The sequence below is a fragment of the Chiroxiphia lanceolata genome, chromosome 27 (genome assembly GCF_009829145.1).
Source record: "Chiroxiphia lanceolata isolate bChiLan1 chromosome 27, bChiLan1.pri, whole genome shotgun sequence".
In the NCBI taxonomy this organism is placed as follows: Eukaryota; Metazoa; Chordata; class Aves; order Passeriformes; family Pipridae; genus Chiroxiphia; species Chiroxiphia lanceolata.
In genome coordinates this window covers 5201375-5316111 of record NC_045663.1, presented here as the reverse complement: position 1 = coordinate 5316111, position 114737 = coordinate 5201375, and the positions used below count along the sequence as shown (strand labels likewise).

The 114737-nt window shown below is 52.9% G+C and overlaps 4 protein-coding genes across 6 annotated transcripts; 1 reads left to right on the top strand and 3 right to left on the bottom strand.

Moving 5' to 3' along the window:
• Window positions 1–8600: 8600 nt before the first annotated feature.
• On the bottom strand, window positions 8601–14256 carry AMH (anti-Mullerian hormone). Its single transcript, XM_032712176.1, has 5 exons — window positions 13563–14256; window positions 12455–12627; window positions 11446–11566; window positions 11112–11322; window positions 8601–10970 (listed from the first exon to the last, which is right to left on the bottom strand). The coding sequence occupies exons 1-5, from the start codon at window positions 14107–14109 to the stop codon at window positions 10055–10057; spliced, it is 1968 nt and encodes a 655-aa protein (XP_032568067.1). The 5' UTR covers window positions 14110–14256; the 3' UTR covers window positions 8601–10054.
• Window positions 14257–15302: 1046 nt separating this feature from the next.
• SF3A2 (splicing factor 3a subunit 2) lies at window positions 15303–24345 on the bottom strand. 3 transcript variants are annotated; one of them, XM_032712178.1, is made up of 9 exons: window positions 24283–24345; window positions 21608–21778; window positions 20699–20770; window positions 20364–20410; window positions 19492–19601; window positions 18656–18705; window positions 17793–17933; window positions 16413–16481; window positions 15303–15762 (listed from the first exon to the last, which is right to left on the bottom strand). In XM_032712178.1, the coding sequence occupies exons 2-9, from the start codon at window positions 21731–21733 to the stop codon at window positions 15430–15432; spliced, it is 948 nt and encodes a 315-aa protein (XP_032568069.1). In that variant the 5' UTR covers window positions 21734–21778; window positions 24283–24345; the 3' UTR covers window positions 15303–15429. The 3 variants fall into 3 exon arrangements, with proteins under 3 accessions (XP_032568069.1, XP_032568070.1, XP_032568071.1); XM_032712179.1 differs by lacking the exon at window positions 24283–24345 and adding an exon at window positions 23181–23210; XM_032712180.1 differs by lacking the exon at window positions 24283–24345 and adding an exon at window positions 22953–22987.
• A 45-nt stretch (window positions 24346–24390) lies between these two features.
• PLEKHJ1 (pleckstrin homology domain containing J1) lies at window positions 24391–32902 on the top strand. The gene is made up of 6 exons (XM_032711816.1): window positions 24391–24731; window positions 26958–27025; window positions 28009–28075; window positions 29596–29686; window positions 29859–29922; window positions 30385–32902. The coding sequence occupies exons 1-6, from the start codon at window positions 24638–24640 to the stop codon at window positions 30466–30468; spliced, it is 468 nt and encodes a 155-aa protein (XP_032567707.1). The 5' UTR covers window positions 24391–24637; the 3' UTR covers window positions 30469–32902.
• A 1059-nt stretch (window positions 32903–33961) lies between these two features.
• Window positions 33962–111545, bottom strand: DOT1L (DOT1 like histone lysine methyltransferase). The gene is given in 31 exon segments (XM_032711817.1): window positions 33962–41042; window positions 45121–45713; window positions 46831–47799; window positions 48728–48792; window positions 50159–50364; window positions 50985–51577; window positions 52889–53015; window positions 54287–54433; window positions 55150–55273; window positions 55503–55975; window positions 56946–57071; window positions 57980–58117; window positions 58663–58764; window positions 61690–61781; window positions 63105–63218; window positions 64922–65156; window positions 66122–66244; window positions 67835–67852; window positions 68710–68816; window positions 71812–71880; window positions 73696–73776; window positions 76387–76440; window positions 83730–83790; window positions 86534–86626; window positions 88110–88234; window positions 88237–88271; window positions 88273–88334; window positions 90158–90221; window positions 93029–93103; window positions 95435–95478; window positions 111385–111545. Coding segments are annotated over 30 exon segments (5160 nt in total). The 5' UTR covers window positions 111466–111545; the 3' UTR covers window positions 33962–41042; window positions 45121–45156.
• Window positions 111546–114737: the final 3192 nt, after the last annotated feature.

Below are 114737 nucleotides of genomic sequence, written 5' to 3'. Positions count from 1 at the left end.
TGCTCCGAGCTGGGGTTCATCAAACTCGGGACTGGCCTGGGATGGCCCCTGCCCACAGAGCTTCTCCCTGCCCAGTCCCACCCCCTCTCAAACCCAGGAGAGGAGTCAGAGGACCCCTTTGGCTGTGTTTTCTGAGTGAACCAAATCCCTGGAGCTGCAGGGAGGGCCCAGGTCTGAGTTCCTGCAGCAGAACCGGTCCCAGATGCTTTCCAGGCCCACAATCCACAGGGAGGGCATGGCAGAGCCTTGGGGCTGGCTGGTGCTCTGTGTAATTCCAAGACCAGGGGAAAGCTGGAAAAGCCAGGGAAGAGAGGCTGTGTCATCAAAGCCAGGAGTCAATATTTAGCCTGGAAGCTGCTTCCGTGCCCTCCCCAGCCCTTCCACCAGCAGCTCTCACAGCCAGATCGTGTTTCCCCCCTCCCAGAGACACTTTTATCAGTCTCAGGGCAAGGGAAAAGCTGGGATTTGGGGGGGTTTCAAGGGATTAGGAAAGAATTTGCCTCTGGGAGTCTCTTTCCTCCATCTGCCTGGGATAAACCGTGGGATGGAGGTGGAGGCTTTGCAGCTCGGCAGGGAACTGCTCTGAGCTAAACATGTGGAGGCAAAAACACTCCTAGTCCCTCCCTGCTGTGGGAAAAGGGTGTTGAAAGGTCCTGGAAAGGGTCAGGAGAGCTCTGTATCCTGTGGCTCCATATGGGATGCAGTGGAAGGATGTTTTACCTAAGCTCCCTGTGTGCAGACAGAGCTTGGGCAGCCCCTGGGATCTTTCCTGGAAGGAGCAGCTCACCCATGGGAGGCAGGATGGGAGCACGATGGGAAGCGTGATTAGCTGGGAGAAAAAGGGATTTTTATTTGGCCTGTTGATGATTTTCTGCTTTCATTATGTCTCTGTAAAGCAAACAGGCTTTAACAACCCTACTGGAGTGGGAATACAGCTGGGAAAGCTGCTCTGGCTGCTGGGGGGGCTGGGTGGTTTTCACCGGGGTTGTCTGAGCACTGCTGGTCCCAGAGGATTCCTCCATCCCTCCTCCATCCATCCTGCCAGCTTCCAGGGCACATTGTTTATCCCACAGCAGTGCCCAGTCCTGTCCCCGTCAGGGAGGGGCAGTCCCTGCCCTGGAAAGCAGAGGCTGCTCCTGAGCTCCTGGAGCTCGTCCTGGTCCTAAAGCAGGGCCATGACCCGACCTTGGCAGAGCCCTGGGAGAGGCAGTGCCTGCTTTATTCCTCCTTTGGATCTTGCAGTCAAGGACCTTTCCCACCTCTGCTGGAGGAAAAAGTCAATATTGCAGGTGTGCGATACCACAACCTCAGGGTAGGGGTTTTTTTAAACATGAAGCCTTTTTAAAACATCAGCTCCATGTCCCCAAAGCAGGATGCACCCAGAATATCCCACCCTGGGAGCAGTCACTGCTGCACCACATCCCTGGCACAGGGGCTCCTGCCCTGGCTATTCCTGCCTGTGCTGAGCTGGGGGCTCTGGGAACCTCCCACAGGCAGGGCCAGAGCCCAGGAGGCCTTTGCAGCTCCCCAGAGGAGATGTTTCATCTCCTGGGAATGTGTGGGATGGGACATCCCCCTCCCCACCTGCCTGTGACTGTGGCTCCTGGGGATATGGCTGCAGGAACAGGGATATCAGAGGGGCTGGAGGGCAAAAACTGGTTTTCCCCAGGGTTGTGTGAGCCCTGCTGGTCCCAGGGGATTTCTCCTTCTCTCTCTCCAGGAGACAGAAACCTATCTGTCAGGTTTCTGATCTTCCTCTACATCCCCAGCACCTCCATCCATCCCACAGCTGGCTCAGAGCCCCCGGCCTGGGGGGCAAACAGGGGCTCAGAGTTCCAGAGGATCCTTTGCAGCTCCTGGATGAGATGTTTTGTGTCCTGGCTCCATCCTGGGAATGGGTGGGACGGGACGTCCCCTCTCCCACTGGTCTGTGGCTGTGTCAGGGCTCCCTGGGGACGTGGCTGCAGGAACAGGGACACGGCAGGGGCCAGAGGTTTTCCCTAGGGTTGTCTGAACCCTGCTGCTCCCAGGGGATTTCTCCTCCTCTCTCTCCATCTCCCCCGCGCCCGGCAGGTCTCTGACCCACCTCTGCATCCCTCCATCCCACAACCGGCTCAGAGACCCCGGGGGCGCTCCCAGAGGGACGAGCCCCATCCCAGTGCCCTTTGGAGCCTCCCCCCGCACCCCGGTGCTCGGGGGAGCTCCCCTGCCCGGGGCCGGGGCCGAGCCGCGCTCCCGAGGCAGCAGCGATTGGGCGCTATTTTGCTCCTTGGGCAGCTGTCGCTGTTCATTAGCGGAGCGGGGCCAGCCCGGGGCTGCCGGCGAGGAGGAGGCAGCGCTGGGCACCCCAGGTACGGCTCTGGGGGTTTTGACCCTCCCGGTGCTCGGGGGGCACCCGCGGGCATCACCCACCCCAGGCCGGGGGATTTGGGACCCCCGGGGCCCGTCCCGGCGCTGCCGGGGGAGTGTGAGCGGGGACAGAGGGGCGGGCGGGGCGGCTATTTTGGGAAGTTTCTTTGATGTGAGTCAGCGGTAAAAGGCACCCCCGGGAGCTCGGGAGGGAGAAGTCCCGGCGGCAGAGGAGCAGAGCTGATTGTTGAGCGGCTGCGATTTGGGGCACTGAAGAGACGGGCTGGTGTGAGCAGTGACCGGGATGGATGGTCGGGCAGGTGTGGAGGAGGTTCCCTGTGCGGGGTCAGGGGGAGCCAAGGGCTGGAGCTGGACCTGGGGGCTCTGGGTGACCAGCCTTGCCATGGGCAAAATGTCCCTGGCATTGGTGTCCATCCCTGGCATTGGTGTCCATCCAGGCATTGGTGTCCATCCCTGGCATTGGTGTCCATCCCTGGCACTGGTGTCCATCCCTGGCATTGGTGTCCATCCCTGGCATTGGTGTCCATCCAGGCATTGGTGTCCATCCCTGGCACTGGTGTCCATCCCTGGCATTGGTGCCCATCCCTGGCATTTTGGTGTCCATCCCTGGCATTGGTGTCCATCCCTGCCCTGCCTGGCCTGGGCACTGACTGTTCTTGTATCCCCAGCTCTGAGCTGGTCCCGCGGGATCCAGCCCCGGGAAGGCTGTTCCTGCAGGTGCCACAGCCCATCCTGGCTGGTGATGGGTCCCTGCACGGGCTGTAGAGCCTGAACTGCCTCCAGCCCCTTCCAGCAGTTGGAGCTCCATGTCCTGTCCGAAGGGATGGCCCCGGGCACGGATCTGGGCAGCTCTGGGGAGAGTGAACACCTCTGGGGAGGAACAGCCAATGCCCCCCGGTCTGGAGGCTGTTTGGGCTCCTCCATCTGGGGGAGGCCCAAGAGGTGGAGGTGTGGGAAGAGCCTGGCACCCTGTGCCAGGGCCTGAGCTGAGGGCCAGGCAGCCCCACAGGGTGTGGTGGGATGGCACTGGTGCTGCCCTGCTCGAGTTCAATGAGAGTCCCTTGATGTGAGGTGGCAGCAGGTCCCTGTGTGGGGCTGGAGGAAGATTTGGGATGCCCTGAGGCCACCAACGAGCTGTTGGGTGGGCAGAGAATGCTTAGAGACGGCCAAGGAGGGGTGAGAGAAGAGGTACCTTGTCTTCACCTTGAGCTGCCAACCACGGCCGGGCTGTGCCAGTGCCGCTGCCAGGGTGTGGGAGGCTCTGCAGGAGAGGGCTCAACCTGGCACAGGAGGCTCTTTGTGGTGGTGTGAAATCCCAGGGTGACCTTGGGCATTGAGGGGCATCCCTGTGGCACCAACTCCATGGGAACACCAGCCGTACCCAAGGAGCAGAGGAGGTCGTGCCCTCCTCAGTCTCTCTCACACTCAGTTGGGCTCTAAACCTGTTCTAAACCTGTGTGAATGGATGTGAAGCTCAAAAACATGGAAGAAAAACTCTTTGAGGAAAAATTCTGCATCTTTGTGCTTTCTCTGGGTCTGGGAACCCCCTGCAGCCACCACGAGAGTCCTGGGGAAGCTCCAGCCCTTCCCAGCACAGAAAGGACCAGACTCACCATCACTCAAACAAAACCAAAGACTGACTTATTTCTCTATTAATTTTATTTTGTTTTATTTTATTTATTTATTTATTTCTCTTTATTTCCTCTTGAAAGCAAAGATCTTTCAGATCTTTGGTCCTTGGCCAGAAGGTTTCCTCTTATTTATCTGTTTTGCTCCCAGTAGTGAGTCTTAGATGTCATCCTGAGAACTGGTATTTCTTCTCAGTGTTCCACAAGGGGAAAATAAACTAAAAGCAGCTCAAAGGGGGCAAAAAAAATATGTCCTTCTGGTGAGGGCTTGGCAGGAAGTGGCACCCAAATGCCAGCAGAGTGAGGGCTGGACTTGGAGCTGCCAGGAGGGCTGAGGGGTGATGGGGTTTGCTGGTTCCTCCTCAGCCCCGTAGCTCACACAGGGCAGAGAACCCTGAGGAGCCCAACACACTCCCCAGCCCTGCTTTGTTTCAGAGCTCTGGGGACCTTCCAGTTTTCTCTCCCACTCCACAGCTGGGAAAACCCCAAGAGTCATCCCAGAGCTTTGTGATCCTCTGGGGTGTCTTGAGCTCTTCTCTGAGGTCTGGTTGCCTCCGCAGTACCTGGAACTTCTCCTTCTGTGAAGCCTCCAGACACGATTTCAGGGTGCCCGGGCACTCTCTGGGTTGTTCATCCCCCTGTGTGCCTTGGCAGGGGGTCACTGTCCCCTCAGCTGCAGCTCGCAGGGATGTCCAGGATTTTGGGGCTCAGAGTGCCCGACCTGCCCAGTGCTCCTGTTACACCCCAACCTCCCCAGCACTGCCTCGACGGCAGAGAGGTTTCTGCAGCACTAACGGGGGAAACGTGGCTGTGATGTCCCCTCTCTGCAGGCCAGGGAGTGGCATCGAGGTGCCCACACTCCCCCACCCCTGGCAGTTCCCACCTCCCCGAATTTGTCACCCAATGCCCCCCTTTGTGCTTGTCTTTGCCAGATGCCAACGCTGGGGTGAGCAGCGACAGCGACAGGAGAGCAGGAGCCCATGTAAGTGCCCAAAATGTGGGGCGAGGGTGCCAGGGGGGACCCCCGTGCCAGGGTAGGGCAGGGGGATGAGCAGGGGCTGTCCCACGGCATTCCAGCCGGGAAGGCTCTGCGGGGTGTGCGGCACGTCCGTGCCGGGGCTGCCCGAGGTCCCTCAGCTGTCGCTGTCACTGATCTGTGCCCACGGGCAGCTCTGGGTGCCGCTGGCACCAACCGGGACCCAACCCCGGCCACCAAACCCCACCCAGCGCCGAGCACAGACCCCAGCGCGGCTCCCTCCCCTCCCGGCACAGCGACCCTGCCGGGATCCCCTCCGGATCCTGGATCCCGGATCCCCCACACTGCCCTCGGTGGATGCTGCAACCCCGCAGCCCAAACCCGGCCCCCAGCGCTGGGGGGGATTCCCCAAGCACAGCCCGGGGGTCCACGGGCACCAGCCCACCAGCGTGTGCCAGGGCCGGCTCGGGGCTAAGTCCAGCTTAGCAGATAAAAAATAAACGCCAATTTGGTTTTAAGGCTACTGAGGGAACACGGCAGTGACGAACCGGGTCGGTGCCGCTCGGGGCTGGTGGCAGGAGCAGCTGAGCCCCGGGGACAAGGAGAGTGTGGGAACTCCAAGTGTGAGCAGGCAAAGGGACTGGGGGGATGGCAACAGGACCGAGAGGGGTGGAAAAGGGACCGGGAGGGGTGGAAAAGGGACCGGGAGGAGCAAAGGAGTTGCAGGGGGTGGCGAAGGGGCTGGGAAGGGACACAGGGTCGGGGGCTCTCTCCCGTGTGCTGGGGGGGGCCCAGACCCGCCCCGTGCCCCCCCAGCCCGCTCGGCCACCTCCCCCCTCCCCGCAGGGACTAGAGGAGGGGAGTCCCCGGTTGGTGCGTGAGCAGGACCCGGAGCAGCCTGAGCCGAGCTGAGCCGAGCTGAGCTGAGCCTAGCTGAACTGAGCTGAGTCTAGCTGAACTGAGCTGAGCATGCCAGAGCCGGCGCCGCTCGGAGGGGACAGGAAAGCAGTGGAGAGGAAGCGGGTGGAGAAGGTGGGAGCCAAGGCAGCACCTCCAGGTAGGTGCGTGGGGAAGACTCCCTGGAAATTCCCTGCACCGGGATGGCCTCAGGTGGAGCAATCCCGTGTTCCCAGCCGGTATGGCCACGGGAGGAGCTCTGCTCTCCACGGTCCCCTGGCAGCTCAGGGACATGGAGCTTCTCAGCCACCTGGCAAATCCCCCTCCTCCTCCTCCTCCTCCTCTCCATCCTACCCAGATTTACTACTGGAAGGGGAACACGGGCAGAGGTTTTCCCAGCATGATCCCCAGGATACTCTGATGCCACCGTAGTCCAGACCACTCGGGCTCAGCCCCCTGGGACACTCTTCTCCCCAGTCCTGCAGTGCAAACACTTGGCAGGAGCAGGGCAGGGAGCTCCTTAACCCCAACCCTAACCCTAGCCCTAACCGTAACCCCAATCCTAACCCCAACCCTAACCCCAACCCTAACAGTAACCCTGATCCTGACCCTAACCCTAACCCTAACCCTTCCCTGCCCCTTCCCTTGCCCCTGCTGGTGTCCCTGTCCCTGTCCCTGCTCCTGCCTTTTCCTGTGTCCTCATCCCTGTCCCTGTCCTGCTCCTGTCCTTTTCCATGCCCCTTCCCTTGCCCCTGCTCTTGTCCCTGCTCCTGTCCCTGCCCTTGTCCCTGTCCCTGTCCCTGCCCAGGGTGGGCTGTGCAGGAGGATGTCGAGACCCCTTCCCACCCCATCCCAGATCCCTTTGTCCCTTCCCAGTTCTCCCATTAACTCTGTTTTCCTTGGGGGGTCCCCAGTGCCCAGGAGCCTCCCGGTGCAGAGCAAGGCAGAGCCCCCCAGCCTGGAGCCCTCAGAGGAGCCGCTGCTCTGGGAAGGGCTCACCCTCAACAAGTGCATCCTGGTGGCCTCCGTGGTGGCCCTGCTCAGTGTCACCTTCCAGGTGCTCCAAGGTGAGCTGGGGCTGCAGGGAGGGGGACAGGGCGGCCAGACCCTGCTGCCACCCCCTGCCTCTCTCCCCTCCTCTCTTCCAGCACCATGTTCCAAGGAGGGGATCACCCGAGGCCGGCAGGAGCCTCCACCACCACCTCCTCCCCTTCCCGGTGGGTTCTGAGCTCCGTGTTGTCCCAGTCCCACAGATCCAGCCTGAGATGGGGCCACATCCAGGGCGGGGTGGCCCATGCCTGGGACATCCCACCCAAACATCCATGGCCTGTCCCTCTCCCCTCTCAGAGGTGCTGAGCCCCAAGGAGGAGGTCCCAGAGGTGGGGACAGACCGTCCTGTCCCACCGGAGAGCAGCGCGTTGGAGGGTGGAGAGGAGGAGGAGGAGGAGGAGGAGGATGACGATGACAGCGAAGCCGACAGCAACCTGGTACGGGGCCAGGGGCACCTCCTGCAGGGGGAGCATCTTATCCCTGGGGGAGGGATGGAGGAGGGTCCTGGGCCCCAGGGCTGCATCATCACGTCCTGGTCCCCTCTGTCCCCACACAGGCAGAACCCTGGATCTTCAAGAAGTGGTTTGGCCGCGCGACTCCAGAGGATGAGGACAAGGATGAGGACAAGGATGAAGTTGAGGATAAGGGTGAGGATGAAGACAAGGATGAAGAACCCACAGATGTCCCCAAGGTGCCACCAGCTGCAACAGAGGTGAAGAAGAGCCAGGAGAAGCAGGAGAAGAAGGTGGAGAAGGAGATGGAGAAGGAGGAAGAGGAGGAGGAAAAGCAGAAGGAGGACGGGGAAGAAAAGGAGGAGAAAGAGGAGAAGGAGGAGGAGGAGGAGGAGGAGGAGGAGGAGGAGGAAGAAAAGGAGGAGGAGGAGGAGCAGGAGGAAGAGGAGGAGAAGGAGAAGAAGAAAAAGGAGAAGAAGGAAGAGAGGAAGGCCCGGGAAGGCCATGCCATCCATGCAGAGCGCAGCAGCCGGAGAGAGGCACGAGCGAAGGACAGGACACCAGGGGACAAACCTGGCAGAGCCCCCAGGACCCCCAGGGACCCCGAGCAGCAGCCCCAGAAGAAACGGGACCGGGAGAGGAAGGAGAAGAAGGAGAGGAAGGAGAGGAAGGAGAGCCGGCGGGAGCGGGACGAGCCCAGGAGGGAGGGGGGGAAGGGCCGTCCCAGCAGGGCTGACGGCGGCCGGGAGAGCCCCAAGAGGGACTGGAAGCAGCAGAAGGGCACGAAACCCTGGGAATCAGCTCCGGGCAAGGACGGCAGGGCCAAGGAGGGCAAGAGGCGCAACTGAGGCCGGGGCGGCCGAGGGGCTCCGTGACACTGGATCCAGGGACACCCAAGGGGATCCAACCCACCACTGCCCCCAGCTCCTGCCTGTTCTCCACAGACATCCCTGGGCCATGGGCAGAACCCCAGGATCCCTGAGCAGCAGCAGAGCATCCCAGGAGCCTGGCATGAGCCTCTCTGGGGACTTTGGGCCCCCCCGGATCAAATGGCCAAAGGCGACCTGAAAGGACCCGGGCAAGGAGCTTCTCTTCGGGCTTTGTGTCACTGCCCCATCCCCACCCAAACCCCCTGCAGGTCCTTCCCACCCACGGGGTCATTTCCACCCAGGGCAGCACAGTGGGGTCCCACTGACCCCAGGGAACAGAGTTGGTCTCCAGACTGTGCAGCTCTTCAATTACTGGTTTTATTTAAAGCAAATCAAGAGAGAAGAATATCCTGGGTTACAGAACCAGAGGGACATCGGGGACAGACCACCCCAGCCTCACTCGGTGCCATCGCTGAGGGTGGCACAGAACTTGCAGGAAACAGAACCAGGTTGGAGCCCCTCACTGGGGATCCCTTCAGGCTTTGCCTTCACCTTTCAGGAAGGAAACACAAGTGCAAACCTCACACAGCACTGGAGCCACTGCAGGAGACGTTCACAGCCCCAACCCATGGCAGGTTTCGGTATTTGCTGAGTCAATAGAGGTTAAAATAAACTATTTTCATTTTTAATAAGGTGTTCAACTGGATGTTTAAAAAGAAAGGGGGGGGGGGAAAAGGGAAAAAAAGCAAGAAAAGCCCTTGTCTCTGGCTGTGTGTGTGTATTTTCTGTGCCCCCCAGAGCTGAGGGGCTCAGGGGTACCCCGGGTCCCTGTGGGGCTGCAGGACACGGCCAGTGGATGCCAGCTCAGCCCTATGGGGACACTGCAAAGCCCAAGAGCTGCTCCCAGCACCGGGAGGTGCAGCCAGGACAAGCTCAGGAGCTGCTTCCCAAGGGTTTGGCTCCCTGTCTGAGGGCTGGGCTCAGCTGGAAAGATGATCCGGGCACTGATGCCGGCGGGGACACAGAGCAGGTGCTCTGGCAGCCATTTGCTCCCGCTCCCATTAATGGTGTGAGAGCCCAGGAGGTGTAACAGGATCACTCCCTCCCTCTGGGATCGGGGTCAGGGCAAGGTGACATGAATGTGACCTGGCCAGGAGCCCCAGGCCACGGTCAGTGGGTCTCCACAGCCCCAGTCCCACAGGGACGGTCCCTGCAAGGGGGTTTGGCCTCTTGCTCTGCTGGCACAGGTGGAGTCCTGTGGCCAGGGGGGGCTAAGGATGGGCTGGGAAATGGCCAGAGGATGCTGCAAGGCTTGGAGGAAGCAACACCTGCCCTTCCCAGCCACTATAGGAGCAGAAAGGCAGCGATAAATAAGTGCAGTCTTGGCTGGATCTGCCAAGCTTTGCCCTCCTCACGGTCCCACAGCCCAAAGCCCCCCCACGGGGTCAGAGCCCGTAGCAGCTCAGCCCTACAGGCATCCCCAAAATCGGCAGTGGGGACACACCAGGCTGGGGAGCAGCCCCCAGGGACAGGCAGCTCCAGCTGCAGAGGGACTGTGAGGAGCAAAGGAGCTGCGGGGGGTGGCAAAGGGCTGGGAGGGGATCAGGAAGGGGCTGGGAGGAGATGGTGAGTGGGCTGGGAGGGGATAGCAAAGGGGCTGGGAGCGGTGGAAAAGCGACTGTGAGGAGCAAAGGAGACACCAGAGAAACCTGAGAGACACTAACGAGCCAAACCGTGGGGAAAGGACACACGGGAGCTCCCGTCTCCACGGGAAGCACCAGCTCCAGCTGCGGGGGCGGGCCGGGAGGAGCCTCACCGACACCCACACTCCTCTGCTACCATGTTGGGGAACTTGCGGACCTCCAGCCCCTCCGGCGAGAGGCTGATGATGAGCTGGTCGGAGTAGCGCACCGGGACGCAGCAGGGCGGGCGCTGCAGCGGCGCCCCCCGCTCCTGCATCCCCAGCAGCAGCACCGTGTGCGAGTAGTAGCTGGGCACGCGGGTGGACAGGGGCAGCCTGCAGGGCCCCTCGCAGTTGTTGGCCGCGTACACGGTGGGCATGACGATGAACTTGCGGTCGTGCAGGTCGATGGTGAGCTCCTGGAGGCGGCAGTGGGCCGGGGGCCGAGCGCTGCGGTGCTGCCGCTGCACCTTCCTGCGCTCCTGCCAGCGCGCCCGCACCGACTGCAGCGCCTTCAGCAGCAGCAGCGTGTGCAGCTTCCTGGAGCCCGGCACCCGCTCCGGGGCCTCGCCCTCCTCCCCGCCCCGCGGGAAGTAGCAGAAGCTCAGGAGGTGCTGGAAAAGCGCCGTGTTGGCCTGGAAAGCCGGGATGTCCCCCAGCTCCTGGATGACCCCCCGCAGTTTGCCCGTGAGCAGCTCCAGCACGGTGCCCTCGGGCTGCCAGTGCCCCAGGAGCTGCTCCAGCACGGCCCCGCTGTCCTGCGGGAACAGCAGCACCGAGGGCTCCTCCGACTGCACCAGCCGCTCCAGCGCCGCCTCCCCCGACAGGTTGAGCAGCTGGTGAGGGAGGGTCTCCATCGCCTGGAAGTCCAGCCAGTGGTGGGCGCTGGGCTGGGGGGGCAGCTCACTGGAGGAGCTCAGGACCTGCCGGATGAAGCGGGTCAGCATTCCCAGGAATTGGCTGCTGCTCCCGGGAGCTGGGGATGAAGTGTTGGCCTGGCTCGGGGCCGTGGGGGTTGGCAGCTCCTCGGTCCCGGCCTGGGGTGGGCTGCAAGGAGAACACAGGGAGGGTCACGGGGTCCTCGTGTGCCCTGGAGGTCCCACCAGGTCGTGCTCCACATCCTCCTGCCGTGGTCCTGCATCCCCTGTCTCCCAGTCCCTGTGTTTTCCCATTCCTAAGGCCACGGACCTGAGCTGTGGGTACGGAGCCGTGTCCACCACCCCGTCAGCAGAGAGGTAGGAGGAAGGGGCCAAAGCCTCCTCCTCCTCCTCCTCCTCCTCCTCCTCCTCCCCCGGCCGTGCCTTGGCCAGCAGCAGCAGCACCGGGGTCATGCGGGTGAAACACTTGTCATCAGAGCCGAACAGGAGCTGCTGCACCTCCGAGGGGGGCAGGGGGGCACCTGGGGGACGAGGAGCGGTGAGGACGATGATCTGGGGTCTGCTGCGCGTCCCCACCGCCCCTCGAGGGTGGAGAGGATCCCAAACGCCCGAGTGGGGACGCTCGGGCGGGTCACCGTCCGTACCTCCCTCGGCGCCGCGGATCGTCAGCGATGCCGAGAAGCGGAGCTGCTCCGGGCCGCGGGTGACGGAGCCGGCGGCGGCTCCCAGGACCAGGTACTGGGTGTCCCTGGACAGGCAGAGCCTCTGCGCGGGGGCGGGAGACACGGCAAAGCCGGGGACGTGGGTGAGACATCACGGGCACAACACCCACGTGTGGTCCCTGCGGGCTCAGGGTCACCCAGCCCGCGGTGGCCCCGGGAGCAGCGACATGGGACAGGGGCTTCGTCCCCACGCCCAGAGCTGCTTCGGGAGCCCACGGGACCCCCGGGTGGGCAGAGAGCCCGGGGCAGGCGGGGACCGGGACCCCCAGACCGGGCTGGACACCCCGGGCAGCCCCTCCGGCCCTGCGGGAGCTGGGAACGGGATAAGAGCTCCATCTGCAGGCACGGCCCGGCCGGCGGGAGCGAGAGACGGGGTGGGAATGCCGGGATGGGATGGCAAAGGGATGGGAAGGGTTGGCAAAGGGACTGTGAGATGATGCCAAAGGGGCTGGAGGAGGGGCAAAGAGTGTGGGAAAGGATGGTGAATGGACTGGGAGGGGGTGGCAACAGGACTGGGAGGGGTGGAAAAGGGACTGTGAGGAGCAAAAGAGTTGCAGGGGGGGCCAAAGAGACTGGGAAGGGACGGCGAATGGACTGGGAGGGGATCATGAAGGAACTGGGAGGAGATGGTGAAGGGACTGGGAGGGGGTGGCAAAAGAACTGTGAGGAGCAAAGTCGCTGCAGGGAGTGGCAAAGGGGCTGTGAGGGGATTGTGAATGGATTGGGAAAGGCTGGCAAAGGGACTGGGAGAAGATAGTGAATGGACTGGGAAGAGATGGCAACAGGACTGGGAGGGGTAGAAAAGGGGCTGTGAGGAGCAAAGGAGCTGCAGGGGGTGGCAAAGGGGCTGGGAGGGGATAGCAAAGGTGCTGGGCACCAGGGCCGGGACACTCCCGCCCCAATCCCACCCCGGCCCGGCCCTCCGACCCACCTGGTCCCTCGCCAGTCCCGGGCCCGTGACCAGCAGCTCCTGCGGGCGCCCGGAGCCCTCGGGCCGGCCCAGGTAAAAGAGCATCGCGGCCGCCTGCAGCTCCCCCAGCGCCCGGCCCAGCTCCGCCTGGAAAACCAGCTGGAACTGCAGCTTCGCCTGCGCTTCCCACTGCACTGGAACGGGGGAGACACGGGGTGAATCCCCCTCTGGCACTGCGGGGCCCCCGGGGGGTGAGGAAGGGGCTTCAGGGCTGAGCCCCGTTCCCATGCAGGGACCAGAGGAGCTGGGACAGGAGGGACAGGGTGGAAAAACACGGCAAATCCCAGTCCCCGGCCCCAGGGAGGTGGCAGGAGGCAGATCCTGCACCCGGAGAGAAGGGGCTGCCACCCCCAGATCCCCATGGAAATCTCCTCTCCAGTGGCTCAGGGACATTGTGGCCACTTCCCCACTGCCCGGCACTGGCGAGTTCAGCTGCAAATCCAAACCGCGGGAGGGGAGGAAGGGATTTTAGGAAGAGGGAAACACCCCTGACTCTCCTGCTACGGGTAAAACAGCGGGTTGTGCTCCCCCTCCAGCGCCGGGCTCATCCCCAGGATGGGACAGGGGAAGGTGTTCCTGGTTTTTCCTTAAGGCTGAAGCTGCAGGAGCAGCTCCACAGCCCCCAGCGTGGGAGGGGGCTCAGGGCACAGCGGGACCAGCCAGGTCCGACCCTCCCTCCCCTCTCTTAGAGTTGGGACAGTGCCCAAACCCACATCATCGAGGCAGAGAAACACCCGTACTCATGAGAGCAGAGCAGAGCCCACCAAGAATGTGACACCCGGGTGTTGGTCACAGGCAGGGGCAGGTGCCCTGTTGCTCAATCCATCATCCCTGCTAAACCTCCTGAAAAATGTACCCAGAAAGACACAGCGAAGTGCCAATTTTACAGCAGTTTTTAAGAAGCTTTAGCACTTACAATGTCTTTCCCTTATTTTAAAGGGAATCCAACTCCTCAGGTTTAATTCTGTGTTTAAATCTGACTTAGGGCCAGCCAACAGCATCACCCACCATCTCAAGCCCTGCATCCTCCCCGCTCTGCTCCTCCCCGGCGCAGGGATGTCCCACCAACCTTCCTCCAGGTGCAGGACGAGGAATCGCTCCGGGCCCGGCTCCACCACGTGCCCGTGGATGCGCTGCAGGGGATGTGGAGCCGCCACCGCCTCCGGGGCCGGGCACAGCCCGAAGCTCCGCAGGACGTTCCCGCCCCAGGCGCGGCGCCGCCGCAGCGCTTTGATGAAGCCGCTCTCGTAGTGGGTGAGGACCCCCACCACGTCCAGGTGGCCCGGGGCGACCCCGTCCCGCTCCATCCTCACCCTGCACACCGGCCCCTCCAGCCCGCCCAGCGGCCAGGGGTGCGCGCTGGAGCGGGGCCGGCCCTCCTCGGCCATTCCCTGCGGGCATTTGGCTCCTGGCTCGGGCAAGAGGCGAGTGGCCCTCCTGGGTCTCCCCGCCCAGCTGGGTCTGGCTGGTTCCTGCAAACTCGCATTTTCCCTATTTCTCCCCTCTGCTTCCATCTCCTCCGGGCTCAGGGAATTCCTCTCCCCCTTCCTGGGCAGCGCTGCAACGGGAGGGAGCAGCACCAGGCACAGCAGGAACACCCCGAGAGCAGCTCTCATGGTCCCACCTCAGCTGTTCCCAGCTCTGCATCTCAAACTCTCCCAGGGAGGGAGGACTCTCCCTTTTAACCACGGGTGGCCTTGAGTGGCCCAACACACCTCCGGGGGGGAGCCCCGGGGCCTGTCCTGCCCGAGGGGAGGCTGCAAAGGACCTTTCTTTGTTCTATTTTTGGGTTTGCAGCTCGTTTTGGAAACGGGAAAAAAATTAAAAGCTGTTCCCCCGCTCGTGGGGACGCACGGCCTTGACTTGGGATGTTTTCTAAAGGAGGGTGGATGTCTGGGCTTGGATCCTCACGGGGACTGGCACATCCCATCCCATCAACACTCAGAGAGAGGGACGAGCCAGACTGGGAGGAGGGGGACAGACAGATAATGGACAGAAACTAAGTAAATGTATGTATGGAAAGCATTCCCTGTCCTGGCTGGAAAACCTCCCCCTCGGCTGGTACCTCACACCCCACAGCTCGGAGAGGCCACCCTGGAAGGAGCTTCGTCCTGAGAAGGAGGATTATGAGGGGCAGCAGCAGCCTGGGGACTTGGAACTCTTCATATTTCCCTCAGAGGGAAATTATTTTCCCTCCACGAGATGCCAATCCTCACTGGAACAGCTGGAATTCCAGTGCCTAAAGGGGCTCCAGGAGAGCTGGAGAAGGACTTGGGACAAGGGATGGAGGGACAGGACAAGGGCAATGGTTTCTCACCGCAGAGGGCAGGTTAGATGGGATGCTGGGAAGGAATTGTTGGCTGAGAGGGTGGGGAAGCCCTGGCACAGGTTGCCCAGAGCAGCTGTGGCTGCCCCTGGATCCCTGGAAGTGTCCAAGGCCAGGTTGGATGGGGCTTGGAGCAACCTGGGCTAGTGGAAGGTGTCTCTAAAGACTTAATATCAGTAACAGAAGCCTTTCCATGGCCCCTCTCAGGGACTGAACTCCATGAAGGGCTTTGGTTGAATAAAAACTGATTAATGGGGGTAATTAATGGGACACTCGTCAGGGTGATACCTCAGGCCAACACTGCTGAGGTTGATGGAGATGTCCAGTCAGGAAAGGGGGTGCCTTGAGATTCCCTCTCTTTTGCCTCCTCTTTGGAGGATTTCCAAAATATCAGCAGACTGGGAATGTTTTCTGTCTCTAAGGGTTAAAGAACGTGAACCCACGGCAGCGTTTTTACCCAAGCCACAGGAAAAAGAGAGGAAGGAAAATGGAAAACCTTTTAATGAACCTACAGGATTCAGATTCATACAAAACAGAGCTGTTCCCTGAACGGGGTGTGATCTGAGGATAGAAAGGGACAAATCCAGCGGGACCAAGTCCAGGAGGGGCCTCAGTTGGAGGGGGGTGGGGGGGGGATGGTGCCCGGCCCCTCCGTGGGGAGCGGCGGCCGCATCATGGGGGGCAGAGGGGCAGGGGGGGGCACCCCGGGGGCTGGGGGTAGCTGGGGTGGCACTGGGGGGGGTGGCACCGGCCCCGAGGGGGGCATGGGGGGCAGGGTCATGCCCCCAGGGGGAGGGGGGGGCATGGAGTCGGGCAGGGGGGGCCGGGGGGGCAGCCCGTTCATCAGGGGAGGGGGCGGCGGCCGCTTCACCGTCGGGGGGCCCGGGGGCAGGTTGGGAGGAGCCGGGGGCTTCTCCATCTTGAAGTGGAACTGGAGGAAGAACTGGGGAGGGGAGGGAAGCAAAGAGAAGGGAACAATTAGTCGTGGAACTGTAGAATCCTGGAATGTCCAGAACTGGAAGGGATCCACAGGGACCATCCAGTCCAACCTCTGGCCCTGCACACACACCCCAACAACCCACCCCGTCCCCGAGAGCCATATCCCCAGGGGCCACATCCACGTGTTGTTTGAACACTCCCAGGGATGGTGATTCCACCACTGCCCTGGGCAGCCCCTTCCAGTGCCTGACAACCCTTTCCATGAAGAAATTTTTCCCAATATCCAGTTTAAGCCTCCCCTGGTACAACTTGGGGCTGTTCCCTCTCCTCCTGTCCCTTGTTCCCTGGCAGCAGAGCCCGACCCCCCCCCAGCTCCCCCCTCCTGTCAGGGAGTTGCAGAGCCAGAAGGTCCCCCCTGAGCCTCCTTTTCTCCAGACATTCCTGCCCCATCCTGCTGCTGCTGCTGACAACAACAACTTCCCTGGGCAAATCCTCACCCAGATCACACACGGGCAGACCTCTCTGTCAGGAGCTCTCAGTGCACAGCTGCACTGAGGGAATGAAGATCTCACCATAAGACCAGCAGGGACAGCACTGATGTCACTGCCCTGCTCTCTGCCCTCCCTAGCCCTCACCACAGACAGTCCCAGTTACCTGTTTGGTTTCCCTGTTCCAGTGGGTCCAAAACTTCCCTTCTGCTTTGTCGATCTCCCTGCTTGGCACCTGCACCAAAAGAGAACACAGAGCTATTCTTAGCAGCCCCAGATTAGCTCAAAGGCCCTTTTTAGCCCCAGAGCCTGGGAGATAAGCACAGTTATTCCAGGCCTTGGTGAGCTGCTCTGTCGTTAGATAGAGGTGGGGGCAGGAAAGAATTAAGTTACTCCCCTATCGGTCAAGGACAACTGAAAACAAAAAACCCTCCCTTAACATCTGCACAGGGGCTGAGGAGGCTCCTGCCTGTGCCAGACACTGGGAATTCACAGCTCCCTAGAGCTCAGCACAGTCTGGTTTTCAGGCCAGAGTCCTCCAGTAACTCTCACTAGGGCTTAATGACTTCCAGCCATTCCTGACCCCCTTCCTGCTCCATTAACCCATGGAGGTTGGAACGGAAATCGGGGCGTTCACTGGGAATTAACCACAGAATCACAGGATCAACCAGGTTGGAAAAGACCTCTGAGATCATGGAGTCCAACCCGTGACCCAACACCACCTCGTCATCCAGACCATGGCACTGATGCCACATCCAGTCTGTCCTTAAACACCTCCAGGGATGGTGACTCCACCCCCTCCCGGGGCAGCCCCTTCCAGTGGCTGATCACTCTCTCTGAGAAGAATTTCTTCCTGATGTCCAACTTAAACCTCCCCTGGCACAGCTTAAAACCATGCCCTCTTGTCCTACTGCTGGTTCCTGGGAGAGGAGACCAACCCCCCCCAGCTCCCCCCTCCTGTCAGGGAGTTGCAGAGAGTGAGAAGGTCCTCCCTGAGCCTCCTCTTCTCCAGGCTGAGCCCCCCCAGCTCCCTCAGCCTCTCCTCACAGCACTTGTGCTCCAGATCCTTCCCCAGCCTCATTGCCCTTCTCTGGAACTGCTCCAGCCCCTCCATGTCCTTCCCAAACTGAAGGGCCCAGAGCTGGACACAGCATTGGAGTGCTCCTCATCAGGGCCGAGTCCAGGGGCAGAATCACTTCCCTGCTCCTGCTGCCCACACTATTCCTGATCCAGGTCAGGATGCCATTGGCCTTCTTGGCCACCTGGCTCATGTCCAGCTCCTGTCACCAGCACCACCATGTCCCTTTGTCTCCAGCCACTCTGTCCCCAGCCCGTGGGGCTGCAGGGGGTTGTGGCCAAAGTGCAGGACCTGGGACTTGGCCTTCTTGAACCTCATCCTGTTGGATCCTTCCCATCTCTCCAGCCTGTCCAGGTCCCTCTGCAGAGCCCTCCTGCCCTCCAGCAGATCAATACTCCCCTCCAACTTGGTGTCATCTGCAAATTCGCTCGGAAATATGTGGGCAAAGAGGGAGTGTGCCAGGGTTACCTTGAAGGCGATGGTCTCGTAGGGCTCGGCTGCCATGAGCAGGTACTGCCAGCGCCGGTCGGGGGGCTCGATGCGCTGCTCGTAGGCCGACATGAACCGGTGCCGGGGCATGATGCTCTCGGCAATCTCGGGGTAGTCGATCTGGGGGGACAGGGTACTGTGAGAAACATCCCCCTGGCACCCCCCAGCACCAAACACAGCCCTCGGGGTGGGCATGTGAAGAGCAGTTCCCAAGAAACACCGCAGGGATCCCGGCACAGTTCGGGTTGGGAGGGACTGTAAAGAACTCAAATGGAAAGAGGGGAAATGAAGAGGAAATTGTTCCCTGTGAGGCCCTGGCACAGGTCATCCAGAGAAACTGTGGCTGCCCCATCCCTGGAAGTGTCCAAGGCGAGGTTGGACAGAGCTCGGAGCAGCCTGGGATAGTGAAAGGTGTCCCTGCCCATGGCAGGGGTGGGACGAGATGATCAGAGAATCATGGAATGGTTTGGGTTGGTAAGTGCCATTCAGTGGGAACTGATTGCCACCCCATCCCTGGAAGTGTCCAAGGCCAGGTTGGACCCAGGAGTAACCTGACCTAGTGGAAGGTGGCTCTGCCCATGACAGAGGTTGGAACTTTAAAGCCCCTTCCAACCCAAACCATTCCCTGATTCTGTGATCATCTCATTCCAACTCCTGCCCCTTCCACTACCCAGTTTGACAGCTGTGCCCAGGGATTTGCTCAATGCAGTCAGCTGTAAAAACTAGGAAGGTAAGGACTTTTATTATTATTATTTATTTCATGGATCCAGCAAGGATCTGCTCACTCAGCAGCAGTTTTACTTGGATAACCCTGACACTGAGAATTTCCACCCTGCCCTTACCTGGAAGAGAAGGCTCTGCTGGCCTGTTTCGGGGTCTCTCTGTTTGGTCACTGTAAGGAAAATAGGAAAGCTGAGAACATTCCACAGCAGGGTTGGAGCAGCATTATTCTGCCCCAGGAAACACATAAAGCTTCCAACAACAAAATATTACAAGATTTCTCTCTCATTTATCAAACAAAATGTCACATTTTCTTTATCCAAAGCTACAGCTGTGAGGGTGGTGAGGCCCTGGCACAGGTTGCCCAGAGCAGCTGTGGCTGCTCCATCCCTGGGAGTGTCCAAGGCCAGGTTGGACGGGGCTTGGAGCACCCTGGGCTAGCAGAAGGTGTCCCTGCCCATGGCAGGGGGTTGGAATGGGATGGGCATTAAGGTCCCTTCCAAACCAAACCGTTCTGGGATCCTGTGATGCTACTGTGTCCAGCTTTGGGGGCCTCCTGACAAGAAGGATAGTAAGGGGCTGGAGCGTGTCCAGGGAAGGGAATGGAGCTGGGGAAGGGGCTTGAGCAGCAGGAGCAGCTGAGGGAGCTGGGGGGGCTCAGCCTGGAGAAAAGGAGGCTCGGGGGGACCTTCTGGCTCTGCAAGTCCCTGACAGGAGGGGGGAGCTGGAGGGGGTCGGGTTCTGCTGCCAGGGAACAAGGGACAGGAGGAGAGGGAATGGCCCCAAGTTGTGCCAGGAGAAGTTTAGGTTGGATACAGGCAATTCAAACGATAAAGGACACCAGGAGAGAGCCCAGCTCTCATTCATGGGCAGAGATGCTAAAAAGGCTGATTAACAATTCACATCCCAGCACTGCAGGTGCTGCCCACGGGCACCTCCCGGGCACCCCCCGCCCCACCTTTGTAACCTGGGCGCCCAATTTTCACAAATTTCTTCACTTCCACTTTGACCTTCTCTGGGGCAGGTTGGGCAGGGGCTTCCTTGGCTTCCTTGGCAGCTCGCCGGGCCCTGGGGAGGAATTTCAAAATGTAAGGGTTATTACCTGCACTTGCTTCCAAAGGAATCATGCCTGGAAAACCTACTTCCCTTCCCCAGTGTATCCATCCTTCCCCTCCCCAAAGGCTGTCACTCCATTACCCACCCCAAGATGATCTTGGTGCCTGACTCCACAAATGCATTTGAGAAGACTTAATTCTTGACATTAAAAAGAACAAACCCCACAGCTAAAGGAAAGTAAACTGGATTCCTTAAAATAAAACTTATAAACTTCTCCCAACCTGTATTGACAAATCCAGATCACAGAATCCTGGAATATCCCGAGTTGGAAGGGACCCACAAGGATCATCCAGTCCAACCCCTGGCCCTGCACAGACACCCCAACAATCCCACTCTGTCCCTCAGAGCATTGTCCAAATGCCCCTGAGCTCTGGCAGGCAGAGTTCTTTTTACTAGACTCAGAACATTTGCTTTTAAAACTCTTTCTCCCTTTTCCTTCAGAAATCCCACAACTGGGTTTGAACTTTTGAGCTTGAAATTGAGATTTTCAGCCTCATTTTTGGAGCAGATCCAGGCTGAACCTCCTGGCTGGTGCCAGGCTGCTCAGCAGGAATCAGAGAACATTCAGGACCTGTGTGCTGTTGTGTAACACAGTTAAGGGTTGACAGATGAACACAATCATCATTTTAATGGGGTTAAAAGTTCATAGATGAACACAATCATCATTTTAAAGTGCTTCAGTAATTAATAAAGTTATGGTAGAGAATGACTTACAAATTGGTCTGATGCTTCTTCCCCTGTGTATGTGCTAAGTAACTCCCCTGAAATAAAAACCAAGGTAGAAGAAAGTTAAATGAAGGCAGGACTGAAAGATTCTTGTCTCAGAGAGGCTGTGTCTCACACTGACAAGGGTGTTTGCACCCTCAGCACAAGGATTCTCACTGAGAACACACTGCTCTCAACTGCTCAGCTGTCAGGTTTAACACACAAGGCCCTGCCCACCCCTCATCTCTCAGCAGTCACAGCCCAGGTTCTGGCACCTGGTTATCCAGGTACTGTTATCCCAAAATTCCTGCTGCTGGGATCAGGCCAGGCAGGTGCTCCCTCACCTCGTTGTTGTGCAGTGTCAGGCAGAGCTTGCACTCGTAGGAGCCCAAGTGATTTTTCATAAAATAGGGGTCCTGGGAAGAGAATGATTGACAAGTTACAAGGAAAATCCATGGCAAAGCAACAGGATAACCAAAACACTGCAGAGTTCTGCACGGAAAGAACTAGTCAGGCACTGCCCAGGCTCCTCAGGGCAGCGGGCACGGCCCCAAGGCTGCCAGAGCTCCAGGAGCGTTTGGACAACGCTCTGAGGGACAGGGTGGGATTGTTGGGGTGTCCTGGGCAGGGCCAGGGGTGGGACTGGATGGACCCTGTGGGTCCCTTCCAACTCTGGTTATTTTATGGTTCTATGATTCCACAACTGAGTTCAGAATTTAAATCAACAACATAACAGAGCTTTAGGATGATGGAAACAGAGACTCAACAGCAGCTCTGTGCACCAGTGACAGTTCCCAACTGCACCGTGAAATGGCAAAATACAAACCGGTCCTGAGGAGACTGGAAATAACTTGAATACAAAGTGCTGGCACCTCCCTGTCAGCCCCATCCCAAATGTTCCTCATTCAAACCCCACATTCCCAGAGACACAAGTATTTAAACTCAATCCACCACTCAGAGAAGAGAAGGCTCTGGGGAGACCTAGGAGCCCCTTGCAGGGCCTAAAGGGGCTCCAGGAGAGCTGGAGAGGGACTGGGGACAATGGATGGAGGGACAGGACAAGGGGGAATGGCTTCCCAGTGCCAGAGGGCAGGGTGAGATGGGATATTGGGCAGGAATTGTTGTCTGTGAGGGCGGTGAGGCCCTGGCACAGGTTGCCCAGAGCAGCTGTGGCTGCTCCATCCCTGGGAGTGTCCAAGGCCAGGCTGGACGGGGCTTGGAGCACCCTGGGCTGGTGGTAGGTGTGTCCCCACCTTGTTGATGTCGATGGTCTCCAGGGCCAGCTGCCGCAGCCGCTCCCGCCGGTCCCGGTTACTCTCCGAGGCCGAGGCGACGCCTCCGCTGCCCGTCTTCCCTCCAGGGCGGTGCTGGAAATCCATGGCGGGGAATTCTGTGCTTCAGCCCCCTCTGGAGAAAGAGAGAGCCTGCACAAAAGGAGAAGCACCGTGAATGGTAACTGGACCTGAAGTCACAGAGTGTTCAGCCCTGTCAGTGAGGACATGGGATGAGAATCTCATAGATGCCATGGGAACATGCCATGGGATGAGATTCCACATGGAGAATGTCTGGCACCACCCACTCAGTAAACACAAGTAAAATGATCCAGAAAAACAACCCCCAGAGCCCTTTCCATCTCCTCAGACACTTCCACACACAGACATATCCCCCAAGCCCAGCTGGGCCCCCAGCTGGGCTGAGAGACCCCCAAAAAGGAGCCTCCCACCCTCACCCGATGGCATAAACAGCCCCAGAACCTCCCCCCTCTCTACCAAGGTTTGGGGCTCCTCCACCAGCCCCCCAGAGCCCCAGAGCCACCCCCACACAGCAAAATCCCCCTGAGAGGGTCAGAGCCCCCCATGTCCCCCAGCAGGGTCAGGGATTCTGTGCAGTGTCCCCAACCCCCAGGTGAGGTCCTGGAGTGCCCCCTCCCCTCAGTAAGGCCAGAGCCCCCCACACACCTCCCACACCACAGAGTGGTCTGCTAGAACACCCCCAACACCCTCAGCAGGCCAAAGCCCCCCAGAACATGCTCAGCCCCTCAGCAAGGGTCAAAGCCCTCCCATCAGACACCCCTCAGGAAGGATCAGTCTCCCCTCACACACGTCCTGCCCCTCAGCAATGGTCAAAGCCCCCCATCAAGCACCCCTAGCACCTCAACAAGGGTCAAACGACCCCTCAGACACACCCCAGCAAACATCAAAGCGCCAAAAACACCCCCAGCCCCCTAGAAACAGTGGAAACCTCCCCTCAAAACACTCCCAGGCCCTCAGTGAGGATCAAGGCCCCCAAACATCCCCAGTAAGGGTCAACCCCATAAACGTGCCCCCCAACACCTCAGCAACTGTTAAAGGCACCCTCAAATACTCCCCAATGCCTCAGCAAGGGCCAAAGCCCCCCCCCAGATACCCACTAACTCCTCAGCGAGGATCAAGCCCCCTCAAGCACCCCAGTAGGGTCAAACCCACCCCTCAAACACCCCCCAAACCCCTCACCAAGGGTCACTTCCCCCACATCCCCCCCTCAACCCCTCAGCAAGGACCAGCCCCCCCAAACATTCCCAACAAGGGCAACTCCAACCCCCCCCAGCACACCACACACCCCAGTGAAGAACAAACCCCCTCAAACCCTTCCGGGCCCGAAGCAAGAACAACACCCTCAAACACCCCTCACCAAGGATCAGCCCCCCCCCCCCCAAACATCCCCCAAGCCCCCAGCGAGGATCAGCCCCCCCAAATACCCCCACCAAGGGCAACCTCAACCCTCCAAACACCCCAAGCACCCCCACCCCTTTAGTGAGGGTCAAAGTCCCCCAAACACCCCCAATACCTCACCAAGGGTCATCCCCCCTCAGGAACCTCCAGATCCCCTCGGAACCCCCAAATCCTCTCAGGACCCTCCTGGACAGCCTAAATCCTCTCATGATCCCCTAAGCCCTCTGAGGACCCCCCAAGTCCCTCAGGACCTTCCAGATCTCCTCACAACCCCATAAATCCTCTCAGGACCCCCCGGATCCCCTCAGAACGCCCAAATCCCCTTACGTCCCCTCATATACACTCAGGACCCCCTTCACCCCCTCACGATCCCCCAGGTCCCCTCATGATCCCTCTCCCCCCCTCAGGATCTCCCAAATCTCCTCAGAACCCCCCAAGTCGCCTCAGAATGCCCCAAATCCCCTCACAAACCCCTCAGATCCCCTCAGGAACCCCCCATGTCCCCCAGGACCCACTAAATCCCCTCACGACCCCCTAAATCCCCTCAGGATCCCCCAAGTCTTCTCAGAACCCCCCTGGATCCCCTCAAGACCCCCCCCAAACCCCTCAGGACCCCCCCAGATCACCTCAGGATCCCCTAAACCCTCTCAGGACCCCCCAAGTCACTTCAGGACCCCACAGATCCACTGAGGACCCCTAAAATCCCCTCAGTTCCCTCAAGATCCCCTGAGGACCCCTCAGGACCCGCTAAATCCCCTCATAAACCCCCTAAATCCCCTCAGGATCCCCCAAGTCCCGTCAGCCCCCCCTGGAACCTCTCAAGACCCCCCCGAACTCCCTCAGAACCCCCCAGATCCCCTCAAGACCACCCGGATAGCCTCACGACCCCCCAGATCCCCTCATTTCCCCCAGATCCCCGGAGGACCCCCCAGGACCCGCTAAACCCCCTCATAAACCCCCTAAATCCCTTCACGATCCCCCAGATCCCCTCAGTTCCCCCCGGATCCCCTCAAGACCACCCGGATCCCCTCAAGACCACCCGGATCCCCTCAAAACCCCCCGGACTCCCTCACGACCCCCCGGATCCCCTCAGTTCCCCCCAGATCCCCTCAGTTCTCCCCAGATCCCCTCAAGACCACCCGGATCCCCTCAAAACCCCCCGGACCTCCTCAGGACCCCCTGGATCCCCTCAGTTCCCCCCAGATGCCCTCACAAACCCGGGTCCGTCCCGGCTCGCGCGGCCCCCGCTCCCGCCCCCTCTCCCCGCGCGCCTGCGCGTTTCCCGCCGCGAGCCCTTCCGGGAGCGCGCGAGCGCTTCCCGGGCACCGCCCGGGCCCTTCCGGGAACTCCGGGATCGGCGGGAGCACTGGGATCGGCGGGATCGGCAGGAACACTGGGGTCGGCGGGAGCACTGGGGTCGGCGGGAGCACTGGGATCGGCGGGATCGGCGGAGCACTGGGGTCGGCGGATCGGCAGGAACACTGGGATCGGCGGGAACACTGGGATCGGCGGGATCGGCAGGATCGGCGGGAACACCGGGATCGGCGGGACGGGGGCCGGGGGGCTCCGGCCATGCGCTACAACGAGCGCGAGCTGCTGTCCCTGGCCCGGCAGCCCGCGGAGAAGGCGGCCGAGATCCGCATGAGCGTGCCCAAGAAAGGCAGCGGTGAGCGGGGACAGAGGGAGGGACGGCGCGGGTCCCGGCTGCGGAATCGGGGGTGGAGAGCGACCGGGAGAACTGGGTGATGTTGGGGAATCCGGCTGGGAAACTGGGGGCAGGAGCAGGGCAGGAACTGGGAACGGGGAGGGGGAATAGGACTGGCTGTGTTGGTGTGGGCAGGACTGGGAGGATGGGAATGGACTGGGAAACTGGGATTAGGATCAGGGCGGGACTGAGAGTTCTGGGAGTGAGGAGGGGGAGTTAGGATTGGCTGTGGTTGGGTGGGCAGGGTGGGCAGGACTGGGAGGACTGGGAATTGTGACTGGGAAAGTGGGGATATGACCAGGTCAGGACTGGGAGAGCTGGGAGCGGGGATAGGAGTGACTGTGTTGGGTGGGCAGGATTGGGGGTACTGGAGAATCTGGACTGGGAAACTAGGAGTAGGAGCAGGGCAGGACTGGGAGAACTGGGCAGGAACTGGGGTTAGGACTGGCTGGGTTGGGTGGGCAGCACTGGGGGGACTGGGAACGGACTGGGAGGACTGGGAAGCACTGGGTGGGGAGAGGGGTTGGACTGTGCTGGGTGGGCAGGACTGGGGCTACTGGAGAATCACGAGTGGGAAACTGGGGGTAGGACCAGGGCAGGACTGGGAGAACTGGGCAGGAACTAGGGTTAGGTCTGGCTGGGTTGGACAGGATTGGAGGCACTGGAGAATTAGGGCTGGGAAAGTGGAGGTTGGACATGGGAAGGATTGGGAGCACTGAGTGGAGAGGTACTGGGAGAACTGGGTGCCCTGGAGAGGCAGAAGTGGGGGTACTGGGGAATCAGGACTGGGAAACTGCCTGTAGGACCAGGACAGGACTGGGAGAACTGGCAGGATTGGAGTGGGGGGCTGGTGGAGATGGGGCAGGACTGGGGGTACCTGGGAGTCCCCCACTGGAGAATCAGAACCCCCCCCAGATCCCCTCAAGACCCTCCAGACCCCCTCAGTTGTGGGGTTGTGGGGGACAGGGCTGGACTGGAGGAGAGGGACTGGGAGAACTGGGTGGCCTGGGGGTGCAGGACTGGAGGTACTGGATAATCAGGACAGCACTTGGAGTACTGAGTGAGGAGGGACTGGGAGAACTGGGTGCCCTGGGCAGGAGGACTGGGGGTACTGGAGAATCCAGGCTGGGAAAGTGGGTAAAGGTCTGGGAGAACTGGGCAGGAACTGGGGGGGTTAGGACTGGCTGTGTTGGGTGGGCAGCACTGGGGCTTACTGGGAGGGCTGGTGGTTGGACTGGGGAGCTCAGGTGGTGGGATCCAGTGTGGGACTGGAGGGAGGTTCTGGGGCTGGGCTGGAGCAATGGGGCCTGAACAGTGAGGCCTGGAGAGGCTCTTCCCTGAAATCTCCCAGCAAATTCCCTCTCAGGGCAGCACTGGAGTGTGAAGACCCTCCCTTGTCCTGGGCCTTCCTTCCCCCAGGATCTGCTGGAGTTTGTCCCTCAGAGGTGACATCTGTGCTGGGGCTCCCAGGATTTGGAGCTCTCCCAGGATTTGGAGCTCTCCCAGGATTTGGAGCTCTCCCAGGATTTGGAGCTCTCCCAGGCCGGGTCAGTGGGCTCTGCCTGCCCCGGAGACACTGGAGAAGCTGCTCATGACTTTGTCACCCTGAGGCTCCTGTTTGCAGGAGCAGCCTCAGGGTGGGTGCAGGGGGTGCCCTTGGTTGGTGGGATCTGTGCCATGCTGGGCACTGGCAGGGCTGGAAGGGGCTTCCCTCTGCCCCCTCTCTGTCCCAGCTGCCTCAGCACTTCCTTTTTCTTTATTTTTATTTTAATTTTTATTTTATTTTTAATTTATTTTTTATTTTAATTTTATTTTTATTTCTAGTCTTATTTCCTATTTTCTATTCTTTATTTTTTATTTTATATTTTTATTTTATTTTCATTTTTGTTTTTATTTTTATTTTATATTATAATTTTCTATTTTTATTTTCTTTTTTAATTTATTTTTATTTTGGTTTTCTTTATATCTTTTTTAATTTTAACTTTATTTTATTTTTATGTTTTAATTTGTTTTTATTTTAATATTTTTTATTTTATTTTTATTTCTATTTTTAATTTCTTATCTTATTTTTATTTTATTTTTGTTTCTATTTCTGTTTTTTTTTTATTTTGTTTTTATTTCTATTTTTGTTTTATTTGATTTTATTTTATTATATTTTATTTTATTTTAATTGAACTGTCCTTGCAGTGCTGAAGAAGCGCCTGGTGAAGCTCGTGGTGAACTTTCTCTTCTACTTCAGGACGGACGAGGCCGAGGTATGGAATGTGCTCCTGGGTGGGGTTTGCTTCCCTCCCTCTTCCCTCTTTTTCCTGTGGATTGATTGTGTGGGCTGGGAAAACGGTGCTGGGACAGTGTGTCCACCTTTCCTCTTCGTCAGCTCAGCAGGGCTGCAGGAGAGCTGGAGAGGGACCTGGGACAAGGACACAGGGAATGGCTTCCCACTGCCAGAGGGCAGGGAGAGATGGGATATTGGGAAGGAATTCTTCCCTGTGAGGGTGATGAGGAGCTGGGATGGAATTCCCAGGGCAACTGTGGCTGCCCCATCCCTGGAAGTGTCCAAGGCCAGGTTGGATCAAAGGAGCAACCCGGGCTAGTGGGAGGTGTCCCTGCCCATGGCAGGGGTGGGACTGGACGGGCTCTGAGGTCCTTCCAGCCCAAATGTTCCATGGAATGCTCAGTAAAGGAGGTTTTCAGGCCCTTCCCTGCTGCCTGATTTGTGTCTCACGTTGTGTCGCTTGGACAAGAATTCCCAGGGGGTTGCTCCTGTTCCAGGCCATGTCACCCCCTGTCCCTGCTCAGCACAGTGTCTGTGTGTCCCTCCAGTGTCTGTGTGTTCCTCCGGAGCTGTTCCAGCTCTCCACATCCCCCTCCAGCCCTGCCCCGGCACAGAGGGGCTTGCTGTGTGTCCCGGGAACAGTTCAGTTGTGTCTCAGCTACTGGGCAAGAAAGTTCTTTGCTGCCTTCACCTCAGAAATGAGCAGTGAAGGCCAGGCTGACTCTGAGCCGGTGGAGGTGATTAACACCTAATTAACACGTGCAAAGTGCTGCAAGACCGGCACTGGAGGCACAGCAGCAGCACAAAAAGGTGGTTGTAGGGTTATGGAACATCCTGCAGTCAGACCAAATCATTGCAGAGTAGCACCAGGGTGTCAAACTTGCCTAAAAGGCTCCAAGGAGACGCTGTGGGTTCAGTGCTGGGGGCACTGTGGGTTAAGCCCTCTCTCCATGTGTTTTCCAGCCCATTGGAGCTCTGCTGCTGGAGCACTGCAGGATCACCAAAGAGGAGGAGAACGTCTTCTCCATCAGTGAGTGCTGCCTGGGCACCATCCCTGGGCCTTTCCCCCGGGGCAGAGGGAAAGGAGGTGTTTTGCTGCTCAGTTCCTGCTGCTCTGGTGGCAGTGGGGTCAGCTCAGCCCTGCCCTCCTCTGTAGGTCAGTGCCCCTCACCCTTCCCCTCCTCGGTGGGGTCAGTGCCCCTCAAGTGGGGTTTGGTCTCTTCTCCCAGGGAACAAGCAACAGGACAAGAGGAAACAGCCTCAAGTTGTGCCGGGGGAGGTTTAGGTGGAATATTAGGGAAAATTTCTTCCTCGAAAGGGTGTTCAGGCTGCCCAGGGCAGTGGTGGAGCCACCATCCCTGGAAGTGTCCAAAACCCATGTGAATGTGGCACCTGAGGACGTGGTTTCATGGTGCACACGGTGGTGCTGAGTTGATGGTTGGACTTGATGATCTTGAAGATCTTTTCCAACCTTAGCAATTCCATGGTTCTATCCCTCAGCTGCCAGCTGTCCCTCCCTGTGCCACGTCCCCTCCTGAGCACAGGGCCATTCCAGGGATCCTCCACGGCTGGAGCAGTGTGGGCTTTGCTCGGCTGCACGTGCAGAGCAGCCAGAAATCCCTCCGGGGGGGGAGTTTTATGACAGATCTCTGCTGTGCTGCTGCATTTTGTCCGCTCCCCTCAGTGGGCTCAGATAAAGCCTCCAGGGGCTGCTCCAGCCCGTGCTCCTGCCCTGTCCGTGTCCTTGTGGCGATACCGCGGCTGCAGCTGGATCCGTGTTCCCCGGGGGAGCCTTTCATCCCACACGTGCTGACAACAACAGGATGTTCCTCCAAGGCCGTCCCTGTATCTCTTGGCCTGGCTGCAGGGCACAGCTGTGTCTCCTCCTGGTGCTCCCCCTGCCCCACAGGGCCCCCGAGCAGCCCCAGCACACCAGTCCCGCTGAGTCTGGGCTGTCTGTGGAGAAGATTCCCGAGGGAGGGAAGGGTTAAACCCCCCAGCAGCCGTGTGGGGCTGGGGCTGTGCCACCCTTGGTGCAGCCTGACCCCCGAGGGTCTGTGCAGGGCAGAGCTCTGGGCTCAGGGATTGCTGAGATTCCTGGTTCTGTCCTGTACAGGACTGGAGTTACACAGGGATTTGCACGGCACCACATTCCCAAAAGCCTCCAGCAAAGGCAACTCAGGGTCCTCTCCCAGTGCAGTTCAACTCCTCAGGGGCTGCTCTGTGCCTGCATCCCAGGCCCTTCCTCAGGGCTGTTTTTCCCTTTGATTTAAATCCCTCCCAAGGAGCCTCAGGGAGTTCCAGTCCCAGATCTGTTCCAATTCAGTTGCTCCCATTTGGGAAGTTGCTCTTCCCGAGGTCTTTGGCTGCTGGAAGCTGACAAATGTCCCAGGCAGCTGCTCCAGGGCAGCCAGAGCAGGGAGGGAACAGGAGAGGTTCCAGGGCCGGGGTTCCCAGCTTGCTCCCAGCTCATCCTCATTAACAGAGGTGCTAATTGGGCCTGGCAGGGGAGCACAGGCTGTTCTTGAGACTTTTCCTTGTTCCTGGCAGGTTTTATCGAGGAGCCAGAGAGGAAATACTGCTTTGAGTGTGCCAGTGAGGAGCAGTGCCAGGAGTGGGTCGAGGCCCTCAAACGAGCCAGGTGGGAAGAGCCCCCGGAGCGAGGCTGTGCCGGGAGCTCGGGGATCAGCCTGGGGGGAACCGGGGAGCACAGGGCTTGTCTCCTTCCAAACCAGCTTCCTCCCAGCCCTAAATAGCATCTGAAACTTGCCCACATCCTCCCGTGCTCAGCAGGGTCTGCTCCTGTCTTGCAGCTACGAGTTCCTGAGGAGGAGCCTGATCTTCTACCGGAATGAGATCCAGAAGATGACAGGGAAGGTGAGTGAGGCCCTCGGGGTCAGGTGGTGACTGATGGGTTTGGACAGGAGCTGGGGATTGTGGGTGTTGCTGCCAGTTCTGCACAGGCTGTTTGATCTGGAAGGAGATCCCGGATTCCATAGGGAGCCGTGGGCTCCACAGCCGGACCTGAGCACCTTCTTGTGCTCACTCGGACCCTCAGACACACACTGCCATGCTGGGGGGGGCAAGGATTGGAGCTGGACAGGCCTGCCTGGACTCCCAGCAGGTCTCTGGAAGAGTTCACCCCCAGCCCTGGCCAGATCTGTGGGTGGAGATGCTGCTCCCACCCTGCCAGGCCCCTCGGAGCATCCCTGCTCCGGTGACTCCCTGTGCCCACAACCCCTGGTCACCTGCTGTGTCCTGTGTCCTCCCCAGGGGCTGCTGGACTTCCTGCACCCCTTTATCTGCCTCTCACTGCTGCCTCCCTGTGCTCTCCTGCAGGACCCCCTGGAGCAGTACGGGATCTCAGAGGAAGCCCGTTTCCAGCTGGGAAAACGCCAGCAGGAATTCCCTCACCTGGGCTGAACTGGCTCCTGAGTCCTGAGCAGGCTCCCCAGGGCCACCCCAACCCCTGGGAAGGACAGCAGAGCCCCACAGTGACCAAGGGACTCTTTATTTATTACCTAAATCATTTTTTATTCTTTTTTTTTTAAAGGGAATTCCTTGTACATTCCCACTTTCCCAGCTGTGGAGGCTGAACTGCTCCCTTGGGGTGGGAGCAGAACCCCCTGGCCCCTGGGATGAGCAGAGGCAGGGGCTGACAGAGCTCCCAGCACCTGATGTCCTCCAGGGCCTGGAGCTGCTGGAGCTCCAGCCCTTCTCCTGCTCCTCCCTGTCCCTCTCCTGAAGGAGCTGCAGCTTTCCTGGCTCGGGATCTTCCCTCGGTCTCCAGGGAGCCCTTGGGGCTGTAAGAGGATGCTGTGATCACATCTCTGTGCTCCAGGGTTAACCCCCTCCTGTCCTGCCCTCTCCTGCTCCTGCAGAGCCATTCTGGGGGCCGATGGCTGAGCTGGTGAGCAGGGAGGACTGGGAATGCTCCCAGTAACACTGGGAATGCTCGGCCACAGCTCCAGCTGCCAGGCAGGAGCCATCTGCTCCCCTGTGCCGAGGCAGCAGCTCTGGGCAGCCACCGGCACTTGCCTTTGGGGGTTTTCTTTTCCCTTCCCTGGGCAGGGGTTGTGATTCCTGGGGGCTGGAGGGAGCCCTCACTCCAGCCCAGCTGAGGAAACAAAGGGAACAGTCGGGAACAGGGACAGGGAGGGATCCCTGTGGGGTGAGCACTGATCCAGCTTCCCAGGGAGGAAAGGCAGATGGAGAGGTTGGCAAAGGCAGGAGCTGCTCCCTCTGGCTGCAGGTTTGGGCTGCAGGGGGTGGGTTCAGCTGGGCAGGAACCCTCCAGGCCCTGAGCCACGGCTGCAGCCTCTCCCCCCTTCGGGAGCATCCAAAGGGACAGACCAAACACTGTGCCAGGGCCCCAGCCAGGGCTGCCAGGGAACCAAGGCTGCCTCCCTGGGGCTCCGGGAAGGAGGAGAGAAGGGTTTAGGAACAACATCCCCACCCCACCAGCCGTGGCTGCAGGAAGGAAAACTGCCCAGAGAGGAGGGAGGGAAGAAGGGAGGACACTCCCCACACCCAGGGCTGCAGGACACCCACATTCCTCACTGCCACAGCAGCTCCCCTGGGACCAGCCCAGGAAAAGCCCCTGGGAGGGTCTCAGGTGAGACTGTCAGAGGGTTGGTGGCAGAAGGAACAGGGAGGGGGGCTGAGCTTTGGGGGCTGCAGCTCTGGGTGTTGTTCCCCTCCAGGTTGGGTGGAGCAGCCTCTGAGCTGGGCTTGAAGGGAAGTTGTGGATCTTTTCCTCCTTGGCTGGGAATAAATGCCCAAGAAGAGCTTTAGTGGCCTGGCCTTCCCTCTTTACCTCTCACTGCTGGGTGCCAGGGCAGTGATAGCTGTCACTGAGGCTTTATTTTTAATCTCAAAGCCAAGATTTCTCCCTTTTTCCTTCCCCAGATCCTCCCTTTCCCTTGAATCAATCCAGGTGCTCCAAAAATCACCAAAATGAGCTGAGGGGCAGCTGCCCTGCAGGAGGAGCCAGGGCAAGGAGCAGAAGCCAGGGGGCATTTGCAGACAGATGGCAGCTCCAGGGGAAGCAGTAAGGAGGGATTAAAAGCAGGAACCCACAGGAGCTTGTGCTGGAGGGAATTGGTGTCCTCAGATGGCTTTGAAGTGCATTTTAATCCTCACCAGCTCTGCTTTCCCTCAGTGGAGGGGCACCCCTGGCCTGGAGGGAGGGACAGGGCAGCTTTTACTGTGAAAAGAGACTGGTCTGGTCACTGGGGAGAGGATGGATGGGAGGATTCCTGCTTGGCAGTGGGATAACTGGAGCTGGGATGAGCATGGGCTCCCCCCCAGCCCCATCCCACAGCCCCTGCCCTCCAGCTCCAGGGGCAGAACAGCCACATCCAGGCTCAACTCTGCATCAGTGGATCCTTCCATGTGCAGTTTAACCCAAACCTCGGGAATTCTGCCAAGCTTGGGGCGTTTTTAGCACACAGAGCTCTGTCCTGGTCCTGGAGCAGGACTGGGCAACCCTTCCCCACTGGCACTGTGCAGGAAAGGGGCATTTTAGGTGCTGTTCTGGGCACAAGAGCAAACCCTGACACTTGCTTGAGAGGCACCAGTGACATTTCTTAACTGAATGTAAAACAAATGCTGTGAAGAGTTCCAGGGCCCAGGAGCTCAGACCCACACTGGGGCAGGGCTGGCACACGGGCTGGGGTTCAGCATTAAGGGGAGATGGTACTTGCAGACACATCAAAATCTGCATCAACTGCTGGTGATTTATAGACAATTGTTCATTTTTCACACTTGGAGTTTTGTATTTCAGTCAGAGCTGGGTCCAGGCTCCCCCAGAGCCATTTCTCTGTTGTCTGTTGCCAATAAATCTTGGTTTAATCCATGTGCTTCTCAGAGCTGTCCTAAGGCACAGAGCCCTGGCAGGGAGGGGGGTTGCAGGGCTCTCACCTGAGCACCAGCAGCTCCAGGGGGTGTCCAGGTGGTCTCCTCCCCCTGGAGCAGGAACAGGGATGGGGGGAAGGTGCCTCTCCAGGAGCGAGCTGGGGGTGGCTCCACAATGGGATTTGGAGATGATTCTTCATGGAACAGTTTGGGTTGGAAGGGACCTCTGAAGGTCACCTGGTCCAGCTGATGGTTGGTGTTGGAGCCAAGAGGCAGCTCCGGTGACAAACATGTTTGGGATGAGCTGGGTCAGGCCCAGCAGAGCTGGGAAGGGCTGTGGGAATACAGGCCTGATCCTTGGTTTAAGAATCATGCAGTGAATTAACTCCCCTGGCTGATGGTGGGTTTATCCCACTGCTGAAACTGCTGGCTAAACGGGAATGTCAGTGGGAGGAGTTGGGAATCATGGGATCATGTAGGTTGGAAAGACCTCAGTGAGTCCAACTGTCCCAGCACTGCCGACAGTGACCCTGTCCCCAGGTGCCACATCCACACATTGTTTGAACACTCCCAGGGATGGTGACTCCACCACTGCCCTGTGCCAGTGCTTTACAACCTTTTCCATGAAGAAATATTCCCTAATATCCAACCTGACCCTCCCCTGGCACATCTTGAGGCCGTTCCCTCTCCTCCTGTCCCTTGTTCCCTGGCAGCAGAGCCCGACCCCCCCCAGCTCCCCCCTCCTGTCAGGGAGTTGCAGAGCCAGAAGGTCCCCCCTGAGCCTCCTTTTCTCCAGGCTGAGCCCCCCCAGCTCCCTCAGCTGCTCCAGCCCCTTCCCCAGCTCCGTTCCCTTCCCTGCACACGCTCCAGCACTTCCATGTCCTTGTCCTGAGGGGCCCAGAACAGCCCCCAGGCCCCCCCAGGCCCTCAGAGCTGAAGGTGGTCCCTAATCCAGGTCAGGGGGTCTCTGTCCCTCCTGTGCCACCAGGTCCCCAAATCCCATTTCCTGGCCCCAATTCCAGGCCCCTCTGACCCAGTGAGACTCCACAAGATCTCGGTGTATTAAAATACAGACACTTTAATATAAAGACAAAACTTCAAAGCATCGTTTCAATTACAAATCAAGGAAGAGACACAAGAAATTAAGTGGAGGGAGGGGAGCAAAAACTAACTCTTACATTGTGGAGAATTAGAAAGGCAGGGTGCAAATATATATATTATACATACATATATACACAGCAGAATTCACGCTATTTCTATGGAGGAATGAAAGGAATGACAGGACAACTTACCAGTATAAAATGAAATAAAATAAAATTAAAAAAAAAATCCCAAAAAAAGATAAATTAGGGGAAGTTTGAATTTTAAATAATTCAGTTTAATAGGCTAAATTATATAAACTAATTCCTATTCACTAGGAAACATCCCATATCACTGTCCTAAGAAAATGGGTTTTTCAAAAAATCCATTGGGAAATGGACTTTTATTAGTAGTTAAAAGTTTACTAATCAATTCCTGAGCAACAGCAACCTCATCCTCTACTGCTTTCCCCATCCAAGTCCCACTCAGCGAGGGCAGGCTCTCACTCCTAAAAAGTTTAAGTAGAACAGAGACCTAAAGAGTTGGGTTTTAATTGGAAAAAATCGATCACTTCAAAGATTAATAGGTTAAAAAAGCCAAGCAGGATGGACCAACCCATTCCACCTGTTCCTCAATAACTCCAGAGATGAGACCTTTTAAAAAACGATTTGACTGCACCAGAAAAGCAACCGGATGTACCTTGAGAAAACCAAAGGACCACAAACCTGAGAACTTCAGGGTCAGCATCCCCCAGCTTGGAATTTCAGGGTGTGATTTTGTTTTTACACCATAAAAAACTTAGGGAGCCTCTTCAGGGAGAAGGTCCCAAACAGCAAAAGTACTGCAGAAGTATCTCCCATTTTTTTTTTGTCTCATGTTTAAACCCTGAAGTTCTCAAAAACAGCATCTTTTAATGCAATATTCAGTCTAAATAGATATTTATATATTTATAACGCATAAGGATAAATAAAATATGGCACAACAACATTTTGAAACTCGTTCTCCAGCTTTTAGTGAAAACCTGATCCACAAACTACGGAAATGGAGCAAAAAAAAAGGAAGGGAAAAAAACCTCTTTAAAACCAGTAAAACTTCAAATCCTCGTTCACCAACTGCACATCTGTGCTCCCAAAACTCCAACTCCTGGGAGTTTTTCCTCAGTGCTGCAAAGATAGTTCACAAAAACACTGTCTGGTTTCTGCTCCCCAGGATGATTTTCCAACATTGAGGGTTCACAGCCTTTTCCAACGTCCTCCCCTGCTCCAGAGGCACCAGAGCCTGGAGCTCCCAGTCCTGACTCCTCTCTGTGCTTTTGGCTCAGGCAAAACAACAACAAAAGCAGAATTTTCCAGCACAGCCACTCATGGGAGTTGGGAGAACTCCAAGGTGGAGTTATCCAAGAAAAAATAACGTGGAGAATCCCCTGGGGAAAGGGTGAGTTTCAGCACCAGAATAAACGGGTTCTGCAGGACGTGACCAACCAAAGCCACCTTGGCATCAGCACCAGGACAAAGCACCCAATCCCAAGGGATTCCATGAGCAGCACCCACTGGCTCTGTGGGGACAGTGACCCCCACTCCCAGCTCAGCACCAGCTCCAGACCTGGCCGAGGAGGGAAGGAAGGGCCAGGATGGGAATCACCATCAGCAGCTGGAGAACAAACTCCCAGCACTGGGAATCTCCTCCAGCAATGGGCAGGAGCAGGGCAGAGAAGCAGGAGCATCCCAAGGGCACAGGTCCCACAGATCCCACGGGGGGGCCCTGGGGGAACTCGGGGAGCTGGAAGCACTTGCTGGCCCTGAGTGTGTGTCCCACCTGAGCCAGAGCCAGGAGTTCCCTCTGCACCCCTGGGACTCTACTCTCCCTGTCACCCAATCCTTCGGCTTTTCCTCTGCCTGGACTCTTCCAAGTGGAAAAATAGCGGGAAAGGGGAGCAGATGCTGCTTTCTAAACACACAGTCCCAGCAGGAACCAAACCACACAGGCCCTGGAGGCCACTGTCCATGGCTCGTTATTCCACAAGAAAAGAAAATTCCACCTTCCCCTGGCAGGGGCAGCCCAGCAGTGCAGGAAGATCCAGGCTCTTCCAAGAGAAAGCTGGGATGAGATGGAACAGGATGAGTACAGGGGGTGAATCCACTGTGGTGTGGAGCACCCTTGGGTGGCTCTGCAGGAACAGGGGAGGCAGGTCTGGCTCCACCTCCTCCCACTCCACTTCCAAGCCAAGGAGACCATCCCAGGCCTGTCTGCACAGGGAATCACGGGACAGGCTGGGTTGGGAATGACCTCTAAAGGTCACCCAGTCCAAGCCTCAAAGAAGGAGGTTAAAGAACTGTCCCCAACCCACCTCTCAGAAGGAAACCCTCCCAGGGTGAGGGCAGGGACACCCCCCAGCCAGCCCTGCCCAGGCCCAGCAGCTCTGGAGTGCAGATGTTTCCAGATGTGATGGAAGAGCTGATCAAGCTGGAGACCTCTGTACTGCCAGGGTACAACTGCACAAGTTACTTCGTCAAGTCCTGTCTGAAGAAAGGAGAGACAGCACCTGAACCGAGCGGGACCCAGAGCTGGGAGAGCTCCAGGTTGGGCATCAAATCCTGGGGATTTGGAATCTCCAGATTCAAAAAGTGATGAGCAGATCTGTTCATGAGCAAGTGATGGAACCCTCCTGCCTGGGGGGCTTCAGCCACTGTGGATCACAGAGGGAGACCCTACGAGCTCTCCTTCATCCCACCAGTGATTCCTGGCACAGGGGAATCCAGCTCCCCATCCCAGGCAGAGCCTGGGGCCAAACCCAGCCCAGAGCAGGGGCAGCACAAACCAGGCACTGACAGATGAAGGGCTGTCACCACCAGGAAGGAAGGAAATGAGATGGAAGCACAAGAAAGTCCTTCTGATCTGTCTGCTCAGGGAGACACAAGTTCCTGCTGACAAGGAGCAGCTGGAGCTGCTGCCCAGCCCAGAATGTCCTGCACAGGGAGGATTTGCTGCTCCCCCTGCTCCTCTCTCCCGCTGCATCCATCACACTGAGAGGTGAAGATGTTCCCAGCACTGCTTGTCCAGACTGATCCACACTTTTCCTAAAGGCAACAGCCTCCTTTGCAGCACGAGGTGATGGTGGGACACCTCAATATCCCCGTTATCCCACACACCAGCTCGGATCCAGCAGCACGAATCTCTCCATCCTCCAGCAGTGTTTTCCCACTCTCTCCCTCAGCATTCCAGCTGTGGGTGCCTCCACACTCCTGGACAGTGGAAGGATTGCTGCTGAGTGACTGATCTGCAGCAGAGCCCAGGTGCCTTTGGAGCCCTCCCAGGACGGAGGGGGGAGGTGTCCCAGGGGACTGGGACCAGTGAATCAGAGGTAGCAAATCCCCAAAAAAGGAAGAGTTTGTTCCTCAAGGCTGACATTGAGCAACAGGGACAGGTTTTCCTCAGCACAACACTCGGGAAGTTCTATTTTTTTTTTTGGCAACAAGATGCATTTCAGCTTCCTGCCGAGCCCCTGGCTGGCAGCAGTGGTGTGGAGGAGAGGGGACGTGTGTGACAGCCCCGGAATGACTGGACCCAGCACAGGCAGGATGTGGTAACACAGAAGGAATTCTTTTCTTTTGGCTTTGATCACTCTAAAGTATCTTCAGTTATTGCAAACAGGTTTCAGGCTCGGGCTTGGTGCTCGGACAGTGGGGTCAGACAGTCGTGGGCCTGGAGCCACATGGATGAGATCCCAGCAGCTCAAAGCTCTTCCTTCAGCCAGGGAAAAGCTCTTCCCAATTTGCAGAGGAGAAACAAGCTGGCCAGGGCTTGGACTCGATGATCCCTGTGGGTCACTTCCAACTCAGGATTCCAGGATGCTGAGTTGAACTTGCAAAGCCATAAAACATCAGGGAGGGGGAAGACAAAACCAGGAATCTCTTGGCCACAACATCTCCCAGCTCACACAGCACTGAGACATCAAAACCTGCCCTCCTGGCTTCCTACCTCAGCTCTGCTCTGCAGGAACCAGGTCTCCAGGCCCCATCTGGAAGCACATCCCAGGGATCAGGACCAGGGCCATGGCACAGAGAAGGTGCCACGTGTGGGGGAAGACACTGCTGAAGCCAGAGCAGCTCCAGATTCCATCAGGGGCTGCCAGAACAGACCCAGCACTGCCATGGCAGCAGGGGGAGTGCAGAGGTAGGTGAAAGCTGAGGCTCAGCCAGGCTGGATCTCCTTCCAGCACATCCCAAAACACGTCAATCCCTGTGTCAGGTCTGCTTTCCTTGGGCCTTCCTGGATGATTCTGGAGACTCACCAACTTCAGGGCACTGAGGGCTTGGCAGTGGCCCAGTAACACCCTGTGCTGAGCTCCAGGGGGTTGTGTTGCCCATTCCAACAGGGACACTGCTGATCCACAGCCCCCTGGCACAGGGGACACCGGGGGACAGGGGGATGCCCTTCCCACAGCACCCACTGGAGAGCAGAGGGCAAACTCAGGGTTGTGGAATCATGCAATCACTGAGGTTGGAAAAGAGCTTTGAGATCACAGCTGTAAAGAGCCACTGCCAAGGCCACCACTGCTCCATGTCCATCCTGCTCCCAGACAGCAGTTCCTGGAATGCTGTGAACATCAGGGCAGGGAGGGCCATTCCCACAGCAAGGATCTGTCCATGCTCAGCACCCAAGGACTGCCAGGGCAATACAGGGTTATAGCAGTGCTGGAAAGCATGGGGGGTTCTGCAGGGTCTCTGGACTGGTTCCTTTTCCAGCAGCATCTCCACACGTGTCCCGGGAATGCCCCGAGCCCTCCCTGCACAGCACACACGGCGGGGACAGAGTTCTGTTGATCTCTGCTTTGGGGTGAAGGGGCACAGCAGGTCCAAGGAGCACCATATCCTGGTCCCTCTGCAGGCAGGGAGCTGATCGAATCAGGGTAATAAAAACCTTCTCCTTGTCTTTCCTCTTCTCTCACTGGAGGAACAAATGATGGGGGAGGTGTTGCTAATTAAGGCCGCTGTCCCTCCACTAATCACTCAGTTAAAGCCTCCAGAGGCCCCAGCACTCTGCCCTGGGCTGGGAAAGAAGCTGGAGCTGCCCAACTCCCAGCTGCAAAACATCTGGGTTACATTGTCCTCCTGGATTCCAGGACACTGTGTTTGGCTTCCACCAGAAGCTACTGGATGTTCCTCACTCCCCCCTCGGAGCTCTGCTGCCCTTCCCAGGCTTTCACCACCCTGTCAGTCCCTCAGCAGGAGCTCCACTGCCCAGTCCTGCCCCACCCATGGCACAGAAAACGTTCCCAAATGTCCTCAGTTCCCAGGGCTGTCAATCCCTTCCCTTCCCAGGGAATAAGGCGGCAAAGTCGGATCCCCAGTTTGCTCAAAAAGGCTGCGTGTGGAACACATGCTTAGGAATCAACAAAATAACTGCACTTGGTCCCAAATCTCTCCTAAGATTGCTCTTGGAACACAGCATTCCCAACCCTGCTCCTGGATCCAGGCAGCAGGAGAGCCCAGGAGGGCAGAGGGACCTCCCCTCCTCCCAAGGCAGGACTTATCCAGCTGTTGGGGACCCCGGGATGCTCCATGGGGTGCTCACAGCCAAAGCCTGACTGCTGGAGGTGGGAGACTCCCCAGGAAGGATTTAAGGACACAGAGCAGCCACTGCTGCCCCTCAGAGCACCAGGGCCAGCAGGGAGGTGTTTCCCAAAGCCTCAATGTGTTTTTTCCAGCCATTCCCATCACAATCCCCCTTCCACTGCAGTTGCCTTTAGTGGTGCTTGGCCCAGGTAAACTCAGCCCAGCCTGATTCCTACTGGAATCCTCCTCTTCCCCTCACTTTGTGCACTCAAATAAATAAGTTTTCACAAGTTCACTGTGCACTGTACAACCTAAAAGTGAAATAAAATATAGGAAATCCATAAGTTTCCATCACATCTCCATAAAATCAGCCTTTTGGAGGCTCTTTCTGTAGACGAGTCACGACACAACCCCCTGCCCCCATGGGACAGTGGCAGCACAGCCAGGCAGAGCAGGGTGTTTTTGTGAACTACCAGTTAAGACCTACTGAAAGCAGAGGAACACAAAAGCAAAATGCACTTGGTCAACAACAAATGTACAGGGCTAAGCCAGCTCAGAGTCAAGTATCAAAACCCGACCAACAAAACACTTGGAACAAAACCTGCAAGCCGGGGAAATCTGCCACCTGCAGCAGGACAGAAGCACAACGTTCAGAATTCCCAGGGCTGGGAAAAGGGCTGGACCAACACCAGTGATCACACACCCTGTTCACAGGCCCAAAGGGAGCGACCAGACTTAGCTACCAAAAATTCACAGTGACCTGAGAGCCACCAGCACATGGCCCAGGGGAGGAGTTTGAAAGGGGCAGCACTTGGAATTCTGTGTTCCAACTGTGCCCTGGAGCTCTTGCCATGAACACAACTCAAACCCACCCAGCTGGCAGCGCCTGGCTCAGTCCAAATCACCTCCAGGGAGGAGAAGTCCTTCCTCTGTTGCTCACTCTGCTGCCAACCAGGTGGATTTTGGGATATGAACAGAGTCAGGGAAATAACTAAGCTGTAGGCCTTCCCAAAAACTGGGTTTGGCATTGGTCAACCCTCCAAATCAGCACCAAGGGTTCAAACTAGAGGCACAGTTCTGACGGACAAAATAGCACCGAGGAGGCTCTTTACATCTCTGCTGGTGTGCCAGTCCTTTAGTATTCAGAGAATTTAATAATAACTTGTGTTTATGAGTCTAGGTGGAATAAAATAAGTCAAAATTGTTTTCACTTTAAAAAAAGATAAATATTTTATCTAAACTATCAACAATACAAACTGGAGCTTTAAGCGTTTCTTTTGCCTTTTTCTTTTTTTTTTCTTTTTTTCTTTTTTTTTTTTAACTCAGATTCACAGTAAATGTTTGCTCTGTTGTTTAGGTCTTTTTATGGTTTTTATTTTGTCCAGTAGTAAGAGAGTAGAAACCCCTGCACAGGCCAGGTGAGCACCTTTCAGTGGAAGCCGAGTGAAGTTGGTCCACGTTGTCCTTGCATAGGTCACATTGGGTTGAGGTAGAAATCCTAGTTACCTGCACAACAGGAGGAGAGGAAGAGACTCATCTAAATAAAAGACCAAAATCTGCTGTGGGTTAGATGTGTCAAGCATTTCTACACTGCTCCAAGGCTTCCTCAGCCAGCAAAGATGGAGCAGCTCTTGGCCCAGTCCCAGTTAGATGACAAGGATGGATGTCCCGAGAGACACAGGGCCCCTCCAAGTGGCAGTTTTTTGAGCTGCCAGTGGGACTCTGTTGAACTCTGTCCCACAGGGCTGACCTGGAGTGGGGGAGAGGATCCCCCCCCCAGCACTTCACTGGTTGTGCCACACCTTCATCTGCTCTGAATTTTTTAATACCATGAGGGGGAAATTATGAATCTCAGGCTGGTTTGGGTTGGGAGGGACCTTAAAGATCACCCTGCTTTGGGCACCTTCCACTGTCCCAGGCGGCTCCAACCTGGCCTTGGACACTTCCAGGGATGGGGCAGCCACAGCTGCTCTGGGCAACCTGTGCCAGTGCCTCCCCACCCTCACAGCCAACAATTCCTTCCCAATATCCCATCTCTCCCTGCCCTCTGGCAGTGGGAAGCCATTCCCCTTGTCCTGTTCCTCCATCCCTTGTCCCCAGTCCCTCTCCAGCTCTCCTGGAGCCCCTTTAGGCCCTGCAAGGGGCTCTCAGCTCTCCCTGGAGCCTTCTCTCCTCCAGGTGAACCCCCCCAGCTCTCCCAGCCTGGCTCCAGGGCAGAGAAGCAAAGCAGGTTATTTCAGCCCCCAGTTCCAGATGCCAGCCTTGGTTCAGCAAGGCCTGACCACGGATATTCCCTCCAAAACCAATGGAACTGCTCTGACACGTGACCTGTGCTTGAGTCACAGGGAGCAGGATCACAGCCAGTCTGCCATCTCTAGGACCATCAGTTCTGCTCCTCTGCTCAACCCAGCTTTGTCACCCACCTACTCTTCTCCATAAGCCATTTTTGTGCCATATCTATTATCCTGAACTTTTAGTGACTGGGACAATCTCGGTCTAGTCCAGCATGGCCTCATGTCCAGGGGTTCCCACTGCACAGAACCCCAAACATGACCCTTCTCACCAGCCCCACCCTCACTTTTCCCCCTCTTGTCTCTGTTCAGGGTCTTCCCCACCCCACACAGGTCCCGCAGTCCTCAAAGCCCTTCCTCAGCCTCCCTTCCTGGGGGGAAGGACAGGGAATACTTACGTGCCTCACAAAACCCCAGGGAGGCTTTGTGGTGCCTATGGAGCAACTTGGTGAGGAAAACACTTATACACAATGCACAAAGAATCTCTCAGGTATATTGTAATCTTTATAAGCAGCAAAGAGTGTTTTCAACCACGTTTGTAGCTTTGGGATCAGTGGACACAACAACAGCACAGACCTACATGGAAAGCACGGAGCCAACCCCAGGGCCGGACAGGCTGGTGGCCCTTGGCAAGCACGAGTTGTTTGACAGCAGGATGCCCCAGACATTGTCAGGAACCACAGCCCACAGCCCTGTGGTGGTACAGTTTATTCTGGAGTTGCTCTAGAGACAGTTAAATACCTGCTTACCGACACGGCCATGGAACCCTCCTCTCCCATGGCCCCTGTGTGGAGTACCCTGAGCATTCCCTGAGTTCTCATCCCAGAGGTTGGGACACAGACGGAGCATCTGCTGAGCCTGTTCCTGGCAGCCCTGGCAGTGCCAGGGCATTCCCAGCCCTCCTGTGTTTCCAGCGGGGCAGGGGCACTGACTGCACTGCAAGCCCAGGGATCTGCTCTCCAGAGCCTGACACCTGGACATTTGGAACTTGAGGACTATTTCAAGCAGCTGCTGTTGACTGGCAGTGAAACCAAGACCACCACAGACATGCCCAAAGTGGCACCACGGGACAAGTGTGGGACCAGCTGTGTGTGGGAGGGTCAGAAGGGCAACCCCCCTGCCACCAACTCCATAAAACCACATCAAAACCAGACATTTCCTCCTGCCTGCTGATCCTCAGAAACAAACACTTCCACGAGGTGATCCCAGCAATCCTGACCATGATCCTACAGTGTCAGAGCAGTTCCCCCTGTGAGCTCTCCTTGTCGAGAAATCCTGACTCCCAGAGCACAGAGTGGTCACACTTCCCAGCCTCTGCCAGCAGGTGACTTGCTTCCCACATCTCACACCGGTTTGGCCCATTTTAGATGATTCTTCCCCCATTTTAGAGAATTCTTCCTCTGTTTTAGAGGTTTTTCTCCCTGTTTCAGAGGATTCTACTCCCATTCTAGAAGTATTCTCCTCATTTTAGAGGATTCTACTCCCATTTTAGAGGTTTTCTCCCTGTTTTACAGGACTCTTCCCAGTTTAGAAGATTCTTCCCATTTTGGGCATTTCTTCCCTATTTTAGATGTTTCTTCCCCTGTTTTAGAGGATTCTTCTCCTGTTTTAGAGGTTTCTTCCCCCATTTTAGAGGCTTCTTTCCCATTTTGGAGATTTCTTCCCATTTCAGAGGATTCTTCCCCCATTTTAGAGGATTTTTCCTCTGTTTTAGAGGTTTTTCTCCCCATTTCAGAGGATTCTACTCCCATTTTAGAGGTTTTCTCCTCATTTTAGAGGATTCTCCCCATTTTAGAGATTTCTTCCCCATTTTAGATGTTTCTTCCCCTGTTTTAGGGGATTCTTCCTCATTTTAGAGGATTTTTTCCCCTATTTTAGATGTTTTTTCCCCATATTAGATAATTCTTCCTCTGTTTTACACATTTCTTCCCATTTTAGAGGCTTTCCCCCCATTTCAGAGAATTCATCATCTGTTTCAGAGATTTCTCTCCTGTTTTAGAGGATTCTTGCCCCACTTCAGAGGATTTTTTCCCCCATTTGAGAGGTTTCTTCTCCAATTTTGGAGGATCCTTGCCCCATTTTACAGAATTCTTCCTGTTTTAGAGGTTTTCTCCCCATTTTAGAGGAGCCTTCCCATTGTAGAAGTTTCTTCCCATTTTGGACATTTCTTCCCCATTTTAGATGTTTCTTCCCCTGTTTTAGAGGATTCTTCTCCCGTTTTAGATGTTTCTTCCCCATTTTACAGGATTCTTCCCATTTTAGAGATTTTCTTCCCATTTTAGAGAGTTCTTTCCCTGTTACAGGTTTCTTCCCTTTATAGACGCTTCTTCCCATTTTAGGGGATTCTTCCCTCCTTTTAGGGGATTCTTCCCCCATTTTAGAGGATTCTTCCTCTGTTTTAGAGGTTTTTCTCCCTGTTTCAGAGGATTCTACTCCCATTTTAGAGGTTTTCTCTCTATTTTAGAGGATTCTTCCCAGTTTAGAAGATTCCTCCCATTTTGGACATTTCCTCCCCATTTTAGATGTTTCTTCCCCTGTTTTAGAGGATTCTTCTCCCATTTTAGAGGATTCTTCCCCATTTTACAGGATTCTTCCCATTTTAGAGGTTTTATCCCCTTTTTAGAGAATTCTTTCCCCGTTCCAGGTTTCTTCCCTGGAAGAAGCATCCCTATAGACGCTTATTCCCATTTTAGGGGATTCTTGCCTCATTTTAGGGGATTCTTGCCTCATTTTACAGGATTCTTCCTTCCTTTTAGGAGATTCTTCCCTTTTAGGGGATTCTTCCCTCATTTTAGAGGATTCTTCCCTCCTTTTAGGGGATTCATCCCTCATTTTAGTGGATTCTTGCCCCACTTTAGAGGATTCTTCCCTCCTTTTAGGGGATTCTTCCCACATTTTAGTGGATTTTTCCCTCATTTTAGGGGATTCTTGCCCCACTTTAGAGGATTCTTCCCTCATTTTAGGGGATTCTTCCTTCCTTTTAGGGTATTCTTCCCTCATTGTAGAGGATTCTTCCCTCCTTTTAGGGGATTCATCCCTCATTATAGGGGATTCTTCCCTCCTTTTAGGGGATTCATCCCTCATTTTAGTGGATTCTTGCCCCACTTTAGAGGATTCTTCCCTCATTTTAGGGGATTCTTGCCCCACTTCAGAGGATTTCCCCCATTTTAGAGAGTTCTCCCCCATGTGAGAGGTCTCTCCACCCCTCCCTGCCCTTTCTCTGCAGGACGGAGCCCTCTCTGCCCTCACCTCACACTCGCCCCCAAGCCCTGCGGGTCCGTGCCCGGCCTTACCTTGCAGAGCAGCCCCGCCGGCTCGAGCCGGGCCCTTTAGCGCGGCTTCACCCCCGGGAGGTGCGAGGCCAGCGGGGGCTGCACGCCCAGCGTGACCCACATGGCAGCGCCGGGCTGCGGCACGGCCGGGTGGTGCACGGTGAAGGAGGGGCGGGAGGGTTTGTGCTGGAGGGAGGCGAGTTTGAGAGACAAAGAAGCGTTAGACTGGACAGAAGCAGCGCAGGAGGAGGAGGAGGAGGAGGAGGAAGAGGAAGAGGGCAGGAATGTTTCTCCAGCCGGGAGGGATGGCAGGTTCTGCAGGAGCGCGGGCTCGGGGTTAGAAGCGAGTAAAGGAGGAGGGGGAGGCAAGGAAACGTTAGGAGGGGGGTGGAAAACGGGCTGCACGGGCACCCTGCTGAGGGGCTGAGCGGCTCTAGTCTCGCTAGATGTTACTAAATTAGAGGCAGAGGGTGGGAAGGATGAGGATGAGGTGCTAGCAACAGCCTGCAGAGGGTTTAAGCTTAGCACTGTGCTGCTAGAGACAGCACTGCTGCTGAAACTGGCTCCAAACTGATGAGAGGAGGAGGCAGAAGGCACCGCGTGGTTAAAAATACCTGCAAACAGGAGAGAAAAACTCAGCTTCAACAGACGGGCTTTGGTACAGTCTCAAAGTGACAAGAGAAACAAAACAAAGAAGCAAAACAAAATTAAAAAAAAAAAGCAAAATTATAATAGTCCAGCCCCATACAAAAATATGCAGCGTGAGAAGGCAGCAAGCAATGGGAGACAATGGTGCAGGCCAGGAGGTACAAAAGAGTGCACTTACCTTTCCTACTGCCAACCTCTAAATGCCACGAGGGGAAATGGTCAGCCCCAAGAACTGTCAGTTCTATAGCACAGAGGCAGGGTTGGGATGAGATTACGTGGTCTTTAGAGTCGGTTTATCTGGAGACTCAAAGTGCTGCTCTTCCCTCCCCACCCTCCTGCTCCCCCGCTTACAGGGCAGCAGAGGGGAACTGGAACTGCAGCAAATCTACGTGCTGAGAGATGGCAGAGTTAGGATTTCCCGACATGGTGCCTGAGTGATTATGGACAGGTAAGAAAAACTGCCCTGGACACTGAGAAATGGCAGGTCCAGCCTATCTTCTAGTCCTGCCAGCTTGTCCCCGGTGTGGGCCACAGAAGCCAAGCCTGTGCAGAATCCCAGAAGTGCAAGGTGCATATGGCATTGCCCTTCCTGGCCAAGAAATGCTCTTCGTGTCCATTCAAGAGCCAGAACTGCTACGAAACTCCCAACACCATCTCCTCTGATGTTCTGCTCCTCCTGGATCACGCTAAATCCATTCCAGGCCTAATCCCAACCTTTACTCAAGTTCACAAGTTAGAGATCCTTAACTCGGTACCACGACCAGTGAAATCTGTTACCTGCAGTCAGACCTAAGTTGGTTCCAACACAGACACATCTGAACAAGCAAACATCAGCAATCACAAAGTCTGGGTGCATTGTTTCATTGGGGTGATACAACAAGCTCATCTAGCAGACAAAGCTCACGAGATTTCATTGTGGGGAACTGAACTCATCCTAGCAATTCCAAGAGAGAGAGAGGAGACTGCTTATGTGGGACACATCTGCTTCACATCCTGTAGAAATGAAAGGGTTTCACCCCCGGAGAGGCAGTGTCAGACTTTCCTTTAGGCCCTGCCTTATACCAGAGAAAGAGTTCTGCCTACCTCCAACTGTTCCACCTGTAACCCCAGGAGAGAAGTTCCCCATAGTGTGAGAGTTAGTCAGTCTGGTTGCAGCTGATGACACGTGGACCAGACTGGCAGCAGCTGGCATGGAATTAAATAAGGACTGCAATACTGAGGAGTTTGTCACCGAGTTGAGGTTTGCTTGCAAGGCCATGGGGCCGAGGGGGAACTGTGATCCAGTGGTCAGAGTGTTGAGGAAGGGGTGGTGTGTCGGAACAGAAGATGCTGGGTTGCCTGCTGAAGAAACAGCAGTAGAAAGGCTTTTACCATTCAGAAGGCCACCAGACGAAACAGCAGCAGAAATGAAAAGGTTGTGGCCGTTTTTAAACTCCACCTCTCGGTCCCTTCCCTTGCCGACCTTCCCGTTGTGCTGCAGGGAGCTCTTCTCCGAGGAACCCCCCGCGCGGCCGCCCAGCTCGCCGAGCTCTTTGCCCTTGGCCCCAGAGCGACTCAGCTCTTCCCCCTTGGAGCTGCCCAGCCCTTCCAGCTGCCTCTTGTTCAGGAACAGGTTCGTGTCCGACACGGATCCCACGTCCTTGCCCCGCTGGGACGGGAATCCCAGGGAGCAGTTGGGAGCGGCCCCGTCCGGAGCCTTGTGTGGGAGGGAAGCACCGTCCATGAAGTTGTGCAGGCCCAGCTCGGCAGAGAGGCCCCCATTGTAGGCGAAGCCGTTGGAGGGGTTGGTGCCAGGGCTGAGCCCGTCCGGGGGCACGGCCATGCCCTTCCTGGCGTGTGCCGCGGCCTTGGCGCCGTCCAGGGCCAGGCTCTCCTCGGAGGGCGGTCGGAAGGCAAACAGGGAGCTCTGGCTCAGGGCCGAGCCCGACTGCAAGGGGCTGTCCGTGGTTTTGGTCAGGTTGATGTCAGAGATCGGGGAGAAGGTGGATTTCCATTTGCTGCTGTTCATGTTCTCGGCGCCCTGTGCTTGTTTCCGCCCGTTCAAGCTGCCGCCTGGGTGGGGAGAAGATTTGAGGAGGTCAAAAACCAACAGTCATTAAACTGAAGGCATTCAATTCTCCATTTTCACTGAAAACAGGGTTTAACACACCCATGGAATTGCTGAGGTTGGAAAGACCTTTAAAATCATCAAGTCCAACCACCAGCCCAGCAGCACTACCATGGTCACCACTAACCCCTGTCCCCAAGGGCCACATCCATGTGTTTTTTGAACACTCCCAGGGATGGTGACTCCACCACTGCCCTGGACAGCCTCTTCTAATGCCTGACAACCTTTCCATTGAGAAATACCCCCTAATATCCAACCTAAACCTCCCCTGGCACAACTTGGGACCGTTCCCTTTCATCCTGTCCCTTGTTCCCTGGGAGCAGAGCCTGACCCCCCCCAGCTCCCCCTCCTGTCAGGGAGTTGCAGAGCCAGAAGGTCCCCCCTGAGCCTCCTTTTCTCCAGGCTGAGCCCCCCCAGCTCCCTCAGCTGCTCCTGCTCCTCCAGCCCCTTCCCCAGCTCTCTCCCCTTCCCTGGGCAACACCCACATTTTTTATCTTTCAACACCCACATTTTATAAGTCTGATCCAAAGGCAGAAATATTTGTGAAGTCAGCTAAGAGCTCTCAACCTTTCCTTTAAAGCTCTGACAAAGTCTGAGAATGCTGATCTACTTTTCCCTCAGTCTTTGTCCTACAGACCCCTCCCTGAACCCTGAATCAGTGAAAACAATGGTCAGATCTTTGGAGACCTATGACTACAGAAAGAAGTGACCCAAAATCTGTAATTATTGGCCATCTGTCTCAATTATAATTAAGAACTTCAGTCTGCCCAGCAGCAAAGAGAAACCTGCTGCTGCCTGACAGCTTCAGCCAGGGCCAGACACCCACCCCCTGTCCCACCATCACCACAAGCCAGTAACATTCCCCACACGTACCATTCTCAACAGTCTTCTGTGGAGATTTGCTTTCCAATGATATTGTTGCAATTTTCCTCTCAATTCTAGTGGGAAAATAAAAAGGTTGAAGCACTTATTGCAAATCTTCTGTTGCACATTTACCCTCCCAGTCTGCCTTCCTCGTCATCACGTCTTAGCAGATGACCAGAGTACATAAACCAGCTCAGACAGTTGTGTGTTATTAAAGGAGCTTAAAAGCATCGAAAAACCCCACAACAAACTTGAGGTAAAAGCTATGACAGCACTATTGCTCTTTGCCAAGATTAGGGTACATTCAGAGGACTTTATTGCTGCATTTCTTTCAGAATAAGAAGTAGAACCCCATTTCTGGAGTGGTTATTTTTCATAGAACCATAAGATGGTTTGGGTTGGAAGGGACCTTACAGACCACCTCATTCTATCCCCTGCCATGGGCAGGGACACCTTCCACTAGCCCAGGTGGCTCCAAGCCCCGTCCAACCTGGCCTTGGACACTTCCAGGGATCCAGGGGCAGCCACAGCTGCTCTGGGCAACCTGTGCCAGGGCCTCCCCACCCTCACAGCCAACAATTCCTTCCCAATATCTCACCTAACCCTGCCCTCTGGCAATTAAAACCCAATTTTCCAGCACCTTAAAGAAGAAAAAAATTGTACCCCCTAGGCAAGCAAAGGGGGTAAAGTAACTGATTTTCAGAGCAACACATCAATAGTTTGGGGCAGGAAATGAAGAATTTTGAACAAAGCTTCAAACTGAGAGTAAGTGGGAAACAGATCCTTAGAGATCACACACAACTTCAGTGCTCCTCCCAGGCAACCCAGGAAATAAATCACAGAACCATAAAATATCCTCAGCTGGGAAGGACCCACAAGGATCATCCAGCCCAACCCCTGGCCCTGCACAGACACCCCAACAATCCCACCCTGTCCCTCAGAGCGTTGTCCAAACGCTCCTGGAGCTCTGGCAGCCTTGGGGCCGTGCCCACTGCCCTGGGGAGCCTGGGCAGTGCCCCAGCACCCTCTGGGGGAAGAACCTTTCCCTGAGATCCATCCCAACCCCCTGGCACAGCTCCAGCCCTTCCCTGGCTCCTGTCCCTGGTCCCAGAGCAGAGCTCAGTCCCTGCCCCTCCGCCTCCCCTCGGGAGGAGCTGCAGCCCCCGAGGAGTCTCCCCTCAGTCTCCTCTCTTTCCCCAAATCACTTCCACACCAGTTGTGCCAGAGGCCAGCCCCTGCCAGCCTTGCAAATACTGCAGCAGCAGGTTCCCACAGTCAAGCTCTGCTGCCTAAATACCTTCCCTGTTCCACGTAAGAGGCTTGGGATAATGGACTGGATCTCCAAGCCAGGGGAACAAAGAGGCTTAACACAGTCCTGCAGTTCAGAGCAGGGTTATCAGCTCAGAGAAATCTCCCCCTGAGCTGTGCCTGTGCATTCACCTGCTGCTATTGTGCTCATCCTCAGAGCCCTGCTCGTCATCCGATGTCAGGGGGGAGTAATGGACACCGTTGCTCTGAACGAGGGGCTTCTCCTTTTTCAGCACGGGGGGCTGGTCATTGTCCTGGTAAGGAACAGGAGAGTTCTTCAGGGAGTTTTCAGGAGAGGAAATGGCTGTTATTTCTAAGGGCTGGTTAATGTTATTGACCTGGGCAAGAAGGAAAGAAAGGAGTTACAGATGAGAGCATCCCTTTAGAAACAAGGCATCTTGCTAAGGGTATTAAAGGCAGGCTTAACTCGCTCTAGGACATGCAACAGCTGCTTCTTTAGCACTATATGCCCCATCCTGCATTAGAACCTGGGGTGAAAGGTCAAATATAACTTGGAAAAATAGCTAATTCTCATTCTTTGATATTATGTTTCAAGGCAGAAATGAAGACATAGGATAATTGTTTTCCTTTCAAACTCCACTGCAGGATCACACGAGCACAGCTCTATAACTGGCTTCATTAGCAAGAATGCCATATGCTTCTGGCACTCTTAGGCTGTTTAGTCAATCTTAGCTTAAACTATTTTCAAAATATTGAATCTACAGCCTAAATATCAACTTCAGTGCAGAAACAAGCTCTTTGTCATGAGGGAAGAGATTATTTTTAATTCTTAATGCTCTGGCAGCACAGAACTGTTGCAAGATGTTCAAACTGTTCACCGAGTTTGCAGCAATTCCTGAAGAGTCTTCACACCAATTCCAGCTCCAGCCAGGGAGAGAACAGCTGGAGCTCATCCCTAACTCCAAGAGGGAATCAGGGATAACGGCAGAGCTCTTACCATGGAGTTGATGTTGAGGGGTGACCCCGACGGCTGCGTAAAGAGCCCAGACACAGCAGGGAGGGGTTTGCGCTTCGGGGAGACCCCGGAGCTCCCGCTGAGATTCCCAGATCTCTTCCTCCGGCCCCGCTTCTTCCCGTCCTGGGCGTGGGCTTGGCCGAGCTCCAGCCGAGCGCCCGCGGGCACAGGGCTGTGCTTGCTGGGAGGGGATTGTTTTACATGTCCTGTATTAGGAGAGATTGTAAAGATGATTCTTCTCTTGGCCTCGGTCTCAGGATCTGCATCAGACTGAAGGTCCCCCTTTGTTCCTTCGGCAAAGATCTTCTGAGCATCTGCAAACTGCAAAACCCCTCCCAGGCTCTGGGCACCCAGCCTGGGGCTCGCCGAGTGCTGCTGGGCAGGGGAGCTCTGCCCAGAGTTCCTCGGCTGCATCATTAGCAAAGGATGTTGTGGGGTGGAACTCCGAGACCCTACAGAGTTAAACAGACTCCCAGAGTCGTCCAGAGCTGCCTGATCAACACTATGGTTAAGATGGGCTGGGCTGTTTGTAAGATTTCCATTGACTGCCACGGAGCCAGAAGAGTAAGAAAAACCTGTTGAAAGGGAAAGTATAGATCATTGCTGGGGCTGAGCCAGAGGTCACCGTGCTGTGGGGCTGGGAGGCATTCCAGACTCCAGCCAGGGCCATGGATACACGGGAACACATGGCTGCTGCTCCACAGGGCACTGACAGCGTGGCTCGGGGGGCTCAGTTGCCACTTTGGGGTCAGGGACTTGCACTACCCTCCTGCAAAATTCGTGTGTTATATGGAGGTCTCCTATGGTATCCCCAGTTTTAAATGGAATTCAAGTGTAAGTTTTGTTTGGATTGTTACACTTCCTGAAATCAGGGCTCCTCTGCTCTCAGCTCCTTCCTTTCATCAAGCACAGAGATGCCAAGCTCAGTCCTCTCCTGCCCCACAGCAGAAGGACTCTGCCATGCACACAGCCCACCTCCTCAGAGTTCAACAACTCAGGAAGTGACAGGGATCTTCAGAGACTGAACGGGAGGGAGCTTGGAAAGGGAATTCAGGATTTGTCAGGGGGTACCATAAATGGGTTTAGTGCTCAAGCAAGGCCTGGGCTCTCTAAATAAAAGGGGTGGATGGGAACACAGTAACGGTTTACAACAAGGGGTTTTTAAATATTTCATTGGTTTTACAGAAAAGTGCAGCCAAGCTCTTTTGCAAAACAGATGCTAAAACAACCCAAGCCCCTGGGGGTGGTGAACACTGAGACAAAAGCTCTCTCTGGTGAGGGAGAAGCTGTAGAATCACTTCTGGACCCTAGAACCTACTTTTCCTGGCCAATCCCATTCCCTGAGTAGCTAAAGGCCACAATTTCCACAGATGAGTGAGTTCAGAGGCAATGTCTGCACCCAAAGGCATCCCTGTCCTCTCCCATTTGACCTTTTCCTCCCCAGGTACTTGTGCCTTTACAACTGCTCATGAGGTATCTCTTTAACCTTCACCAAGAAACTCATTTTGATATTAAAATACCCCCACCACCCTGTAAAATCTAACTTTAGAGCCAGCCCACCAGCTCCTGGTACAGCTGGGCAATACCCTGTAGGTTTGGGAAGGTGGGAGGCTCTTAATCCACACGGAGTTTACAGAAGCAATTATTTATTTATGCTCAGCCAAAGGCACCTCAAACCAACCCTTGATCCCAGATGCATCCAAGTTGGGGGCACCTCCTGCCTCAGAGCATCACCCAGGGGGCTGGGGCTCAGAGTGCTGGGTCCCAGAACACACATTCACCCAGCACTGCCTGAAGGACCTGACAAGAAGCGCTGGGAAAAGTCAGCCGGGAGCATTTGGGAGCCGTCCCCACATGAGAGCACCTGTGCACAGGGGAGGTGTTACCTGAGGTAGCCAAAGCCAGAGGCTTGTTTCCAGCAGCATTGCTTATGCCATTATGAGAACTAGCACCAATCTGCTTTTCAAGTGTTGCTGAGTCTCTGCTCTGATGAACTGGGCTAGGTGTGCTTCTCTGGGGAGAGAAACAGGCATTTCAGTACAGCAAAACAGCAAAAATCCACAGTTTAAACCAAATTCACATGCACTGGTTCTACCTCGGGAAGTGGCTCTGCTTCCTACATGTCCCAGATTTCGGTTGTTTTGAGGAAAACGTGGATCAGAATGTTATGGGACAGAAATATTGTGATTAATTCCACTGCAGTGGTGGCCAACACACAGCAGACCCCGTGTAGAGAGGGAGGGCAGGCTCAGCATCCCAGAATATTTAGGGACCATCAGAGCAGGAATGCCTCATCCCACTGCTTCACAGGCAGCAGGGAAGAACCTAAAGGTTGTATCCTGTCCCCACTCCTGGCCACACAAAGTTCCCCCAAACAACCCCAAACTGAACATGAGGTGCTTCAGGCCACGTTCTCTGGGACACTCCCCGAGGGGGCTTTCCTAAAGCAGGGAAAACCCCTGTGAAATGGCAGCCTGAGCCAACAATGTGTTGGAGGGATTGGTGCCACCCAGGGCTGAAGTTCTCTCTCCCTGGGGACACACAGGTTCTGCTCAGAGCTGGGCAGTGGTTCTGCTAAAACCAGGAGTCTTCAGCTGGAAAAATGTAATGGATTCAACACTGTGAACCAAGTCCAGCTTTCCCACTCTGGGATTGTAAGACAGGCATCTAGGGATGGACTCTGAACTCACAGCTCTCAGTGAGAGCAGCAAACACTTCCCAGTTCTCTACTGCAACACTTGGGGGAGAACTGGACTATTTTAAATTCCTCTTCCACTGAGAGAGGCACGGACTTGTCACAGGTCAAACAGAGATGGCCTCAACAGTTCTCTGCTGCAGAGCAGGCACTCACACACCAGGTCTCACAGCCCCAAGGTGCTGTTCAAGCCCATCCTCCACATGTGTGCTGAGAACAAACAGCTCTGGGGTGACTGAGGCAGAACCATTCCCCTCCCAGGCTCCTGCATGGAGGAGGGGCTGAGAACAAACTGCCACGTGCAGTTCTCTGCTTCCACTGCCACTCTCAGGCTTTTCCACCCAGCCAGACACTCAAGCCCAGGATGCCCTGAGGTATGTCCTTCCCTTTCCTCCCTGGCTGAAATCCCCCCAGCCCCAGAGACACAGGAGAGGGAAAACCTCCAGAAGCTCCGAGCAGCCCCAGCAGCCTCCCCCGAGGGTCACACAGCCAGGAGGAGCCCAGTGAAGGTTCCTGGGGCTCAGCATCCCCATTCCTGCCCACTGGGGTTTTGGTTAGGGATGGAAAGTGTTGACAATCCCTTACTCACCACCTTCTCAACACGGCTAGGTAGGACTACGCTGGCCAGAGGGATACTAACAGGGAGTTTATTGGGCTGCACTGTGCTCAGAGGAATACTGATAGGGAGGCTGGTGATAGTTTCTCCATTACTCACAGAGGTTCTCTCTCTCAAAACCTGTAAATCAAAAAGAAAAAGCCAAGTTCCTTCACGTGTTCTTGCTGAAAAGATTTTTTAAGCTAATGATAACCTGCTCATTCCTGTCTTTGTGTCATTCCCCCTCCTTTTGGAAACAATCACACAGTGACTGCACAGAACAGGCAGGGCAGGGATGGAGGAGCACCAGGTTCCTGGGAAAGCAACATCCCACAGCACAGAAACCTGGGAATTACAGCCACTGCTGGCCCCAAGACTCAAGAAAAGGATGCCTAAGGTGCTCATTTCCCTGTGGTTTGGTTAGAGCTTTGTGAAAAGACGACAGAACTCATACCTCAAGCCCTCTGGAGTGGCCATGGCAATTCCATGGTAACCAACCTGCTCCTGGAGGCACCTGTTGCTCTGAGATGAGCCCCAGTACGATCCAGGGCTGGGCCAATTGCAGGGACCATTCCTTTGTTACTTTTTATGACTAAGAAAGACACTACTTTCCAAATTCAAGCAGACAGTGCCAGATCAAAAAAGTCCCACTGCTTTCCTGGTGCAGGTCACATGCAAACCAGTACTTCAGAGGAAGCACATCTTCCCCTTCCCCTAACCAACTCCAGTTTATAATTATTTTATTGCTCCCCACCTGCTGTCTTTTGTGCCATTTCCATGCCAAGCTGGCCCCATTCCTGCATTCCCTAGTCCTGCCAAGCCTCCCGTTGTTCTCCCAGGGGGAGTACATCCCTCACCTTCTCTCCTGCACTGGGTAAGGCCGTTGGGGAAGAGGGCCGAGTTTCCTGAGGACTCAGCTTTATGCCATTTGCAATTCCAGGGCTTGGGTATGTAAGGCCATTCTCTTTGACATGCTCAGCTCTGGAATGGAAACACATAATTATTAGGACACAAAAACTAATGACTTTTCCCTTGCAAGGAATTCCTGTGCCAAACTCAAAGCCCATCTTATTTACCCCAGAAGTTGACAGTTTTTGTTTTCTTGAAACAAAACTTATTAAAACACAGAAACCTCCCCTTTGAAAAATATTTTTCCACAATCCAAATAAACACCGTCATTAAGCCCCCTCCTTCCCCATCACCCCCTCACCTCTGTATCTCACTGGCCGTCGCCTTCCCGTTGACTCCATGGTCTTGGTTCAAGTGTCTCCTTAGTGCTATTTTAGCTGGGGAAAACCTGGTGTAGTCAGGGAGGGCCAGGCTGGTCACCTTGTCTGCCTTCTGCCTGCCGTGGCTGGGGGTGCAGGGCACGATGTCGTGCTCCAGGTGGCAGGGGGGGTACTGGGGGGTGTTCTGCTTGGACGAGGCGCGGCCCAAGTGCTGCAGCTCGTAGGGGGTGGCGTGGCCGTTCATGGACAGCTCGGGGCTCATCCCGTTCACCTGGGGCAGGGGGAACTTGGAGCACTCCAGCTCCAGCTGGAACCTGCCGGGCTCGGCCTCGGGCTCCCGGCCCAGGGGGCCTTTGCTGTGCAGCTGGGACAGGGGCTCCTCCGCCGGCGTGTACGACTTGAGCTGCAGCAGCTCCTGCTGCCGCTGGCTCTTCTCCAGCTCCACGATGCTGATCTGGAGATGGAGAGCAGTGATCAAAGACCACTCCTAACAATTCCATCACATGTTCTATCACACATCTAACATTCTATCACAGCTTTGCCTCCACGTGCTCTCAGGAAAAGTGTCCCTGTTTCTGGCAACGAGGCAGGACAAGAGACCTAAAATCTGAGACATTAATTTCAACTTTAGACCAAAAGGCCCAAATGAAAGGAATGGCTCAGAGGCTCTGGGAAAGAACTTTCAGATCTTAAAACCAAACATAAAACATGTCCAACTTACATATAGAGAATATGTATACTTATATAGAGAGAAACTCAGTATTGCCAGTCATTGAAGGGAACAGTCACTCCATGCGAAGGCATCCAGCAAAAAGGCTGGAATAGCTCTAGAGCCAATTTCATAGGGAAAGAAAAGCTCTTCACAAAAAGGAGTTTAATTTCCTGTCACCATGGTAAGTGCCATTCTGTGGGAACTGGTTCCCACTCCATCCCTGGAAGTGTCCAAGGCCAGGTTGGAACAACCTGGTCTAGTGGAAGGTGTCCCTGCCCATGGCAGGGGATGGAACTGGATGGGCTTTGAGGTCCCTTCAAACCCAACCATTCTGGGATTCTGTTATTCCTAAACTGAGACATCAAACCACACATTCGGCCAACCAGGACCTTTTTTCTATCAAGTCATGTTTTTTAATTACATGTAATTGTAAACCATGATTCCTTCTTCCACAGCATTACTCAGGAACCAGGACATAGCATCTACTTCCTTTAAAAGTTATCCACATCCTTATTTACTAAAATACTCTAACAGAAAGATTAATCTCTGGAACAATAAAAAAAAGAAGAAGAGAAAAAATAAGTGGAAAAAAGGGGGAAAAAAGCAGCCTCTGGTTTCTCCTTTACCATCACCTTCAGTGTAACACCCCTAACTGCCCATTGCCCAAGACCTGCCCCCAGCTGGTGACTCAACTTTGTTTTTTGCTCTCTACCTGCAGTTCCAAACAGTGCTTTTGCTTCTCAGAAATCTGGTTCTTCAACGCCTGCTTCTCCTTCAGCAAGTTCTCCAGGGACAACGTTGACCAGTCCAGCTTCAGCTCCTCACACCGAGCCTTCAGCTGCAGAGACAGGGTACAAACACATCAGACAACACCTTTCCCCTCTCCCCACCACCCCAGACACAGCTGACAGCCATGGACCTTGCAATGGATGCGCAAGAAGCTTCTTGGCCTGTTGAAAAACCCTCCCAGCTCGGTCCTGTGTCCCCCCAGGGGGTGGCAGGAGGTGGTTTGGGTCTTATTAAAAATAGTGTTGCCACCCACCCTCACTGTGTTCACACCCAGATTTTCCTTCTTCTACCTTCTGGGGGGCTCAGCCCGGGGAAAAGGAGGCTCGGGGGGACCTTCTGGCTCTGCAACTCCCTGACAGGAGGGGGGAGCTGGGGGGGGTCGGGCTCTGCTGCCAGGGAACAAGGGACAGGAGGAGAGGGAACAGCATCAAGTTGTACCAGGGAAGGTTTAGGCTGGATATCAGGGAAAATTTATTCACCAAAAAGGTTGTGAAGCTTTGGCACAGGCTGCCCAGGGCAGTGGTGGAGTCACCATCCCTGGGAGTGTTCAAACAACGTGGGGATGTGGCCCCTGGGGACAGGGGTTAGTGGTGCCCGTGGTGGAGGTGCTGAAGGTTGGATTTGATGACCTTAAAGGTCTTTTCCAACTTTAATGATTCCATGATTCTATAACAGTGTGAGTTACCAAGATGAACACCCCAAGAGTGCTGGCCAAAGGAAGCCCTGTACAAACTCCAGAGGCATCCAGAGCTGCTCAGGGACACAGCTGGGGCCAAAGCCAACTGTCACCTCAGCATGTGCTCAGAGACAAAGAAAAGTCACCCAAAAAAGGTCCCTCTTCATTCTGTGCCCTGAATTCTTCTGTTACAGAGGGTGAATGGTTGTTCAGCCCCAGCTCAGGTCCTGTCCTGCACAAAGAGCAGCATCACCCATGCTCAGCCCAGGGGCTGTACCCACCAGCTGCAAGCTCTGGTTCCTGAGTTCACTGTTGTCCTTCTCCAGTTGCTTGGTCTGTTCTTTCAGCTGCTGGTTGTGAGCAGAGATTTCCTTCTGAGCCTGGATCAGGTCATTGTATGTCAGAGCTTTCACTCCCAACTACAAGACGAGGAGTGAGAAGGATCAGTCAGTAATTCCAGACAACTGTCACATTCCAAAGGGGCACTGGGGAGATCTGGAGAGCTTGGGCAGCTCACAGGAACATTCTCCAAGGCACTTTGTCACTGCTCAGGGACAACAAGGAAGGACAGAAGTATCTTGGAGCTGCTCTTCCAACTATTCAACTTTAAAATAGGCATTTAGGGTCTTGCCAGCCAAAATAACACTATTTTTGTGGAAAGCCTCCACATTTCCCTCTGAGCTTGCATTGGCAACACAGAGTTTGTTGGAGCAGCAGGGGATGAATCCTGCACTGACCATCACATGTCTGTGGCCTGTCCCCCTTCCCTGGGACACGGAGTGACCCACAACAATCCCAACAACGAGGACAGAACACAGCCAGAGTGTGACACAAATCCCACATTGCTGAGCCTGATCTGCAGCCAGAGGCTGAAGGCCTCAGACTGCTCTGGTCTTGTTCAGCTTTGCCACAAATGTTTGCACACAGCTGGCCCAGAGTACCAGTCCCACCCCCCCAGGGTCACCTCATCGAGCTTCTGCTGGAAGAGCCTTTTGATTTCCTCTTTCTGGGCCTGGCAGTGGGTGAACAACTGCTGTGCTGTGCCCAGGAGCTGGGCATTCTTCTCCTGCAGGAGGGAACAGTGAGAAAACACACACTGAGCACCAGCAGCAGCATGGTCCATCTCAGGAAGATGTTCACACCTGGTTTGTGTAGCACACTGGGAGTGAACTTGAGCTCTGAGGAGATTCCTGAGCTCCCCCAGCTCAGCCTCCTGTGACCCTCTGTTTGTTAGTGTGGGATACCTGGGGAAGTTAAGTCAGCTGAAAAGAGCTTTCAAGGAGTTTTTTTTCCTGTTCTGTGGTAAAATACAATCAAGAAATTCCTAAAAACTCATTTTTATCCTCCCAGTGCACTGTAAAGCAGCAGCAATAATCACATCAGCCAGGGCAGAAATAGCACTGGGAAAGATTATCTGTATGAAATCTGTTACCAAACTGGGAACTGGATCTAAATCCCCAGAGTCCCAATTCCTTTTCCCTGTACAACACTCATGGAAGAGATGCAGTAAATGAAAATACACTGAGGGGGAGGGAGGAAGAAAGTCATAAATAAGCCAAACCAGTTTTACTACTTGTGCCACAATAACTTCAGGGGGTCACACGACCCACTCCCAGCACATTCCCTGCCCAGAACATTCCTGCTCACTCACTCCATGGCCACACACTGTGGGAGCAGCAAAAGGCAGAACAGGACTGGCTGAAGAGCCTCATTTATCCAAGGATGGATAAAGGATGAGGCAGCAAGGAAAGAGAGCTCTGGAGATCCCCCTGTTCTCCAGCTTCTGCTGCTGAGGCCAAGCAGGAATTGTGCAGACACTGAGGCATTGATCCAAAAAACATAGAGAACAAGGGCAAAAAGCACCTTGATCTTTTGCAGCCTCAATGGTTCCATGACTCTCTGATCCCAAGCAGGGAAGGAGCAGTGCTGGCAAGTTCCACACGTGCAAGAAAACCCAGCCCTGGCACTCAGCTCCCACTGGCTTGGGAAAGAGTTGTGTCCCTGTAGAGCTGATGCTGAAAAACCATGTCTGTTTTCAACATCAGACACTTCATTGAGCCCTTCCAGACCATGCAGGGACTGACAGCTCCATCTAAGGGCAGGTTGGGAACCAGCAGCTTCTTTTAAAACTATTACAGAAATATTTTTCTTGTACTTCAAACCCTTATGGTAAGAGAGAGTTATGGAATAAAACCCACACAGCCCCTCACCCAGCCAAGTTCTGCCTCTGTGAGGTTTAATTTGCCAAGCAACACCCCATTAAAAACATTTTCATAGTGAATTCCTCATTTTAATGTTTAAAAGTCTGGAACAGCTGTTGGACACACACACCAAGGGATGACTTTTCTCAGTGTAGGGCACAAGAATTGCACCCCATCCTTCCCTTTGTGCAATGCAAGTTCCCTTCGTGCTGACTTTATGACAAGTGCAGATCAAGCAAAAAATCTGCTGTTGAAGGAGAAAGAGGAAAATTCAAAGTGCTGATGGACTGTGAAACCAAATGGAAACAAGCACAGGAGAAAGGTTTGCAGGAACACCAACCCAGATGAACCAGCTCCCAGCGAGGAACAGGGTGGTACAACCCTCTCAACTGGAAAGAGAGTTCCCAGCATGGAAAATGTCAGGAACCAACCCCATGGCTTTATGCTGGCACTTCACAGAGGCCACAGAGCAAAGCAAAGCTTCCACAGGGACCACCAACAGCTGGAATGGGAAAGAATCCCAGAATGGTTTGGGTTGGGAGGGACCTTAAAGCCCATCCCATCCCACCCCTACCAAGGGCAGGGACACCTTCCACTATCCCAGGTTGCTCCTTTGATCCAGCCTGGCCTTGGACACTTCCAGGGATGGGGCAGCCACAGCTGCTCTGGGCAACCTGTGTCAGGGCCTCACCGCCCTCACAGACAACAATTCCTTCCCAATCTCCCATCTATCCCTGCCCTCTGGCACTGGGAAGCCATTCCCCCTTGTCCTGTCCCTCCATCCCTTGATCCAAGTCTCTCTCCAGCTCTCCTGGAGCCCTTTAGGCCCTGGAAGGCTTTAACTGGAAGTTAATTGTTGAGCACTACTGGGAAAGGTTCCTCCACAGCACCAGGCACAGTCTCTCTCATCAGAGCTGACGGATATAGCAAATAGGACATTCAGAACTGAGACAATGCAATACAAGAAGAGGTTTAGGCAGGAAATTTCCTCCCTCTGCTGGTGGTTCCATAGCAGAGAAACATCCCCCTGCCAGCTCCAGGGCTTTCCTTGCCTTTCCATGAATTCCAGCCCATGACCTGGTAAATTTAAATGAATGAAGAGCCACAGAGATGCCCCAAGGGCTGGAACCCCTCTGCTCTGGAGCCAGGAGAGCTGGGGTGCTCAACTGGAGGAGAGAAGGCTCCAGGGAGACCTGAGAGCCCCTTCCAGGGCCTAAAGGTTTATAAAAAGGAGGGAGAGGGGCTTTTTATATGGGCAGACACTGACAGGACAAGGGGCAATGGTTTTAAACTGCCAGAGGGCAGGGTTAGGTGGGATATTGGGAAGGAATTGTTCCCTGGGAGGGTGGGGAGGCCCTGGCACAGGTTGCCCAGAGAAGCTGTGGCTGCCCCTGGATCCCTGGAAGTGTCCAAGGCCAGGTTGGAGCAAAGGAGCAACCTGGGCTGGTGGAAGGTGTCCTTGCCTGTGGCAGGGGGTGGCACTGGATGGGCTTTAAGTTCCCTTCCAACCCAAACCATTCCATGATTCCAAGTTAGCCTTATCAGGGGGAAGGCACAGAGGGCAGAGGAGATGAGTTTCTCTCCCAGGTTGCAGATTTAAGCACACAAAGAGTGACTGAGATGCCCAAACAGTCATTCAGCCTAAGCAGGACTCTGGCAGAGCCTTTATCCCTGGCCTGGTGCAGCTCTGCTCCAAGTGTCCACAGCTCCCATCCCCAGCATTCTTCCCCACATTGAAGGTACTTCACAGTCTAGTAATTTTGTTTAGAAATGCTCAAAATGAGACCTACCTTTTCCTGCTCCAGTAACTGTTGCAGACTTGCTTTGTACTGAGGGGTTTTCATGTAAGCCATGAACTGCATGTACTGGATCTTAAAAGAGTCTGCAAAAGAAACCAGATGACGAATTTCAACAGAGAATAAGAGCAATAATCCTACTTACCCCTATTTGCTCCCCTGCCACCTCTCCCCACTTTGCTCTCTTTTGATTTGGACTGTAAGTCAGGCCAAGCCATTAAAGCTGGATTTAGAACATGCTGGAAATCCATCTTCTGGTGCCAGGGGAGCTCTTGGATCCATCAGCTCCTCAGAACAGGAACCAGTGGAAGCCATGAAAAACTCCAGCAGGCAGAGAAGGTGCTGGGTGTCAGTGGTGTGTCTGCATGAGGAGAGAGGAGCTGAGGGATCTGAGGTCTTTGTAAGTAGAAACAAAAAAAGAGAGAAGCTGCAGGAGCCCAAAGCAGCCCTGAGCTCAGACTCACACCCTCCCAGCACCACACACAGGGCCTGTTCTCCTCCTGCTCCTCCCTCCACACAGACACACGAGCTCTACACCCAAGTTATTCTCCCCTTCTCATTACTCTTTATCTCCAGCAATGACCCTCCTTCTCCCCAGCCCTTCCATCATTAAAGGCCAATGACAGGACTAAGCCCAGTCTGCTGCACAAACATGGTCTACAGACTTCTGCAATAAAACCTCGTCCAGACAAGTGTCATTCTCCCCCACCCAGCCACAAAACGTCCCTCTCAATCACTATTTTCCTCTCTTTCTCTACAGAAAGAAATCAGCCTAAACTAAGACACCACAGCAAGAGAACAGAAGGACATCACAGATGCCCTTGGTCTCTACACAGACAGGACCATTACATCAGATTCCCAGAGGATCCTAAACTGGCTCCTGCCCAACACCAAAGCATAAATAGCTGGGAGGGGACAGACACCAGAAGACCCAAAAAAACACCCTGCAAGTTTTTCCTTCCAACCACACCTTTGCGGCCTCAAAATCTCAGACAGCATCTCATTTATTGGCTCTGAGTATTGTGAGGAAATGGAGTGGTGTTCCCTAAGATCCTACCATTTCATTACAAGAGAGTCTTTTCCTTTCAAATAAAGTGATTTCTGACCGGCCATTTCCATTTACAGTTAGTTTGGATTCCTACTGAACCCAAGTTTATTGCCTTTGGGGCCAAATGAGAGCTGAAACAATGCCAAAGAACAAATGCAAAGCAAGACAGCAACTTGAGCAGCAGCAGAGGGGCCCTTGTGATGATGCCGAGGGATGTGGGGAAGGTGGGAAGCAGCTCATCCCTCTGCTGCTCCATGCACACCATTCCTCTGTGGATATTATCAGCCCTTCGATTCACTGCACGTTCAGGAACCTCTAAGGGGGGGTTCCCATGACAAACAAGGTGGTAAATCAGCCTTACCAAGCAGCTTCTGTAGTGCAGGCGGGGTGGGAGTCACCAGGAGCTGGTTGGACGAATGCCGCTGTACTTTAGGAGGTAGTTGGTAATATGGGCTGTGAGGTGACTTGTAGGCATCTGGGGAGACACAGAGACAGGTCCTAAAGTCAGTGTTTGGGGCAAGGACAGCAGCTTCACCATGGCCTTTACAGTGTATGATCCAGGACTGAGCTCGAGCAGGTGCCCACAGACAGATCCCACCCCATCGCCCCCATCCCAAGGGCAGCTTTGCTCTGGGCTGTGTGGGGTTTGTGTGCCCAGGTGTGGGAGCCCAAACCCAGCTTTCAGCAAAGGAAAACAAGGGCTGACAAAAACCTCGTGATCTGAAGGAGCTGGACCCTTCTCACAAGACCTGTTAAAGTTCTACCTCATTGATCAAGCCTGGCTCCAGCAGATATCAGAAAAGACTTTTGAGATGATTGTATCAAACCATGTCTAAACCCCTTAATCCTTTCCCCCTATGTAATCTTGGTTGAAGGAAATGTTTAACCCATTGGGCAACGGTAGTAAAAACTTGTGTAATTCCCTAATTAACATAGCTCGTCCCCTTCATTAACATGTCCAGCCCCAGATGCCTTTAAAATAGTGTTCTCGTGTTCAATAAACTATTCCAGTTTCCCCATACTGGGATCGTGTTTAGCTTTTATTTTTCAGACCGCCACTCCCAGGGTTTGGTGGTAGGGGGGTGACAGGGATGGCTCCTGTCAGCAGCTGCCAGAAGCTTCCCCCATGTCCAGCAGAGCCAATTCCAGCTCCTCCAGGATGGACCTGCTGCTGGCCAAGGCTGAGCCCAGCAGAGATGGTGGGAACACCCCTGGGATAACGTATTTAAGATGGGAAAAATGTTATTGTGCAGATGGAATTGGGTGCAGAGAGCAGAGTGAGAACACGGGAGAGGAACAGAGCCCCAGGGCAGGGCAGGGCAGGAGGAGGGGCTCCAGGCAATGGAGTTTAGGTTCCCCTGCAGCCCCTGGGGCAGCCCATGGGGAGGGAGCTGTGCCCCTGCAGCACGTGGGGGGCCATGGGGGTGCAGACACCCCCCTGCAGCACATGGAGCTGTGGAGCCCATTCCAGAGCAGGGGATGCCCAAAGGAGGAGGTGACCCCCTGGGAAGCCCCTGCTGGAGCAGGGTCCTGGCACAGAGCTGCAGCCCCATGGATAGAGGAGCCCAGGCTGGAGCAGCCTGTTCCTGAAGGACTGAGCCCATGGAAAGGGCCCTATGTTCGAGCAGTTCATGGGGAACTGTTGTCCATGGAATGGATTCATGTTGGAGAAGTTCATGGGGAACTGTCTCCCATGGGAGGGACTCCAGGCTGGAGCAGGGGAAGGACTTCAACTCCTCTCCCTGAACAGCAGCAGCAACAACCTGTGACAAACTGACCCTGACCCTCACTCCCATCTCCTCGTGCTGCTGGGGGGGAGGAGAGAGAGCCCAGGAAGGAGAGAGGGGGTGGGGGGAAGATGTTTTAAAGATTTATTATACTTCTCATTATCTTGCTGTGATGTTGTTAGTAATAAATTCAATTTATATCCCCAAGTTGATGGTGATCAGTGAGGGATCTCTCCTTGTCCTTATCTCAACTCAGGAACCCTTGATACATTTTCTCTCCCCTGTCCACTTGTGGAGGGCAGTGATGGAGCAGCTCTGGGGAGTCAAACAAGGCCAACCTCTTACAGGTGGACACAGGGAATATATGACACCAAACCAAACTACACCTGGCAATAAAGGACCTCCAAGCACATCCAGAGCCCAGACACTTCTCCAGGCCCCCTGAACTCACCCTGAGGAGAGGATGAAGATGTCTGGGAGACAGTCTGGGCGTGCAGAAGTTCTAGTGCAGTTTGGTTCTTCTTGGTCTTGCGCTCGGTGCTCGCCGGGTTCATCTTCTTGGGGCGGCCCCGTTTCCTCCCAGCCATTTTCCTGCCTTTCTTGCTCAGCTTCTTCTTCCTTGCCTTGGAGGGAGATGGCTTTTTGACAGAGTTTGCTGTAGCTTTTTCTTCCTCAGCACCAGAATCCTGAGAGGTTTGGAAAAGCCAAAAGCTCTTTAAGTGATTTCTACCCCCGTATGTAAAGTTCCTTTTAAGCAAACATTAATGACTGTGTTTAATAACTTTAAACTTAATACCTTAATGCCTGTACACTTAATGACTTTATGAAAGCAAACTGATGCATTGTAGTTTAATAACTTGCCAGTAAAGTGGACTTGCTCAGGATAAGAGCTGTTTCCAAGGAGTTATGATCATTCTCTTCTGGATTTGTTCATTACAGGAAAGAAAATGCTGAGGGAGGGGAACCTCGGGTGGGATATTGGGAAGGAATTGTTCCCTGGGAGGGTGATGAGGCCCTGGCACAGGTTGCCCAGAGCAGCTGTGGCTGCCCCATCCCTGGAAGTGTCCAAGGCCAGGTTGGATGGGGCTTGGAGCAACCAGAGCTAGTGGAAGGTATCCCTGCCCATGGCAGGGGGTGGGATGAGATGGGCTTTGAAGTCTCTTCCAATCCAAATCATTCTGTGATGCCACTAAATCTGAACCTGTTGTTTAAGAAAAGCTGATTATTCATCCTTTACTGACTAAATTCTTCAACTGAACCTCATTTAAAAGTCAAAGTACCCTCAGTACTTTGTATTTCTGGGCAGGAACAGTCACTCGTCTCTCCCAGGATCCCACGAGGGAGCGAGAAGGGAACGGGGTGTTTGCAGGAGGGATTCTCTGAGCTGCTCTGCTGGGCTGGGACTGGGGACAGCTCTGGGAGCTCCTGCTGAGGGGACACCCCCCAGTCACCCCCCAACACCTCTGTGCCACAGTCACTGCTGCAGCTCCCCAGGGCAGCTTCAGGAACTCCCTCCACGGTATTTTGGGCCCAGCTGGGGTGTCCAGGGCAGAGCCCACCCTGCTGTGCCCACCCTGCAGAGCCCACCCTGCTGCCCCCCGAGCTGGGGCAGGCACAGCACATTCCCTGCAGGGAAAGGCAGGAGGGTCACCTTGTTTTCTTGAACCTTGGTTGGAGTCGTTGTGTTGCTCTTGTTTTCTCTCTGTTGACGACGTCTAGCTGCCTCTTGTTCCTCCTGCACAAGGGTTTGGAGCAGATCAGTTCAGAATTTGTCCTTGTCTCACATATATATATATATATATATATTTATTTATTTGACATATATATCATGCATATTTATCACATTTTAATACAGATCACTGTGTTTCCCAGCTTAGTTTTCTACAAGAAAAGGGAAAAAACTTATTATTTATTACTAAATATTAAATTATTATATTAATTCAATTGTCAAATTAATTTTTAATTATCTAAACATTATATATTTGTATATTGCTATTATAGTCATATTTATAACTTATATCAAAATTCTATTTAGATATTTATATTTATTAATATATTTAAATATTCTATTGTTGCATTGTTTTTATTCCCATTATGTTCATATTTATATTTTTATTTTTACATATTTATAGTTATATTGTATTTGCATTTATAAATTATATTAACTATATTTATATTTTTCTATTCATAATTTTTGATATAATTTGAATATTAAATTATTATATTACTTAAATGCCCAGCACCGGTTGGGAACAGGGAGGTGAATGCACTGCATTCCCTAACTCAAACCTCCAGCCAGGGATTAAATCCCAATCTCTTCCCATATTCTCCCCTCCCAACCCCACCCCTGTATCAAGTTTTAAAGTTCTTTTGCTGTATTTTTTATTATTATTAAATATTTCAACAACTTTTCATGTCTTGATACATCACTTTAAAAACCTGACATGACTGGAAATGGCAAAGCCATTAATCACCATCCCGTTCACCTTCAGCCAAATCTGTCAAGGACATCAATAAAAACAAAAGCAGCAACTCTTAAGGTTGATTTTCTCCAAGGCAAACAGGAAATTTCCTCCTTCAGAGAAAACCTCTCGGAAAAAAATAAAATCTCTTTTTCTCTCAGAGAAAAAAAACCCTCTTTCAAACAGGAAATTTCCAGGAGCTCAGTCAAAGCCTTTCCTGCACCTTCCAGGTGGGATTTAATCTGCAGAACTGTGGCCATTCCAACACCTCTGGGATTGAACTTCTCACCCAGAGCACAGAAAAGGCAGGTTGGGGCCTCCCTGTTCTCAGCAGGGAAGGTCAGAATCTCATGGATGTTGTCCTGCAATTTTTGGTTTTGACCCCAAGAAGTCTTTTTACTCCCAAATTTGAATTTAACAGCCTGAAATAACCTGATTTCAGAGCGACCAGGAGTCTGTTCTGAACAGGCCAGTCCGAAGATGAACATCCACCTCAAGTTTGAAATGAAGTGGCCTCATTTGGTTTTCTTCCTGGGAATTCCAGCCCTGGGTTACTTCAGATTAACACAGCCCTGCACATCCCAAATATCCTCTGGCATTTTAATTCCAGTCCTTTAATGAAGAAACAGCTCCTCAGAGACCTCCAGCGCAAGGTGAAAGCACCTGGAGCCTGCCCCACTAATCCTCCATCAGGAATCCCCTGTACATAATTGAATTAGTGCTTGATGGCATCTGATGCTTCACTTCAATCAGCTCCTTGCCCTTTCCTAATCAAGAAAATCTGATTTCCTCTCACTTCTGTGCATCTGTGACCAAATCCTTCAGTGGCTGCTCCATTTCTTTTTTTTTGAGTTTTCTACAGTAAACAATTGAAACTTACCCTGAGTTTGGATTCTTGAGACTAGAAAATAGTTTTCAAGCTGGAATAGAAAGAGAAGAGAGTTGTTTTCAAAGCCATGACAGCTGAGCACATCAGAATAAAATATCAGCTTAAAACAAATGCAGAAGTGCAGAATTCTGACTGGTTTGCTCCTGATAAGCTCCATTCTCATTCAGTCTTTTCAGCCACACAGCCTGTTGTGTAACGGGACATAATCCAACCTCTACAAGGGTTTATCATCCCCAGCCCTGGCTGGCCTTGTTTGAAGGCTTTGTGTCACATATCTCCCCTCAGCAGAGGGGAACTGGCAACCAGGTTATTTCCACTGCACCCTTGTACTCCACCATTTATCTCCACTCTGGTTTCTTCTTTAACAAAAGCACTGTTAGACTGTGAGGAAAACAGCCTCACAATCACACTGAAAAAAAATTACTGTGCAATAAAGGAATCCTCCACAAAAGGTTTCATTTTTACAGGAGTTTTTTTGTCTTCTTTAAGCAAAGGGAAAAAAAACAGTGGATGCATCAGGGTTGTTGCGGAGCTTGGGCTGGTCCTAAAACTGAGATTTCCTGGTTGAACACGACCAGAGGAAATGGTGTGTGCAGCACAGAGCACAGGGAGAATCAGAGACACAGAGTCTTCACTAAGTGAGGAACTCAGAGCACAAGACCAGGATTCTGAAGGAATTATATCTGTGACTGCATTCCCAGAGCACTGTCCATACCCACGGGGGGGGTGGAGCAGCCAAAACCCCGCAGGGTGGTTTGCACACTAAGGAGAAGCACAACCACTCCTTGTAGGTGTGTTACAGGTCTGCAAATCCCCAAAGGAACAGGAAAACCATTCCCAAGCCCCAGGCAGTGGAGCTGGAATGCTGCCCAGGCTGGCCATACTCACTATGGTTCTGTCTATAGTATGCAGGTAGTAGGAGACTGGTTTCCCTGTCCAGGACACGGATCCTTTCAGTGGTGACAGCTCCACAACTCTCATTATAGTGCCAATATCTGTAGGAACAAAGGGAAAAGCTGCCTCAGTTCTGCTCAGCTGAACCCACCAGGTAACACCAAAGGGAAATCTGGGGTTCACATCCTAAAGAAAAGCACTGCAGTGAGTTTAGAGAGAATTTCTTCTTCTCTTGCTGCATCACAATACAGAAAATGACCTTTTATCTCTGAAATTACAACCCAGTGCAAGCTTCTAGCAGACAGGACTGTGTGTCTCAGAGAACTGTTCCAGGAGGACTGAATCAGACAGACCCAGCCCCAGAACATCCCCAGCCCCTGGAAACTGGGCACTATATTTGGACTGGGCACAAACATGGTTTGTATTTGCTTTCTTGCCTCTATTTGTTTTGTTCTCCACAATTAATAGCAATGGGATGTGTCTCAAACATCCCCATAACCACTGGGCCAGTGGAGAAATTCTGGAATGCTTCTAATTAAAGAGAAATTACCCAGAAGAGGCCAAAAGCAAGGTTTGGGATTCACCAACCTCAACCCCTATTTTAACCACACTTTAATCCTTGTTTTTGTTTGTCCAACTCTTTCCACATTTCCATTTCTTCTTCCAGATGGAAGGACTAAGAAAAAACTGGTATTGAGGGAAATGGTGTTTCTTAAAGCTTTTCTTTTCCAGTGTATTTTGTAAATTATTTAACTGTTCATCCTTCAGATCAAGACACCAGTGACATTCCCACCTCCACACGTGCAGGACACTGGCCATGGCTGATGACATTTCCCTGGAAGGGTCACTTGGGACAGGCCATTAACACTGCAACGAGCCCCAGGCTCAGTACAGTTTCATTTGAAATTGGTATTTCCCAAACACAGAATGGGATTAGGACCTAAAATCTACTCCCACAATTTTCCCTGTTTGTAGCACACAAAGGTGATTTCTTTCCAAGTCCTTTTATCTGAATGCTTGGAATTTTCCTGCTTGTGGAAGTTGTTATCCATCCTTTTGCTGAGCCATGTCTATAATTACCTATTTCTATATAATTTTAACATCAGCATTCCCTTTAAGCATTAATATCTAAAACTTCAGTGTTCTAGAAAACATTCCAAATGAATCCACAGTGGGGTGAAAGCTGGAATGGGATAAAGATCTGGCTCCACTGACAGTCACAAAGGGCTTTATGAGGTGAAAGGAGCAGCACGTGTTGGTCCCAGCCTCCCAAATGCAGCAGAGAGATAAGGAACTGGGCAGAAGCCAGGAAAGAAAAGGCTGGAGAGGCCAAAAACATGGATTTTTGTGGGCAGGTTTAACTGAAACCTCCCCAGGTGCCTTCCTGCATTTCCCCAAGCTCTGCTGGGCTGTGCGGGAGGGACTGAGCTTTGCTCAGGCTCTTTGTCTCATGGGCAAACTGACAGCAGGATTCCAGCTTTCCAGAGCTTTGAGCAGTGCCAGGAGGACCATTCCACCTTTTTTCCCTTTTATTTTCAAGTCCATGTACCAAAGGATTGGCAAAGCCAGGACTCAACGGTTAATAAGGTCCAAAACCAAGAGATGCCCCAGAGAAGAGTTTCCAAGGGCAGGTTTGGGTGTGTGATGAGTGGGACATCCACAACAATTCCAGCCTAATAAAAATAACTCCCAAGGGCACAGTTTACTTCATGACAGTCCATAAATCCCTATTCTTGAAAAGCAGTTTGGGAGTGTCAGGCCAAAACCAAACACAGCTTGAGATCTGGAACTCAGTGATCCTCGTGGGTCCCTTCCAGCTCAGCATATTCTATATTCTGTGAAATTTCTCAAGGAAAAGAAGGATCCAAGCTGGGCTTTACACATATTTTTACTGTGTCCTGTGCAAAACATTCCCTAAATTGTAAACCCCCTTATTCCCCTCTCTGTGCAAATGTGGTGAGGAACTCACTGAGTCCAACTCCTGGCCCTGCAAAGCACAACCCCAATTCCAACAATGGAAGTTTAAAACAGCTCAGAAACAAAACCAGCAACAAGGGGCATTAACACCTCAAAAACTGCAGTTCATGCCCCTGCTAAGGACAACACTGGCAAATCTCGAGTCTGGGGTGTTCAGAGGAGAAGAAAACCACAAAACTTTGTTGGTAATAAAGCAGCCCCAGGGCCTGGGTGTGCAGGGAGAGGGTTGTGTGCTCGGTGTACAGCACACAGGGAGTTCAAAGGTGACCATTTGAGGGAATCCTGGAATGGTTTGGGTTGGGAGGACCTTAAAGCCCATCCATTGTCACCCCCTGCCACGGGCAGGGATACCTTCCACTAGCCCAGGTTGCTCCAAACCTGTCCAACCTGGCCTTGGACACTCCCAGGGATCCAGGGGCAGCCACAGCTTCTCTGGGAATTCCATCCCAGACCCTCCCCACCCTCACAGCCAACAATTCCTTCCCAATATCCCATCTATTCCTGCCCTCTGGCAGTGAGAAGCCATTCCCCCTTGTCCTGTCCCTCCATGCCTTGTCCCCAGTCCCTCTCCAGCTCTCCTGGAGCCCCTTTAGGCCCTGCAAGGGGCTCTCAGCTCTCCCTGGAGCCTTCTCTTCTCCAGGTGAACCCCCCCAGCTCTCCCAGCCTGGCTCCATAACTTCCAAGCCTTAAGAATCATGACTGGTGGGGTTCACCTGGCCAGATTCAATCAGCCATAGTGTAACCTGGGAGTCCCAACAGCTCTTTGTGGCCAAAGAAAATGAATCCACCCTACAACACCTCATTTCTCTCTTCAGCTGTAAAGTTGCCCAGCCAGGGACACCTTGATGGTCCAAACACCAAAATCCAGGAGCACAAACCCCATAAAAAGTGTCTGTTCCAGTGCTGGGTGTGGTTTTTAGGTAGTTTGGGTGTAAATCCATGTCACTTTGGCACCTGTGCTCTAATAATCCAACAGCATTTTTTACTTATTTACACAACTCTTGAGAGCAACAAAACCCCAGATAATTAATTCAGATAATGAAACAAAATCCCACCCCAGACATGTTCAGATAATGAATAACCCCCAACTGTACGGAACAATAAAAAGGACAACCATACCACTCAAGTTTCGACTGTTAATTCTAAAATTTAGAGGTGCAAAAGGTTTTGAGGACACAATTCTCCCACCTGGAAAAAGAAAAGGAAAAAAAAGCAAAGCCAAGTCAGCTCCATGGTTTGTTCTAGAAATAACTACTTATTAAATATAACCTGGTACAGAGCCCTAAAGAGCAGCCCTATAAAACTACCACTTGTATATCATTAAAAAGAATAAATTAGCTAATTCTCATTCTGACAGTCTCCAAGAAAGTCAATCTTTGAGGTGACACCTCAAGGATCACTTTAAAATGACAGATTTAAAACACTTGGAAAAGAAAGAGCACATGGATTCTCAGTGGCAATCTAAAGAAATTTCAATTATCTCCTTCCAAGTTGGGATCTTTTATACACAAGCCCCCAAAGCCCTTTTATTTAAAGGCCATAATCTCCATTTCATGGGTATTTGGGGTCATTCAGCCCAAGGCAGAGCCTGGGCACGTTCAGGAAAGAGAAATAAGGTTTCTTCATCATAAAAAGCGCTTGAACTGTCCCCAGTTTGCCACTGCTTTTAAGCCACCATTAAAGAGGTTTAAAAAATTAAAAACCAAACCAGTAAAATTAAAGAAAACAGCTTAATTTGGGGGGTTTTATGGTTTGCAACAGAGCCCAAATGTCCCATTATTTATTTCAGCACAAAGCTGTGCCATGGGAAGCCACAGATTCTTTGTTCACACCACACATTTTTCTTTTCAAAAACAGTTATTTTTGGAATTTCTGCCACAGTCAAATAAAATTGTTACTTATCCCAGTGGTTAAGAGCAAAGAAAAAAGCCACCCCGGGTCAAGGCAGGGCCCTGCTGGGGTCAGGGGGTGCCCCCAGGCTGCAACTTCCCAAGGAGCACCAGGACACCCAGGGACAAAGGCCATGTTTGTATGGAATTGTGGCTCTTTTAAGGTGGGAAAAGACCTTAAAGATCAGCAAGTCCAGCTGACAACCCTCCCCCACAGTCACCACTAACCCCTGTCCCCAAGTGCCACGTCCACACATGGTTTGAACACTCCCAGGGGTGGTGACTCCACCCTGGGCAGCTGTGCCAGTGCTTTACAACCCTTCCCATGGAGAAGTATTCCCTAATCTCCAACCACAACCTCCCCTCTCATCCTGTCCCTTGTTCCCTGGCAGCAGAGCCCGACCCCCCCCAGCTCCCCCCTCCTGTCAGGGGGTTGCAGAGCCAGAAGGTCCCCCCTGAGCCTCCTTTTCTCCAGGCTGAGCCCCTCCAGCTCCCTCAGCTGCTCCTGCTGCTCCAGCCCCTTCCCCAGCTCCGTTCCCTTCCCTGGGCAGTACTCACATTTATCAGTGTGTAATCCTATTTCATTGTTATTAGTTAACACCGAGCACTAAATGTGACAACTTCAAATAGGGGAACCCAGTAAGTGAATTCCACATGGAATTATAGACTGGCTATCCAGAGCCTCTGCAGCCAGGAATCATGCAATGGGTTGGGTTGGAAGCTCATCCAGTTCCACCGCTGCCATGGGCAGGGACACTTTCCACCAGCCCAGGTTGCTCCAAGCTCTGTCCAACCTGGCCTGGGACACTTCCAGGGAACCAGGAAGTTTGCCCTTGGCTGTTGCATGGTTTGTAGGTTCCATGGGAGATAAGGAAGGAGCAGGCAGCTCCTCCCAGCCCAACTCTGCTCCACGGTCTCCTTCCTCCAAGGAGCCAGGTAGGTGTGAGGAGGTGTTAAGGTGGGAAGCAGAAAGCCCAAGAAATAACCCCTGTGGTGCAGCCACTGGCCCCAAGGCTCAGAACAAATCCCCAGCCTGGCTCTGACAGCCCCCCTCCTACCCCAGCTCCCACAGGGACCAGGAACCCAAGAGAGAAACACTTCTAGCAGGATTTACCTTCCTTCATGTTTGCAAATCGCTCCTTCAGCTGGTGATCCACCTCAGGGCCAAAGGCAAAGTTATTCACAAAATAACACTGCAAGGGAAAGGTCAGGCTGATGAACAGGGAGCCAAGAACACACCACAACCCCCCCAGCCACGTCACAGGGACAGTGACAAACTGCTTGTCCCCAACTCCAGAGCTGCTGCCACCCAACCACAACCTTCCTCTGGCTCAGGGACCCAACCAGGCCCTCAGCTTTACCTTCAGCCTGGGCAGTTACATCTAAAAAACATTCAGAAGGGTCCTGCTCTGGCAGCTCCTGGGAGTTTTGACATAAAAACAATGTGACAAGGAAGGTTTTCACCCTCTGCTGGGGTGAGATCCAACACCAACACAGCAACTCCCACCACACGTGGAGAGCAATGCTCAGCAAACAGGCCTCATTTCACCTGGTGCTTCTTCCCCTGCATTTCAAATATTACAGTAAAATAGCAAAATATGGTTTTAGATTCATGGAATGGTTTGGGTTGGGAAGGACCTTAAACCTCATGAGTTCTCTCTGCCATGGGTAGGGACACCTTCCACTAGACCAGGTTGCTCCAACCTGGCCTTGGACACTTCCAGGGATGGGGAGTCCACAACCTGTTGCTCTTCCAGCTGTAAATTCCCAGTAATGCCATAAGACAGTGACATCTGAGCATGTTTTTCCTGCCCTAACCCAGCACTTCACCCCCACCCACAAGGGAGGAGTCGGTTCTTCCTGTCCAGGTTAAAAAATCCAATGAGGGGGTTTTGCTCCTGGAACAAAGTCATGTGGAAACACAGAAACCTGCCCAGAGGTAGAACCCCACAAAGGGTTAAAAGTGTTTGGGAGATAAACAGAACATGCCACAGACTGAAAAACAAATACCCCCAAGGCTGCCAGAGCTCCAGGAGCGTTTGGACAACGCTCTGAGGGACAGGATGGGATTGTTGGGGTGCCCTGGGCAGGGCCAGGAGTTGGACTGGATGGTCCTTGTGGGTCCCTTCCAGCTCAGGAGATTCCAGGGTTCTACAAAGAGCCATTCTAGCACATTGTTCCCACATGGAGAGCTGGTTCCTTTGTGAGAGGTCTGCTGGAAAAACCCCCTGCCAGAGCCTCCACACATGAAATGTGTTCAGCAAGGACACTGAGTTTAAGAGCAGCAGCCAAAGCTGTGAAAAACCACCAATGAAAAAAAAATGTTTATACACCATGGGGAAAAAATAAAGCTCTTCTTGCTACGCCTTGCACTTGGAAATTTGGGAAACCCTGCCTGGCAAGGAAAGCTAGCAGGGGTTTCTTCCTCCTCCTCTTCCCCATGTGCCAAAAAAGAGGCCTTGCAAAAGAGCCAAACATATTAATGGGAGTAGAAAACATCCAGGAAAGGAAGGGGGAGAGCCCGAGCTGGCAGATGGGTGTTTGTACGAGCTCCTGCTGGCCCAGGGCTCGCGTGCACGTGCAGGGCACAGGGGCCCAGAGCACCCTGATCCCAGGAACTGCCAAGGCCTTGGAACACACATCCTGCAGGGCTCATTCCACGTGGCCATGGGGAGCCTTGTCCTGCTCCCAGCATCATTCCCTGGGGCTGCCCCAGCCCTGCACGTGTCCCAGGCCAGGCTGGAGCACCCTGCTCCATGGAAGGTGTCCCTGGAATGAGATGGGCTTTAAGGTCCTTCCAACCCAACCCATCCCGGGATTCTGCACCAGGGTGAGGTGTCTGTGCAGAGCACTGAGACACTGAGACACCCAAAATAAACACCTCCCAGCACGTTCCCTGTGCACTCAGAGCTCCTGCAGCCAAAAACTGTCCGAAAAGGTTCACTGAGTTGAAGGGAAGTGGCCCAGCAGCAGAGGAGGGTTGCCCTTGGAACCAGAAGCAGCAAAGCCAAACCCCAGGGAGCTGCAAGGCTGGGACAAGTCTGTCCCCAATGAAAAGGCACCTCCAGAAGGAACTGAGGTCCAGAATAAAGCAGAAGTCAGCAGCCTCCTCCATGGCCTGCTCCTAAACCATTCCTTGGGAGCAATCCAGGAATTGCCACACTGAAGGCTTTCAGAGCCCTCTCTGACAACTGCCTTCATTCCCCACATAACAGGGTGGCCCAGAAGGTCATATAAAATAAAGAGGGGGGTTTTTTTCTGCCCATAAGGCTGGAAGAATGCAAAGCTTTAAAAATACAGACATCTTTGATGCTTTTAACAAATTTACTCCCTCTTTTTGCTCCCTCAGAAAAAGGAGCTGACCCTCTCAGCACAGTCTCCACATAAATAAGTCTTCAAGACAATTAGCTGAAATGAATTTTCAATTTAAGTTGGAACAGACTCACTTGGGTCTTTTGCTTTTTATTAAAGGGAAAGTGAGCCCCCATAGCCAAGATAACTAGTGTATTGCCAGAATCCCTGACAGGAACTACAGGATATGCAAAACAAATGGAGGTTTCTGCTGTCTGTACACCAGGATTTATCTTGGATACCCCTTGGATGTAATACCATGGGGACATGCATTTAAAGCCATTCTTCCAGTCAGAAAACAGGATCTAAAGAGGCCAATATAGGAGTTGGCAGATCAACTTCTGGTATTTGCTATGGAAATTCTATATAAAAAGCTGGCCAGGCTCCCAATTTCCATTATACAAACTCCCAAGTCTCCAGCTCATAAAGCAGCACTCAATGGCTGTACTGTACCTGTGTTTGCAATTCCTCCCTCCACTCTTCTGAGAGGAAGTCACCCTCTTTCCAGCTTAAAAACAAAGAACACAAAAACACACAGAGGAGTAATGTTGTGCCCTTTTCCTTTGGAGAGGGACAAACATGCTGTGCCAGCTCCCTGATCCCACAAGAGCCAAGGCCAGAGGAAGTTTTTGGGGGAGCACAGAGGGGATGAACCAGGCAGGGCTGGCTCTCTGCTCATTCCTGGGATCCCAGAGGTGCCTCCCTTCCCTGCTCCCACCCAGGGATACCCCAGGAAGGGTCTCTGGGTATCCTTAGTGCCCTGTGAGGGCTGTGATCCATGGACATTCCAAAGCTGATCCCCAAATGCCTCCATGGCTGGGCCAGCACAGGGAGCTGAGCACAGGCTGGGAACAGTCCTGCTGGGAACCCAAATCCAGGCTCCTGTTGAGCTCAAGCACTTGATTTCCTGTGGGGCTAAATATAAACCCCAACTGCTCCTACCACCTTCAGGATGGAAGTGAAGGAACAGAAAGGTCTTATTTGAAAAGAAACACAGTCCTGACTCCAGTGACTCGGCAGCACCTTCCTGATGGCACCCCAGCAGTCCCAGGTGAACACAAAGCTCTCCCCAGAGGAATGTTTTCCCACCCTCTGCTGTGCCACAGGTCAGGCAGGAGGAGGGTTGGGAGAGGAAGATAAGAGAAGGAGAGGGAAAAACAAGATGCAGCTCTGTAATTAATGACAATGACAGCCCTTGGAGGGGTGAGGGGATGGTTTATCCCAGAACATCAAAGCAAGCACACTGACTGCTCAGGATCCTTTTTCTGCACAGATTGCAGTGGAGTGACACCTCAGAGGTGCCAGCACTGCAGTGCAGACACTGGGACAGCTCCCAGCCCTCCCTGGCTGAGCTGGGTACTGTCCCAGGGAAGCACTCAGAGCCAAGACCTGGCTGTGTCACCACAGAGGACAAAGACACAAGTGCCAAGAGCAGTGGGGCTGCTCCCACGAGGAAGGATAAAAAACACAAAAAAAAGAGGCTGAGAAAAGTGAATATTGAGGATTTTCAGGGAAGAGATCAGGACCTTTGTCAAGAGCCTCAAGCATTAGAGAGTAAACCCACCAATAAGAGCAGGTCAGAGCAACACAAGTGAGTCAGAAGAACCTGTCCCACCAAGCAGCTGGGCTGAAATGAGATTAAAACTAGAATTAAGGCCTGTGTTCTCCCCCCTGCTGGGAGGGGATGCACCTCTGGCATCCCTGCTCCAGTAAAAACAAAGGATAGGGTGGAGGCTGAACTCTGAGATCCAACCCCCCCAACACCCTGTTGGGTCTGGGCAGAACCTAAACCAGAAACTCAAGGCAACAGCAGTTCCAAGATGAGTTCTTTTCACCTCATATATGGAAGCATTTTTTCCAGAGTTCTGTATGTGAATGGAGCCCATCTCTAGATGAATTTTAAGAGATAATTTTGTCTCCAAGTCTTGTAGTAAACAGTTCCATGGTTGAGTAACCAAGACACAGTTGAAGAAAACCCACATGACTGGCAACTGCATTTATTTTACAACACTTTTTGCAAGTCAGCTTCTCCCTGGCATCCTCCACACCACCAGTTTCTAAGGTCTCCACAGGGTTTTCAAACACTAACAGGGGAAAGAAAAACATCTGAAAAGCCAGGAAGGCCAATCCTGAAGCCACAGTTTGAAAGGGAACAAAGAACCAGCGTAACATGAAACGATCCTGAAATGCTGAGCTTCATATAAAGGTCTTGAAATCCAACCTAAGTGGCTGTTGGGCTTTCCTTGGATCCAGTTTCCCAGTGTGTTTGTCCTGCCTGGGTGGTCAGAGGAGCATTTATAACCCAAATCTCCCTGTTTAACTTGATATCACCCGTGAAGATGAACATTTGCAAGCCAGAGCCATTTAACAATTCAAATGAACCCCAGCCCTGCTCAGACACATCTATTTTTGTGGCTCTGCTTCCCCAGCTCAGGCTTAGGGGAAAATCTCAGCAGGAAAAACACAGGAGCACAGAAATAACCAGATGGTCAATTGGGGCTAGGAGAAAATGGGTTATTTTTCTTCCTTTTCCCCTCTGGAAGCAAGGCAGGGATTCCTGGAGCAGGGGCTGCTCCCCTCAGAGACAGGATAGAGATCCCTGACCACTGGGGCAGCGAGCAATAAAGGACTCCCTCCAAGGAGGAAAGCAGCTCCTTCCCCACCAACTGACACAGGGAATCCAACAGAATTCCCCCAAAATCCCAGACAGCTCAGAGGTTTACAGGGATTCTGAGAGTGAAACAAGAACTGGTGAGGAAAATGCAGCTGGATCAACCCCAGGACTGCAGCAGAACATGGTCCATGATGGTCATCCAGGGAGAAGGGGACACCACCATCCCAGTCTCTCAATCTCTTCCAGTGTCCCCACCCCAATCCTGCTCCTCCTCTCTCTTGGAAACTTAATCTCCTTAGTGAATAATGAATGGAAGGGACCATCTGTAACACAGATATTTTCATCTGATTAGACAATGCAGGAGATGCTTTCTCTAACAGGATAATTAGCTCAGCAAAATCACCCCCAGAGCTGCAGTGCTGCTAAATTTAGAAGGCAAACCAGGTTTTTATTCAGGTTTTTTTCAGCCACGAATACACCCAACAGCATCTGGAACTCGATGGGAAGCAGGTCAGAAGCAGCCAGAGGTACAGAGCAGTGGGTGTGTGCAGAGCAGAAATTTGGGCAGGTCAGGCCTGGAGGAGGGCTGGGATCTCACCCAGGGCTGGACTGGGAGTCTCCCTGTGCCTGAGCAGCTCCACAGAGCCATAAATTCACAGGATGGCTCATTGCAGCCGCCTCCGTGCAAACACTTGGCTCCCAAAAACCAGCCAGTTCTGCCTGGAAAAGTACACAGGGTTATTTTTAGGTTCCTGTTCTCTTCAAAAATAACTGGAGGCATCGAGCCAAACCTCCCAAACGTGGCACCATTTCAAAGCCACGGGGGACGTTTGGAGGGCTTTTCAAACCCCAACCCAGCGAAATTCCCACTGAAACAGGGCCTTCAGGAACACCTGGAGTGAGCAGCTGCTCCGGCCCTCCTCGAGCTGCAGGGCCTGGGGGAAATGAAGGTTTGAGGTCCAGGTGATGCCAGCTGCTCCTGGGCAGCAAGAGGCACTGGAAGTCCTACACTAATCACTGCTTTTCTCCGATTTCCAGGAAAAGCAGCCAGGGAGACATCCCAAACTCAGCCTGAGATAAGCCTGGAGGTTTACAAAGCCAGGTTTACACTGATTTAGGCACTAAATGGGACGTGTTGATCCTTGTGGGTCCTTCCAGCTCAGCATATCCTGTGAGCTGTGAAGATTCCCCTCTAATCCACGGGGCTTAACCACAGAGCACCTCCAGCCCTCAGTAGCTCTCTCCCCCACCCACCCAAAATCCCTCAGCTTGGCAAAGCTGAGCTGTGTTTCCTGCCCTTGCTTTGAAGATTATTGTCATCTGCTGCTAAAACAGGGCTTTTATGGAGCAGGGCAGGAATTCTGTTATAACAACCCTCAGTAAACAAACACAAACCAAATCCTTGCCTTCAGCAGAGCCCAAAATGCTCTGAGGGAGAAAACCTTCCCCACACAAGGAAAATGGGTTGTAGGCACTGAGGACACCCCAAAACATCCTCCAAGGGGACCCCAGGCAGAGAAGAAGCACTTTGTGCCACACGGCAGCCTCAGCCTCCTGCCCCAGATACCTGAGATGGCTCTGAGTTTGAGGCCACAGGAGGATATTTAGAGTCAGGAACCATGAAAAACCCATCTGCCTGCTAATTGTGATAGCAGGTTTTAATTTGGGGGCTGCACATGTGCAGAATTCCCCAAGAAAGGCTCTCTAATTAGTCAGGCCTAACGACCTTCCCAAAGTCTCCTGCTTCCTGCAGACAAGTTTTCTTGCAAAGAAGGGGGAAGGAGCTAATCCTGGAAACTTCTCAGCTCTGGGGGAAGGGAATGAGAAGATCAAAGGAGATGGAGCACAGTGAGATGTGTCAGAAGTGGGACATTCTTGTCCAAAAAGCGGAAGGCGATGATGATGATGATAAAGATGTAAAGCCCTCTGAATGCAGGAGACCAGCAAAGAATGGGATTTCCCCTAACTGAGCAGGAATTGGACATCCACAACCAGGAATGAACACCCAGGACCACAGGCATGTAAATACTCATTTTAGGATTATGAGACCCCCAGCAGCTGGAGAGCAGGAGAATTCCAAGCAGAGTATGATAAGCAACATCCCTCCCACTCCTCTCCTGCCCCAAATGGATCTTCCCCCTCTCCAGCTTCAGGGCTGACCCAGCTGGAGCTCTGCAGCAGCCCTGGGCACTCAACACCCCTCAGGACACTTTGCCTCCAGCTACTGGAGGAATTTAATGTGAATTATCACCTGCAGTGACCACACCCCCTGTCCTGCTTCCCTGAGACACCTCCATGCACGTGAGGCTGCCAGTTTTATATGGAAACATTGCTCCAGAAAGAGTATTTTCTGTGATTGTTGACAAAATAGGATGGAAATACAGGTGGACAATCAGGATTTATTTTAAATGTTGTCACTGGACTTGCTCTCCAGAATTCCAGAACTTCCAGCAGTAACAAGAACACCCAGGAAGTGAATTTGAAGGCTTGCAGAGCAATTTAATGAGCAACAGCTCATTGTCCTTCTATTGAAGCCTTTCCAAACACAAGTTTATTGGTTTGGAAAGCTTTTGGGGGGTGTTTTTTATTTGTTTACATTCCTGTCAATTTTCTTTTAATAGTAGTCTGAAAAAAAAACCTGTTGGTTGGATTTGGGGCAGGTTACAAAATAGTGAGGTTCTAGCAGCCCCTGGGATTATTGCAAAAGGCAAAAAGGCCATAAAATATTCCTCAGGAAGCTCCTGCCATGTGGTGAGGCTGGAGATGGTGAAGAACCACAGGGAAAATCATTGCCCAAGTGAGAAGGAATCGCTGAGCTGCACAAACCCAGCACTGCTGAGGTGACACAGCAGCTTTGCAGGGGAAACCAAAAATCCATTTGTATTGGGAAATTATAACTGTACTGGGCTTTGGGCTGTTAAATAATCTAAAGCCCTGCAGGCCTAACCCCTGGATTTTCTGCTGCCTCATGTCCCCCAGTTTCTGTTTTACCACATCCCCAGTGTTCAGCCAAAGCTGCAGGTGGGATCCAAGATTCTTCCCCCTGAACTCCTGCCAGGCTCCCTCCCCTCCTCCACCACTTGATTCTTCCCAAAATATTGAGTTTTCATGTGACTGCCTGGAACACTGGAGTGGGATTCACCAGTTGAGCTCTGCTGATGACAGACTATTTCAATTTGGTCTTATTTTGCCTCCAACATTTGCAGTTTTGGGAGCATTTTGCAGGGACAAAGTTGTTTTCCAGAAAGACAAAGATGCCAGGCTTTTAATTCTGTGTTTTCCAGCTGCATTGTGAGACAAGTTTGCTCTCTTTAATGAGTCACCTACAGCAGATGCTGAGGAGCTTCTTAAGAAAATAAATGGGGATGTTTGATGAATAAAAACTAAATAAAATCTGCCCTGTGTCTGCATGTAAAAGACCAAAATCTGTGTTCAAGCATCACTCCAAGTGACAAGAAACCAATTTTCCTTAAGACAAAGTGCTGCAAGTGTTTAACTCTTCCCAAAAAACCCAGGCTGCACATTCAGGGGAAGTTTTTACTCCAAACACTGCAGAAAGCAGAGTTAGAAAGCCAAAAAAACTGGCAAAAATAAGCAGCTTTGTTCCAATGCAGCACCAGACCCTGGCCCTGGGAATGCTCAGGCTGGAAGTGCTGCCTAGGGCAAGCAATATGCTTCCAATATTTTATCCAAGCTCCTCTCCTATTCTTTACATTCCCCAGCTCAGAGGCAGAGGATCCTCAGGAACAGCTCCTTTCATGTTGTGCCAGCTGGGTGACACAATGGAAAAATGCCATATGGCCACTGGAGGAGCAGGGAAGCATTCCCAGTGCTCCTACAGCAGGAAGGAGTTAGCAGGGATATCCAGCCTGCTGCAAACCAGTCCCCCAGCAGCCCTCAGGAGGGAATCATTCCATCCAGCACAGGAATTCCAGGGAGAGAGTGCTCAGAGGCAGGTGGGACCAGCACCTTTCCGGATTGTTTTCCAAAGGCAGAGCTGGAACAGCCTTTCCTACAAGATGAGCCCTCTGAAGGATCCCAGCAGCCAAAAAACCAGGGAAAAAAGGCTGGGAAAATTGGGAAATAAACCTGGCATTTGATCCCACCCTGCTGGAATGCTCCAGCCATGTGGTTCACACCATTCCAGGAACATGGAAAGAATGGCTCTGTACAAAAGGGAAGGGATGGAGCAGATCCCAAACTTCAACCTCAACAAAGGACACGGGGTCAGTGGCGACCTCTGAGCAGGACAGAGTGACCCACCTGGGCTGGGAAATAGGGAACATCCCTGCTCCATCCAGCCTCTTCCCTGACCTTTGGAGAGTGGGAGGAGAAGCATAAATAGATGTATTTTCCAAACACTCCATGGGTTCCTGTGGAACATGTATTTCACTTTCTATGTATTTCATGGGAAGTAATTGACCAGGGAACAGGTTTTCTTAATGAAAATTAAGAAGGAGGGAAAAGGAAAGGAATGGCACAGGACAGCGCATGGGTTTTACACTGTCATTCCAGAGGGCAAAACATCCACAAAGATGGAGCAACATGGGGAGGAAGGAAAGTAATTCCAACACCTGTCCCTATCCCCAGGGAGGGAGATGCCCTGGGATGACCCATTTACTGCTCCTGATCCAGCTACAGCCTCAGGGCACCCAATTCCAATCCTTTCCAAGTCAGAATTAACCACCTCAACACCCTTCCTGAGCCCACAGCCTCCCACTGCTCCGGGAGCCTCCTGCTCCAACCTCCAGCCAGAAGTTCCGTCCCTGCCATCCCCCCCCTCCAACCCCCATCCCAGGTTTCCACACCTTCCCCTGCCTGGGAATCTACCAGGAGATTCCAGAATCCCAAGGAGGAGCTGCTATTTCCAACAGTCTCTCCAGCAAAACCCCCAATCCATGGAGAGGGGGAGAAAAAAGGGAAGGACGTGTAGGATGAACAGAAGACACATAGCAGCCCCAGGAGGATAAATCTTCCAAGAGTGGAAAGATCTGGAAGTGGTTCCAATAACACCACACTACACATCAAGCAAGACAAAGAGAGAGGCTTTGGAGGATGGCTTGGAAAAACCAGGATGAAGGGAACAGCCAGGAAGCAGCTGTGGTCACACTGCTGGTGGCTGGGGAAGGCTGGAGAGGACTTTCCAAGCTGGACACCAGCAGGAGCCCCAGGATTTTACTCACTGTGTATTCTGCATGTTTTTTCCCATACCACTTCATCCACTTTCTGAACTCTGTCCATGGTCTGTAAGAGGGAGGAAAAACAAAGCAGCTGTTGGGACATCTCCTGTTTCCAGAGCCATCCCAGGAGCAGAGCACAGCTCTGCCAGCGCTCCCCACCCCCGGGGAGTTCTGTCTGGTGGGGTTGGCTGGAGGCTTTTTGCCATTAACATTCCAAGGACAGGCAGACAAACAGCTCCTGCTGTTCGGTTTCCTTAAAAAAACCCATATTTTTGCAAGTCAAAGCCGGAATGTTCATCCCTCCCCCTTTTCCTGGGAGGTCCACGCTGTAGGAAAAGCACTGCCACTGCTCAGCACTAAAAATGGCACAACCTTGAGCAGCTCCTGAGCTGGGGCACATAATCCACAGGGAGCAGGAAGGAGGCAGTCCAGCCTAAGCCCTGGGAGCAAAGGGACTCACAGGCTAAAGCCAGGTCTGCTGGGGGCAGGAGAGGGCAGAGAGCAGCATCCAAAGCATCCCCATTCCCACAGCAACCAGGGATGCCCCAAACTGCATCCAAGGATTTTGGAGTGATGACATCCTTCACTCCAGGGCTGCAGAGGGGAGGGCTCCTACTGCCACCAGTTTGTCATTGCCTAAATAGAGGAGAAAGGAACCAAATCCCCCCCTATCCAGAGATCTCAGTCCCTCACAAACCCCCACAAGCACAATTCCAGCTGTCCCAATGGCCCTGAGCAGGGCAGGCTCTGGAGGGGAACTAGGGGCAGCTACAGCTCTACAACAGCTGGAAAAAGCAACTCAAGTGTCTTGGAAGGCTGGAAAAAACCCTCCTGATCCGTAGGGCTTGGCCCAAAGTTGGAGGTAGCAGGGAAAGGAGACAAGGAGAGTCTCCCTCCCTGTGTCACCAGCACCAGGTGACCCTGCCTGGGCAGGGTTGGACTGGGGGATCTGCAGAGCTCCCTTCCAACCCAAACTGTTCCATGATGCTTTGAGAGGAGACCAGTAGGAATTCTGACTTCCCTGACAGCTCAGAGATGGTGGAGACCTCCATCACCAGGTCAAAGAAACCGTGTGTTGACAGATGTGCTTTAAAAACCTATTTCAAAATCATTTCAAAGCTTAGCAGCATAACTCAGAAATTCTCAGGATTTTTCAAGCTGCACAACTGCATTTTTATTTATTTTTAAGACAACTTCACTAAAACAAACCCACAACATCCTTTAGCTGAAGCTTTTCAAAGCCATCTGCATTAATTATCACAGTGCCCAGAGATGTGTTGCCACAGCCAATCTTAACCAGAATCTTAATCCAAGCCCTCCCACAAAGGTTTGGAGGGAAGCTGGTCCCTGACACAGGCATGAGGCAGAGGAGCTGCACTCAGGCAGCTTCACACACTGACACTGCAGCAGCTGTTGGGTTGTTAAATCTGGCAGGATTTAACCAGAATAATGCAGAATATTCACATGAAATACTCCCAAAGCTGGAGGTACCCCAGCAGTTAATACCCCTAACTCTCCATTTGTGATCTCTCTGTTTGCTGTTTCCAGTAAAACCTTGTTTGCACAGTGCCATGAAGGGGTATTAGTGAGAGTGAGAATTTCCCTTTTAATGCTCATCTTCTAAGTTTAATAGTAAACCCAGAGGGGATTCCAGGCCTTGCAAGTGCTCCCTGGTGAAACCAGGACACTCCCACAGAGGGACTGCAGAGCCCTCCAGTTGGGACCTTCCACTGGGCCACGGCAGGGGAAACAAGATGGATTTTAGATCCTTGTCTGATGCTCCTCATCACTGTGTTGATGCATTTTTGCCCACACCACAGAAAGGGAGGATCAAGGAGTTTAATTTTTCCCCTCCCTCCATGGGGTATAATCTTCCAGCCTGCACAGCCTGAGTCAGTGTTTTGACAATACCGAGGGAAAAGTTTCTGTTCAGAGACTGAAGCAAATAAACCTCTCCTGGTTAGGCTTGACTAACCTTTACTGTTGGCTTGTGGCCTTCCAGGTTTGCCTTGGAACTCATTATCTTTGTGTCCCATTGGCCCAGAATGAGAAGTGTAAAGAAACCTGACTAATACTATAGAAATATGGAATGGTTTGGGTTGGAAGGGACCTTAAAGCCCATCCAGTTCCACCCCCTGCCATGGGCAGGGACACCTTCCACTAGCCCAGGTTGCTCCAAGCCCTGTCCAACCTGACCTTGGACACTTCCAGGGGTGGGGCAGCCACAGTTGCTCTGGGCAACCTATGCCAGGGCCTCCCCACCCTTATACTAAATAATTTCTTCTTAATGTCTAATCTAAACCTTCCCTCCTTCAGCTTCAGGCCCTTTTAAGGTTTTCTTCATTCAGGTGCCTCCAGACACCCAACAAAGGCCTCATCAACGAGCCTCTGATGGTTTAATAACTTCAGCTTAGGACACCAAAAAGGGGCACCATCACCACAGGCAGAACCATGGCCTTTAAAATATTTAAGACTATTTCCTTGCTGAATTAATTCCCATCTGCTGAACACTGTGGCCTCTGGAAGTTCTATCTGAGCCATTCCAGGCACGGAATAATTGCAGGTGTTTGTGTGAAGCTTCTCCTGCCCTTCCTTTTGAACAGGCCCTGTGTCAGTACTGTTAAAAGAGCGGAAAGCACTTCAGAAAGGTGATAATGCTCCCCCTGTGCTCTCCAGACTGGAAAAACACTCCTCTCCCCAAGCACACCGTGCTCCAGGTCTGTCACCTGAGGGAGAAAATCGAGCAGGGCTGAAACTCAAACTCAGCTATTCCTGCAGCCCAGCCAGAGCCACCCCACAGGACCCACCTCGGCGTACTTGGCTGGAATATCAGCTTTCTCCACTCCATAGTGATGTTTGCAGTTCGTGGCTGCAGCCACTTGAAGCACCACCTGCCCCACCTGCAGGGGAAAAATCCAAAGTGAGAGCAATTCCAGCAGAAACCACTGCAAGGGAGAGAAGAGTTGTTAGAGCAAAGGGCAACAGGAAAACAGTAGAGAAACTGTGCAGGGCTGCAGGGGCTGCTTTAACTGCCAGGGTCTGACCTTCCCCCACAAGGCTCTGTGATTCCTGAACTCATTCCCACTCCCCAAGTGCTGCTCAGCCTCAAGGTGAGCAAGAAAATTATTGATTTATGATGAGAGCAGCTAAAAGTATCTAATATTTGAGCCTGCAGCACTACAGGGCTTCAGATATGATCTTCAGTAACCTTCCTGAACAAACAATTGGGAGCATCCACAACAATCTTTTTTTTTTTCCAGATGGAAAATACTTTGTCAGATGTGATGCCTTTCTAAATGTCTCATCTGAACACCAGGAAATTTCAGACATCAGTCCCACTGAGGGAGGAAATGGGGGTAAAAACAGCAAATCACTGAAGATGTGTTAAGATGGGGGGGGGAGAGGGAATTGCAGTCCTGTATTTAAATTTAAAATATCTTCTTTAAAATATTTTTCCCCAGAAGTCCCTATCACCACAACAAAACCCAAAAATATACTTGGGTTAAAACTTTACAACACATCCAGTAAGAGGGGAAATTCTTGTTGCTCCTTTCCTGCCCTGAACCAGATTTACCAAGAAAAAGAACAGCGTGTTCTTACTCAGTGTCTCTGTTCCACGTGGCCTTGAGTCATACCTGGTTTCCTCACCAACTAGAAACACCTATTTCCTTTTAAAACTCTAACCTGTGCCAGTTTGGGTTAGATTTTGTGGGGTCTCATAAGACAACTGTTAAAATGAACTCTAAAATCTTTTCTGACACACTGACAAGTAAGTCAGAGGCAAAAATCTACTTCATTTTCAGATCCCACAAAGTGTATCACATGAGAAGGGTCAAGAAATCCCATCTTCAGACAAGGAGGTCATAAAATCCACTGAAAACAGATGAACTCTCAGAAATGCTACTTTATTTTTCAACCATCATTTTTAACAATGTTTCTTTCTAAGTGTATCCATCAACAGCAACAGAAACCAAGAGTTCTGTAACAATTACTGAATTTGCAGTGATATTTCATCACCACAGAGAACGTTGGGGCATCTGGTTGGTCCATTTAATCATGTCAGAAAAAGCAGAGGGATATTTAGAAAAGATGCTTATCTGCAAGGCAATCCTTAGTCCTGGCTTATCCTGCATGACAATCTTTAGTCCTTGTTTACTTCTTATAAAATTTGCAGTGATATTTCATCACCACAGAGAACGTCTGGGGCACCTCGTTGGTCCATTTAATCATGTCAGAAAAAGCAGGGGTTATCTAGAACAGATGCTTACCCTGCAAGGCAATCCTTAGGCCTGGTTTATCCTGCAAGACAATCCTTAGTCCTGGTTTATGTAAAGAAAGGGGAAAACCACCAAACAAAAGAGAAAGAGAAGCCGTCGGTCACTCACCGCTGCCCAAGTCGACGAACAAATCGTCCTCTGTCATTTTGATCTCATCGATCATTTGGGCCACCAAGTCAAAGGAGTTTCTCCGTAGACCTCTGGGGAAGGGCTCGTAGTTGTTGAGTTTCTCGGGTCGGTGACCGAGTGGTTGTAGACCTGCTGCAGGATGCCGGAGCAGCCCGTTGGAGGGACGCGTGTTCAGCTTCATGGGCTGCGTCGTCCCCTTCCACTGCAGGAAACACAGGACGAGGTGGGAACCCCAGGGGGGACGAGGGCACGGCCCCACAGCCAGGCTAGGGAGGCACAATGAGGGGAAATCCCCTCCCAGCACCTCTCCCAACATCAAAATGGTCCTGACCCGAGGGCTGGAGCCCCTCTGCTCTGCAGGCAGAGAGCTGGGGTGTCCACCTGGAGAAGGCTCCAGGGAGACCTGAGAGCCCCTTCCAGGGCCTGAAGGGCTCAAAGAGACTTTGGACAAGGGATGGAGAGACAGGACAAGGGAGTGGCTTCACACAGGGTTGGATGGTATATTGGGAAGGAATTGTTGGCTGTGAGGTGATGAGGCCCTAGCACAGGTTGCCCAGAGAAGCTGTGGCTGCCCCATCCCTGGAAGTGTCCAAGGCCAGGTTGGATCAAAGGAGCAAGGTGGGATGGTGGAAGGTGTCCCTGCCCTTGGCAGGGCGTGAAACAAGATAAGCTTTAAGGTCCCTCCCAACCCAAACTCTTCTGTGACACTCAAGACAAACACAACCCCAGTTCTCTGCACTTCACACCTCACTGAGGGGTCATTTCTGCTGGTAACAGCTGCTAAAGGGGCCATTAAGAGATGCAAACACCACCAGGCAATGGAAAACTCAGCACTGAATAAAGCTGAGAAGGTGTGGAGTTTGCTCCCTGATTTTCTATTCACTGATCCCATTGAGCTGATACGGGAGTGTGTGTCAACACCAGAGCAGTTGAATTGTGCCTCGGGGGCTGTCAGATGGGAGGGATCAGATGTACTCAAACAGGGAGTGGCAGGAAAGAGATGGAAATCAAGCTTCCTTTCTTCCTCAGAAAAAAAAAAAAAACCTGTCCTAAGCATAAAAGTTGTTAAGTTTTAAAAATGTTTACCTCCCCCTTTGATAAAAACAACCAAAAAGAGGCAGCTCGAGGACCCCTCCTAAACATTCCTCTGCTGGGATTCAGATGCAAGTGCAGAGGCTGAATAGCTACTAATGCTCAGCTATTAACCAACATGCACATGAATCCCAAGAAGCACAAGTTTTAGGGAGCTCTAGGCCCACAAAATGAAGGAAATCCTGGAAAAAAGTCTTTTTGCTATAATACTGCACACTTCAAATAATTCCCATAAGCACAGCAGAGAAAAAAAATCCACCTATACTTCTAAATTCAATACAACAGTAACATTATTCACTGTTCATGTTTTGCTTCCTCCAGTTCAACTTTCATGGGTAAGAGAAGCAAAAAGCTCATTAAACTGGTCTGAAAAGACATTATATTCTCCTTCAGCCAGTGATCCCACAGAACAGAGAGGCTGAACTGTGTGGCAAGGAAATTCCTAAGGCATGGATCACTTCCACAATACGCAGGGAGTTCATATGGATTATTTAAGCACCCATAAGCCACAGATTTCCCCCTCACAAAAGTCAGCCTACACAAGAAATCCCTGTGAAATCCCTGTGAAACCTTTTCTTCCCCCAAAGGGGCTCTTTCCAAGTGCCAAAATAACAATGTCAGAGGTGCATAATAAAGACCAACACCTCCCAAACCCACAGTTTGGGAACAAAAAGTGGGGTTTAATTGCTTTTCTTCCTCAATGTCCCTCCTGCTAACTCCTGACTGCCCAGGTGTGAGGAAAAATAAGTTTAATATCAAGATAAGTCTCCAAAAGGATGAAAGTGCTGGATATTGGTGATGTGACAGTGACTGCTATTCAGCCCCGCTTTCTGCTGTTATTCACTGTTATTCAGCCCCAGCTTTCTGAAGTCATTCACTCTGTGTGAGTTCAGACCAGGCAGACCCCAGGGCAGGGATGGGTTGAACACCTACCAACTGGTGGATGCTGTCGATGGCTCGGTTGTACTTGTCACACAGTCTCTGCATGCTCTCAAAGCTGGGGGAAAAACAAACCCAGGGTCAGCTCAAACAAGCAGGTTTGGATCCCAAAATCTCCCAAGTTGGGAAGGACCCACAAGGATCACCCTGGGAGGGACCCACAGGCATCAGCACTCCTGAGCCCCAGACCCCTCTTTCACCCCCCTTTGTACATTATTAGTTCACTTTATCCTGCAAGCCTGGCAGAAGCCTGTTGGTTGGGTTAGATGCTCAAATTTACTCATTTATTAGCCACAAATTAGGAATCACTCCACCACAATTCTCCTTCTGACTCTTTGCTGGCTCACACCAAGTGTAAGTCTCCCAAGTGTGTACTTGAGTACACAAAGATTTTGGTATTCCCATGTTTGGTATGTCACGAATATTTCTGTAATGTAAAGCAAAAATACCCAAACCACATTAAAAGGTCACCAGCTGAATTGAAGGACGTTGGTAAAATTGTAAGACTGCAAAATATACTCTTAGTAGTAACTAAAGGAACAACCCTGAGCTTTCCTGTCATCTTGCTCATTTTAAGTGGGTGTTTAGGGTTTGTTTCTCTCAGAAGATGCACATATTTAAGACTTTGTTTCGTTTAAAAAATCCCCAGTAGACCAGGAGTACATGACAAATAATATTAGTATCTTTATTATAAGTCATACTTTGAGTTCAGTCCATTTTCTGTTAATTAAAGTTCTGTATTCTCAGAGTCATCACTTCTTTTCCATGTTCTCAGTTGCACAGAAACTTAAGAGACCTGTTAATTTTTCCCCTTTTTTCACGATAATCAGTCCTGAGACAAGCAGATCCTTCTCTAAAATTAATTCTGGGTTTGAAAATGCAAACAGAGCCAGGGCACAACCTCAAATGTCCCCCAGCAGGAAAGCACAGGGATTGTTCCATGGGCTGGTTGGGATTACGGTCAGTCCAGGCAGATGCCTTAATGACAGAGGGCTGAGAGGATTAAATAAATTCATCTCTGGCCAGGGAAGAGAAGATATTCCAGGGAACATTATCCATTACATAATCAGACCCACAAAGCAGCAGCAAAAACAATCCAAGGGGTTCTGGGGTGACACAGTGAAACCAGGGCCATTCCCAAGGCCGGGAAGCGGAGGGGGGCCCAGGGGACAGCAAAAGGGACACCTGAGGCTCTTGTGATCCTCAGAGTCACACACACCTCCCCCAGGAGTTTCAGCCATTCCGGCCCAAGCTCCCAGCTGCCTGTGCTCATTTCCATGCTGGGACCAAGCAGGAGGATTTGGGCTGCACAGTGTGCGTGTTCCCATATCCCACTTCTCTCCCTCCACATCCCTGGATTGCTCCACCTGCTACGAGTCATTTTTCTGGCAATTTTTTTCAAAGGAATTAAAAAAAAAAAGACTGAAACCAAAATTCCAGGTTTACAACTTCCTGGAAAAGCTGCAGAAAGGTGAGTGGGATGTGACTTTGGGGAACAGAGGGGTTTCCCTGTTATTCAGTTTTGCTGTCGATCTCACTGATGGTCCTCAGCTGAACATGCCCAGGGAGGATGCCAGGACTATAAAATTACAGCACTGCAGCCACTGGGAGTAATCCACAAATCCAAGTTAATGGGCTTGATGACAAGGAAGGCTCAACCCTGATTTCAGGAAGAGAGGAACTAACAGGTCTTGCAACGAAACAATAAAATACTGGAGAGGAGAGGAGGAAGCAATAACTTCAGCAGATCATGACAAGCATCCAGTGTTCAGGAGGTTTGGGATGGATCTCAGGGAAAGGTTCTTCCCCCAGAGGGTGCTGGGGCACTGCCCAGGCTCCCCAGGGCAGTGGGCACGGCCCCAAGGCTGCCAGAGCTCCAGGAGCATTTGGACAACGCTCTGAGGGACAGGGTGGGATTGTTGGGGTGTCTGTGCAGGGCCAGGGGTTGGACTGGATGATCCTTGGGGGTCCCTTCCAGTTCAGGATATCCCAGGATTCTATGATTCTAACTAAGCAAGGCAGTTTCATCTCTAAACCCCATTCTAACAGTTTACTCGTGCTGTGGACTTGGACAAATTCACTCTTTCCCACGAAGGCAACCAAAGAGGTTTTTGCAAACTGCAGTTTGAACACATCCCTTTTCCCAACCTCAGCACGGCCAATTCCATGCACAGAACCTCAGATCCCTCCTCTCAGCCTCTGTCATTAAGGATCTGCCTGGACTGACTGTAATCCCAACCAGCCCATGGAACAAACCCTGTGCTTTCCTGTGGGGGACATTTTAAGGTTGTGTCCTGCACATCCTGGCCAGGATCTGCCTCTCCCAGCCCAGAGGTAAATGCCACATACTAAACATTGTTTTTAAGCTGCTTGTGGGATAGGAATTCCCATGGAACTACAGGGATCTCTGAATCCCTCCCTGCCCTGGGATGATATTCTACCTTTTATTTTAGCCCCCCCCACCCCAGAGCCCAGAGGAGGGAGGGAAGGCGAAGCTCCCACAGCTCCCCTGACAGCCAGGCCACGTTCTGGGCAGGAATTGGGAGCTCCTCCACCAGCAGATCCCTCAGTGTCATTCAGATCCCCACACTGGCCGTGCTCCAGCGGCAGATACCGAGCATTGTTTGGGAGTAATTCCAACCTACACCACGGCTCGAGTCACTGCTCTGTGGAGTTTCCAATTATGTCCTTAATCCAACGAGCCTCTGCCAATGTTGCTGTTACACATTTCCTACCAAAATAACTCTGCAGAGCCTGCAGCCAGTTTGAAAGGAAACTTGGGTGTCGAAGAATAACCAGTGACACCAGTTCACTGCACACCGTGCTGGCCTGGCCTCCTGGGGGGGACACAAACAGCCCTCTCACCTCTTTGTATCGTAGTCAATTAAAACGTAGTTTTCCATGGCAAGCTTGAGATCTGGGATTTCTTCACAGACCCACCTGGAACGAGAGAAGAAATAATTAATAGAAGTATTGCCAGTCAAATGTAATAATATTGTCTCAGTTCTAGGCTGGCATTGCTGCATGTGGAGAGAGGATCCTGCACAGCCCTGGAAGCTCAGAACACTGTCAGGAGTAAGGCAGACATCCCAAAATACTCATGGAAAGCTGCAACAACTCACATTTGTACTGAATAAACAGCAAGATGCCTGTAGATATTGGCAGCTCTTGAAACAGCTTCAAATAAGGTAATAAATGTGTACAAGGTGTCTAAAAATACTCAAAGCCATGGCTGATGCCAACCTAACAGAAAATGTGGTGCAGGAGTGCAGCATTCCCAAAGAATGCTGATGCTGTGTTGGACAAAGCTGGATGTGGAGAAGAGATTTCCCACAGCCCCTCAAAACATTGTCCCCAACCATTCCCTGCAGGGACATTCTCCTCTGGGCCGTGTCTGAGCTGCTCTCACACCTCACAGCACCCAACCCAAGCAGATTGTCAGAAGTTACTTTTATCAAAGGCCCCTCTGACAGGCTGAGTTAGCACAGCCCTGGATGTTGTGGCCACCAGAAATGGAGGGCACGTGCCCACTGGCACCTCACAGTGCATCTCACAGGAGAGAGCTTCACTTGGGGAATGTAGGAGGATTAATTCTTTTTAAAAACAACTTAAAAGCCACAGCAGCTTTGCACACACTTTCCTCCAAATATCAAAATGGGAAGGCACTGTCCTCAAAAAACCTCCATTCATAGGATGAATCCCAACAGGAATGACAATTCCTTATGCACCCTGCTCCATGCTTCATTAGTAAAATAATAAAAAATAACAGCTAAAGATCCAGTAGTTCTGGTTCCTTCTGGCTGATTCTCAGTTGACAAATCACTACATAGGTAAGCAGAAACCAGAACCTGGACATCTGGGGCTGACTCTCTTCTAGTGTCTCCTAAGAACATTTGGGCTCTACCTCTGCCAACTTTTTCTCTTAAATTACAGGACCTGCAGTCAAGCAGTTTCATCCCTGTGTGTCACTTCCAGCTCAGGATATCCCACATTTCCATGGTCTCACTGCCTCCAGGAGATAAAGGCTGCTCTGCACTGTCCCCCCTTTCACAACCACCCTGTTGGGTACTTTGCACAAGGCAGGCAAAGGCAGCAGGAAAGTTCTGACACTCTAATCTTGCCCAAAGTACAGTTGTGAAACAGGACTTTGGCCCCAAAACTGCTTCCTGGCACAGTTCTGCCCTTGCCTTCACCGCTGCAGCCACCACCTTCAGCACCACGTCCCTCTGAACCCCCTCAGAAGGATCTTCTCAACAACCCCACTGGCAAGTGATGCCACAAGACCCAAGGCACAGGATTTTGTCCCCAGCAGTCCTGGCAGCAGCAGTGGCAGTTCTTGTGGCAAGGCTCTGGAGTTAGAAAAAAGAGTTTCTTGAAAGGAAAAATTCCCAGCTCCAGCCCCATTCCACGTCCTCTCCCCACCCAGGCCTTGAGAAATGCTCTGATTTCATGTGTGTGATGTTCTCCAGCACTGGCTCCCACACTGGGAGCACACAGGGCTCACCATCTCTTCCCAGGCCACACAGGGCCAAATTCTGAGCTCAGGTGGCTCTGCAGGTAAAACACTCAGAGCTCACCTGTACCTGCACCACTAAAGGACATCAAACCATTCCAACCTGCTGCAGACACAGCCCTGAGTCCAGGGAAGGATCCAAACCAGGAAACAAGAACAGATGAAATGTGGATAACACTCCCCAGCCCTCAGGTGTTGGGGGAACTTCTGTTCCTGTTTAACAGAAGTTGTTCCACAGCAAGTCACCTCCTAACCCTGGGCAAGGACAGCAGGTCACACTGGAACCACGGCCAGGGTTGGGAAATCCTCTGGCCTCTGCCCCTCAGAGCTGTCTGTCACCTTTATCCTCCCATTTTCCCCATTCCATCAGCAGGATTACAAGGAATGCTACAGGGACATCACTGCCAAACAACCCAGAGCAACAGGGGAAAGGGAGAGGGTGGGAGGAGGCCAGACCAGGACTCAGCACATCCAGCCAAGGCTGTTTTCTTAACCTTGTGTGTCCACAGCTCAAACACAAACTGCTTTAATAAGCACTAAAGCTGAACATCACCACTCAAGTTTAATTCTGTTCAGAACAGAATGGAATATGGGGAGATAAAACAAAATCTACTTGCCAGGGAGCTTTGAATTGCAACAAATTCAGCTTAAAAAATAACTTTACATGGCAAGGGCTGCCCTGCTCTGCATCCTGGCCCCGGACAGCCCTGCCCTGGCTGCAGGGAGGCTCAGGAAGGGTCCCAGCACCCAACACTCACCGAATGGTCTCAATAATTTCATGAGCAGCATCATGGTGTTTGTCCTGAAACAAAAAGAAAAGAGACATCAGGGGCTGTTTGTCAGGGGTTTACAAGAATCACGATATTTTAAAGAATAAGTGACACACAATATTTTTAAGAACACCAAGCATACTGGGTAAGGAGCCCTTGATTGCCACCAAATGAGCCCTCAAAGGAAAAAATAAGCTTAAGGACATATATTTTTCGTGTTTCTATGGAGTAGCAAAAGACTGACAGGAAGGAACTGTCATTCCACTGATTTCTCTGTCATTCTCTCCATCAGGAACTGTGGAGCTGGAATCCTTGGGGAATTATTGGGATGCAGCAGGTACTTGAGTGCAAGTTCCCACTGAACAGCTGATTCCATCCAGCATCTGGCACAGGCTCCCAGCTCCAGATGGGCAGGGAGAGTCTGGCCCAGGGAATGGCTTTCTAAAATCAGGCATCAAATAAACAGTGAGAGAGGATTCAGTGCAGGAAAAACACCCTCCCAGCACACACACACAAAGAGATGGAGATGGAGCCTTTTTCAGGACCTGAAAACCAAAACACATTAACTCTTGTGTGAGACACAGGGGTTTTGATTTAATTTGGGAGTTTACTCAGGAGCAACAGAAGCACGAGTGGGTTTAGCAAATCATCCCAAATTCGTGCAAAAGCCCTTGGAGCTGCATTTGTATGCACCAGGCTACAAAAAATTCTATTTTAGGGAAGCTGCTGGAGTTCCTACACACATTGTTGTATCCAGCCTTAGTTACCAGAGCCCATCTGCACCAAGGGGGTTATATTTAGATGTTTGTCTCTGGAAGTGGCTTTGACCTTTTAATTAGAGTCCTGTATCTAAGGACCTTCCAGAGTTACAAGTGTCAGGGCTCTCAAATCATCTGCCTTGTTTCCTGCTGCAGAAATGTCAGTTCTGTGCAGTTACCAGGGGGAAATTCTGCAGCCAAGGGCAGGGACAGGTAACAGAAAGCAGAGGACTGGAAAGGAATGGAAGAAGACAAGCACTGACGGACAGATGACAGAAAGGGTTGGATTCTCTCTATTTCAAGACACGATAGAAATCAAAAAAAGGTTTTTCCATCAGTATCTCAGCTTTCCTGTTTCCATGAGGAAACAGATTCCCCTTGTAACCAGTTCATACCCTTGGGATCAGCCAGCCTTGCAGAAGTTCTCATCCCAAGACACTTGTACACAGCCCTTCAGATACCTGGTTAAAAATCCAGGGACAGAGGGAGGGACAGGCAGCCTTTCCTGAGGGCTGTCCCCCTTCCAGTCCTTGAGGGGGGTTATAAAAAGGAGGGAGAGGGACTTTGTACACAGGGAGGTAGTGACAGGACACAGGGAATGGCTTCCCGCTGCCAGAGGGCACACTGGGAAAAATCTTCCCTTTGAGGTGGGGAGGGGCTGGGATGGAATTCCCAGAGAAGCTGTGGCTGCCCCATCCCTGCAAGTGTTCAAGGGTGGATCAAAGGAGTAACCTGGGCTAGTGGGAGGCGTCCTGCCCATGGCAGGGGTGAGACTGGATGGGCTTTAAGGTCCCTTCCACCCAAACCATTCCAGAATTCTTTGCCCTCTCAGCCCTGTGCCTGTGTTTCCTCCAGTCCATGGCACGGGCTGGCACAGTCCAAACCAATAAACAGTCACCCAGGAATGTCAGGTAAGGAATTCCTTCGATGAATCCTGGCCTAGAAACCAGGGAAGCAACTGCACTAAAAGCTGCTCCTGCCTCTCAGTGCACACAGAAGGAGAGTGTGTTCTGTGTTCTTTTCCATGTGCACTGAAGGGAGAGCACGAGAGGGGAGGAAACTTCTCTTGCTTCCCATTCCTATCTGCCCAGTGTCAGAAAAACCCAGGGCAGCAGCTCAGCCCCAAATAGCCCCTGCAAACACTCCCATCTCACCACGTGCAGAATGATCCCAGCAGAGCCCCTGGGCTGCCTCAACTCCCCAGAAACTGTTCCTGCACAGTCACCCTTGGCCTTATCAGCACAAGCACATCCCATAAGCAGAGAATTCAGGCTTATTCTGACATGACCATTTCCGAGGAAGTTCTATCCCTCACTGATGGCTTGGAAACTTGCAGTGGGAGCAGAGCACAGGAGAAACCCCTTGTCCTACAGGTCTTCATGAAAGCATCTCAATTAATTAACAGGTTCTTTTGCCTTGGCTTAAAATAAAAAATCAATTTTAATAATAATAATAATAATCACAACTCACATCTACAACTACAGATCAGTCAATTTAAGCAGCTTCACAAACACAACCTCATGTGGAATCTCCAGCCAGAAAGAGCCTTTGAGCTTAGCTGGTGTCATTATTTGGAATAATGGAATCAAATCCAGCTCCACATCTACTGTTGTTAAGCCTCTCATGTTGAAACACTTCCCAAGTTTACTGTGCTCTATAACCAACATTCCTTGGCCAAGCAGACAAGCTCCCAAGGTCTCGTGTGCAAGTCTTGCAAACAACGTCAAATATTCTGCTACGTCTCTTCAAAGCAGAGCTGGCCATGGAAAATGGAGGAGGGAAAGGGGAAAAACAGATCTGAAGGGAACACAGAGCAGTTTCCCTCTCCTTAGAGAAAATTCCAGCCCAATTTCAACATGGTTGTAAGATTTAATAAGAAGAGACATTTAACAGCACCAGCCATCACGTCTGTGCTCAGGCAACTGTTTGGGGCACTGACGGAGAGTCTGAAGGAACCAAAAGCCAAAGTGGAATAGAAATGTCCTCAAATCTCTGACCCTGCTCCAGCCTCTGCCACCCACCCTCCAAACCCCCCCAAACCCCTGACCCTGCTCCAGCCACTACCATGACCCTTCCCATCCTCCCCAAACCCCTGACCCTGCTCCAGCCTTTCCCATCCACTTTCCCAACCACTTCGAATCGATCCCTGTATGGGCCATTCCCTGAAGAGTTGGACTCAATGGTCCTTGTGGGTCCCTTCCAACTCAGAATATTCTGGGATTAAATTCCCTGGGGCTGTAAAGGGTCCACGTTACACCTGCTCTCCAAACTCCATTAGGTGTCTGGCACAGACTGATGTGTCTTCTTGGAAGGCTGATGGAGAGACTGGAGCAGGGACAGGGATTTAGGCTGGGAGGATGGCTGGTGATTCCCAAGGGCTCTGCTGCAGTGCCAGCAGCCCAACCAGCCTGGAACCCTGAGCCAACCCTGCACCCTGCCAGGTGGCCCAAAGCTCCTTGAATTCAGCCCCACTTTGCAGTCTGGATTTTTGGGTGGGTGTGGGTGTTCTGTGTCATGTTCCTGCAGTGCCCAGGACCCACCCAGCAGTGCAGCCCCACTGCAGTGCCCACAGGCTGTACCAGTGTCCTGCTGGCCCTGGCAGGACTCAGAGCACCCTCCACCCTGCACTTGCAGTGCTGTTGGCAGCGAAACCTCCCGGGGAAGAGCCTCCCAGCACAGCCCAGCCCATCCCTCATGGAATCCCACGTGCAGAGGCCCTTTGGCCGAGGCTCAAGAAGCCTCAGTGTTCTGTTCTCAGTCACGAGAGACGCCACGGTGCTCCCTGTCACGAAGAGCAGCTCCATTCACCCTCCGGAGCTCCAGGCTGCTCCCCTCCCTCCCGCAGCTCCCTACGTGCTGCTCCCTGGCCTGGCTGTACTTCCAATGTTCCTGAATTTATGTTGCCTGGGATGCCCTTGGAATCTTCAGAGCCACATAAACGGGAGCTTTTCATGAGACAAGCCCTTATCTCCCTGAGGTGGAAAGTGTTTAAAGAGTTGCAGTCTGGGGTAATTACTGGCACTGCCCAAAGCTGTTCACAAGTTTAAAACAAACCAGACTCAAACACGCTGAGCTGTTGCAGCCAATTCCTCTCCAGCTGAACTTCTTGCAGAATTCTGACCAACATAAAGGCTCAGTTTCATATTAAAACGTGAGTTCCTGGGGAGAGTTCAGTAATTTTTGCCAGTTTTCATTGGGAAAAAAAAAAAAATAACAGAAAGGAAGCACTTTTGAGAAAGTCACTTAAAGGAGAATCCAGCTTTCTACGGAAAGCAGTGGAACACAGTTCCAGCCAGTTCCCATTCTTACACCAGCTTTCTCCACATGTTCCTACAACTCCAGTCCCAGGAGTCTGGAGCCAGGAACACACCCAGAGCTGTTCCTGCAGGCACACAGTGCCAGGAACCCCCCAGCACACACAGCTCCTGCCCCACAGAGTCCTCCCACACACACCCCCGTCACCCCTCAGCCACCAGGATCCATTTTCAGGGGTTTGATCTTTCCCTTCACCTCCTCATAAAAAAGAAACCTTGCATCTTGCAGCTACAAGAGGCCCCAATCTGTGATTTAAAGGCCAAATAAGGCAGTGCCCAAAAGCTCTTCCCAAATATGTACGTTCATGCAGCCACTACCACTTTCTACAACCATACTCTTTGTCTGCTAATCCCAATTAAAACATCATCAACATAAGCATAAGAAAACTAAAGCAGCCCCAATAATACATATTATATAGAGAGATCAGCCTGTATGACACGACCAGTACCAGACCCAGCTCAGCTCTCTCTGCATAACAAATTCCTAATAAACCCAGCTAAATCTGACATTGTGCTGCAGAACAAGAGCAAAGTAAATTGAAAATTAGAGTTTGCTACGTTTCTGCCACAAGGTAGAAGTTGTAATTTGTAATTCCCCCAGTGTGGATGGTTTGGTTACATCAGTTTTTCGAGTTAACCCCCTAAAGTATCTAAATGGCAGGATTTTGATATAATTCTGTGTTCCAGTACCACATCCCAGACTCCTGGGTGTATTTCTACAGGACTAGTTATCTCACAGTGCAACAATCCAGAGTCTAAAGCCAATTTCTAACCTAAAGCAACAGTTTGTAACTGGTTCTGTGTTTCTTCCTCAAACACAAAGAACGTGTTCAATTAAATTGGGCAGCAGACGTTGCCTGGAGCAAGAAACACCCCCCCTGGTGCCCTTCCAAATTTACGTCTTTTTATATTTAGGTTCTTCTTGTGAGACTGTGCTTATCCTTGGGATGAGACTAAGTTGGGGCTTGAGGGTGAACACTATTTTTCTAGATTTCATTTCCCCAGGGATGGAGCTCGGAACAACTCGGGACAGTGGAAGGTGTTTCTGTCCATGGCAAGGGGTGGGATTGGATGGGCTTTAAGGTCCCTCCCAACCCAAACCATACTGGGATCCCTGTGAGATCTGATCACCTGCACAGGAAAGGCAGCAAAAAGGCAGCCCAAAAAAAAACCCTCAAACCTGAGGGGGAAACAAATGGTTTGGAAATCTGGATGAGCTCTTGAAAAACCAAAGGAAAAAAGGAAATACAGCTCAGGTCCCTTCAGCCTTTTGCTCTCACAGCACCACACACAGACCTTTAAACCCCTTTTTCTCCTCTCCAGAGACAGAATATGCATTTCTGAGCCCAGCTTTGGCTGCCCAGACTAAACTGTCCCACAGCAGGAGCAACCCCTACCCTTGCACAGCCAGTTCAGTGTCTGACTCACCAGATCACACCCGCACCCCCAAAAGCAGGCCAGGTGACCAAAGCAGCTCTTCAGAAAGGTGCAAAGAGCCGTGCTCATCCCCGACAAGTGTCCCTTTGTCCAGGGTGTGATGTGAGAAGCAAAGGTGAAACAACGCAGTTACAAACAAATCACCCGTTAATGAGCTGCTTTACCACCATCCCGATCCCAGTACTCCAGCCGTGGCACAGCTCCTCCCCAGCCCTAAACACTGCCCCAGTCATGGATTAACAGAAGTCATTTGGATTTGCCAAATTCTGATCTCCAAACGATCCATTTAACTCAGAAAACAAAAGAGGTCAGTCCCACCGGCCCCCGGGTTTAAACAACAGCTTGGTTGCCTGCAGTGGCAGCTCTCTCCACAGGCAGCAGTCCATAAATCCAAGGGAGAGGAGGATGTTACAGCTGGAGACAAGATGGTGAGCAGAGATCAAAAAGATGGATTAGGAAAAGCCAATCAATCTTGCAGAAGGCTGGTGGGCCAAGTGCCTCTTTAATGCCCCTCTCCTCCCTCCATCTGGGGAGGAGGATCAGCATTTCTCAGGCACCGAGAAAAGCAACGTGGGCTCCTGCAGCTGCGGCTTCCGCGGGAGCCAGGACAGCCTCCAGCACTCCGGGTGGCACACGGATGGCCCTGCAGACCACAGACTTCAGCCTGGCAGGAGTTTGTGTTTCATCTCCCCCGGGGTTTAACTTCCTTTACACTTCGCCCAGAAAGAGCCACCAGCACACGGAGCATGTCCGTGGCCAACACACCTCCACGGGCTTCACAGGGGCCTGGGAAAGCCAAAACCACAGGAATTCCAGCTGCTGAACAAAGGGGAGATCTCGGGCTGCGTGTCCTGCCAGCTCTGCCTTCCAGCACTTGGCATTTTACGGTCTTTGCCTCGTGCTTAAATACCAGTTACACCTCGAGCGAGGGGAAGTCTGCTCCGCCCAGTACTTCATGTTGGATACAGAGGCTTGGGTCAACGTCACCAGATTTTATCCCAAATCAAGACTGTGCCATTCACCTTCCACAGCTACAACCAAAGCACAAGATTTCTTACCAAGTGAGACCAAAAGCCTTCTCTGAACCACCCAATTACTGCTGTTCCCTTAATCAAGAAAGTGCAAGGCCATCCACAAGAATACATATATTGGGATGTATACAAAGAGACCTCCTGCAGAGAACAGCTTGTGTCCATACTTTTCCTCCCAGCCTCGGAGAAGAAAAGACAAGGAAGGGCTTTAAAATGTAGTCTTGGTAGCTCATCTCCCCCACAGCAAGAGGCAGAAAAGGCTGATGGAGTTCCAGCAGTCTGTAAGTTTATCACCACACAGAATTAAATGGAAAACATGGAGGGCATTATGGTCTCTTTAATAAGGACATTTAAAGAAATGTTGGTCCAAGATCCAAAATATACTAAAAATCACCAAGATAAAGGAAAAAGGCAAAGAGGATGCAGACTGCTCTGGATAATCACTTAGCGTGGCTGCACCAGGGACCTGCAGCTCCCTGAGCCCCAGTAACAGGGGTTTGCCTTTGCACACAGCAGTTCCAACTGTTGCTACGGACACTGCTCACACCCGGCAGGGAATGGTTCCCAAGGTACCTGCAGGAGGGGCTGCATAAATACATTACCAGGCAATGAGGCTGCAGGAGTGGCCAAGGCAGCGGCCACGAAGGACAGGCACGGCAGGACCCGCCAGCTCCGTCTGCACGAGCCAGACAGGAGGAGGAGTTCCAGCAGGCAGGAACACAGGCTGGTTACCAATATAATGGTGAGGAGTTCCACCATGCAGGAACACAGGCTGGTTACCAATATAATGGTTCTATGAAAATGCACAGGGGAATGCAACTATTGTGGTACAACAGGACCCTCACTGGTACGTGCTGTTGCCCTCTCAGTGCAGTTTGAGGTGATACCACTGTTCCCACAGCAGGGCAGCTGGAGGGGGCTGTGGTGATCCCATGTGCACATGAACAGAAACACAGCTCTTGCTAGTCCTGGGACAGAGGGAACTGCTGGGCTTTCACTCCAGGGAATGAGGAAGGCACTTCACAGACAGTTTAACCCCACACAGCCACCTGCTCTGCCACCACTTCCCCAAAACCCCCTCTTGCTTTGGGCCAGCAGTGCCTGTGCTCACACACAAAGGCAGGGGAGGCCTAAGCTAAGACTAAACTAAACCTCTGTGGTATTTTGGTTCCCAGTTCAGCCCAGCAGTGCACAGACCCACCGTTCTGAGAGTGAGGGCAGCTCACACACACGGCAGGAGTCATTTGTACCTGCACATGTCCCAGCCACAAACGGTCACCTCCCCAGGAACCCCAAAAGAGAAATAACCCCCTGCAGCAGTGACTGGGGAGCACAAACCATCTCTGGTCTGACATCTCTACCCACTCTGACAAATTTTCCTGGGAAACCTAGGGAAGGGGTACTACTGGCAGAAACCATCACCCAGTCCCAAAACCGCTGGTGCTGAGGGCAGCCACCATCTCTCTCTCTCCACCCCACAGTCCCCCCACACCCTGGGTGGGTGCCAGGATGAACCTCATGGAATCTCTTCAGTCACCTAATCCCACACCCTGCAAGGAAAACTGGCAGCCAAAGGGAAGCTCCTGAAGACAACATCACCTTAAATAACCACCTCACATTCTGAAAGACAGCTCAGCCTTGGACAGCTCAGAAATCCTGCTCCTCCTTAACACACAAAAATATTCTACATATCAGAAATCAGCAATAAAAATTTGTACTCTTTCTGAACCCACCAGGCTCCTAAAGAAAGGTGTTTTGTGAGGGACAAAAGTGAACTATGAATGGATATGGTTTTCCTCCATAAGCTCCAAATTGTGGAGCAGAGCAGGGACCCAGTGCAGGTTCTGAACAGATAATAAAAAATCCCAACCACTTTTTACAAGCTTCTATTTTAAATCCTTGTAAGTGTGATATCACAAACACAGCAGTGACCATTTGTTGTAGTAAGCAGGGATGGAAACCAAAGCAGGATCCACACAGACTCCAAACCCAGCTCCAGAGGCCACCTTGAGACACCCTCTGATCTCCCAGGTCTTGCTGCCAACAGATACGGAAACCAGAGGGAATCACCTGAATCCCAGTGGAAATCCAGCTTCCCAGGAAGCTTCATTCATCCAGGAATGAAAGAGCAGTCTCCAAAGCACAGTTTTTAGAGTTTCAGAAGTGTACACTGTCAAACAATAATATTGCTGAGCCCTAAGACGTAAATGACGTTAATGCCAAAACCTCAGGAAACTGCCCTTCACACTCACAGAAAATATCACAAAAATAGTATTAAAATCCATTCATTTTCTACTAAGGAACTTGCTGAGAACTTTCTGTGGTGTTTGGTTTGCTAAAGTTTCCAATGCTTCATTAACCTGCCTTCAGTAGCTCCTGAGATTTTTCATCCAACACTGAAAAGTCCTTTTAGTGCAAATTTTTAGAATACTCTCATTCACTCGTGAAATGAAACAAACCAAAACACTCTGAACAGGAACTCTGTCGTTATTCACAGATCTGGACCTATCTATGAAACCATCATTTCCTGCTGCAAAATATACTCACCCTCTTCCTATGCTCTAAAAATAGTCCCTACTCAGCTTGATATCTATAGTAGCATGTGTATTCTGTATATTCAGCTTTGTTTCTTGTTCCTCCTCAGTTAGTTTTGCCTTTAATAATCATCATGAAAATAAATATATTATGTTCACAATATGAACTTTTCCTCCTTCTGTGGATCTTTCTGTTAGGAAGCAGAAAATAAATTAAGCAAAAATACGTTGAGATACTTTATGATTATCAATCTGTGATAAAGACACTGTAAGGGACAAAAAAAACCCCTCACCCCTGATCCTTGTGTTGATCATTACAGTGCAAAGCTTTAATCAGACAGTTAAAGGTTAACTCAGAGCAGGAAGGGAAAAAAAAAAGTCAGTGTGAAAGGAGGAAAAGAAAGAAGGAAGAGAACCAAACAGACATACGGATGTCTGGGGAGAAGGGTGATTAAATTCCCCATAAATCTCACATAGCAAGAGGTAAGATATTTTGCCTAAATTCCCAGGAGGGCCACAATTCAGTCCCATATCTGAGACTTGAAAGGATAATCATCTCCATAGATAATCAGGCTGCCAGGAAGGACAAGAGCTGAGGCTGCTCGTGGTGGCACCAACTTCCCTTGGCACCCTGAAAGCTTCCAGTGCTGTGTCCCACTGGAACTGATGGGTGAGTTTGTGGGTGGATAAACTGGAATTGTCTGAGCTGGAACTTTGGCCAGGACAGGCACATTAATCCTCACTCATCTGCTGATGGAAAAAAAAAACCCCACACGGGAAAAACAAGCGATCTTGGACAGCTACTCTGTCTTCCAACAGTCACCTTTCAGATAAATAAGTTACAAGAAAAAATAAAGACTAGTGTGGCCTTGAGATGCAGGACAAGAGAACAGCTTCCACTTTTCAGACAGAAATACTGGGGGGAAAAGTGCCTGTTAAGTGAACTCATGATTTATCTTGTATCCAACGGGTCAGACCTCGGAACAAAAGCCAGTCTGAGAACTGAACAAGCACCGATTGTCACCCGGGGCAAGTTATACTTCAAAGGGTAAAGCCCCGAAGGAAACTGCTCTTCTGTGCTCCCCACGTGCTGCACAATTAACCACCGTGCTGCACAATTAAACACCACAGGGCTCGCCTGCCCCCCCAGGAGCACATTTGGGGTCCCTGTGGCTCTGGGGAGGGCACAACGGGCAGAGAAAATGATGCAACTGTGCCAACACTGTCATTTGTTTGTGTAGATTTGCCGGGCAGAAGAGAAACCCGAGCGCTTTTGGAATTCCCGAGTCATTATCGCCCAGTTTTGCCCCACTCCAGGTTTTTTACAACGAGGAGGGCAGAGGGGTGTTGAGAAATCAGAAGTTTGATGATGCTTTCAGACCTTTCCCTGACTAGAGAAGTTTCTCTAAGTGATTAGTCATCCCCACAAACATTTCCCAACGAGCTGCATCACCAGCATCTCCCAGCTCGGAGAAATCCCCTCAGCTCAGCCACCGCAGCCGAATTGCTGGGCGATTACTCAGGGGGTGAGGAGGCTTTGCCTGGCAAAGGCAGAGCAACAGTTTCCCCCGCTGCCACCCCCTCCCCGGCACGGCCCTGGGCAGGCAGTGACTCACATTTCAGAGCAGGGCGGGGGGGCCACGCTCTGCAAACACTGCAACATTTTTTCCAGCGCAGATATTTCCAGCGATCCGGTTCCCAGAGCCGCCCCACACGCGGATCCCACGGGCACCGCGTTCCCAACTGCCGGCGGTGACTCAGGGGGGCTTCACCGCGACCCCCCCGCACATCCCACCCGCTCCCTCCGGCACAAACCGATCCCGGGGAAAAAAAAAAAAAAGAGAGGCACGTGCAAAACGTGAGGCTGTTTTCCATCAGCCCGGAGCAGAGGATGGAATGAGGATGGGATGGATGAGTGCAAGGGAAACAGCAAGGGGCAGGGGGCGTCGGACCACCCTCAGCAGCTCCAACCCCGAGGGAACGATTTAGCTCCAATTTAGGACCTTCCCAAATTGATCCACAACACCGTGCCACGGCTCTCAACCTGCCCAGCTGCCTGGGAAAGCGAAGTTACTCATCAGAGAAACTTCCCAGGAAAGGTGAGTGACACACACACACAAAAAAAAGGATGAAACTCCCAAATAAGGTCTGTTATTCATCTCTCCTGTTGATCTTTCATTTCAAAGGTGATGCTCCCCGCTGGGCTGTGATTTTCATTATCAGGGCCTGCCCTTGAGCTTTCCCTGCACAGCACATTCCTCTGGTGACAGAATGCTATCAGCTGGATCAGGACAGTGGAGACAGGGAAAAAAAAACCACCACAGACACACTCTGCCCCCAACCTGCACAAAGTGCAGCAGTACCACGTTTGTACCCCATCACTGCCAGGAGCAGCCACGCACACCTCTCCACGTGCAGGGTGATGCTCTGACAACACTCAATTAGAAAATGAGAATTTTCTTGCCATCACAGCCGAGTGGAAAGTCAGCAGCAACAAGGAGGAACACAGACAAAACAATGAATTATTCAAGCCAGACTTCTCGTCCCAGTTGCTAATTTGGAGGTTTAGGCTTGAGCAGCTCAGGGCAGAGGCTCTGGTAAGATGTGCACAGTGGCACGAGCAGGACTGTCCCCTCCTGGCACAGAGGAAGGGAACAAAGATTAAAAAAATGGTATTAACATATGGTAAATATGGCAGAAGATAAATAAGTTCTTCCCTGTGAGGGTGGGGAGGCCCTGGCACACGTTGCCCAGAGCAGCTGTGGCTGCCCCATCTCTGGAAGTGCCCAAGGCCAGGTTGGATCAAAGGAGCAACCTGGGCTAGAGGAAGGTGTCCCTGCCCATGGCAGGGGGTGGAGTGAGATGAGCTTAAAGGTCCCTCCCAAACCAAACCATTCTATAAGTCTGTATCCAGAGCAAGACCCTCCTGGGATCCCCAGGGGCTTCCCCCCAGCAGCCTGGGCGGCAGGAGGAGTTGCCAGGGGCTGTCACTGCACAAATCCTCAGCCCTCTCGAGTCAAACAGGGAGACCTGACACACACAGAGGCTTCCAGTCACCTTTTGGGGGATTGCCATTCACCGGGGAACAGAGCACAGCACAGCACGGGCAGATGCCTCAGTCTGAAACTTGAAAGGACTTGCTCACTATTGGCCGCGACAGGCACTGAGTCACTCACAGCCAGTGAAGGACACGGTTCTCAGCCACTCCAAGCCACCACCTGGCTGTGCCTCCTGTCCCCTGTGTCACCACTGACTGTGTCACCCCTGACTGTGATCACTGCAAGCCTTAAGAAGAGGAGATAAAAGAGCCCCGCTGTCCTCTCTCTGACAGCCAGCAAACAGGCTTTTCCACATTCACCAACTTGAGTGTTGCAATAGGGTGCAGTCCAGCAAACATCGATTTTGGGGACAATTATCAGCTTGAGCAGCTCTGAACCTCCAGTTGCTCAGTTCTGTGTACATACAGTCCCTCACTCGTGCCACAGATGTATCAGCAGAACTGGGCAACACCAAGTTGTAGAGCTGATCCAGAGGAAAAAAAAAAAAGAAAAAACCCACAGACAAAAAAACCCCAAAATCCCCCACAGCACCCCACAGGTCTTTTTCCTCCCCCACGCGCAGCAGGCTGGGACTCTAAGCAGGAACTTGTCAAGAGGAGTTCAAAGTCCAACCTGAGACACCTCACAGATCAGGCAGAGCTTATCAGGGTATGAAAAAATCCCCACGTTTAAACCTAATCCAGATTCAGCTTTAACTATAGTAAAAGTCCGAGACAAGAGTATGAACCATTTTAAGGAAAATTTTGTGGAAAAAAACTAAATATCTCAAGTCTTAGAACCAAACAGGACTTCACCTGTTGTCTCCATCAGATGTAAGTAATGAGTGCGAAGTCATGCACAGCGATATTTGAGGTACCACTACAAACACCACCCCACGGGCAGCAGCCTGTTTAAACCACCTGGACCCATTAACTCTCAACTAAATGCTTTCTTTATCCGGGCCTGTATCTCGCCCAGCACCAAAATGAAAACCTTCATCCCATATCAGTGGTCTCTGACAAGCCGAGGCCGGCAGAAGGCAGGGCAGGTACGCGGGGCCGGAGGAGGTTAAGCGGACACAAAGGAGTACACTCACTCCGGCTCTGATTAAGCGGGGCAGTCACCAACACAGAGGTCAACATCAGAAAATATTTCGTGAGTCATGAGTTGAGCTTACTCACCGTGCACCATTCAACTTACTCATCGCAGTGTGGCACGGCCAGCACGGCTCGGCCTCCCCGCGGCACCGCGGCCTTTCCTCCGGCCGGCGGAAGGCGGGGGAAGAGCCGCACTTTCGGTTTTGTGTGGAAGCCAGTGGGAGGCTGGAGCTGCTCCGCCACCGCTCTCTCCTCCCACGGCCCTAATTACACTCGGAGGGAAATACATGTTTCACATCAGCCTCCCCGCTCTTTTAGCGTCCCAACAAGCCCGGCAGCCGGGCTATTATGCGGGCTCAGCAGTCTGAGGAGACCCCATTTTTCCTATTAGACGAGAAATAGCAGCAGGGCAATAGAGAGCCACGGTATTAATGCAGGCACCCATTAATAGGGGAGATCAGCCTTTTGCGCGGCAGCACCGACGCCGCTAATTTAAGATGTAGTAAGAGCATAAAAATAGCCAAGTTACTCAAGGCAGGGTTACATCACCCCACGGAACCCGTCACGCAGCAGGTTTACAATACACAGCCTCGGATGTTGGGAAAGATGATTCCCTGCCAGTCCTGCTGCTCTCACCAAAAAAACCCGCCAGGACCCTGAGCTGCCCCTCCAGCTCCCTCTGGAAAAACACCTCACTTCCAACAGGAAACAGCAAGAACGCCGCTAAATAAAACCACCTGAAGCATGTTTCCCCCCTCTCAGGTATCCCACCTTGCTCGCTCAGAACCACACAGCAGCACGAGTGGTGAAACTAAGAAATGTTGTGCTTACGTCAAAGAGCCGAGCTCTCAAACCAAACCGCCTCGGTGCTGCCGGGGAAGCACGTCTGCAGTTCAGCAGAGCACAATGTCAGCAGGCCACGGGCAGAGGGATTTGCTCCCAAAGCTCCAGGGTTCACCCGGAGCACGCGTGTCCCCCGCACGCAGCCCGACCCCAGAGCTGCAGGGAGGGACATCGGTGGGCTCCAGATGAACCAGGCACTCGTGAATGACTGTGGAAAAGCTGGCAGTGGGAAGGGGACACTTTAAGGGCAGGAGGTTTGGGGTGTTTCCCGGCTCATGGGGATCAACCCCCCGCATTTCTGGTTAAGGGGAAGAAATTAATTCCCCAGAATTTCTTTTTCTCCTGGGGAAGAAATTCTATGTGCTCTGCCATCTTCAGAACCAGCTGCTCAAGTTCTCCTGAATTAACCAAATCCTCATTTCCCATGCTGCAAAACACACGTTTCACCCTTAAAATAAAGGGCGAGGGGGGTGGGGGGTCGATTTTTCGGTTTTTAAGCCTGTAGGGATCTTTGTGAAATGACAGAAAATCATCCCTCCCTCTCAGATTAACCCCTATCCTATGTAATCTTTAACCTCCGCCTCGCACAACCTGCCGAGGGAACACGAGTTAATATTTGGCGACGCGCAGAAAAACCCGAACCGGTCATCGCTGTACTTTCAGTTTCTGACAATTTGAGCAGAGCGCGCGCCCGCCAACACGGCTGACAGGGAAACAGGAAAACTGCCTCCGCCAGCGCCGCCGGGCTCCGGCCCCGCACACACGGCAACAGCCGGCACGGAGCCTGTTCGGGAAGGCAGGGATACGGCGGCAGCTCCGCAGGGCTCATCGAGCCCGCAGCCATCTCCCCTGCCACGAGCGAGATATTTCTAATCGTTCACACACAAGCGCCTCGCGATTGCCAAGAGAGCAACAACACCAGCAATATCAGCTGCCCCAGCCCGTGTGTCCCGGCGTGTTGTCACGTACCGCAGCAAAGCCTGGAACACAGGGATAAGCAAGAGTGCTCGGGCCAGGGGAAAATACGCGGGGGGATTTTTCCTTTACGAACTGTTCGCTAAGGTGCAACAAGCGGGGCGAAAAACCGCTCAGGGGTTGATAGGGAGCCTACACGCATCCAAAAATACCCTCCGGAGCCTTTCGGCTCCCGTGGGATTGTCACTAATTCGAACGTGGACATTGTTATCAAGGTCACACATCGCTCGCCCGGGCTCGGCGCAAAGTCGGGCAAGTTAGGGAAAAACGCGGCTGGGTAAGTAAGCGAGGACAAGTGACATTTTATTTGGGAGCACGAGGGCTGCGGCTGGCTCGGAATGGAGCTGGGCATAAATAAAAAGGGGAGCTCCAAGGGCACGGCCGGAGGGGGGACTGGCAGCAGCCCGTGACACCCAGCGCTGGCTCCCGACCCGCGAGCAGCGCTCGCCGCCGCTCATTCCCAGCCTGCGGCTGCTCCCGGGGTCCCCGCGACCACCCGGGAACACCCATCATTCCAGCGCCGCTGCCCGGCCGGAATCCCCGCATTCCCACCCCGGCTCCGAGCAGCCCCCGGTTATTACCCGGCCACACGAGCCCAGCTCAAGGGAAAACACGAAAACTTTTCATTAACCAGTCCTCCTCCTCCCCCCCTTCGGTTTTAGTCAACCAATTATAAAATGAAATCGGGGATTTGACTTCCAGGGCGAGCGGCGGCGGCACCCGGGGCCGGGGCTCTGGAAGAGGCGGGGGGGGGACGACCCCGGGGGATCATCCCGGCCGAGGGAAGGGGGGGATCATCCCGACGGATCCCGGGAAGGGCCCGAGGGACGGGGGAGCGACCGGCGAGAGCCGCGGCCGGGGCAGGGCCGGGGGCGCTGACAGGGCAGGTGCGGGGCCCGGGCCATACTCACGTAGACGGGCAGCGGCCACGGGTACACGGCGGGCTCGGCTCCCACGGGCGACTTCAGCCGCAGCTCCAGCCTCTCGCCCATGTCGGCAGCCGGAGGACGAGGCGGCGGCGGCCCCGCACCATGCTAAGAGGGGCCGGCCGGGGCGGGGTGCGGCGGCCGGGCCGGGCCGGGGGGCGTGTGCGCGGTGCGGGGGGCGGCGGGGGCGGCGGAGGGGCGGCGGGCGCGGGGGGGGGGCGGCGGGGCCCGGCCCTCCCTCTATGTCGTTGGCGGCTCGCGGGGCTCTCGGGCGCCGCCGCCATCTTGGGCCGGCGTGAGGCGAAGCACAATGAGAGCGCCGGGGCCGGGCCGGGCCGGGCCCGAGCGACGCGACAGACGCGGGGAGGGAGGGCGGGAGGGAGGGGAAGGGGCGGGCGGGGGGAGAGGGGCGGGCGCGGCCGCGGGGTCCCTCCCCCCGCGCCTTCCCTCCCTCCCCCACTGTCCTCAGCTGCCCCCGCACCGCGCGCGCTCCCGCAGCCCCCCCGCACCCCCCTCGGGGGCGCGCGCCGGGGAGCGCGGGGACAGGGGACAGGGGACAGGGTGGCACATGGGCACGGGAGAGGGCCGGGCTGGGTGTGACATGGGTGTGACATGCGTGTGACATGTATGAGGATGGCACATGGGCACGGGAGGGGGCCGGGCTGGGTGTGACATGTGTTTGACATGCGTGTGACATGTGTGTGACATGCGTGTGACATGTATGAGGACGGCACATGGGCAGGAGAGATTGTCAGGCTGCGGTGTGACATGTGTGTGACACATGTGTGACGTGTGTGGCATGTATGAGGGTGGCACATGGGCACAGGAGGGCCGGGCTGCGGTGTGATGTGTGTGACACATATGAGGGTGGCACATGGGCACGGGAGAGGGACAGGCTGTGGTGTGACGTGTGTGACAAGATGAAGGTGGAACATGGGCACGGGAACAGGACAGGCTGTGGTGTCACACGGATGTGAGGAAAAGGATGTGACACATGTTACAAGGACGAGGGTGGCACATGGGCACTGGAGCAGGATGGGCTGCGGTGTGACATGTGTGACACCGTGAGGTGGCACGTGGGCACAGGAGAGGGACAGGCTGCAGTGTCACACACATGTGACAGGGTGAGGGTGGAACACAGAGCCCAAGGGCTGTGCAAGGCTGGAGCACCCACCTGTAGCATGGCACAGGGCTGGCACACACGTGTGAGGGTGCAGGGCCGGCACACACATGATGACAGAGGGCTGGCACACATGTGACAGAGGGCTGGCACATACATGTAACAGCACAGGGCTGGCACACACATGATGACACAGGACTGGCACATACATGTAACAGCACAGGGCTGGCACTCCCCGTGTGAGGTTCACAGTTCACTGGAAGAACCACCCAAGCCCACGTGGCTCCTGGTGCAAAGTCTGTGCCCAAGGGACACGGGAGGTTTGCACAGGCAGGGGGTGGGTGTGTGTGTGGCGTGTGGGTGACACAGGTGAGGGTGCCAGGCTGGTACCGGGGGCTCTGCACAGCTCGGAGGAGGAGCTTTCCTGGGTTGGGGCATCCAGAGCTGAGCCATGGCCTTGAGCCACAGCCTGGCACCGAGGCAGCCCCGTGTGTGCACCGGTGTGTCTGCTGGGGACACGGGGACAGGGGGACACGGGGGTGGGTCCGCTGGCTGCAGACACCCAGCACAGCAGATGTAGGTGCTGCCCGGGGTGCTACAGCCCTACAGCGCGGGGTAACCTGGCAGGACCACTGGGGAACACCAGGGCTGGGCACGGACCACGCTGGGCAGTGCCCTGGGTGGGCTCGGGAGCTGTGACACCGCCCGGGAGCTGCGACACCGCCCCGCAGCTCCGCAGTGTCGCGGCAGGAGCTCCGGGACAGAGGTTTGCATTTCTATAGGTGCCAACCACCGCCGGAGCAGCGATGGCCTTTGCATGTCTATAGGTGCCCAGATGGACCATTAAATCGGGTGGAGCCTCCTCCCTCCCGGCCTTTTGGGTGAGAATTGCCCTCTTCCGGGGCCCTGTGGGCCATGTCACATCTGGGTGACATGCCACCCTGCCCTGGGGTGTGGGGACATCTGGGTGACCTGCCACCCTGCCCTGGGGCACAGGGACAGGATTGAATGTGCTCCAACCAGGACCGTGCCGGCTGTTGGGGGCCACTGAGCCGGGCTTTGGCACCAGCCCAAAGCTGTGCCAGTGGGGTCTGTGTCAGTGGGGTCTCATCCTGTCCCCTCCTGCACTGGGATGAGGCTCCGGGGCCAGGCAGAGCCACCTGCTTCCATGGGGCCTCTGCAAATCCTTTGGGATGTGGCTCCCTGCACCCTGGCAGGGCAGGGGGACACCCCAGATTTGGGCTGAGAACTGGCACCATGGCTGGGGCACAGTCTGGGCTACCGGGCTCCATCTCCGGGTGCTGTGGGAGGGGGTGCCCCGTGCCTGAGATGCCTCCGGAGCAGAGCAGGATATTCCCAGAAAGGAGCTGGTACATTATTAACATCCGCATTCCTGACGAGTCTCTGCCTTCCGTGGAGACAAGGAGCTGGTTATTTGGGGCACTCACACAGCCCTGTGACAGGGCCACGGGCTGGGATGGGTCCCTGTCCCCACAGCCCTGTCCTTGTCCCCACAGCCATGTCCCTGCTCCTGTCCCTACAGCATGTCCTTATTCATGTCCCCACAGCCATGTCCCTGTCCCCACTGCCATGTCCCTGTCCCCACAACCATGTCCTTGCCCTGTCCCCCAGCCCTGTCCCTCTCCTCAGAGCCCTGTCCCTGTCCCCACAGCCCTGTCCCTCCTCAGAGCCCTGTCCCCATAGCCATGTCCCTATTCATGCTCCACAGCCCTGTCCCTGTCCCCACAGCTGCTCCCTCATCCAGAAATGCCTCCAAACTCATCCACTCTTCTCTTAGTATCCTTCCCCCCCCAATGCCCATACGTGCAGAAAGCTCCATGACTAGGAAAGCTTTCTAAAGAAAACACTAAAATCATCAAGTCAGCAGTGCTTAAACTGCTCTGACTGCCTCTTAAATAATCAATTCATTTTTAATTAGCTTACCACAAAAATTCCATTAAATTTAAATAAATAGACATGGCAGGAGTTCTCCGAGGCACAGCGGGCTCCGTTTAAAGAATTCTCTTTGAGTTCGTTAGGTTGGTCTTTATCACTTTGTCGTCCAAGTTCTTGTGTGGCCCAAGAAGGCTCCTGGGCTGCTAATAAAGAGCAATGGAAGCTTCCAGGATTTCCCAGGTGGATCCAGCCCAGTCCCAGCCATCTGGCTGCCGTGCAGGAGTTCGGGACATCACGGATGGCTCCTGGCAGGTAGCAGTGA

Coding starts and splice junctions, on each gene's coding strand:
- AMH (XM_032712176.1), bottom strand. CDS start 14,109: ATGAGAGCTGCTCTCGGGGTGTTCCTGCTGTGCCTGGTGCTGCTCCCT. Junction 12,628..13,562: donor CGTCCTGCACCTGGAGGAAG/GTTGGTGGGACA, acceptor CCCCCGTTCCAG/TGCAGTGGGAAGCGCAGGCG. Junction 10,971..11,111: donor GCTCCGTACCCACAGCTCAG/GTCCGTGGCCTT, acceptor TTCTCCTTGCAG/CCCACCCCAGGCCGGGACCG.
- SF3A2 (XM_032712178.1), bottom strand. CDS start 21,733: ATGGATTTCCAGCACCGCCCTGGAGGGAAGACGGGCAGCGGAGGCGTC. Junction 19,602..20,363: donor AAGAAGCATCAGACCAATTT/GTAAGTCATTCT, acceptor ATTCCTCCCCAG/GGCCCGGCGAGCTGCCAAGG. Junction 16,482..17,792: donor ACGAGACCATCGCCTTCAAG/GTAACCCTGGCA, acceptor CTTTTGGTGCAG/GTGCCAAGCAGGGAGATCGA.
- PLEKHJ1 (XM_032711816.1), top strand. CDS start 24,638: ATGCGCTACAACGAGCGCGAGCTGCTGTCCCTGGCCCGGCAGCCCGCG. Junction 28,076..29,595: donor GGAGAACGTCTTCTCCATCA/GTGAGTGCTGCC, acceptor TGTTCCTGGCAG/GTTTTATCGAGGAGCCAGAG. Junction 29,923..30,384: donor TCCAGAAGATGACAGGGAAG/GTGAGTGAGGCC, acceptor GCTCTCCTGCAG/GACCCCCTGGAGCAGTACGG.